We start from the raw sequence: 144,179 nt of genomic DNA on the forward strand, positions 1-144,179 counted from the left end.
TACATATTTCTCTACCATTGTTAAAAGTGAGATACCAATTATATCCCTTATCAAAATGCTCTTTATACTTCACCATATATCCCTCCTATCCTGATTAGCTGACTCCAGAATGTTTTTACTCTTCCTTCTGCCTTTTCTCCTAGCAAAGGAGACCCTTGGAATTTTAAAATTTTCTTTCTCCCTAGATATAACTCTCAATGCCAGTATTTCTTTAATGAAACTTTTTTTTTTGATTCTATGCTCGTTAGAATTCCTCCTTGCAGTATGTTTCTTCTTCAAAAGTCCCTATTTGAAAACAATCCAGGGCTATTATGTTTAAAAACTTAGGATCTGTGAGCCAGATTGCTTTTTTTTTTTTAATGTTTATTTATTTTTGACAGAGAGACACACACAGAGAGTGAGCAGGGGTTGGGGCAGAGAGAGAGGGAGCCACAGAATCCGAAGCAGGCTCCAGACTCTGAGCTGTCAGTACAGAGCCGGGTGCAGGGCTTGTACTCAAGAACAGTGAGATCTGAGTTGAAGTCAGACGCTTAATCAACTGAGTCACCCAGATGCCTCCAGACTGCCTGGGTTTTAATTCTGGCTTCGCCTCTTCCTTGTTTTATGTCTGTTGGGTCAGTTACTTAATCCTTTTGTGCCTTACTGTCCATTTTGGTGAAATGGAGTTAATTCTAGTACCATCCTTACGAAGACTGTGAGGGTTAAGTTAGTCACTGCATTAGAGGTACTTGAAACAAAGCCTCTTTCATACTTTAATAAATGTTAACTTATTAATACATTTATGCACAAATCTTAGATATTATATCATTATTCATTTACACATATATTTTCAAGATATACCTGAATGTATCTATATACATGTGTGTGTATGTTTGAGTGTATCTACCTGTATGAATGTGTGTATATATTCAAGGTTTATTTCTTACTCCCTCCTCTCTTTTCCTTCTGTGCCTTGAAACCTCATTATAATTTATACTCAGGGGATTTGGATATAGGACTCTTGGACTATAACCATTTTCTCCCCAAATTCTTTCCTTTCATGGTTCTATTTATATTTTTGCTTTGTGCTTTAACATTTATTTCCTTAGATATTTTACACCGTTATTTTGAATATCAACATGGCCTTCCTTTCCTCCAGCTCATCTCGTGAAATGTTAGTTGGAAAATTATAATTTTTAGCTTCAACCTGTTTTGTTTTTTGTTTTTTTCTTTTCTTTTAGAGAGCGAGAGAGTGAGAACGAGAACGAGAGAGAGAGAATATTGAGCAGGATCTATGCTCAGTGCAGAACTCAGTGCGGGACTCCATCCTATGACCCTAGGATGATGACCTGAGCTGAAATCAGGAGTAGGACGCTCAACCCACTGAGCCACCCAGGTGCCCCAACGAGCTGTTTTTGGACCTGAATTGCAATTTCATTTTTTTCCCCTTGATATTCTCCTTCACCTCTATTTCTCTTGGCATATGCTAAATTGGAACAATCTGATTGCTCTCTCCCTTTGAACCTCCTTATATGTGTGTCTGTATTCCTGTGCCCACTCACTGTGGGGTAGTTCTGCTCACTGGGGCCTCCAAGTGGTGGCAGCCAAATGTCCTGGGAAGGTAGAATAGAGGCTGCTAACTCATTGCTGAGACAGCTGGAGGGAAAGTCTTCCTTTTCTCTTAGGCTTCCCCAGCTTCCAGGTTGGAGCGGGCTTACCTCACTGCTCTAGGGGTAAGGAGACCATTTCCTGGGGGTCCATAGATCCCTGCAGACTGAGGTAGGTCCTCCAGTGCTGATGCCCAGGTCCTCTCCCAACCTACTGGAGAGAAAGCCTACACCAGTTCACTCCTCTGCAACTCGCACAGAGCCCGAAGACTTCCTTGTGTCCAGTTGTTGATTACGTGGCATTTGTGCCATTTGGGAGACAAATGGGTTGGAGTTGGTTGTGGAGGAAAAGGGAGTATTGATTACAGGCTCCCTGAAAAGAGCCTTCAAATATAAAAATGTTGATAAAGCAAAGCAGAGTCAGTAGCCTCTCGGCAGTGAGAGGGTAGAGGTGGAATGTTTATAGGCTCTCGTCTAAGGAGAGTCTCTCAATATGGCGGGGATTGATGGGATTGGGGAAAGTTTGTTATGGATTAGTTCATAACTGGTGGACAAACTGAAAATGATACCTGTCATAAAGCATAAAGAATCATTTGGTGAGTCGGATTGGGGGCTCTACTGTTCTGAGAGGTAGTTATTTACTCTAACGAGGATCAATGAATAGTGTAGGTGTTTCGATAAATGAATTTTAGGGAAGTTGCTGAAACACTCAACTTCTTTATACTTCATCTTCAAGTTTCCTGGAATAGTAATGTGACGTTGATGTAGACAGTGCCCTGTGTGGATATCGATGGTTTTTGTGTTCAGGGGTCCAAGTCAGACACCATCTTTTCCATGTCCCCCTGCTGCCAACTATGGCCTTCACAGGTGCATTCTCAACTTTGCTCTTTTAGGATCAGTGCTTTTGACTTTTGGTTGCACATGGAGCAATGAAGTCACTGAAAGGAATTCCAGGAGGGACAGGTTATCTGATACCAGCTAAATGCAGAATGTATTTGGGGACAGGGAATCCTCTTTGGGAATCCTTACCTGGGCCTTGGTAGTTCTGAGCAGGGAGACAGAGGTTGGAGGGTCTCCTAAGAAGACTTTTGTAGGCTAATTGACTAAATATTAGTAGGTACAGAGACTCTGTTGACCAATTAGAAAATCACAATAGTCTAAGAACTATGGGACCCTGTTGTCATTACATAATCCAATCAGAAAACATGTAGTTTTATCAGAGAACTCTAAGATTCTTTAAAAGCATTCATTTCATGGTTCTGGTCTGCACTGGGCAAGGGCATTTAGCAATAAGAAGGGTGCTGGGTTTCAAAAGGCAGTTTTCAGGGTTTTCTTTGGATTCATCATATCTGTTCAAATCTGGGTGGCCTGTTTTGTTGACCTATATGTCAAAGTTAGTTTTGCAAATAATAAAACAAGAGTTTTATTCTGATTAAAAAATAATCCAACATAGAAGGCAGACTGAAAACTAAACAACAGTAAACCATCATCATAATAAAAACAATAATAACTCTCAGAGTTTAGGTGGTATGGACCAGGCCCTAGATTAATAGGGAAGGTCTGCAGTCCATACCCTTGAGCTCATAGATTTTAGTCGAAGTGAAAAACCCCAGTTACCTTAGATAGAAGATGTGGAAGGGAGGAGGTTGGCAGGAAACTCAGCCAGAGGAGGCCAGATGCTTCTCCCCACAGGACACTCGACCTTTGACTCAGAGTCCTCAGGAAATCATGACCCTTTTCTTTAGTATTTGATCCCCAGCTGATGCAAACCTTTTATTTATGTTTGCCCATTGGACACTGGGGCAGTTGGGCTGTCTTCACCTCTATAAAAGGCAGCGTAGAGTGCTTCCTTTGATGTGTTCCGCCTCTGCTGTGGCTTCGCCATTGCTGGCTAACTTGGTCTTTCCCATCTAGGGAGCTGGATCCCACTCCTAAAAGCTCTAATTTGGGGATCAGAGCCTGAAATAGCCCCAAAGGTATCCTGTTTAGCTTGTCATTTAAATAGCTAAGCCCCTGCCATGACCATTTCAAACCCTCTCGCCTTTCATTTAGCTAAGCAGTTCTTTTTTCAAATTCAACTTGTTTGTGAATGCAACATCTTTTTTTCTTTTTCCATTGCAATTCTGCATCTATAAAAAGCCTTGATTGAAAGAGGGAAGAGTGAAGTCAACATTCCTCTTAGTAAAGGACCTAAGTTAGAATTGTAGAACTAGCTAGGAACTGAGCATAATGGCTTCCAGCATCTCCCTGGTGAGTTCAGAGGTATGCAGGGTGTGACTCCCAGTTCCAGTGAGGACTAGTTTTTTCACCTTGGTCAAGTAACTTGAGATCTCTTTGCCTCAGTTCCCGCATCTGTAAAACGGGACTGGTAACCTCATATATATAACCAGTTCAGTGAAGTGAAAATGCTGGGCCCCTTGTTCCAATTTCAAGATAGCAAAAGCAGAGCATTAAACCATGTATGGGGTCCTTCTGAGCATGGAGCCCTATGTTACTGTGGGAAGCTGGCCCTGATCATAAGATTGTTGTGAAGATAAAATGAATTATTATACTTAAGGCTCTTAAGGTAGTATTTGGCATATATGTCATCTATGTACACATTAGATCTAAAAAAAATGACAGTTGGGTGATCTGGGAACTCAAGAGGTTGTCACTACTTCAGGGAAACACAGTGAGTTGGTGGTAAATAGAGGCTCAGGCTCTGTCTGTCCAATTGCTTCCTACAGAGGTTATTTACATAATATGCTCTATGCTTTTTTCAGTGAAGGTGATTCATTCAATCAGCATTTTTGAATGGTTTTAATGCTCCATGCACAGTGGGAGATTGCAGTAATATGTTATTCATGAGTTTTGTTTTTTACTTATGGTGTGATACCACTCTAGACTAGACCTCAAGTTATACTAACTGTCATTGGTTGGGCCTTGGGATTCTTGTCTTATTAAGCTATATCACTTTAGAAGAGTCAAGTAAATGACACTGGGAACTTGTCCTCAAAATATAAACAGAATTTACAAGTGTAAATTATTTAAAAAATATAAATGTAAATATAAATGGTGGATTAGTCTCTTTATGGGTTAAATCAGGGAATGTTTTAGATGCTTTAAAAGAAATCTAGTTCCAGAGTCAGTGATACAATCACTTGAGTACATCTATCGAGGGAGCACTGTGTAATGTATAGAATTGTTGAGTCACTACGTTGTACACTTGAAACTAATAATTGATATTGTATGTCAACTATACCTCAATAACAAATTAAAAGGTTTGAATATATATATATATATGTAATTTTAACATGCAAAATATGAAGTAGCTACAGTTAGTCCAACGGACTTTTTAAAGCAATAAGCTTTTTTGGGAGGTGCCTGGGTAAGCGTTCGACTCTTGATTTTGGCCCAGGTCATGTTATCATGATTCATGAGTTTGAGCCCCGTGCTGGGCCTTACACTGGCAGCAAGGAGCCTACTTGAGAATCTTTCTCTCTCTTTCTCTGCTCCTCCGCTGCTTGCACGCACACTCTCTCTCAAAATAAATAAATAAACATTAAAAAAATTTTAAAAAGCAATAAACTTTTTTAATGTTCAGGAATGTTTTCCTGATAAATAACTTCCATTTTCATGGAACTCAGCCCATAAAAGGCCCTGTACTACCGACTTGTCTGATTTGAATTATTCGGACTAGTTTGGCAACCTATGAAATATCACTTTGATTCTTATCTTGGTCATGCTCACCTTGAGTAAGACTTTTTGTTAACGATGTATACTCTTACCACAAACACAAACGCATTTGTGAACTCTGTCCTAACTATTGATAGGTTTCTTACATTTAATATATACTCAAATCTCAAAAGGAGATCATCTCCTGTTCTTCATTAGGATTTTTCGGTTCCAGGAACATGTCAGTTTCTATTTGTAGACTCTTCTAGGAAATTTTCTTCATTCTCATGTAGCTGGAGCAATGATGGGAAGCTGTCCCTTCTCTGATGGACTTAACAATGCTATTTCTGGAGAGGCTAGGCAGCCATTCATTTGTGGTTAATACTGTAATTCTTAAAATGTATTTTTAAGAAGTGGATGGAAATATCTGAAACTCCATTTTCGTTTGAATGCTATCACTGCTTAAACACACACAGAAGTGTCAGCAAAATGCTGTTTGTGTTGGGCAACTTCTATGAATTGAAAGTAGCTAAGCTAAAAAAAGGGAAATTGACAGGTGTCTTACTAGGCTCTAGCTATTAGTCATTTTTGTATCTGCACAGTAATTGACACGCCACTTCTAAACAAGGGTTGTGCATTTGCATGCTCTCAGGAAGAAGTCCTGCTGGGTGATTCTAATCCACTATTTTAGGATGTGATGGCTTAATTTGAAAAATGTTTTGATGAACAAAACATGATCTCTTCCTTGTCACTTTCCTCCGGTTTCACGGTATAATCAGGGACTGAATGGATTTTGCTAGGGTATGAAATATCTGATGACTAAATGGGTTGGCAGTAAAATTGGGGGTGGTGTTAGTAACTGGCTTCAACAGGAAAAAGAAGAGGGATTATCTTCATTCTGTTCTTTTCTTGATGGTTGTTGTAAAATGTATTTTTGGTGTATTACAAACCAGTTGATCCTTTACCGAGTGAAAACTGGGGAAGGAATTCTAAGGATAATTATTTGTTACATTTTTGGGGGCTGCTCTATCTCCTAGAATGGAAGATTTGGAATTACAAGAACTTTAGAGAGCCTAAAATTTAAATCTCTCCTTTCCGGATGAGGAAAACTGTAGCCCAGGGATGTGAGGTAACAATCTCGATGTGGCTAAATGAGTGGGAGGCAGAACCAAGATGAAAAGTTTACTGAAACACTTTGTTGAGTCCTTTTTCTTTTATTCTTGCCTTGGTGACTTTCTCCACAAGAAGGCGAATTGCTGAACCATATCCCACTCTCTTCCTTACTTCACTTCCAAGTCATTTTACTTTCCTCCCGCTTCTGAAAACATTGAGTCTACCTAAGCTGATAATCAAATGGAAAAGTTTGAGTTGGCGATTTGATTAATTAAATACTATCACCACCATCAACAGCATTTTTCCATACCAGCAGATTCCCATTTAGATGAGTCCTACAGCTCTCTGTGTCACTGGGCTTTGTGCTACCACTCTGGAATAGTGTCATACTCCAGTGACTGTGCCGCTTGGGTAACCTCTGTTGTCTCCCCACAAGCACCTTTGAGTTCAGACTCACTACTTTTTTATTTTATTTTATTTTATTTTATTTTATTTTATTTTATTTTATTTTATTTATTTTTTAAATGTTTATTTATTTTTGAGAGAGAGAGAGAGAGAGAGAGAGAGAGAGAGAAAGGATCCAAAGCAGGCTCTTTGCTGACAGCAGGAGCCCAAAGTGAGGCTTGAACTCATGAAGTGTGAGATCATGACCTGAGGCAAAGTCAGACGCCTAACCCACTGTGCCACCCAGGTGCCCTCTCACTACTTTTTTACATCCTCAAAATACACACATCCACAAGCACTGGTGGATGGTAGTGGTGGTATTTAACTAATCAACAACTGGATTTTCCTGAATGTTTCCTAGGGAGATAGAGAGAGAGAATGGTTTCACCATATACTGCCCTCCAAAATGTACACTTTCCCTTTGGAATCTCATGTTTCTCTTCTTGGCATCCTGTTTTCTGGTCCCTTTCTTCACTTCCTCTTTCTCACACAGCTTTTTCAATTCTCTTTGTTTTCTGGAGCCCCTAAGCTCTGGTCTGAAGAGTGTATGGTAATTCTGCCTTATCCTGGGAGGGTGTGTTCCAAGACTTTCCGTGGATGCCTGAAGCCACGGACAGTACCGAATCCTATGCATGCTACGCTTTTGTCTTATACCCATGATAAACCTAAATTTATAACTTGGCACAGTAAGAGATTAACAACAATAACTAATAATAAAAGAACAATCATAACAGTATGCTGTAATAAAAGTTATGTGAATGTTGTCTCTCTCTCTCTCATGATATCTCATTGTATTGTACTTACCCATCTTATGATGTGAGATGATAAAATGCCCATGTGATGAGATGAAGTGAGGAGAACGACACAGGTATTGTTAGGCTACTATTGACCTGTTGATGATACATCAAAAAGAGGATCTTCTGCTTCTGGACCATGGTTGCCTGGCGGTGGGGGGCGGGGGGGTAACAGAAACCACAGAAAGCAAAACTGCTGATATGGGTGGGTGGGTGGGGGGGACTACTGTATGCCCCTCGGCAAAACAAAAGCCCCTGGTAAACAACGATCTGGTATATTCTTTAAGCACAACTTTTAGGGCAGGGGTGACTCAATTCATTTGGTCATAGCTGTGGCTTTTTGGCTACTGGTTCTTCACAACAACAGATCTAAAGTTAGGAGGTTCTCTTGGATTCAGGCCTGGGAGTAGACAAAAATGGAGATACCGACAAAGTCAACTGATATCTCTTAACTTTTCTCCTGATATCTGTGTGGCTTCTCTGGGTGTCTTCCCCACTAGGCACTAGTAGCCCAGATTCAATTTAGTTCCAGAAATATTTATTGAGCTCCCACTATGTTCCCCAGTTCGCACTCATGTTAGAAGGCTTTCTCAGTGGATTCTGCGTCCTTTTTCTCCCAATCTCTCAGGTTTCATAAGGTTTCCAATGGCTTCAGATCTTTTCCGTGTGATGTATGGGCACGAGTGCAAGTACGGAGCTCCTTACTTCTCCGCCATCTTGCCCCTCCTCTATTGAGCTCCCACTATGGACCAGGTACTGTGCATGTGTCTTTGCTCTAGTGGTTTAATGGGGGGAGGAAACCAACCTGTAAAGAGCTGGAAGCATCATGAGGTGCTGCTGAGTGCTTTAGCTTTGTCCCTTTAGCTTTAGCAAAGGGACAAACGGGTCTGGGAATAGCGAGCTCGAATGGCTGTACAGAGGAGGTGACAGCAGAAATGGCTTTGACCTGCAAAGGCACAAAGTTGGCACCAAGGCTATAATGTTTGAGGACACACACTAATCTCTCATTGTGGTCCCCCTCTGGCGGGGGACAGGGGGCTGAGGCAGGGAGGTTCATGAGATGAACACAGAGGAGAAAAGGCCAAATTGCGAAGGGCTTTGAATGCTGAATGTTATCTTCTAGGCAAGACTCAGTCCACAAATGGAACCTTAGACGTTTTTATCAAAGTCTGCTATGCTCATACACTGAAGGGTCAAGTAGTTCTCCAGGGCTTGTTGCAAAACCCTCCAGCAGCCCTCCCTCCCTCCTCTCCATTCCAGAGATAACCACCTTTTAGAATGATGTTGGTCTATACCTCCCCACTCCAATTGTGTTTGCATTACAATCTCTTGCATTGTTTTGGTCTGTGCCATTATCTGCTGGCTTCCCACGATGGAGGATGAAGATTTGGCTCTTTTCTCTCTGCACCTTGATGCTGTCATGCACACAAGCTCTACTGCCTCTTTTCAACAGTGAGATTTTTAGTTAAATCAATATTCTGTATTTACATTATTAAGGTCATGGAAATGCTAGTCACAGCTGAGGCAAATAGTCAACTACAGTTACTTTTACTTTGCTACAGACTCCCTCTTGAGTTCATTTTCTTGTTTATTTGCTTTTGCATTTCATATATTGTCACTAATTAACCCTAAATGTCTTTGCCCTTCTACCAATGGTATAAATCTTTTCTCCTATAGTCCCAATAAAGTCTAACCATTTCTTATTCCTTTTAAAAAAATTTTAAATATTTATTTATTTATTAAAATTTTTTTTTAATGTTTTATTTATTTCTGAGAAATAAAGAGAAAGACAGTGTGAGCAGGGGAGGGTCAGAGAGAAAGGGAGACACAGAATCTGAAGCAGGCTCCAGGCTCTGACTAGCTGTCAGCACAGAGCCCGACGCGGGGCTCGAACCCACGAACTGTGAGATCATGACCTGAGCTGAAGTTGATGCTTAACCAACTGAGCCACCCAGGCCCCCCAATGTTTATTTATTTTTGAGAGAGAGAGACAGAGCATGAGTGGGAGAGGAGAAGAGAGAGAGGGAGACACAGAATCTGAAGCAGGCTCTAGGCTCTGGTAGCTGTGAGCTATTAGACTACTAATAGCTTTGCACAATGGTGGTGTTGTACTGTGAGTTCGTGGAGGGATAATCCTGGAAGACATTCCTACACTGGCTCAGCCAGAAACGTACTCTGTACTGAGACAGGGAATCACATACATATATGGATAATAAATGTATCTCTAACTCAACTTCCCTTTAGTCAAATTCCCACTGCAACTCCATTTTGATTCAACACTATAGGAAGTATGACGGTGGGGGAGTTGGATTGGTAAGAGGTGGAAATCTTAACCAGTGCAGTTAAACTATCTCCATTTTGCAGATTCTACAAAGACATATGACCATGTGAACCCACTGTAAGGGCCCCGCCCAGGTTCTTGGGATGGGTTTGTGGGAGTGAGCGTCCCCAAAGCTGCCTCTGTCCAATGGATGCTTTTCATCAGAGTATAATAGTGATTCACACTTTTCTTTTTCTAATTCTTTTTTTAGTGTTTATTTACTTTTGAGAGAGAGAGACAGAATGTGAGCAAGGGAGGGGCAGAGAGAGAGGGAGACACAGTCTGAAACAGGCTCTACGCTCTGAGCTGCCAGAACAGAGCTTGACACGGTGCTTGAACTCATGAACCATGAGGTCATGACTTGAGCCAAAGTCAGAGACTTCGAACCACCCAGGCGCCCCCACACTTTTCTTTTTAAAGGAAGGTAAATAAAGGTGGCTGTGTGCAGATGAGCTAGAGGAGAGGCAAGGTAAGACTTTTTCTTTTTTTTAGATAGAGAGAGCAGAATCTGAAGCAGGCTTCAGGCTCTGAGCTATTAGCACAGAGCCCTATGGGGGGGGGGGGAGGCTCGAATCCACACAGCATGGGATCCTGATCTGGGCTGAAGTTGGGCGCTTAACCGAAGGAGCCACCCAGGTACCCCTCAGGGTAAGAGTTTCAGTGATGAAGTCACCACCTGGATGTTGTGAAATGTATCTGGGAAGAAGTCACCCATTTGATGATCAGTTCTGCATGCAGAGGTAAGGGAAAGGAAGTCCTGTGTGAGAAGGATCAGTGAGATTAGGAATTTCTCCTGCCTCACTTCTTTCTTTCAAAATTTAAATGTTCTAAATCTTTACCTTCTAAGATGCTATTCTGCTTTCAAAAGTAATATGTGGTAGGTATATCTGTATTCCCATATGAATTAAATCTCATAAAGAGGATAATGCTCCTGGAACAGGTGTGAACTTTTAGTACTTATCTCCTTCCTTTTTGTTCAAAGGCATAACCTTCTTTTCCTGTGCCTCAGTTTCCCCAAGAAGGAAATGGATTAAGATCTTAGTCCATTCTGTGTTTCTATAAATGTTAATTATAGAGGTTTCTTATTGATTCTTTGCACAAGAAGTAACTCATTTCATTCATTGGATGAGGTGAGCAGATTTGTATCTATTGGTATTGTTAAAATAAGCAAACATTTTGTATTTTCTGAGACTTTGTATTTCTCCTTCTTAAAGAATTGGCTTTTTGAGACTCCCACTCTGTTAATGGGAAAAGGTATCTCTTACAAAGGCAACTTCAGCCATATCCTTGAACAGGATTTTGATTTGTAGATAAAGAGATTTATTTCAGCAAAAAAAAAAAAAATTCGTCTAGTACTTTATTAGCTCCTGAACTTTGAGCAAATTATTAAAACTTTTTGAGTCTCAATTTGTTCCTCTGTAAAACAGAAATGACAGCAGCTATCTTAAAGGAATGTTTTGAGCATTAAATGATGTCATGTGTATGAAAAGAACTTAGCCGAGTGTCTGGAACATAGTTATTGCCCCATCCACGTCATTTTCACCACCATCTTGAAATCTGAGTGCCTCATGGGACACTGACATATTCTACTTCCAAAAGCATTAGCATAGGATTTTAAGTGGCCTTTTCTTTCCATTCCTTTTTTCCTCTCCCTCCCTCCTTCCTTCCTTATTTCCTTCTTTCATTTCTTTTTTTCTTTCTTTACTTCCCTTATTTTGCAGTATACCCAACATCAATGTATCAGTTTGGGGAATAATTCCTTCTCTACCCAACTTTCTGGGTGGGCCTGTGATGCAGGCCTCAATTGTACAAATACTCTACTCCTTGTCTGTCCACAGTGATGGATATGCCAGTGACTTGGCCAATGACTATTGTGTCCAAGTATTCTGAGGAAAAGATAGTCTCTTTTGATTGAGCTTTTCAAGCTGATAGGATGTGAGTTTAGAAAGCTGATGGCCCCCTCAGGGGGAGACTCCATCTGAAAATGGAATTAACACAAGAGAAAGATGACGCAGGAGGTAAAGAGAGACAGATTCCTGATGTCTCTGTGCGTTTGGATAAATCCACTCCTGAAATGAGAAGGCCCCTGGATTTCCTAGTTATAAGAGCCAATAAATAGCTTTTGTTATTTGAGCCAATATTAAATTGGATTTTGACTCTTCTACCCAAAAGAATCCTGCCTAATTTAAAGTTAAAACTTTTTTCCTTCCCCCGCATCACATGGGAGGCTGGACTGGCATTTGGTCCACTCTCGCAGTTGGAGGCTTTCAAAGTGAAGACATACACCAAGAAGACAGACAACCACCCTAATTAATGGACCATACAGCTCAGTGGTAGGGGTTTTTAGTAATAGTTTGATGAGTTTTTAAAAATAATTTCAGTAAAGATGTGACCTTAAAACTGAAGCTCATTTGAGAAATATCAGAAAGGCATTCAGGATAAAGCTGTTTAGGCCTTCTAATCTTAACAGGCTATGTTCATGGGTTAATATGGTACAAAAGAAACAGTGAGTCGTGGTTAGAAAAAAAGGAGACCAATGTTTGCAGACACCAGGTGCTCAGCGCTTTCTCCATCATGTGTACTTATTGTGTGAAGGGCAAGGGTGTCATGGGCAGCATTCAGGCATGAGTGTTGAAGCAGGTCACAGATGAAGGGTCCATAAGCAAATAGTCATTTGGGGCAGTGTGGACAGGAGGAACCCTAAGGAATCACACCCTATAGAATGAGTACTACCTTTAAGTTGTATGTACTCAGTTCCATGAAAGCAATTCTCTCATGTTAAATTAATGTGGTTAAACTGTATTTTAACTTTGTTTTATTTGTATTTAATTTGTAAACTTGTTCTTATAAGCGCTTCATCAATTTGGTTTTAATAAGAGTTTCATAAGAAGCATATCCACAGTTTTATGCTTGTGCATTTTATAAAAATGATCTAAGTCAATATCGGAGAATATTTTTTCTTCTAAAATAATAGTATTCACGTCAGGTTCTGTGCTGACCCTGCAGAGCCTGCTTGGGAGTCTCTCTCTCTCTGCCCCTCCCCTGTTCACACTCTCTCTGTCTCTCTCAAAATAAATAAATAAATGAAACTAAAAAAATTAATAAAAAAAGAATAGTATTGACTACCTATGAAGTGATTCTACCTCCGCTCTTCCCCCATCAAAAAAAAATAATAATAATAGGTAAAAAATAAATCAAACCTGAATCTGATCAAGTTGCTGGATGCAACTGTCAATTTGCAGGGAGTCTGGAGCAAAAGAAGCATGTTAAACAACAATGTTGAGGTGCAATTATGGGAAGATCTATGGTTTTGCAAAATAAATTACCAAAAAATGAATTGGAGGTGATATCTACAGGTTTTAAAAATGTAAAAACAGTAGCAAGCAATCATATATTTGGATCTTGTTTGGGTCTTGTTTAAAAATTAAAAAATGAGAGAGACCTGGATGGTTTAGTTGGTTGAACCTCTAACTCTTAAAGTTGGCTAAGGTTATGATCCCAGGATTGTGGGCCCCACATCGGGGTTCTCTCTCTCTCTCCTTCTGCCTCTCTCCACTGCTCATGCTCTCTCTCCCTCTTCCTCTCAAAAAATTTTTAAAAAATATATAAAATGAACTGAAAAATTACTTTAAGACATTTGTGAGAAAATTGGAGATTTGAGTGCTATCTGGATGTTTAACGATGTCAGACAATTGTGGGGGCTGTTGTTTGGTAGGATAGCACTGTGTTAAAGAAGGGCGTATTCTTGTCCTTTGGGGTAGATACTAGGATATTGATAGGTGAGGAGAAGTTCAAATTTTCCTTAGGATACTATTAAAATAATGAAATAAATCTAACTGTACTGTAGCAACAAGTTTTAAAACTTGGTTTTATTAGTTCTAGGTTATATTCTTGGGAAAGGTGGAAATATTGAAATAGACAATAAATAATTTCCCATAGTCAACAATATTAAAGACAATTTCATTCTTCTCCAGGAGCCTGATGTTTAAGTTATTACAGAAATGGGGACACATATGTCAAATCTAGTCAACTATAAACATATAGTATAAAAACCATTTAAAATCTATGTAAATGAAGTTATAAAGGCTACACACACACGCACATACACACACTCACACACACACACACATTATATTTTTCTGGTTTGGGAAATCCTGAGTTATCCCATACTTACTTGTTGGCTAATTCTGTACAGGAAGTGTCTTAAAACTGTAACATCAGGAAAAATTGGCCCCCTATGTTTTGGTGTAGTTCATGAGCTAAGAATGGATCTTATATTTTTAAGTAGTTGACAAACATCAAAAGGAGACAAACTTCCAGTTTTAAATATGTCCTGGGGGTGTAATTTACAGCATGGTGACTGTAGTTAACAATACTGTATTATGTATTTGAAGTTGCCGATAGAGTAGATCTTAAAAGCTTATTCACAAGAAAAAGAATCGTTAACTATGTGTGGTGAGGATGTTAACTAGATTTACTGTAGTGATCACTTCACAATATATACAAATATCAAATCATTATACTGCTCCCCTGAGACTAATATAGTGTTATATGTCAATTGTATCTCAAAGAACCTTAAGAAATACCAAAAGGAAAATATTATTTGGTGATATATATTGTCACCAAATTATATGATAAAGTAATGTCAGCATCTATAAATGCAGTTTTACTGGAATAGAGTTGTGTTTATTTATTTACTGTTTTGTAAATAAAGTTTTATTTGTCTCTATTCTTCTGTTTGCATATTGCCTATTGTTGCTTTCAAGAATAGAGATGGCAGAGCTGAGTCCTTGCCACAGAGATGGTGTGGCCTGCCAAGCCTAAAATATTTACTCTCTGGTCCTTTACAGAAAAGTTTGTCAACCCCTGCTCTGATGACAGAACTGAGGCTGGGGATGTGTAGTGTCTAGTGTAAACTTGTGTGGAATCACAATTCAAATCTGGGTCTTATAACTCTAGATACCCTTTGGGTATGGTTTTTACTTTAAGTCTTTCAATAATCAAAACTCCCTGTGACATATGTACCATATTTGGGGAAACTGAGGCACAGATTAGTTAAGTAACTTAACTGAAGTCCCATATCAGAATGAGACAGAGCCAGGTTGGGGACCCAGCAGCCTGGTTCTTAAATGCTGCATACTATTCTGTCTCTCCCAGTGGGGGAACCAAAAGACCCAGAAAGGACCCACTGAGTGGATCATGGTTCTAATCTACTCACTCGTCTCTTGAGCTTAGTGATATAAAGTTGATCATCCTGCTATCTGAAGCCTGAATTCTCCCCCATCCACAAATACGGTTGACTCTTGAACAACACAACTTTGAACTGTACAGATCCACTTATGTGCAGATTTTTTTTCAATATGGTACTGTAAATGTATTTCTTCTTCCTTATGATTTTGCCATTTTCTTTTCACTAGCTTACGACTTTATTGAAAGGATAGAGTATATAATACATATAACATATGAAGTATGTGTTACTCATCTGTTTATGTTAACAGTAAGGCTTTGCTCAAAAGTAGCTATTAGTAGTTAAGTTTTTTGGAAATCAAAAGTTACGTGTGGTTGGTTGACTGTTGGTGAGGATGTCGGCGCCCTGAAGCCCCATGTTGTTCAAGAGTCAACTATTTCATGACTGAAATAATCAGTTTTCCTTTACAACCATTCTCTAAACAATGTGCATAGCCGCTAGTATTTCTTTCTTTTAAAAAATTTTTTAATGTTTTATTTATTTCTGAGAGAGAGACAGCATGAACAGAGGAGGGCCATAGAGAGAGGGAGGTACAGAATCTGAAGCAGACTCCAGGCTCTGAGCTAGCTGACAGCACGGAGCCTAACCCGGGGCTCGAACCCACAAGCTGTGAGGTCATGACCTGAGCTGAAGTCGGCCGCTTAACCGTCTGAGCCACCCAGGTGCCCCAGTATTTCTTTTTTTTTTTTTAATTTATTTTTAATTTACATCCAAGTCAGTTAGCATATAGTGCAATAATGATTTCAGGAGTAGATTCCTTAATGCTCCTTACCCATTTAGCCCATCCCCCCTCCCACAACCCCTCCGGTAACTCTGTTCTTAATATTTAAGAATGTCTTATGGGGACGCCTGGGTGGCTTAGTCAGTTGGGCGTCCGACTTTCGCTTGGGTCATGATCTCGCGGTTCGTGGGTTCGAGCCCCGCGTCGGGCTCTGTGCTGACTGCCAGCTCGGAGCCTGGAGCCTGTTTCAGTCTGTGACTCCCCCTCTCTCTGACCCTCCCCTGCTCCCGCTGTCTCTCTCTCTCCTAGAGATAAATAAAAAATATTAAAAAAAAAAAAAGAATGTCTTATGTTTTCTCTCCCTCCCTGTTTTTATATTATTTTTGCTTCCCTTCCTTATGTTCACCTGTTTTGTATCTTCAAGTCCTCATATGAGTTAAGTCATATGATTTGTCTTCCTGTAGCCATTAGTATTTCTTATTTAAATTTATAAAACCCTGGACCCATCTCAGCTCTATTGAGTCACTGCCGTGACAGAGCCTGGGAGTGGACGTTTTTAAAAGGCATGAACCCAGCAATGAGGACAATTTGGGAAATGCTAGCCTGGAACATACTAAATCTTCCTCAAATGAGAGGTGCCTGGCTGACTCAGTTGGAAAGTATGAAACTCAATCTTGAGATCATGAGTTTGAGCCCTACATTGGGTTTAAAGATTACTATCAATCAATCAATCAATCAATCTTCCTCAAATGCTTATTGAATTGTATCAAGAAATTTAGACCACAGTAACTGTGACAAGGTCGACACCATGAGCCTCTGTTGCATATTATACACCATAATTCAGAAATAAGTCTATATTTCATATTTTGAAAAGTTCCTTGGATGCTGTTAAAAATAACCTCTCATGGGATACCTGGGTAGCTCGGTCAGTTAAGCGTGGGACTCTTTTTCTTTTTAATTTGTTTTAACGTTTATTCATTTTTGAGAGACAGAGCGTGAGTTGGGGAGGAGCATAGAGAGAGAGGGAGACACAGAATCCGAAGCAGGCTCCAGGCTCTGAGCTATCAGCACAGAGCCTGATGCAGGGCTTGAATCCACGACTGTGCCCCTAAGCATGGGACTCTTGATTCTGGTTCAGGTCATAATCTCAGGGTTCAGTTAGTGAGATTAAATCCCGCCCCCCGTCAGGTTTCTGCTGACAGCATGGAGGCAGCTCCGGATTCTCTCTTTCTCTGCCCCTCCCCTTCCTGATGCGTGTGTACTCTCGCTCAAAAGAAATACACTTAAAAAAATAAATTTTCACATAACAACAGAATATATTTGTTGCTGACAAGAAGAAAATAAAAATTATACATATTGCTTCTACCCAGGGACATATTGTTAATCTGCTAATATTTTGATGTGTACTCACAATCCTTTTTTGATTGAATTAGTACAATTCTATTGAATTCTTAAAATACGCCGTAGTTATTTTGGGTTACAGTTGTGGGAAGGGATTTCACTTGGGTTTCAGATTTGTTACTCTCTTGGAAGTGTTTAGATAAAGAGCCAAGAAATACACTGTTGCTCCTATGGGAACAGAAGAGCTAGTGAATATAAATTACTATTTAAAACCTTGAGTTTAAATGATGAGACATGGACAGAGCACATTTAGATTATTTAGATTTATTCTTTTTGTTGCTTTCTTGTTGGTGTGAAATTACCCTTTAATAAAATAATTTTTTTATAGCTCTTTCCCAACTGGGCACCACTGTTGATATCATCTTTGATGTTATGAGAATGGACCCATCAACATTGAAGCCCACACACTGGGCGGTCCCCAGGATTGGTTTAATTGATGCTGGAGACTTCACTGCATAAAGGCCAATGCTGCATCTGTCACATGCTTCTGACAATATCATCAAAGATGATAGTTCCAGGATTAAAAAAAAAAAAGAAGGATGATAATTTCATTGCATTTAATGTGTAACTGTCCCTTTCTGTTGGGTGGTTCCAGAGTTTTGATGGCTAGGGCAGAGGAGGAAGGTGCTACCTCATTTTGGGTCTTTCCATTCTGAAGGATCAATTTCACTGGAATCCAGATGCCTCCAGTTGCTGATTCCCTTGGCAACGTTGATGTCACCACCAGGTTTTCTCAAAGGGGCACTTACCAGTCGATTTGGGAGCCCATGCTGATGTGGTACCCACTCCCCTATCACCACAGATAGGATGCACAACTTTGATTTCCTTGGGGTGTTGTGATAAATATGGCTGGTGTCAGATGAACCTGAAAGCCAGACCATTGAAGAAAGTTTTGCTTCTGTTTCCTCCAAGCCAGAAGCCGAGAGTCAGACATTGTTAATAAAACAATTCAGTTGGGTATTTCATACAGAATGCATCCTGGTGTAGTGGAAATAGCATGAAACGTCAGTTAGAAAACTGGATCATATCTGGGTTCTATATTCCATACATATCATTTACCCTTAAGCCTATTACTTAAATTGTCTTGAGTCTCAGTTTGTTCACCTGTCAAATAGGGATGACAATATTGACCATGATTATGTTACAGGATTACAGGGAAGAGGAAGATGAGGTAGTAGATAAGACTCTTTTGATATATTATAATACAGTATGGAAGGTGATATTAACCATAAAATAACGTCAAAGCAGTAATAATTCCTGAAAAGATTTGCAGTTAAGAAATGCAAATAGGTTTACAGGTGAATGCTCTAATCGTCTAAATCTGTGCAGCTTATTGCTGCGAATATCCTGACAAATTAGCCTTTTATTCATAGATCATGGGAACCTGCTAAGTCTTTTAGTTAGTTATTTAACCTTCTTTGAGCAGCTTCATGTCTATAGGAAAGAACAAATGCAAAGCAGAGTTCCCATATGCCTGCCCAATGTTTCTTCCCTGTTTCTTTCCCTGAATATTTGCATCTTTCATTAGTGTGGTACATTTGTTATAATCGATGAGCCAATATATATATTATTAACTAAAATCAATAGTTTGGGTTAGGGTTCACTCCAGGTGCTGTGCATTTTGTGGATTTTGACAAATGTATAATGACCTGTATTCACCACTATAGTATAGTTCAGAATAGTTTCACTGCCCTCAAAGTCCCACCTATTTGAGCCTCTCTGCCTCTCTCCTGAACCTCTGGCAACTACGGACCATTTTTACTGTCTTCCTAATTCTGCCTTTTCCAGGATGTCGCATTGCTGGAACCATGCAGTCTGTAGCCTTTTCAGACTGGCTTTTTTCACTTAATTAACAATATATACTTAAGGGTCATCTGAGTGGCTCAGTAGTTTGAGCATCTGACTCTTGATTTCAGCTCAGGTCATGATCTCACAGTTCATGAGTTTGAGCCCCAGGTCGGGCTCTGTGCTAACAGTGCAGAGCCTTCCTGGGATTCTCTGTCTCCCTCTCTCTCTGCCCTTCCCTGTTCATGCTCTCTCTTTCTCTCAAAAATAAATAAATAAATGAACATTAAAAAAGGTAATGTACATTAAGTTTTATCCATGTCTTTTTGTGGTTTGAGTGCTCATTTCTTTTTATCGCTGAATTACATTCTCCTCTCTGGATGTACCAGTTTGTTTACCCATTCACTTTCCAAAGGACATCTTGTTTCCTCCAAGTCCTGGGAACATTAGGAATAAAGCTGCTACAGACACGCGGGTGCAAGTTTTTGTGTGGATAGACGTTTTCAGCAACTTTGGGAAAATACCAAGGAGTGTGATTACTGGATCATACGGTAAAAGTTCATTTAGTTTTGTAAGAAAGCGCCATGCTGTCTTCCAATGTGGCTGTGCCATTTTGCGTCCTCGTCAGTACTGGGTATTGTCAGTGTTTATATTTTGACCATTCTAATATGTGTGCAGTGGTCACTCGTTGTTTTAGTTTGTAAGTCTCTGATAATATATGGTGTTCAACAGCTTTTCATATGCTTATTTGCCATCTTTGGTGAGGTGTCTGCTCAGATCCTTTGCGCATTTTTTTAAACTGGGTTGTTTATTTTCCTATTGTTTAAAGAGATCTTCTTTTATTTTGGATACTAGTTCTTTATCTGGTACTTATTTTGCAAAGGCTATTCTTCCCATTTATGGCTTGTCTTTGCTTTCTCTTAATACTTGTTTCTCTTTAATTATTTAACCTCAACATCACCATCCAAGTCTTTGAAAGTACTACTGACCTTCAGGTTTATGGGTAATAAAAGGGATGAACAGTTCTAAGGCTCCATTCCTTTTCACCATTGACCGGTTTTGCGGTCGAGTGCATTTGTAGATGGGATCAAGTCATCAAGCCCATCAGTGGCTCCATCTCAAACCTCACGTTCTTAACCGGGATCATTGCTGCTATCATCTGAGGGTTGGCTTGCTTGCCGTCTGTCCAAGTTGGCTGGGTCTTGCTGAGCTGATTGGAGCTGCCGACATTTTTGCTGACTGGAGTCATGCTATCTTTGCCAGTTTGCTGGAATAGACACAGACACCGATTGGGTCACGCTGAAGACATTCCTGTCTTGTGAAGCAAGTCTGTTTGTATTTTAGGTTTGCCAGGACTAATGAATTAAAACATTTGGACTCTCCACAACTTGCTGTTTATCAATGCCTCTGACAGAAGGAGGGTTTTCTTTTGCACTTGCTTTTTCTAGAAGCATGACAACATCCTGGCTGTTGGAGAGGCAAGGAAAGGAGAGAGGGGTTGTGGAGGGAAGCGGAACAGCAGGCCCGTGGGACGCGGGGGTCTGGGGGAGAGCAGGTAGCAGTGAGCTGCCCCGACAGCTGTCATTGCTCCTCAGATTGTCAGTGGCTGCTATGCAGCAGGTGCAGCCTGCTCTCTTACTAGGTCTTCACTCCACAAAGGCAACGACTGGCCAAGGCAGCGGCTGGCCCTGGATTACACAAGTGCAGACACTCAACTAAGTGAGGTAAGGCAACAGGTGTGAAAACCGAACTAAACGCTCGGGGCACCGGCAACTGAACCAAAGCTCTGTTACAGCCGAGCGGAGGAATCAGTGGTCCATTTCCTCCAGGCGGTGTGATGAAAAGGCAAGTGGGTTTAGGGGCTCTCCTGGCCAACACCTTGCGGAACTCAAAATCTACCCCACTTGGCTGCTGTCATCCTTCCTGAGGCAGACAGATGTTCTTGGCCGTGGGGGGGGAGGGGCTCTAATGAGCTGTGTTTGTCAATTTCATTTCCCGGGCACTGGAAACCTTGAAGCGAAGTTTCACCTCTTGTGCTTTGTTTCTTGGTGCAGGAAAGCGTTGGGAGATGTAGTCAAAAGAGGAGCACTTCTTGTCCTTAGATGTTAGGATAAAATGGTTTGGTGCTGGTACAGTGCATAACAATAAGGCTTTTTCTTTTAGCTGCAACTTTAAGGGGCTTTTTATTGTTTGTTTTGTCAAATTTGAGACAGTCTGTTCTATTCCCTAGGAACAGGTGGCTAACAAGATGGTTGATTCTAAGCAGAAGAGACTACACAGAAATGTATGTCAGAGCTAAGATAAAACAAATCCTGAGTCAAGTAACAGCAATTTTGTATTACCCTTTTCTTAAGTTGAATGTTTCGTGTTATTACTTTTTTCTAACTTTGAGCGACATGACTCGGAGTGCTTTATGGTTCATTGCTATTTGTAGTTTTAAATGAATGGGCCAAATATGATTCTAACTGGGTGATAAACAGCTGTGGGTTTTTCTGCAAAGCTGGACTAGGTGTTTAATATAAGCTTGTTCTCTTTCCATATCCTGGGTAGGATGATTCCATATGTATGTATGTCTAAGTATACATGTGTGTGTATATAAATGTATATATGCATTCGTGTCTGCTCTATAAATAAGTGTAAAAACAAAATTCACTGTTCTAGACACTATTTTTAGATACAGAAAAGTTATGGGAAAGAGTCAGAAACCTTGCTATGAGAAAATGTCCTGCTAAACAGTTCCCAGAATCTCGAGGAGGATGGTTAAAGAGATGATTTATATTTTGCCATTTTTAGAGACCTTTTCCTTAAAATATCACTCAGTTTTTGGTTTACTGCTTACATGACAAGGCAAGTAGAGAGTTTAGGGAAGCATGATTAAAAATAGAAAAGTTGCATATATGTATTCAAATAATGAAGATAGAATATACATATAACAATATCTTCTCCTTAGTCCCATTGAATGAAAATTATCAAATTCTTGGTTAAAATGTATTTGTGCTAAGTTCTGTTATTATAACAAGGAAATATTCATGTATTTTTGCCCATGCTAACTCATCTGTAGGATGTTTTCTCGTTCATTCTATCTTTGTTTATGAATTAAATGATAATTTGACACATACACCAATAGGATGTTTTTAAGTTCTGTCTTTTGCTTGTATCATACATTGTTAAGATGTACAAGAAATGTTTCATATATTTACATGTAGTTAATTAGATATTCAAAGCACATAATATTCATAATATAACTGTAAGATACTTAAAAATAGTCTTGGTATTCTTGAAATGGCTCCATGATACTCATTCTTTACCACTCAATAATTCAGATCAATAATTCATGTCCAACTTAGGCATTTGAGTGTGAAAAGCTAATCTAATATGAAGCCATCTGATGCCCTCTTAGAACTTTTCATCCTCCTCAATTAAAAATAAAACACTATATAAGACCTTGAAGGGCCAGGGTTGGACTGGACAGTGAGAAGGGATACTAAAAAAGTGAGGAGGGTGGAGATTTTGCTCCATCTTGTATATTTAATTCTAGATGTGTATTTCCAAAGCGATTTTTCTATAAGCCAGAAAAAGAATTTTAAATGAGGCAGGTGAAATACTTTCCATGTAGGGGAAGAAAGCTAGGGACTAGGAGTATTTTCAAAATAAGAAAGTAATGCTTACTAACTTTCCAAGGTCCTCTGAATATTTGAAGGATGACTTGGGTAAATGACAAGGGCTCTCTTTTCTCCTCACAGCTGGAAGACCCAGGGGAAGGCCAAGGCTCAGGTGCCCACATGATCAGCACAGCCAGGGTACCTGCAGATAAGCCAGTACGCATCGCCTTCAGCCTTGATAATGCCTCAGGTACGCTCTGCCCCCAGGGAAAGGGTCACCTCTTTACCATCATCTTTTCCTGTTCCACCAAGCGTGTTTAAAAATGCATGCCTGGCATGACCTAATGAGGGGAGTGTGATTTTTCATCACGCCTTGTTCGGGCGTGGCCTCCAGAAATGCCTCTGCTGATGCTTCCTCCATTTCCAATCCTCTGGTAGTTTTAGCACATTTCTTCTTCCTTTTTACTTCCCTCATTGAACTTTCTTTTATTACAAAGTACATGGAGCTATAACAACCTCTAACGCTTCCAACGTATGTCATTGTTGAAACTGTGTGAGGAAACATTTATAGAAGAGCTGGCAGTTGGTTAGGTAATATAAAAATATCACTGCCCTGGTTCCAGCAACATTTCCTGGAGCCCGAGTTCCAAATGCTGGTTTCCCACTGGTGCTCCCACACTTCCGGCTGAATCAACAGATTTCAGCCGGAGTGATGGATGGGACAGGTGAGGCAGACCCTCTCGAAATAGTAAGGTCTTAGGTGGAGCTGCCATACTCAGAGCCCTTTGTCATGGCTCCCTTCAGTGACCTCTTAACACACATATTGAATTACACCACCTATGACAGCGACCTCAGGTGGTGTGAGGTCACAGACGTGAGGAGGGGAATGATTGGAACTCTTTGACTAGCATCAGCCTTAGCTCTCAGTCTGTCATCTGTTAAAATCATGTAATCACGTGCTCAAACAACATTAGCATGTGCACCTTGAGTCTTTTGAGGGCTGATTCTGTTTATCAGTCCATCAGTCAACCAATCATCTCTTTTTCTTCCTACAACACCCATATAGGAGTAATATTTGCAAAAGTAATAATTGGAAAGGAACAAGTTTATCCCTAAAATAATGCAAAGTAAGGACTGGGCTCTGTGAGGTCTGACATGACACAGCCAGTTCAGGCTTTACTATACCAGGTGATTATGGCGGTGAGGCATCTGGCCCCATTTTCCTGGACCCTGCAGTCCGCAGTGAAGGATTTGCTCCAGAATAAGAACAAGTGAAGCCTGACTCTTCATCATCTCTTCTTTTGACCCTCTTCCCATGGCCTGTTCTTATCCTATATTTCTACTCAGGGGTTGCCTTGAAGTGCAGCGGTGAAGGGAAATGTTCCCAATAGGCAAATCAATCCATCCCAACAAAGAAATGACAGCTAACATTAATTGCATTCCCCTTTTGTATTAGGCATTCACATGTATTATTTCAAATCTTTAAAATAACCATGCAATAATATAGTGGTGGCTGGCTGAGTCAGTAGAGCTCGTGGCTCTTGATCTGGGGGTCGTGAGTTCGAGCCCCACTTTTGGTATAGAGATTTATTTATTTATTCCTCAAATAAATAAATAAATCTTAAAAAAAAATAACCATGCAATGTAGGCGTTAGTATTGCCAACTTACAGACACAGAACTTGGGGTTCAGAGTCCGCACTGTTAGTAGGTAACACAGTTCTGATCTAAGCTCAGGCCTCTAGACTTATGAATCTGAACCCTATGATTTTATATCACTTCTCTGAAAAGAAAAAGAAAAGCCCCTCCTGCTTTTATGCATTTCATAAATGCAGGATTTTGAGGAATAGTTCATACTTAAGTGGCTAGCTTTCAAGACAGGTACATGTAAGCCCCCAAATCCAGGGAGAAAGAGGTATAATATTCTTCCTTGTGATTGTGTCCCGGAACAAGCCTATGATAGTCAACAGCCTTACAAGGAAAATTTTAGTAGATAAACTTGTTTATTCCAAGCAATATTATTGTATCATAATTTTGGACGAGGCAAATAAATGTGCCATTTCCTTGTCTTTATTTTAACAGAATTTAATTAATGTAAAGAAAAGAGCTATGGAGAGGTGGATCTTGATATTTGGGCTGCATGAATAGACTCTTCCTTGAAGTACAAGATGTGCAGCTTGTGATTAATTTGCCACTATCCTTTGAAAGATATTGCCCCCTGACTGGGAGCGCTTGTGTGTTTTTTATCAATCAATTTAGATGGATTTGTTCCCATCTTTCAAATGTCCCAGAAATGCCCACTTTTGAAATTCATGTTGTTTTTGATACGGTAACTTCAAAAAGGGGCTGTCATTTATTTCAAGTAGTTCCACAAGAAGATGCTTGGGAAGATTTATAAAGAAATCTAAAATTAAAAAAAAAAATTCCCATCATCTATGTGTCCTCAGATCTCTAAAAAGGCATCTAACTAGAGAATCTAGTGCAGGAATGGGTCTCTGTGTTTCTCAGCTTTTCTTAAAATAATCATCTGAGAGCACTCATCAAAAATACATGTTCCCAAGCCCTACTCCTGTATATTCTTTTTTTCTTTTTAATGTTTATTACTATTGAGACAGAGAGAAACACAGCATGAGTTGGGGAGGGGCAGAGAGAGAGGGAGACACAGAAGCTGAAGCAGGCTCCAGGTTCTGAGCTGTCAGCACAGAGCCTGATGTGGGGCTCGAGCTCACAGACTGTGAGATCGTGACCTGAGCCAAAGCCGGACGCTCAACCGACTGAGCCACCCAGGTACCCCTCTACTCCTGTATATTCTTACGACACAGGTACAGATGGAGGCCTAGCGGTCTGTATTTTTGCGTGCAAATCAAGCTGTGTACAGAAAGATGCTTTGCAGATATTTGGAGACACTCCTTCTGCATTCTTGAATAAGGAGCAAGTGGAGTGTCACACTGAGCAACACTTGCCATCACACACACTGTGCATGCCTTTTGAATTCCAGTGCATTCTAGACCACACATTTAGGGGGAAACAAAGGGAGACATCCTAGACTTCCATGGTAAATGGGGAAGCTAAGATGGAATTTTGGGAAGTATTTCCATATTCATGGGTTTATTGCTGAGGGGTAAGCAGAGTCCATGGGAAAAGAGACATCTTTGCCTGTTAATATTAATTTATTCATTTCTTGTAAGCCTAATACAGTTATATTAAGTTCTATTAAGCTTTTTTGCATATTTTTGTATATCTTGCACATTTTTCTGAGATGATTTGGTGTAGAGGTTAAGAACATAGGCTTTGGAGTCAGGAAGATGTGGCTTCTAGACCCGTCTCCATTACTTTTCTTTGATCTTGGTGAAGTCACTCAATTTTGCTAAACTTCAGTTTCCCACAAGGTGTATACAGTGATAATTCACACTGTTGTTGGAAGAATTAAATAACACTACATAGGTAAAACATTTAGCATGGTGCTTGATATAGATGAGGTACTCAACTGGTCCTTGTATCTATGATAATTGATTCTGGAGTATTAAGGAAAATATAAACCACTGAAGCAATTTTACATCCCACCTGTATTTCCCACATCTACTTAATGTTAAGGTAGGGTTTATAAGCATAAATGGCCTGAGATCATTTAGGGACTAGTTATCCAATTGGTAGGTTCTGGGTATCCCCGCCTCACCTCTTATCAATGAGCTGAACTGAGTTTCGATGCTTCCAGCACTCTGCCAAAAGTGAGAGAGATGTGCAAAAGAGGAGTGTTGCATGATCCCTCATATGGGTTTCATTAGGCAAAGAGATTTGGGGAAAAATCCGTGTCACCAGGAGCAGATGGGGACAGCTTCTTGGGAGATGTGATAGTCAGCCTGGTCTTACAGATGGATAGGGTATTGTAAAGGAGAATTGGAAAGGTGCCATTTCTGGGTACCAAGCACAAAAAATGGGGGCTATATACTTTTAACATTTCTTCCTTTTCCTCCCAAACAGAAGGGCTGAGCAAAAACCTAAGAGTCAGGAATTTCGAGAAATTTTACTATTCAACAAATAGTAAAATTCTTGTCAACTGGAGCAGAGGTCTGGACGGAGGAAGAGTAGCATACCATTTAAATGAGCCCTGCTTTGAGCCTTACATTGACTAACTGTTTACATAGCCATAGACTAAAGTTAACAATATAATCCTAAAAGTTCCACAATAGAGTTTGGGTTTGATCAGAAACAATCGAGTGCCAAAAGTTCTTGAGCAAAGGGGTGATAAGATGAAAATGGTAAATGTTCCATTGGTGGCATATCTGGAGTATGTAGAGATGAGAGAATGGATGAGGCTTTTTATAATGGTACAGAGACAAAGTACTCGGTGTCTGGATCAGACAACAGAATGACATCACTGAATTCAGAGTACACTATGAAAGAAGAGTTGAAAGGACTTGGTGAGAGAGGGAGACAAACCAGAAGAGACTCTTAAATACAGAGAACAAACTGAGGGTTGCTAGAAGGGGATGGGGTGGGGGATGGGCTAAATGGGTGATGGGCATGAAGGAGGGCACTCGGGATGAGCACTGGGTGTTATATGTAAGTGATGAATCACTAAATTCTACTCCTGAAATCATTATTACACTATATGTTAACTAACTTGGATTTAAATAAAATTTAAAAATTAAAAAAATAAAAGAAAATGGTAGAGCCGGGGCTCAAACCAGGGTCTCTTTGGCACGGATATCCTTTAAACAATTCCGCATTGCCCTTGGTGGGCTAGAAACATTGCAACTTATTGATCTGTCTCTTTTTGGGTACATTGCATACAGTGATTGGAAAGAAAGCAAGGGTTATAAATGCACATCTTTCTATCTCTCACAAAGCGTGCATGATCTTGCTTAAACCAGTCTTATTCTATGTAGCAAGAAATTGCTAAAGGACGGGGGATAGTGGTAAAGCTTAATTCCAAGAAATTCTAGAATTGCTTTTAAAAAAAAAAGGACTTGGTCCCGGCAGATGGGAAGTTTATCATTGTTTATTGATTGAGAGCAGAATGAGACACAACATTCCAAATAGACCATGGACCTCTAGGAGCTTAAATAAAGGAAATTTTTAGGGGAGGGGAACCAAAAGCTTTTTAAAATACAATCCCCTCTTCTAGCTTATCATCAGAACCCTTTGTTAAGTAACACTTAGCTAACTGTAATTCTTGGAGGTAGCAATGGCTATCTTTAATAAGCTAATAATCTGATTGACATTATTTCCAAACTGGGAATTCCAAAGAGTTAACATTCTAAACTGGGACATGCATGGAGTTAGTTTTCCCAATAGAAAATATGCAGAAGAGAAACATGAATCCCATCTCTTGGGTTATTAGAGAATCACTGGAGCTTCTCCAATTGGAGAAAACTTAGACTTGGACTGACATGAGGATTTCATGCTCATTACTTGAGAGTTTTCTTTATTTCAGTCAAGCTATGAAATCTGATACATTCAAGCATGAATTTAACCCTTGACTTTGGGATTTGTTGTTGTTGTTGTTTTTATTTTTTTTTTAGAAAGAGTCAAGGACGCTAGTATCAGCCCAACATAGTACCTTTCACATTTTGTTTTTAAAAAATTCTTTCAAGTGGGGTGTCTGGGTGGCTCAGTTGGTTAAGTGTCTGACTTTGGCTCAGGTCATGATCGTGCAGTCTGTGAGTTTGATGACAGACTCTGTGCTGATAGCTCAGAGCCTGGAACAAGCTTCAGATTCTGTGTTTCCCTCTCTCTCTGTCCTTACCCTGCTCACATTCTGTCTCTCTCTCTCTCCCTCAAGAATAAACAAGCATTAAAAAAAATTCTTTCAAGCTATTAGAATTTTTCTTATCTGGGTATAAATTTATCATATGGCATTTAGTTTAAAAACTACAAGACCCATGCTGTTGATGTCTCTTTTAAGTAACACTATTCTCACCTATGTTTGTGTGGCAGCCGGAATTGTGCAGAGCAGCGGAAATAGCTCCCGTTGCATCTAATTTAACTGGGCGTTGTGTGACTGTGTAGTGTGCACGTGCAGAATTGGTTCTCAGCAGAATTGTGATGCAGGGAAGTGTCTGTTGTCATCATTGCTTTTGTTCAACACTTTCTATCTGTGGTTCCTTTGGGTATTATTTCCTCTCCCTTCTCAGGGCTCTAGTATTTCCTGAATTCTCTTTCCTCCAAGCTCTCAGTCCTTGTTCAACGGACTCTGGAAAACCTCATTCACACTAAATTTTAAATGAATATTGAAGTTTAATTTAAAAAAAAAAGTCTCTCTCACTGTGTTTTTGTTTGTTTGTTTGTTTTGCAAATCCACAGGGGAATTGGTAGGAAGTCAAGGATTTGCCTCTAATTAGGCCCAGAATGGAGAGCACAGTGGGAGGGGGAGGTAATTGTTTCCAAAGTCCAGTCAAGATTTTGCTCCAGTCAAATGTTCTACCCTTGAGCTCTACCCCCAGTGCAGTCAAGATGTTGTCTGGAGCAGAAGTTCTCAAAGCTGCTTTGCAGACCTGGTCTCTGATGAAGTTTTCACTTCTCTGTGTAAAACAAAAGCAATAAGGACATGGAATCCCCCTGGAGTTTTGCCAGCCAATGAGGTGAGGATGGCCTTTGGGAAAATAGTGGCTGAGAGAGACTTTGAACTCTTTGATGTCACCTTTCCCAACTCTGACCCTACTTCCAAAGCTGCCTCCACACGCCACTGTGACAACAAGCAGTTGAAAATCCCTCATCGGTTGGTGGGAGTGGGGTCTCCTATTTTTACATCTTTTACAAAGCACAAAATTGAGAACCATGGTCGAAACGTAATCACCAAATACTATAAAATCAACAATACAATATCTGCAATCATTTTGGGTCCTTTGAGTTCAAAGAATCATTTGAGTTCTTTGAAGGTTCTTTGAGATCCAGTTGGATTTATTGGTTGGTATCTGTTGCTTAAGGCCACAAAGGGCAGAAAGTCAGTCAATGTTTATTGAGTACCTAGATGCTTTTACTTGTATCCTCTCGTCCATTTAGACTGGACCAACTCTGTGGGGAGATGTTATTAGACCCATTTTGCAGATGTGGACCATTGACAAAGGGAGATTAAGTGACTTGCCTCAAATCAAGCAGTTAATAAATAGTAGGAAGGGATTCAAAGACAGGCCCTTGGGGCTGTTTTTCCTTTATCACCCATTTGGAGGCAGGATCCATGAGATGTCCTCCAAATGATTGGAGGGCATGATTATTTCTGACAGCAAAGAACTTCCTCAATAGTCCTAGGAAATGGAGAAAGCTTAGCTCTGATTTGCTTTTATAGAGTAGGAAAGAAGAAAAGTAGAGGTATGTTTTATTTGGTGGTGTGCTGAGGAATAAATAATACTTCCAACACATTCTTTCTGAAGCAAATTTTTTCTTTTAAGGTAAATAAGTAAAACTATTCTTATAAAAGAATAAATTGATAAGAACTACAATAATAGTGGCTAGATGAATGTTTCTAAGAAATCTAAAAACCTGCCTTTAAGCTGAATCAGATCTCTCTGTGTGGAGAAATTTCAGTCTATCTGATGTATGATCTTGTTTGCCTCATAATTAGAGGTACTGGTTGAGGTGATATGATGATTACTATTAATTATATTGGCAATCCGCTAGATATCACACCAAATCACGGCCTGCGTCCACATCCATATCTGTCCTTTTAATTTTCTGGGTCCTGAAAAATCTGATGTGTATTAAAGGATTCACGTCTCTCATGTTTAACAAGCAGGAAGCAAAGTTTCAAAAGCTTTTGAGATTTCTTACAACAATGTGATCCTCTGACAAGAAGCAAGGTATATAGATTTTTTTAAAAAAAGTTTTTTTTATATGTTAGAATTGTGAGTTGACAAGCTTATATCACTTATTTCTAAAAATAAAATATGAATCTTGATTTAGATTTAAAATGAAAGTACTCAAAGGTGTTTCATGAATACATTTTTTAAGCTAATATTTCATAAAGAAAGTGTTTGCTCTCATGGGGAAGTAAAAGGGAAACATTTCTTAAACTCTGAGTTACATGAAGAAGGAAACCATGAGACGTGAGGTTGTGGCTGCACTAGGGAAATCTCTCCTAACTGGTGTGGGGATAACTAAGTATTCAGAAGCAACGATTCCCACTCTGCCTACTGTCTGTATTATTCAAATGAAGAACAATGCCTTCAACCCCCACTGTCATACACATACTCTCATATGTACATATCCACACACAGGTGCCTTGCCCCCCATTACCCTTTTGGTTGGGTTTATGGTGAAAAGGAACAGAGAAAGTAAACTCAGTTATATTAAGCATTCATTATTATTACTGATTATTTCCTAGGTACCAGGCTTTAGGCTAAATGAATTGACATATGCATTCCTTTACTACTAACACGTTCTTGAGGCAGGGAATATCATGCCCATTTTGCAGAGAAGAAACCAAGTCTCCAAGAGATTATGTGCATTGTTTAAGTTAAAAGGTGGCTGACCTGAGTCCCACAGAGTGTTGCACTGACCCTCTTTGCCGTTAGTGGTTAGGGGCCTTCACAGGCAAACGGTTCCAGGAAAATTTTTGCATGAGCCTTGGCACATGTACCCATTGCCCAAACTCACTTGCCTCTTCAATGTAAGTTTGTCCCTGGTGCCCTGTAGGATGATCTCCATGACACTCACGGGCACAATAGCTACACAATTTACAGAGACACAGTGTGAAAAGGACAGGGCTACTTGTCCAAAAATGATTGAGAATTTCAAGTACTCTGACTAGAACACTGAGCCAGGAGCAGGGCCCACCTGGGGGAAGGGCTCTGTGTGTCTACATGGACACATGCCCAGGGAGCCAGCTCTGACTGCAGAGAATGAAGTCAGGTAGAATGGATTCTGGACAAGGCTGCCTCTTGGTTGGGGAGGAGAGTGGGGCTTGGGAGTGTCCTCTGAGCATGGTTTATCTCTGTCCTGAGGTCTCCTCTGTGTGGAAGTCTAGACTCTTCCTACCAAGGATCTGCCTCCGATGGTGCCCAGAGCACAGTGGGCGGAGGAGGTAATTGATTCCAAAGTCCAGTCAAGATACTGCCTCGAACAATGGTTCTCAAATGCTGCTTTGCAGACCTGGTCTGGCTTTGGTATAGTTTTCACTTCTCTGATGTGAAACAAAAGAAATAAGGACCCGGCAGTGAAGTGTTTTGGTGTGTGTGTTTGCTTCTGTCTCTAACGCTAAATTTATCCAATATAATGGACATTCTTCTACGATTATTTTCGTCTTGAGATTTGGGAACTAAAATGTTCTCTCTGTCATAAAGAGATACTAATGATAGGTAGTTATTTTGAGCCATCTTCACTTGCTGAATAAAAAGCTGGACACTCGAAGGCATGATTCCAAATGTTTTGAGGAAAATTTCACTGTCGCATGAAATATGAAAGTCTGGGAACCCACAGACCAGAAAGTGAAGAAAAGCAGAGTAGCATAGGCTGTCCACTGGGGAACACCCCTTAATCTTAGGAGACTCCTTTCTTTTGGGGGCCCTTGTCCTTTGCTCTCCACCAAGTTCTGGAGTGGATGATGGCTTAGCCCCTTTCAGCGCCAGCATTCTCTGAAAACTCTGACCACATAGCTTGCATTGCTAAATAATAGTGAGGATTTGGATTTACAGACCCACTCGGTCCCACTTATCTGATTCATGGAGAAACACTGAGAAGACAACTTAAGGAAATCTGAAACAGAATAACCTCAAAGGCAGCTAGCTCAACAGCTGTTCGATAGATGCTGAGGCGAGCCCATCATAAAATGTACTATGGCATGTCATAATGGTTGGGATACCAGTAAGAAAGTACTATCTTAAGTACCATTGACTTAGTCACATTGTGTTTGCAAAACAGGGAGCGAACATCTGCTTATCAAAAAAAAAAAAAATTCCTTTAGAATTCCTTTAGATTCCTTCCCTTATATTTCCTTCTTTAAAAATTCCTTAGGCTACATTTTACTGGGTCCATTAAGCCCACCGTAGCATTCTGAAAATGAATTATTTTTAAAATAATAACACATTAAAGAATATGAAAAAACCATTTGTCAATTTAGCATACAGCCTTAGTTGCTGTCCAGCCCGTAACAGGCATTCAATAACTATTTGGTAAACAAATATATTTTAATAAAAATGTACTTGCATTCTGATTTTGTCATATTATAAGCATAGCTAGTGAAACACTTTCCTTTTTTTTCAAAAACAAAAACCAAACAAACAAAGAAAACAAGCCAAACTTGCCAGAGAGAGGGTCTCTCATATAGCTACTGTACAGTCCACTTTGTTCTTCTGGAATCGTCAAAACAAACTTAACTGCTCTCAGGAACTCCGATCCAATATCACCGTCAAAATGTTTTACAACGATTTGGCCAAATGTTTTGTGGAACAGCTGTGCTACTAGTCTGCCTGAGTCATTTTCCTTCTTTCCTTTTGGCCCAATCGTGTGATTCATCATTCTGCTTTTAGAATATTTGCCTATTTTTAAAACCAGTCAAAGAAGGCAGCCACTGTTTAAAAGTAAACACACCACACATCAACTCAGGGCAGCTATGCAAGCAGCTTCGCAAGCCCTGAAATCTCTGGCTGCAGGAGTGCCAGCAAAACCAGATGGCATCAGGCAGCGGAATACAGGACTGGCTTTCAGACTCATTTGTGTCTTTACATCTGTCTTTGGTTTTCTTATTTCCGCTGCCATTTCCTGCTTGGATTCATCAACCTTGAACCCATTGTTTAACCAAAGTCTTATTTTTATTTTGCTTGTCATTGCAACATCCATTACGTGTTTCTATGTCAGTTAATTAGACTTTGTTTCTGAACTCAAGAAATTCAATCTTAAATGTTAATCTGCAAAAATGTCAACATGGTTACATATAAGTGCCACGGTTTAACTGCAGATAATGACACAGATTTCTCTAATGCCCTTTACTAATTCCGGGTCATACCAGTATTTGCTATTTACTTTACCATAGCAAAGCAATTGAATAACTTTCTTCTTTTTTGTGATTGAGCAGGAAGGAGTGTGACTTCACAGGGAGCAAGGTGGATTAAATCCCAGGAAGCCTTGAACTCCATTCCTGGCTGTCTTTTAGAATTCTAGAAGGCACTGTCTATTCTGGTACCTTATGGAAGTGGTTCCTCCTTTAATGAGTGCTTGTTCATCTCTGATTATTAGGATTGGGATGCCAAAGTATAATATGTACCCATGCCAAATTGCTCTGGCCTTGAACTCAGTGCACTGACATAATCAAGATGTCTGGGTTATTGAGATTTTATTGAAGTAAATTTAAGTGCACCTTAGACCAAAATCAGTTTTACAAACTGTAGGTTTTATAATGAAGGCTACCTGTACCATAGCAACAAGTCAATATTTCTGTCTTTTGTCCAATTCTTTGCAGATTAAAAAGCCGGGGTATTTGGCAGAAGTCATTCTGAGTAAGAAGAGAGCACTCAAAGGGCCTGAAGATTGGGCCCCCTTGTGTCCTCTTGACTTAATCCTCCAGCCAGCAGCAAGGGTCTTGGGAGGATTTCCCCATTTCTACTTCCTCTGGGAAGCTGAATAGTGTTAAGTGGGAGTATTATTCTACCACTCTTGGCTAAAATTTACCAGCGACTGTTAATTGTTGTGACCCTTGAGGTGTTTGGCAGAGGCAAACACTGTCCTTGTTTGAATGATCTTTCTGGTAATCATCTTTGATATCTTCAAAGAATTGTAGTGCCTAGAAGGCAGGAGCTCCATTTTGCGCTGGACTATGTTATCAAAGAGTGGGGAGAGAAGACTTGTTCCTGCACTGGGTTTGGTCTGTATCACTTGCTCTTGTTCACATAGAACATCACATTTTGGGGCACCTGGGTGGCTCAATTGGTTAAGTGCCTGACTCTTGATATCAGCTCAGGTCACAATCTCACGAGTTCAAGCCCTGTGTTGGACTCAGGCTTTCCCCCAACAAGGCAGTGATCTGGGGTTTAGGGGAGACCACCGCCTGGTGTGTTGAGAAAAAATGCTCTGACAAGGTTGCCGCCTGTTATCCACTGTAACCCAGAACAGGCTCTGGTTAACTGCCTGGTGGTGGTGGTTTGTGGTAAGGGCATCAAAGCTTGCCACCTCAGAGTAGAACTTCTATTTTTCACCAACACATTCTTCTGTCCCATTGAGGTTGTCTTGGTCACCTCATTAGCACCTTGTTAAAACACTTTCCTGCATACCATGTAATCTGGTTTTGGCTCACATGAGAATATTGAAGGACAAGCAATATTTCTTAATTGTAGAGTTACCAGACTGAACATTTGAGGATTCTGATATTTGTTTGCAAAATTTTGGTCAGGCCAACGATGCTCTCCATGCATCTGTTTGTACTAAAGATGAGCAAAATTGTCTTCTGTTTTCTATCTGTCCCCACCGGAAGTGATGAAAATATACATCACCCAAGCCTAAAGATGGGAAGAGCAGGGCATCTCTCACGAGAGAAAGAGCTCTATAGTGAAGAATCATTTTATTTTCCTGTTTTAGATGATACACCTCCTGAGGACTCCATTCCTCTGGTCTTTCCAGAATTAGACCAGCAGCTGCAGGTAAGGATATTTCCAGAGTCTTTCTTTTTTCCTCTTTAGTTTCACAAAATATAATGAATGGACAAATGGCCTAATTGAAAAAGACTGACTTGGAGACAGAGCAGGGAGCTTTCAAGTCATGAAGGCTTGCATTTCTAGAGCTCCAAAGTCATGCAACTCTCAAGCAGTGTCCTTGGCTAGGTATCTAGCTATAGCACCAGAAGATCAAGTTTGTACAGTGTAAGTAAGCTTCTAAGGAGCTTAAGGAATTCTGGAGCCTGGGAACAGACTGGTACCTGCTTTCCTTTGCTGCGAATATCTCTGTGTCATTGCAGTGGTGACCCATTTTGAATTGGTGATTTAGTGATAAACTGTGCAGAGGTGACTTGTCATGGGGTGGGGGAGTGGGGAAGATTTCAGAATAATCTTCCTTTCTCTCCTCCACCCCCAATCCCTCTCCACTCCTCTGACAACCTTTTTTATTTTTTAATTTTTTAAAACATTTATTCATTTTTGAGACACAGAGAGAGACAGAGTGCAAGTGGGGAGAGGGAGACCCAGAATCTGAAAGAGGCTCCAGGTTCTGAGCTGTCAGCACAGAGCCCGATGCGGGGCTAGAACTCAGGAACCATCAGATCATGACCTGAGCCGAAGTCAGACGCATAACCGACTGATCCACCCAGGTGCCCCTGACAACTTTTAATAAAATATAATTGTTTTAAGTTAAACATTCTGAATACTGTCTGGTTTGATCCAGGAGAAAAATATTTCTTGTGCATAGTTTATGGATGATCTATCAAAAGGACCCCATTTTAAGACACCAGAGTTATTTGAAAGGAGTTAATTTGTGACATTTCAATTTTCTTTAGATGACATATGGTGATTCCAGGCAAAGATGGCTTTCTGCCTGAAATACTTGGATACTAGCCTTGGGTCAAACGGTCTCTTGAGTGCCTCACTTCACAGTTACATTTAGACAAGTTAATAGGGGTCTTGAATCCCGCATGTAGACATTTGCTTAATCTTTACTTTTTTTTTCTCTAAGCATTGATTTTGAAAGCCTTTATGAGGGGTCTGCCACCTCCATTTCGCAACAGGCGTGATATTCCCCTTGTCTTAACACCTAGCAGCTTTTCCCATTCGTGGGTGTGACTGGCATCCTGAAGTCATTCGTGTTTGGGAGCCCTGGTCCTGCCCAGCCCTTGATCAAGGTGGGAAAAGCCCTTATGCAAACCCAACGTAACATCCTTCTCTCTTGGCTCTGGTTCTTATCTCAATCCACAGCACTGAGTTAAAAACCTGGAAGTAACCACGTCCGAAAGGAAGAGCTGGTGCTCCAGGACTGGAGTGCTCTCTGAAAAAGCAAGCCAGCATGACTCAGATGTGACTAGCTGTGAGGAGTCCTCATTCTCACCTCTGCCACAGTCCTGGGCATTGTTGCAGCCCTCTGGTAGAAAGCCCACTCAACAGAACAGTATCAGTTATACAGAGATTACTGAAGGTTGTCTCTATTCTCTCTAAAATTTCCTCTGCCACTATCAGCCATCTTATCTCCTCCATCTTACCCCTCCCCCCCCCCACCTTTCCACCTCCCCATGCAGGATCTTCAACCCAGCTCTCCCAGTTCCTGATAGCTAACCATATCCCCCAACATGGCTTCTTTTCACCAGGGAGAACAACTCAGCTCTCCTGCTTTTCTGTCTGGTATGCTCCACAACACATAGAACATTCGTTGCTTAGATTCTGTCCTCACAGGAGGGCTGTGTTTGTGCTGCTGGTGGGAGTATTGGGATTGTAAGATAATAACTAAATCTCCCGACCCCCAGTCCCAGTTTTTTCTCCTTTATTTTACTATCACCTCAAAGCTAGTTTATTATCATGGGAGTTATATAAAACATATTTTGGAAATAAAACCGTAAATGCATATCCAGGTTCTGGTTCCTCTATCAAACTACAGATCATTAATTCTACTTTTTTGTATTGACAATTTTTTTTCCCTTTGGGAACATTAATGGTTTTCCCTGGCTCACGGATCATTCTTCACAGGATTCAGGGCACCCTTGGCAATTCTGCAGACAGTTTTTCTGTTAAAGCCTCACAAGATCCATTTGGATTTTATGGTTTTAATTCCATTTGACATATATTAGCAATTAAGTCTATTTAATTATCTTAATCCAATGAAACTGTTTCATCTTCATCGATCCTTAACAAGTTAAGCAGGTGAGAAGCTGCTTTCTGACTCCTGGGTTTTGATCCCCCTCCATCCCCAACCCTTAAAATATGGTATTATTTAAGCCTTCATGAATGGAGGGAATATTCCTAGATTTATACCTAAAATCATTTAAGTAAGCACTTGTTTGTTGGGTAAAGAATATGATTGAGTTCGTTATGAACATTTGCCAATTCTCAAGCCATTTGGTTAGGGTTGCCTCTGTCTGGGGCTGTTGCCTGCTACCTTTATTCTGTCTCCAGAGCACAAATGACTAAAAAAGAAGACAGTGGGGATGGAGAGGGGAAAGCTCACACGGGAAATTACCTCTTCTTTCCATGCTTAGCCGGGGCATATAAATTTAAGCCATTCTGCAGCAGGAAGTCTCTGTATTGAAAGCAATGAAAATGCTTTATGTACGAAAGGCACAATCCATTCTGCAGAGCAGGCCGTCTTCACAGTCAGTGTCGTGCGCTTTCATCACATAGTAATGGCTGCTGGAATTTTACCCACCATCATAATCCTCTATGGAAGAATAAAAGTTAGGTTACAAAGGAATATGAAGCGTCTTGTGGTTGTCACTATTTGCTTGAGGATAAACTGACTCTTGATTATCTCCACAGGAGGCTTAAAAACTTGCCAAATGAAAACTAAATGATGCCAGGTGATTATTGCCGGCCCTACTCTCTGCAGAGTCTCAGATTTAAATCCTGCCACGCACACCGAGCATCGCTAGGCCAGGGATGCTTCCCCGCAAATAATCTCACTGGAGCCTTGCCACGATCGTGTGAGCTTTTCTGCCTCCACTTTCGAGATGAGAAACCTGAGGTCAAATTTTGCTCTAAATAAATTTTCTATTTCTGACTAGATTTCGGATTCTGAATCTAGGTAGATTTCTTTCCCTTACACCTTCTGTGAAACCTACAGCCTACTTAAATTACTTTGATAGGTAGAGATCTTTTGTTTCTGGTGCGCAAGGTTGTCACAGCTTGGTTATAGAATAACCTTGCAAGATCTGCTCTGACTTTCTGATATCCATTACACATTCTTGTGTTGTTTATAAAATGGAGCTATAAAGTATCTCTTTGGTAGATACTCTATCACCAGTTTGACCCCCTAGATTTTTCTGTTGCTTTGCCAAGAATGTGGACATGTTTGAGCATGTAATTCGTGTGGCTTCTATTTTCACAGAAGCCAAAAAAAGCCCTGTGCAAGAATAGCAGTGACAAACATTTCTCTTGATGTCTCTATTAATGCAAAATGTTGGGCAAGAGACTTTGGGGGTAAGGTAGGTGTTAAAATGAACATCTCTTTATAATGTTCATTTGTGGGCTTTAGGCCTCAGCCCGAGGGCTGCGGGTAGCTTGATTCTATTTTATGCGGATTCCTTTCCTGGAACTTGGTTTCTAAATTCTCTATGCCTATTAGAGGCAGTATTTGGGCAGAGCGGGTATAGCACACCCAGTCCAAGGAAAAGAGGCTCAATTCTAGGTCTGCTTCTAAGAATGAATGAAAAATCACTACTTTTCTTTAGGTGTTGGTTTCCTTCTATTTGAAAAAGAAGTAATGCCTGACCTCCTTCTTTGTTCTGAAGGATGGTGTGAGTCAGCACCATATTTGTCTTAAAATTTACACATGTTGTTATGCTGCGGAGATCATCGTTTGACCTGTAGATGAACCAAAGCTAAGCTGTAATATGGTCTTAAGCGCATTGGAACAAAGAATATGCTTTTATAATCAGGCAGGGAACATGCTAACAGGTACATTGTAACAACTGCCTTATGGGACTTACAAGGGCTGGAACATGGGTATCCGCATTAGGTTGTCTTCAGTTTGGATCTTACCCCCACACCTACCAGTTTCGTGATTGATATTATTTACTCTCTCTAAACCTCACTTTTCTGAACTGCAAAGTGGAGACAGCACTATCGATCTCACATTGCTTTTATGGGAATTAAATGTGATAATGAGTAGATATAACACAGCGCTTGGGAAAATGATTTGCTCACTTAATGTTAATTTTCTTCTCTAGTGAAATCGTTTTTTGAATGATGTATTTAAGAATTGGTAATTTATCTTTATATGTACAAAATGAGAAGAGAAGCATCTTTTTGGATTTTTGAGTCAGGGATAGAGGTTCTGATGCTCTCTCTGTTTCATTAAGCTAAGGTACTTGGAAAACAATACGCCTTTTTTTTTTTTTTTTTAAGTCAAATTGAGCAATAGCCTCAATCCTTCCTAAAGTCCTCCCATCTAATCTGAGAAGACGGTGACAGGTGTTTCCGTGGTACACACTGAACTTGCCTTTTCTCAGACAGAGTCTGGTAAGTCCAGAAACTGATGTCACCTCCACAAATAAACAATTTCCGAGCTCCAGTTGTGTGCCGTAATATCTTGTTATCCGAGCAGTCTCTTCTGAAATTTCTTTTGGGTCTTGCATCAGTATATTGCTTGAGATCTTGGAAAGGAAAATGAGAAAACATGGAGAAGTCTTAGCATTCCAGAATTCTGCTACACTGGTCTTGAACATCCACCTGGAAATGCAATTAAGAAATAATCCCATAGAAAACACTGAACATGTCTGCATTTTCTCTCATACACATGTTGGAAACTTTTATAGAGTTATCTGTTGGCTGCTATGACCACACAGAAAATATACACAGATATCCTGGAGCTTTATAATGGTAGCTTTACTTTTTCTTTTGAGAATCCCAGGAGCCATGCAACAAGATGCCTTGTTGGAAAAGTCTGAGACACTCTTGAGTTACCTCTCTCTTTAATATTGCTTACATTAATAAAAATGACTTCAATATCCTTCTCAGTGTTATATAAGATATGCAATAAAATTGCTAGTGTTGACTCTGACTATAATGTAGATAATATAGAAATGTCAATTCTTAAACTATTGTAGGGCTTCCTGGGTGACTCAATTGGTTAAGTGTCCAACTTCGGCTCAGGTCGTCAGTCCGTGAGTTCAATTTGAGCCTCATGTCAGGCTCTGTGCTGACGGCTCAGAGCCTGGAGCATGCTTCAGATTCTGTGTCTCCCTCTCTTTCTCTGCTCCTCCCCTCCTTGCTCTCTCTCTCTCTCAAAAATAAATAACCCCAAAAAAGTTTTTTAAATATTTTAAATTCTAAGATAACAGAGTTTTCCAAAATTGCAATTAATCCTATGTTTTTCCATTTAGCTTTAACAAATTATATGTTAATTTTGGAACATTAAAATGCACCATAAATTTGAACCAGATACCTCCCCCTTCCCCTCCCCCTAATAAAGATAACACTGAGATTCAAGGAATAAATAAAAAATCTGCTCAGCAACAGTAGAATATTTAGCTTCCTAAATATATCTTCTGTGTGGGAAGCTGGGAGAGGAAAATTAAATTCTTACATTTCTTGAGGTGGATGGGGCCAGTAGTATTTGAAGAAACCGAGTAGAAAACGGAAGCACTTATGTTGGCTTTGCCCTTGCGGAGAGATACTTGGCTGGGTCCTCTCCCACGGGGCGCTTTCCAGAGGACGGAGTCCATTTCAGGGGGAGCTCACTATAAACCCGGGCAGAGAGCAGAGATGGGATGGTGTGGCTCAAGCCGGCATTCTTGGAAGAGGAGCTTGTGGTTTCTCTCTTACTTCATCTTGTTAAATCTGTCCTGCTGATTGGGGTGGCTACCAGGGAGAGTAGTGGCTCACTCACATTGCTTGTGTCATTTAAAGCCCTTACAATCTTCATCCACAGGCAGCAGATGAGGCTGAGGTGGAGGAAAGGAGGCGAGAAGGAAAAGCCCACTCCCAGGCTCTGACCTCATCCAAACCCCAGTCTGGGTCTTGGAAAAATGTGTTTCAAAGTTGGCTTGAGTTGCTGTTAGGAAAATCTCTTAATTTAACCTTCTTAGAACTGGCTGCATTGTGAGAACACTAGTACCGTGGCATTGAGTGACTCTGAAGAATTGTTTCTGTGATTCCCACAGAATTCTCTGGTACATGAAGAACACCTTTACCTTTCCACTTTCAAATCAAGTATCTTTGGATACCTTGTCTTTGGAGTGCGATATTTCATTCTCCAGGCAAGAGTGTGGGACAAGTGTATCCAGAGTGTGGGAAGATGTAGCATAATTGTGGAGAAAATAAAGAAACTTTTTTTTCTCCTGATGTGAATAGAAATTCACTGTCAACACGAAGCATTTATTTATTGCTCGCCTGTTCCCAGCACGGAATGATGACTACAAAAGCCTCTTGGAGGAGAATAGTCAAAATTAAGCAATGAGAATTAAAGCAATAATATGTGTTAATTTTTATTCCAAGAAGCGAAAAGACTTTTCTCACTTGGTTACCACCGGTATACTTTTACATTGTTTAGTTTTCAGTGTGAACATGTGTTAAGCCCGATCTTAAACCCACATATGGCTGATTAATTCATGAATGTCAATGTTTTAAATGTCACATGATACAAGCCTTACGACAGCTCCATTTTTACACTGGAAGCCTTATTATTGTGCTTGAATTTTAGAAATTGGTTTCCTCAGACAAACACTTGCATTTTCTTCAATGAATGCTGTTGGTCATAGATTGTCTCTTATTTTGAGGGGTTATAAGAAGGTAAGAGAGAGTCCCCCGAAGTGAAGACCTTATCATGCTACACACGCACAGACACATGTTATATCATAAGACAATGACAGTGTTCTGTGTCATACAAAACAACATCTCATTACCTATAGTTCTGCTATTTTTGGGGGACGGGGTATAAACCTAAGTATCTTAAAACTCTTTATTCACCAGAATTCCTGTTGGGATGAGAACCATATGTATTTCAAAAACTCTTTGCTGAGTTTCTTCGCCTGGAATAACCATCAGATGCCTTTTAAAGACAGTGGGTCCTGCTGCTGGTTTTTTGGGGGGGAGGTTGATGTTTAGGGTTTGTGGTGAATGGTGCTGGATATAGAGGGGTGAGAAATTTTAAGCTCCCTGGAGAGAAATTTGGGAAGGAGAGAGGAGCATTTGGGTGCAAATGAAGTGAGTTTCAGATAGCGACTCTTCATCGCAATTCTTAGATGAGTGAGGAATAGCGGAGAGACCTAATGATAATTTTTTTTTTTTGCATTAAATTTTTTAAAAATTTTGGTGAAAACACATAACATAAATTTTTCCATCTTGGTAATTTTTAAGTGTACAGTTCAATAATGTTAAGCATATTTACATTGTTGTGCAACTAATCTCCAGAACTTTTTCCTCTTGCAAAACTGAAACTCTATACCCATTAAACAACGCCTCATTTCTCCCTCCCCCAGGCCCCTGGCGACTAATGGAATGATTTTACGATGTTGTAGTGGGTTACGCAATATAACTTCCCTCCTGGCTTAAAAAAAAAAAAAAAAAAAAAGCAAATGATATTGTTCTTTAATTCTTTCATGCAAATTGTGAGGACTTGAAGTGGTGCCCAGTTATATGCCAGGCTGGGAGAAGACAGAGCTTGTGGGAGCTAGAGGCTGAAGTAGCACCTGGCATTCTCTTACGCCCTGAGATGCTGAGCACTAACTATTTTTGACTTGTCCTTTTTTAATTGTGAGAAATCTTGAAAGTAGCGTTATGTGTAAGTAGCATGATCACCCTGTTACGAGCATGTGAGGGTATTGAATATATCCGGAAAGACGCCCTATCCTCAAATACCCTTACAGCATGATCTCACGACCTATACATAATACGTTCAAGTTTCCCACAATTAAGAAGTGCTGGTAAAAAAAGAACAGAGCAAGAAACTTCCCACTTAATAAAAAGCATTGCAAGGTATCAAGCTAAGGGGGAGAAAGACCCCTCCGTTCTTAAGAAAATTGTGTATGTAACTTTCAGTTTTACTTTTTTGATGATGGCATCAAAGAATATTTCTCCCTTTACATGGCTACTCTCATTTATTTCCTCTTAAGACATAAAGCCTTTGCACAGAGTCCTAGAATCTTTGGGCTGTCACATAGGTTAACTATGCTGAATTTGTGGCTCAGGGGCCTCCAAGCAGTGGTAAGTTATGTCATGGACTGAATATAGTTTCTGTGATGTTCGTAAGGACAGGAAATAGGATGCGTAGAGTCTTAGAGCCTTCCAGGAAGGACACAGGACACAGATGATTTAATAGCAACTTGGCTAGGGTGCCCGGAGTAAATTGTTTTCATTCTCCTTACTGTTATTCCTGGTAATTTGCCAGGGTAACAGGTGAAAATTGATGAGGGGGTGGTGATTTCTAGGACATAGACCAGAGGAGCCAGGAGTTCTGAATTCCTTTGGCAAGAGCTTTGTCTCATGGGGTGCATTATACTGTAATACTACTGGGCAGTACTTTTCAATTTATTACCATAAAGAAAGGGGGTAATGGTCCCAACAGCTTGAGTTTATGCTATGAATGTGTTTATGGGGAAGTAGGGAAAAATACTACATAATGTAATTATGATTAGATTTTCCATGAATTTAGAAATAGGAGATGATCCACGTGAAGGTAAATTTTATGCAAATCTATTTCGAATTTTATTTCCTTTAAGAAACCTCTACTCAGAGGCCTCATGATAAATAGGAGGGGTCATCTTATCTATCAGTCAGGCTTTATAGGATTTTATAGAACTTTACAGAATTTTTATTACATCCTGGGTGAGGCTGCTAAATAGAACACCCAAAGAAATCTTTGTCTTTGAAGAATATAACGCGAGGAGCAAGCAGGAAGAAGTGCATTACTTCCCAGTTTCCTAATATACAATTAGTGAAAATATGACCTAGTCAGACACATTCTTTATATATACAGACTATTGTGAGAAAGGGATTAGACTGAAGAGCCCGTTTAACAGTGAACTTGCATTTCTCAGATTTTATATACCATTTTCTATAAATAACTGAAAAGGGTAATTAAAAAACTCTTTAAAAGACTATTAGCGGGCGCCTGGGTGGCTTAGTCGGTTAAGCGTCTGACTTTCGCTCAGGTCACGATCTCGCGGTTCGTGGGTTCGAGCCCCGCGTCGGGCTCTGTGCTGACAGCCAGCTCAGAGCCTGGAGCCTGTTTCAGAGTCTGTGACTCCCTCTCTCTCTGACCCTCCCCTGCTCACGCTCTCTCTCTCTCTCTCTCTCTCTCTCTCCTAGAAATAAATAAAACATTTAAAAAAAAAAAAAAAAGACTATTAGCTAGTGTTCCTTAAGGTAATGTTTTCAATAATGTGTTGCTAACTAGAAATTAGAATTATAAACTCAGGGAATGCCAGCTGTGCAAAATAAAAAATATTTCCTAGAAATAAGTAGGATTTTCAACATGTTATGGGTCTACAGGCTTTCCCTGCTTGTCTTTGGTTTCCTTGTAGATGGGAGAAAAATAAAGGCATGAATCCATGCTGTCTTTGAACTCACATGTTACAAGCATTGTTTTACTTGGGGTTCGGTCTTTCATGGGGTTTGTTAATCCTTGCAAGCTTTATTTCCAGTCCAGCATTATTTCTTCAGTTTGGATGCGTCTCTCAAAAGAGAGCCTTTCTTGTAGGGTTATTCCATTCTACAGGATGGGAGTATGCCTCTGGGGTCCAGGAACAGAAAGTAAGGGGTAATTAAAGCAGACAGCTGAACTATTTTCCCACCACTGCCCTTCTCTGAAGCAGAATTTAAGATTTCTGGGGAGAAGTACAGAATTATTAGAAGACCTATTTTTACTCCAACGCATGGCAAATAATAGACATGTCATGAGCCTCCCGGCTCTGGCTCAGGCCTGAGACTGCCCAAGAACGACACTGGAAGATGAATGTGGGGGATATCAGCCCACCTCCCTATTTTCAGTAGAGCAGAATCAACCGGGCCCTGTCCAATAGTGACTGCTGATGCTATTCTCATGCAAAAAATCTCTCTCTAAAGAACATCAGTAGAGCAAAACCATTGATAATGCATTCCGATGCAAAGAAATGAACTGATTTCTTCCTGTTTTTGTTTGTGAAGCCTCTGCCGCCTTGTCATGACTCCCTGGAATCCATGCAGGTGTTCAAACAGCACTGCCAAATAGCAGAAGAATACAATGAGGTCAAAAAGGAAATCGCTCTGCTTGAGGAAAGGAAGTAAGTACCGTTCCCCCGAAGACTCTCACCTCTGCGTGATGTCTCCTGGTCATGGACTGGGGGAGGTGCATGGAAGGAAGGGAGTGAACACTGAGGGTCAGACGGAGGGATGTGTGCAAGTGACGTTCTGTGGTTCAGAGGTTACTAGGCAACTTTCATGTTTTTATCACGTTTGATTACAGAAAGGATCCAAATGGAACTGCTGAGGATTCAAAGCTTTATTTTATGGAGTACTGAGATGAATAACAGGAGTACTTCCCACCCAAACTTAATTTTTTAATAATCACTTTTATTTTATTTTTTAAGTTTTTTTTAACCGTTTATTTATTTTTGAGGGACAGAGAGAGACAGAGCCTGAGTGGGTGAGAGACAGAGAGAGAGGGAGACACAGGATCTGAAGCAGGCTCCACGCTCTGAGCTGTTGGAACAGAGCCTGACACGGTCGAACCTACGAACCAACCATGAGATCATGACCCATGCTGAAGTCAGGGGGAGTTCCCATGTCAAGTAAAGAAGCCACTGAGACAGATCTTTGGAATAATGTATACGTATTAGCATTTTATAGTCCAATAGCCCGAGGAAGTTTTTTATCTTGATAGCTTCCATTACCATTCCAGTTCTGCTATAGGAAACTTTGGTGTTCTTTTAATTTAATTAATTAATTAAAGCATTCTAATTTTACTCACACTAAGCTTTTTCTGTCAGAATTCTCATCCTTTTTAACTGCACTCGATTCTGCCAGTGTCTACCCCAGTGACCCCCATTCTTTCATACTTTCAAAGCATCAGACACCTTCCCACTTTAGCACTAGGAGGTTTGCACTTACACATTTATTCATGAGATCTTTTCATTAATAGTTGTGTCTCCTACTACGTGGGAAACTACTAAGGGCTTTGAACCCCTGAAAGCAGGGTGAGTCAGGTGTTACTCACCACTGTATTTCTGAAGATGCTGAAACTGTTTTTGTTGAGTGGTGACCCATAATCAAAACCTATTTTGATTCTTTAACTCCCTACTTTTCTCCCTTCTTCCTCTTACTGATACATGATATGTATTTATTACTTAGTTTTAAGTCAGTGAGTGAAATATATTTTGTTTTGAAAATTTTATAAAGTTCTTGGGACTCTTGGAAGATCCCCCTCCTCCCTTAAATGGTGGTTGAACTGTAAGATACGGTGGGCAGCCATAAGGGTTATGGGGTCAGACTTTGCACTTACTCTAAGACCTCAGTCAACAAACCTTTTCTCACTGCCTTGCTGTGTTGTGCTTCAAAAGTAAAATCAGGGGTGCCTGGGTGGCTCAGTCAGTTGAGCGTCCTACTTCGGCTCAGGTCATGATCTCACATTTCGTGGGTTCGAGCCCCGCGTTGGTCTCTGTGCTGACCGCCAGCTCAGAGCCTGGAGGCTGTTTCGGATTCTGTGTCTCCCTCTCTCTCTGACCCTCCCCTGCTCACTCTCTCTCTCTCAGAAATAAATAAAAAATTAAAAAATTTTTTTAAAAAAAGTAAAATCAAACCTGTACTTATGGGCAAAGAGGGTTAAAAGATGTTTAAGAGGAGATCAGAAAAACACAACTTCTCGTATATCTGAGACTTTTTGGTCTGAGAGTTTTCAGAAGGTGGCTGGAAGGCTCGGATTGCAAATGTGCATACAGTCTGAGTCCTCAAAAAAAGTTTCTTTCAAAGGAACTGAAGAAGCTTACTAATAAAGTGACCCATGGTGAAATTAAGGGAGAATTTGTAGATAATCAATAACCTATAAATGTGTCTTTCTGTGTGTGTGTGTGTGTGTGTGTGTGCACGCATGAACTATGATGTTGAGGCAGAAAAAACCCAGGTAATTATGTATTTATTTGTAAACTGCTCAGATAGAAGGCACTGGAAAACTTTACTTATTTTAATTAACCCAGGTGTGGCTTTTTTGGGGGGGCAATACAAAACTTACCCACTAAATTATCTGTTCTGTGAGTTTATATTTTTTGTATGTTTCATTAAAAATATGATAGGATAACGATGTCAGAGTGACTCATCTGGGCTTTTATTGAAACATATCCCTGCTGTTTCTGCATTAACTAATCTTATTTTTTCCCTAAGCCTATTTGAACTTTGAACTTTTCTTGAAACCAGGATATTAGCTCACTCTCCCAGCCCCCACTTCTTCCCTAAATAATTGGCTAGATGCATGGTAAAGGCCAAATTCTTTTGTTATCTTTTTTCCTTTCTATGTATGTATGTATGTATGTATGTATGTATGTATTCATTTCTTTTCTTTTTAAATAAAATCTCTCAAATTCCTTTTTCTCCATTCCTGCTTGTGCTGTTTGGGATCAGGACTTGCTGCTTTGCATCTTGGTCAATGTAATATTATACTTGCTTTCCTTGCCTATGGTTTCATTTTGCTGGAAAAGGACATTGAGTTCTTGGCCTGGTTTGCAAGCTCTAGCCCCCTATGGCCTTACCTCCCTGCAGAAAGTTCTTTCTCATCTGTTGTCTTCAGCTCCATTGGCCTCTTCACTTCTTCCTGCCTCTGTGCCCTTGTTCCCAGCAGCCTCTAGGTCTGGAGCACTCATTCCTTCCTCAGATGCTACCATTGAGGAGAGCTTAGCCATAGCCCCGCCCCACCTCTCCATGGGATTTATTTATTATACACTGGAAGGATTCTTTTTGCACATTTGTAGGCTGGGGTTATCAATAGTTATCCTTGAACTTTATGTCCTGACTTTCGGACTATGCATAGTTCCCTACAAATGTGAATACCTTTTAACCTCCCTTTGTGTCCCAATCACCGAAGCAGGGACGTGTGCATAGGGTCAAACACGAGTGAGGGTGATTTCCAGTGATTGATTGTAAGATGTGGGAATACCCTCTGTGTATACAAGCAATGTAAAACTGTGTCACATGTAATTTATATGGTCCATATTTAAAATACAGAGTCAATATTAGCAATAAAGAATTGCTAAGATAAATTGTTAAAATAGGAAGCATGGTTATATCTTATATTTATAAATAAATGAGCCTGGTCCACCAAAGATTATTGGTGATCATTGTTTTCATTAACACTTTACTGAAGTGTAAATTCATTATGCAACAGCTATTTTCCGGAACAGTTTTGTGTTCAAGCAAGATAAATTAGGCCAAATGGATCTGACCTACATAATTAAGCTCTCTGTTTTGATGATTTGGATAAGAATTTCTTTCCCATCATTTCATAAAGTGTGGGCGATTATGTTGTCTCTGGTGATTGGCTAGCGTAAGCTAGACACAGAGAGAGATGCTAACTCAGGTATTTTAAAGGAGAGTTTTTCTTTAGTAGAGTCAGGCGGGCACAGGTTAAGCTGAACTTCACCCTCATCTCCAGAGGGGGTCACCCTGGATCAAGTTTGGAAGACTGCAGAGGAGAGAGAAGAGTTGATTATAATTATTATTTTAAATCATGTCTATTAGATAGATAAAGAGAGTCCAACATTTTCTGGGACTATAAGCTCAGCATGCAGTGAATTTAATTTAAAGAATCACTTCTGGCTTATTTTATGTATGAAAAGCTTGTTCTTACTTTTATTGGATTTTTTTTTCTTCTCAATTGAAAAAAATGACAATTTTATGGAAAGCTTTAAAAACTTACTGAGAATTCTGACATCTTTCCAGGACTCCCAGTATTTTTTTTTTTGCCTCTTTCTAGGCCTTTTGAACGTGAATATTTTTATAGAATTGCATATGTAGTAAAATGAAGCATATACATGCTTTTCTCAACAAATTGTATAAACTCTTAAAATATAACACATGCAGATTTTTGTAGATGTAATGGAAAGAAGTGAGAGGTAGACACTTCATGCCTTCTGAAATCTATCATCCATATTTTGACAGCAAGTGAAAGTACACGATTAAGCTACAATTAGATCTAAAAATGAGATTTACAATTAGCGAAGCTTGCTTTGCTCCAGATAGGGCATTTTATCTTGTTCAAAGGAAAAACCATTTGTCTTCTCTGTATATGAAACATTGTGGCAGGTGCTGTGGTGTTTAAAAGACTGACTGAGAATGTCAGAAAGAGAGATAGATTCTTAGAAAAGTCAGGATGAAAAATGTCACGTCATTAAAAAAAAATAACTCCGTGGTTTTCAGTATATTCACAGAGTTGTGCAGCCATCATTATGGTTTAAGAACATTTTCATCATCCAGGAAACAAACTCTGTGGCTCCCTCTTCCCTCACTACCTGCCCCCCCCCCCCCCCCCCCCCCCCCCCCCCCCCCCCCCCCAGCCACCACTCATCTACTTTCGCTCTATGCATATGCCTATTCCGGATATGTCATATAAATGGAGTCATACGGTCTTTTGTGGCTGGCTTTCTGCACTTGACAAGAGATTTTCAAGGTTCATACACCTTGTAGCATCCACCTTTATTGTTGAATAATATTCCATCGTATGGATAGTCCCTACTTTATCCATTCACCAGCTGATGGACATTTGGGTGTTTGCCCTTTTGGCTATTATGAACATTCGTATACAAGTTTTGAGTGGATGTATGCTTTCTGTCCACTTGGGTATGTACCTTGGAGTGGAATTTCTGGATCATATGGTGACTCAAAGTGTAACCTTTGGAGAAGCTGCCAGGCTGTTTCGAAAGTGGCTGAACCACTTCAGAGTCGCACCAGAAGTGTCTGAAGGTTCCGATTTCTCCTTATCTTTGCCAACACTTAGCATGTCTTCCAGCCATGCTAGTGAGTGCAAAATGAGGTCTCATTGTGGTTTTGATTTATAGTCCCCCGACAGCTAAAAATGTTGAGCATCTTTTCACGTGCTTTTTGGCATTTTTATGTCTTCTTGGAGAAACATCCATTCAGATCCTTGCCCATATTTTAGTTGGGTCATATCTCTATTATGGAACTGAAAAAAATGCTATATAATTTTAGTGAGTTCAGGTAAAACATTAGAAAAGGATTTTCATATGGGGTAACAAAAAATCATCAGGCCTATATTTTCATATCTTTTAAAAAGATATAAAATGATGACTGAAGAAGCAACATCTCATTGAGGGGATGAGGGGGAAAGGGAGCATATGTAATTTGTAATAGCATAGTCTAAAAATAGCCCTGTTCTGATTTGTTTGGTGGCATTTAATTTTTTCTGCATTTTGCAATAACAATAGATTTTTATGTTTAACTGGAAACATTTCTTTCTTTAGGACATTCCTGATGGTAGAGATTCTGGGGAACCTTTCAAAGGTTGGAGATGGAGGGGGTATCAGGCAGGCGACTGTCCAAAGGTCAACGAAAGAAGGTCCCATTAGATCTGGTTGGTTTTTTTTTTTTGCTTCATCTCAGACTAGGATTTTCCTTGAAAAAAGGTATAGCTAGAATACATTGAAAACCAAAACTCACTTTTATATTTTTTATATGTAATAAATATATTTATATATTTATTATATTTATATTTATTTTATTTTTAGCATTTATTTTATTTAAAAAATGTTTATTTTGGGAGAGAGAGAGAGAACAACCAGGGAAGGGGCAGAGAGAGAGAGAGAGAGAGAGAGAGAGAGAGAGAGAGAGAATCCTACACAGGCTCCACACTCAGTGCAGGTCCCAATGCGGACTTGATCCTATGACCGTGAGATCATGACCTGAGCCAAAGTCAAGAGTCAAACACTTAGCCAACTGAGACACCCAGGTGCCTTGTATTCTAAACAGTTAAAAAAATTATTAAAAAACACTTACACAGCCCCCAGAGATTAGGTTTCTGCTGTCATAAAGCAATAGTAATGGAGATATTTCTCCATAAGTGTCTGTAATGTAGGCAGTAATGGGGGAGAGTCCTATCCTCCTCCCTAAGACATCTTGATATGGGTATTCCTCTGTAGAAGGTATAGGACTTGCATTCATTTTGTAATAGTAGAGATGTGCTTCCTGAGACCAACTTGGCTAGCAAGAATCAAGGATAGTGCCTGGTGTGCAAAAGGATCTCAATAAATACTCGAATGGATGAATGAGAGAACCAGAAGTATAGCCAAGGGAATTTTTTCATTTTAGGATTTAGCTATGTGTGAAATCCCAATGTTCCAAACTTCATCAGGCTTTGAGATTACACTTTCTGTTATTGCCCCCGTCATAATGATTTGGGTCTTTTATGCCACCTAATTACATGCTGTTCAGTCTTCTAACTGGAATCTCATTCCTCAGTATCTCTCCATCTAATCTCTGCCTGGAGCCATATTAAAAGGGACAGAATATTTACCACTCCTCAGTGAGCATGCCTTTAAGTAGGTCTCCCTGGCTAAGGAAAGAGGTTCCAGTCTTTGGGGGAGCAGAGTGAGGAAACATTTGTCTTTCATCTATTCCCATTCCAGGATTAACTCTTTGTAGGATGATTGATAGTGGAAATCTCCATTTCCTTTGGAATTAGTGGTTCTTAACTGGGCCAACTCCTCAGCCCCCAAACCCTAGGATATTGATAACACCTAGAGACATTTTTGGTTGTAATGACAGTTTGGGGGAAGATGCCACTGGCATTTAGTGAATAGAGGCCAAGGATACTGCCAAATCTCCTACAATGCCAGTGGATATAGGACGGCCACCAATAGCAAAGGGTTGTATAGCCCAAACAATCAGTTGTGCCAAGAGAAACTCTAGAGCAAATCTCACTTCTTCCTGCAAGTAAGTGTTGCCCTTTGGCTCCCAAATGATATAATACATGTATTCCTTATGCATTATGCGTTTGTAGGGCTGCAATGCCACAGTCTAGACTGTGCTTCGCAATTGCATTTCAATGCCATTTGTTATTTCCCCACTTGCATAAAATGAAGGTAGACTTTCACATACTTTTTGTCATCTTGCGGCAGCTACTTCTGTCCTGTGTGCCATGCTTGTACTAGAACACATGTCTTTTAAGAACCACCAGCAGTACAGTTGAAATCACGATTTAAAATAAATCTTCCCCAGTATTTTATAACATTATTACCCAAAACTCTTTAGCTCATTATGTCCAAACTGTCTAGGATTTTGTCTTTTCCAAATGAAAGTCTTAGTTACCGTTGAAAGTCTACAAAAACCATGGTAGTGGTCCTTCCCAAATTAGAGAAATGTTTGTCCTAATGATGAATTCATGTCCCAACCTCCTACAACATAAATAATATACTTAAATTTGGAGTTAGTTTCCACAAAGTTTCAAAGTTCTCTTCACTTGGACTTTCTCTTTCCCTGTTTGTTGTAGCAAATAAAAACTTTTCCAGGCATATGGCTTGTGATGGGAGTGGCAGAGAGTCTATGATGGACCCAAGGTTATGGCCTTTTTACTCTTGAAGTACATCATGTTGGAAACTGTATTACAGATTCTTGACTTCAGAAATAGGATTCCTGTAATTATGGTTTTCTACCCCCATATCACATTACACTGAGGGAATGATAGAAATGATAAACACAAAATAATAGGCAAGATCACATTTTAATCAATTATAGATATTGATTTGTTCCTCAGATCATCTATTTATAAGATTGTCTCCATAGCTTGATGTGCCAGGTTTAATTATGAATTGCTAATGGACGAACATAAATACATCTATATAAATAGGTCTTGGACAGGAGACAACAGATGTTTTGACAGTACTCATTGAATATATGTATAGTTGCTTATCAGATACATCAAACTAATTGAGAAACCTATCAGTTGAGTCCTCTTGATTCCAGTAAGGAAGAAATTAGTATTGACTTTTTCCAACACAAGAAAACTGGACTAGACAATCACGGTCATTCCTTTTAGTTGTAAAATCTGTGATTTGCTGATTTATCTTTGCTACCAGTCAAAATGAATAACAGATGTCTTCAGGAGTTTTAAATTAGGTCAGATATGGAACCAGGATGATAGCCATTGTTATACCTGGTACTGTCAATTCCTAGACCATGATTTGAAAGTAAAACTCTATTTCCATTTGAATTATTTGTGTGAGACAGTTAATTTGAAAAGAAAAAAAGAACAAGAATAGATGATCTGATGGGTGGGGGGTTTAGAGACATGTGTCCTTTTTTACTTCTCTAAGTTTTAGGACAGTTATGTAAGGAGCTTTACCAATATTTAATTATTGACATTTATTGCTTAAACTATGCTTAGAGGCAAAGAGCCATAAACATTTAATCAGAAGGATTGATTTGATTTCTGGCTTAGTCTTATTAGTCATGGGACTTTTTCAATTAAGTTAAGCCCTTTGCATTTCTTTTTCTTCATCTTTAATGCATGTGATTTGTCTCTGAGGTATCTTACTCTTCTGTTATTCATTCAGCAAGTATTTATTGGGAGTCTTGATTTTCTAAATACCATGGGAAATTCAGAGATCAATAAGAGCTCAAAGGACCTTTCTGTATATGCATATCAGTGTTGCAGCTTACCTTCTCTTTGTCCCTTCTGGGTACTTTCTTTCCAATGGCCGGTTTTGCTCAGTGGTCATAAAGCAAGTGCACAAAACAGTCCATTGGGTAGAGAAAGAAAATACTAGAACTTTCGTTCTGATTTGTGTTTTGTCCTTTTCCTGGGGTAACTGTTTATTCTGACAGTTTCAAACTTATAGAAAAGCTGCAAAATGGTGTAAAGACCTCCCATATATCCTTTCCTGGATTCGCTGATTATTATTTTTATTACATTATTATTAAATATTTATTATTTACCTTTGGGAGAGCACAAGAGAGGGAGGGGCATAAAGAGGGGGACAGAGGATCTGAATTGGGCTCTACATTGACAGTCTGACAGTGGCCCAGCCCTGACTGTCTGAGAGCATTGAGCTAGTGTGGGGTTCAAACTCACAAATCACGAGGTCATGACCTGAACCTGAACCTGGAGTCAGATGCTCAACACACTAAGCCACCCAAGCACCCCTGGATTTACTGATTATTAAAAACTTCCCAGTTGTGCTTTATTCTCTCCCAGATAACAGTGCACACTACCAGGGTTCTCTCCCTCTCCATGTCTCAGTGAGATGAGATATCTGTCTATCTATTGTCTCTCTATCTCTATGAATCTATCGATCTATCTATCTATCTATCTATCTCCCATGTAATCATGTTCCACTGTTCTAAATACTTCAGTATTTTCTTTTTAAAAAATTTAAAAAAAAATATTTACTTATTTATTTTTGAGGGAAGAGAGAGCGAGTAGGGGAGGGGCAGAGAGAGGGGGACAGAGGATCTAAAGCAGGCTCTGTACTGACAGCACCAAGCCCCCTTTGGGCCTCAAACTCAGGAACCATGAGATCATGACCTGAGCTGAAGTCAGACACTCAACTGACTGAGCCACCCACGTGCCCCAGTATGTTCTAAGAACAAGGACATTCTCTCACTTAACTACAGTACAATAATTACAAATTAAGAATTTTAGCATTGATACAGTGCTATTTCACAATCCATGTTTGAATTGCATCAATTTCTGAATGATGTCCTTCGCAGCAATTTTTGTTTCCAGCTCAGAATTGCACATTGCACTTATTTGTCATTTCTCTTTAGTTTCTTTAAATGTGGACCCATTCAGGCTAGCAGTTTGAAGAGTACAGGCTAGGAATTTTGTAGAATTTCCCCCAATTTGAGTTGTTTAGTATGTGCATTTTTGGCAGGAATACCAGAAAAAGAATGTGTCCTTCTTGGTGCATGTGGTATCTATTTATCTCCTTACTGGTGATGTCAAGGTTGGTCACTTGGTTAAAGCAATCTTCCAGGTTTCTGTGCACTTTTGCCTACAGAGAAGGAAATGTGACACACACTTATAGGCAAAGAATTCTGTTAGATCTAGTTTAGGATTAACTGACCCACATAAGGGGAGTGGATCTGTGTTGAGCTGTCATGTTTAGTAAATCTAAACATGGACTGGGAATCTTTAGCTCCTTATTATCTGGATTTATATCAATGAATTATTGACAGGTAATTACTGAGAACTGGATTTGTTTAAGACCTTGTCATTCCTTATTGCTCCAATAACCTTAACCTGCTCTCTGAATTCTAGAGTCAGGCCAGCAGGAAATGTAAATATATTGTTTCATTAAGTAGGGCTGCAAGACATCGATATCTATATCTATATCTGTATCTGTGTCATCTGTATCTGTATCTACATCTACATCTATATATCTATCTATATCTATATCTATATCATCTATATATCTGTATCTATCTATATTGGCAGTAGGGAAAGGCATGGAAAATAATATTTGCAGGAAGGAGTTGGATTCTTTAGCTTAAAGAAGACTGATAAGGGTTTGATAAGCTCTGAAGTAGAAAACAAAGGAAGATAGTAATTGAATTTGGAAGACAAAGACAAGGTAAAGGCCAAACTATGGTTCGGTTCTACTTCTAATATAATAGATAACAAATTATAAACGGACTTTTCCCCTAAACTGATTGTAACTTTTACAGTTTGTTGTACTCTTTAAAAAAATATCACCTTTTTTTGACTGTCAGAGGACTTACTGCATATTTTGGGTCTATAGTGAGTATTTTGGGTGTGTCTGGTAGACGTGCTAGAATAAAATAAAGTGGTCAAAACTTGCGAAGCTACAAGAGCTAAAAGGAAGTCACTGGAAGCAAGTAGAGATGGTGAAATTCGGAAACGCAGAATCAAACATTCTGCTTCCATTATGCTGTTACTGCATAATTTAGTTTGTTTGCATTATATTTTGTGCTTTTTTCCTCACCCGCTCCCTGGATCTTCAGAAAGGAGCTCATTGCCAAGCTGGACCAGGCAGAAAAGGAGAAGGTGGACGCCGCTCAGTTGGCCCGGGAATTCGAGGCCCTGATGGAGGAGAACCGGACGTTGAAGCTGGCTCAGTCCCAATGTGTAGAACAGCTGGAAAAACTTAGAATACAGTATCAGAAGAGGCAGGGCTCATCCTAACTTGAAACTATTCAATGTGAGTGTAAAAGGTTGGTGACTGCTGTGTGCTGGCCAAAAGATTTTTGTTTTCAAGGGATAGTGTGTAAAGCCTACTGGTTCCTTTTATTACCCATGTTGCAAACATCTGTAATGAATTTAATGCTTGCCAGATCGAGTTTGCGAGAAGGGAGATTATATTTTAAATAAGATCATTAAAGCAAGCCTGTTGCCAATCTATGTGTTCAGAGATCATAACTCATTTCCAAAGATATATTTTTTTCTTATTTCCGAAGATGTGATCAGACTGTACATCAGGGTAGAAAATGATGAAAGTAGAATATTGATTGACTCGGCTAACAATCATGAACGGAATTAAGCCAGGAAAACAAACTGGTAAGATGCTCACTGCAGTTTCATACCTGTGTACTTTTAAATTTCACATCTTGAATATTTCAACTGTGCTCCAACCTGAAGTCAGAAACTTCTGCGTACATTTTTATGTTCACCAGAGTTAGGTTTAATCCCTCAATGACTGATGGTACTAAGAATAAATGGCTGCATATCATAAAAACTTCCTCGTGAAAATATTAGCAGAAAGCATGTTTGTGCCAAAGCATACTGCCAGTGCTAACTTGCTGTTGTAATAAAAAGCTGATAAGGCCGCATTTTTTTTTCACACCATGTTACCAGCCAGTAAACATCTCTGCCTTTGCTTGTGTGTGTTTTGGGGGCATGCGGGAAATGAAAAAGTATTGTTTGGACATTACTTTGGTGAGTTCCCATGAAAACATCAGTGAAACTATGACTATGACTTTGTTTTGGGTATAAGGAGAGGTTATGACTATGACATTGTTTTGGATATAAGGAGAGGTTTTGGATCAGTGATAACTAAGAAGAATATGTGACTACATTCAAGAATATGTGACTACCTACCACCATAGCTCCCCAAATGGATCTCTTTGTTTTATGTCCATTTCTATTCATGTAACTTCTTTTTCATTAAACATGAATCAAACTGTCCGTCTGTAGTTTGTCCCTTTCGTAACTTCCCTCATGCTAACATTAGTCGGGACTGGCTAGCCTGGGTCAAAACGTGTTCTCAGTTGTATTTGTATGTGCAGAATCAGCAGTGAGGCCCCTTTTCTTAGAAAGACTGTGGTTTCTCATATAAGTCATGCAGAGTTCTAATAGTCAAGACGATGCATTAATGTCTTAAGGTATTTGCCCAGAAAACATAAAAGAGGATGGTTGATTAAAACAACAGGGTGGCCAAGGATAGACTAGTTGTTACGGACAGGGGGTAACTTACCCCTAGGGGGACATGTGGCAAGGTCTAGAGCCATTTTATTCTTGTTACTGTCACGACCAAGATGAAGAGGCATCTAGAGAATAGTGGCCAAGGATGCTGCTAGACTTCGTGCCATGCACAGGATAACACCCCCAGCTACAGAGGATTGTCTGGCCCAACGTGCCAATGGTGACAAGTCTGATACACCCAGGACGAGACTAGTCACTGGGCAGGTGGGCAGATGCCAAGAGGAAGCGCATTGCAGGGTCACGAGTTTGTTGCCAGCTGGTGCAGAGTCCATGAAGTCTCTAAATCCCTGGCCCTCAGTTTCCTCATTTGTAAACTAAACCTTTTTGCTAGATCTCAAACTTTTAATGTTACACATGTCTATTCACTCTGAAGGTGCTTTAACATTTGACCTAAGATGAAAGTCCCTATTATCCTGGTCGAAACTTCCTCTTCAGTAACTCTTATACATAATAATATACAGAAGGGATTGTCTGCTAAATTTATATAAATCCAGGGTTAATGGACTGGGAGAATGAAGCATACGTTACCAATGTCTAAACATAGGAATTAATTTTTGGTCATTGCCCATCTGAAGAAGGTTACATATATTTATAGAATTCAAGCAGTCATGGCCCCTTAAAGATAATTGGGGGCAGGGAAATATAGTTCCAAAATATCTTTGCTCTATGAGGATGAAAATAATTTAACAGAGTCAAAATGTTGCAACACCGCTGGTAATATATTGAGGAGACACTGCGTAAATAGTTTTAATGTCTGTGCCTGTCTCAACCTGAAATTTTATTATGTGTTTCCTAAAGGTATCTACTTATGACTCAAAAGCAAGAATTTCCCTATGTGTGTGTGTTTGAGGCAGGCTTTTATTCACTGAAAATATGAAACATCATCTACTTTTGAAGCATTGTCAGAGAAATCTAAAGGCAAAATTTCTTGCATTGCCAATCTTATCTTTTCATTAATATTCCCTGCAGCCTTACTCACCTCTGCATGTTATCTATATACACAGAATCATTTAAGAATTTCCTATCTTCAAATACATTTAGAGTATTATTGATATTAACAATAATGAAAATGATATAGAGCATTAAAAATGAGCACAGAGGTCCAATTGAGGTGAAGATATTTGCTTTAGAGGTGGAATTAAAGGAAAATGTAACCTATATTATATTCTTCACTTGCTCTGCTAGAGATTTGCTCTCTGTGGGTCATTTAGTTTATGTAGACACGAAAAGAATGTGGTTATATGTGGCTAGGGGTCAAATCTCCAATCACTGGAAAGGGCAGGACATGTGCTTTATCTCCTTCTGGTATCTGGACTTGGATGTATCATGAAGTCAGTATAAATAAGGAGATAAGAGCCACCTGGAATTCAAATCCAATTCAACAAAAGTTTATTATGCACTTTCCTAGTGCAGGGCAGAGGAATAGCAACAGAAGATGCAAGAATGAATTACAGAGTCCTAACTTTCGAGATGTTCCAATTTAGTAACAGAAATAGCACATATGTTCCCATTTCTGAAGACATGAATAAACATAAGGGCAATAAGATAGATGAAGTTTTCAGTAGTAGTTCGAGGAAGGAAAGAGTGACATGAGCAGAACGACAATGACTGGGAAGCACAGAGTTAGGGCCACAAATATGGGGGCCGTGAAGAGTCTTCCTGTAGAATATATGCAGGGGGTAGTGAAAAATGAAGTTGAGAAGTTCCGCTGGGCCCTGGTTGTGGGGGGACTTAAGACAGAAATGTTAAAAACATTTTTTAATGTTTATTTTTGAGAGAGAGAGAGAGACAGGATGTGAGTGGGGGAGGGGCAGAGAGCGAGGAAGACACAGAATCCAAAGCAGGCTCCAGGCTCTGAGCTGTCAGCACAGAAACCAGTGTGGAGCTTGAGCCCACGAATCATGAGATCATGACCTGAACCCAAGTCAGATGTTTAACCAACTGAGCCACCCAGGCGCCCCTGGATAGGAATGTTTTGAAATGAGTCGTGAATGGTCAGGGCAGGACTTGAAGATAAGCAATATAGTTGTAGTGCATGGGGTGGATCACATGAGATAGAGACCAGAGGCATCAGGAACTGTCAGAAGGTTAATAGAAAGGAGTGTGCAAGAAGAAGGAGGTCGCAATGGAAATGGAGTAACAGACTAGGAGGGATGGAGAGACATGATAAGTAGAATCCATGTGACTTGGGATGAATTCCATACGTAACTGAAGCAAAGATGATGAGAGGCAACATTTACTGAGCCCCTTCTGTGCCAGACTATGCCAGTGCTTTACATAGGCTGTATTGTTAAATTCTTTTTTTTTTTTTTTAATTTCTGAGAGAGAGAGAGAGACAGTGTGAGGAGGGGAGGGTCAGAGAGAGGGAGACACAGAATCTGAAACAGGCTCCAGGCTCGCCGTCAGCACAGAGCCCGATGTGGGGCTCGAACCCACAAACTGTGAGATCATGACCTGAGCTGAAGTTGAATGCTTAACCGACTGAGCCACCCAGGTACCCCTGTATTGTTAAATTCTTATAATGACCTGAAAGGTTGCTGTAATTATTCTCATGCTCCCAAATTAGTAACCCATGTTACGTAGTTTGTACAAATTTCCCTAGCATTGGGATTGAAATACAAAGTTTTGTTCATTTATTAATTCATTCATTCTTTTAACTATTTCCTATAAGCTTGTACTTTGTTAGGCATTCTAGAAGGTTCCAGGAACACAACAGTGAACAATAAAAAAATGGGTGCTGTTCTTTAGGTACCCTTAGTCTAGTAAGGGAGGTAGACATTTACCCAAATACCCACTTGGGGTAGTCTTTTATTTTATTTATTTTATTTTTATTTTTTTGGGAGAGTGAGAGAGCGAGCGAGCGAGAGAGAGATAGAATGAGCAGCGGAGAGGTGCAGAGGTAGAGAGAGAATCCTAAGTATGCTCCATGCTCAGGACAGAGCCTGACATAGGGCTCCATCCCACAACCCTGGGATCACAACCTGAGTCAAAATCAAGACCCAAATGCTCAACCAACTGAGCCACTCAGAAGCCCTGGGGTCATCTTAAAACATATCCAAAAATCCCCTCCAAAGGTAGAGCATAAATTCCCTACCCTGTAGTGTGGGTGGGCTAAAAGACCTGTTTTTAACAGACAGAATAGAGAAGAAGTGGCAGTATGTGACTTCTAAGGTCAAAAAAGACACAGGAGCTTCCTTCTCATCTGTTCTCTGGGATCACTTGCTCTGGGGAGAGCCATTTACCATGTTCGGAAGAGACTCAAGCAGGCCATGGAGAGGCACACAGGGTAAGGAACTGAGGCCACATGAGTGAACTTGGAAGCAGATCTTCTAGCATCAGGCGAGACTTCAAACGGCTGCAGCCTGGCTGACATCTTGATGCAACATCACGAGACTCTGAGCCACAGCCACCCAACCAATCTGCTCCTGGTTCCTGAGCAGCAGGAACCAAGAGATGATAAATGTTTGTTGTTTTAAGCTATTAAATTTCGAGGTGATTTGTTATGTATCAAGAGATAACAAATATATCATGTAAATGAGGTGCCAAGCAGAAAAGAAACCTAGTTTATGAAAGAGAATCTAACTGAGATAAGGAGGCTGGGATGATTTCCTTAAGGTGGTGACTCCTGAGCTAAGATTTGGTAGATGAATAAGAGCTAAAGAGGCTAAGAAGGTGGGCGGAGGAAGGCATCTAGACAGAACGAAAACATGTACAAAGGCCCTGTGTCATGTTCAAAGACTTGGAAGACCAGCGTGGCTGAGCATGAAGATGTAGGGGGAGTGTGATACAGATGAGGTTGTAGAATAAGGCAGAAACTTGAAGATTGCGTTAAGAATTTTGGCCTGAATCCTAAAAGCAATAGGAAGCCATTGAATTTAAGCATAGGGCGTACCATGTGAACACATTATCTTCCATAGTAACATGTTTGAAGATTTTTCTTTTTTAAGTTACTTCACTTTAAGTTGCTGAGAGTGCTATACAGGAGTATTTATATTGTATACATTTAGAGAGATAGATGATTAGTTATATGGGGTTATTATATGCATTTGATTTGATAAGTCATTTTAATGAATATTTTTCTCCTTAGAGAATCATAAATGCTTGGTAGTATCACATGGCCTGGTGGAATAAAAGACAGACTGAATCTACCTTCACAGTCACCATTAATAGATTAAATTAGGTGACACTAACAATCCTTCTTTTTAATGAGTATTTCTATTATCCGCCTGTTTTTAAGGGTTTATCTCATGTTTCAAAGTTGCCAAACCTAGAACTGGCAAGAGAATATTCTTAAGCAATTAGAACTTCTATGACAATATTTTTCACCCATCTTGTTTTATTTATTTATTTATTTTGATTTAGTATGCAGTATTGTTTGTTCTAGGAGATAAACACTTGCCATCTATTTTTATCAAATACATCATTTTCTTTTCTTTTTAATTTTTTTAAACACCTATTCATTTTTGAGAGACAGAGAGATAGAATGCAAGCAGGGGAGGGGCAGAGAGAGAGAGAGAGGGAGACACAGAATCTGAAGCAGGCTCCAGGCTCTGAGCTGTCAGCACAGAGCCCAACACAGGGCTTGAACTCATGGACCGCGAAATCATGACCTGAGCCGAAGTCTGAAGCTTAACCGGAACAGTCCGTGTTTTAATTAACCGGGAATATATGATTTCTTGTGGTTACCAACAAAAGCTACCTGAAAGAAAAATGTCTTTGACTCAAAAGAGTTTTAAGTTATAGTATTAAAGTCATATCTACTTCATTCTGCTCCTTGCAACCTTGAAAATGTTCCTTCATATCCAGTCCTTGTGTGGGGGTGGCTTTTGTGAGTGTAGATAGTGTGATAATGATGGTGAGGTGATGGCCTGAGTCACACAAGCCAGAAAACAGAGTAGGCCCCTGTGGAATTGGTCTTTGAGAAACTTTTTAGTGGCTGCTTTTGGACTAAGGAGGTTAGGGCGAGTGTGAATAGAGGAGGAACCAAGTTTTTCAACAACCAAATTGAGGGAGAAATTGCATTTGCAATCAGCTGCTCTCAACCTATTTTGTCTGTCACTGAACATGTCTGGGCGTTAGCTGTTGTCTCAGATCTGAGTCTTGGAAAGGGAAAGATAAAGAGATAGTAGGACGAGGTAAAATTATGTGTGAGACAGACTATCTCCCCCCCCCCCCAGCTTCTTAATTGCCTGCTCACTTCTCAAAAATGAAGCAAATACTCAACATGCTGACTTTCCCCATCATTCCTGTAAATAAGGATATGACTCACAGGCCCTGCAATCTCCAGAATGCCATAGATACTATGGTGATTTGATTTAAAAATAGCTGGGAAAAAGCAAGAAGTCTACCATGTGTAAGTTGGGATGGTTTTTCTTTTCTTTTTCATTTTCTTTTTTTCTTTTCTTTCTTGTTTTTGTTTTCGTTTTTTTTTCTTTTTCTTTTTTAAACTTATTTTAAAATGTTAATTTATTTTGAGAGAGAGAGTGTGTGTGTGTGAGGGGCAGAGAGAGAGAATCCCAAGCGCCCCACACTGTCAGTGCGGAGCCTGATGCAGGGCTCCGTCCCACGAACCACAAGATCATGACTTGAACTGAAATCAAGAGTTCAGCGCTTAACTGGCTGAACCACCCAGGTGCCCCTGTTTTTGTTTTCCATTTAACCTGTTATTGTGTCAAGCCTGAAGTATTCTGAGAACATCTGGCTCCCCAACCAAATTTTAGGGTTTTCTGCTTTCTGGGAACTAGCATAGTGAACACAGTGGTCAGATCTCAGATCCCAGGTGAGAAACAAGAGTCAAGACTCATGAGTCATTGTGGTCCACATGCAAATCTCTATCTGGTTGTATGTTCTCCTTTTCACAGAGAGAGATGGGTGTTGCTGGTATTTGAATACACTGACCCCAACCCCAAACTCTTACACAACCATTGCAATATTATAAATACAGATATGTGGGGTGCTAATTATAATAATACGTGGTTGACGTAGCAATAACTATAAAAGCCTACGGAGTGGCATTCACTGACCTTTAGCTAGCTGATCCAGAGATGGGAAGCAAGGAACCTCTTTATTACTGGTGCTAAAACACTCAAAGCAAGACTTTCTGCAAACCTAGTTTGAGTTTGAGATTGCGGATTAAGGTGCAGGTGAGGAGTCTCTGTATCCCCCAAATCTCAGTCCTACTCTCTATAATCAATGTCCTGGGGCACCTGGGAGGCTCAGTCGGTTAAGCGTCCAACTTTAGCTCAGGTCATGATCTCAAGGTTTGTGGGTTTGAGCCCCGCTTCAGGCTCTGTGTTGACAGCTCAGAGCCTGGAGCCTGTTTCAGATTCTATGTCTCTCTCTCTCTCTCTGACCGTCCCCTACTCATGTTGTCTCTCCTTCTCTCTCAGAAATAAATAAAACATTAAAAAAAATTGTAATCAATACCCTGGTAGGGAACAGGAGCACATTCAAAAGGGGCCAAAGAGACCTACTGAAGGGGAAATTTACAAAGTTGGGGACAGAGTTAAGGCAAGTTGGGAGGGCTGGTGCAGCCCTGGGGACTGGCAGCCGCAGGGACATCTCTCCTACATCCTCGAAGATAAAGGAGGGACAAAGCAGTACTAGGACCTGGAAGGAACTGTGTCTGGAAAGGAAGCTTCTCCCCATCACATCCCCAAGAACTTTGCTTTGGTGGGGAGGTGAGGCCACAGCCCACCCAGAGCTTAGCAGGGAGAAGCCTGTAGGATAAATCCCTCACTCTTTCCCTCCTCCTGTCCTTCCCTCTTTTGCTGGGGGTTCCCGCTGGGCAAATCCAATCACAAGTCAGAGGTCAAGGGAACTTGGTTGCTGTGGTCCCTCTAGCCAGGCTCCCGGGGCAGGTGCCTGAGTGAAAAGTGAGGAGAGTGGATCTGCAGGGGTGCACAGAGAGTCTTTAGCACAGATGAGCAACAAGCTAAAAAGGTAGAAATACCTCAGTAGCTAAAAAAAAAAAAAAAAAAAAAAGGCAGGCTGGCCTGGGTTGTGATTTTAACCCTGTGTCCTTCCTAGTTTGTAAACGTCTAGAAATATAAACCAGGAGGATCATCGGCCCCTCTCTCTCTGGGGATGGATCAGGGCAAGGTTGTCAGACAAAATTTGAGATACCCAGTTAAAACTGCATTTCAGAAATCAGATAAACAGTTATATATCATTGCATAAAAAAAGCTGTTAATCTGAAGTTCAATTTTTACCTGGGACTCTATTTTTAAAAAATTTTAAATTCTTTTTAAAGTTTATTTATTTTGATAGAGACAGAGTGGAGGAGAGGCACAGAGAGAGGGAGAGAGAATCTAAGAAGGCTCCACACTGTCAGTGCAGAGCCCAACGCAGGGATTGAACTCATGAACTATGAGATTATGACCTGAGCCAAGATCAAGTGCTGGCCACTTAACGGACTGAGCCACCCAGGAGCCTCTGTATTTTATTTTGAATGGTTTGTTTATTTATTTATTTTAAGAAAGGGGGGAAAAGGGTGGAAAGAGAGTCAGAGAGAGAATCCCAAGCAAGCAGGGCACTGTCGGCACAGAGCCCGACACAGGGTTCGATCCTCTGAACCAGGGGATCATGACCTGAACTGAATCAGGAGTGAGGGGCTCAACCAACTGAACCCCCCCCTCCCCCAGGTGCGCTGGGAGCTCTGTATTCTTATTGGCTGAGTCTGGCAATCCTAGTTAGGGAGGGTGGTGGAGAGAAAGCTGTGCTCCCAGACCCTGGCCCCTCCCAACCTCATCCTTAACTGCTGTTTGTTTAGAAGAAAGTGATCTGGAAATTGAATGTGGTATAAGATTTCTGAAACCATCCTCTTGCAACATCAGTGTTTGAGATGTTAAGTATATATAAAAAAAAAAAGAAGAAGAAGAAAATACTGTTTCAGGATCAAGTAAATGAGAGTGACACCAGGCAAAAAACAGTTAAAGAGTTCTTTCAGCTTTAGGATTTCCCCCAGTCTTTATTTATTTATCTTAAGATTTTATTTTTAGGGGCACCTGGGTGGCTCATTTGGTTAAGCGTCCAACTTCAGCTCAGGTCATGATCTCACAGTTCCTGGGTTCCAGCCCCACATCGGGCTCTGTGCTGACAGCTCAGAGCCTGGAGCCTGCTTTGGATTCTGTGTCTCCTTCTCTCTCTGCCCCTCCCCTGCTCGCACTCTGTCTCTTTCTGTCTCTCAAAAATAAATAAACATTTAAGAAAATTTAAGATTTTATTTTTAAGTAATCTCTATACCCAATGTGGGGCTTGAACCCACAGCCCCAAGATCAAAACCCACACACTTCACTGAACTGAGCCAGCCAGGTGCACCTTCCTTGGCCTTTAATGCTAACGTGTATTGTGACACTAATAATAGTGTTTCCTTGCTTTATTGAAAACCTAGAACAATGAATAAATGACAAGCCCGAGGTCTTTCTGTTCCACCGTGACCAGAGGTTTCCATTGAAAGGCAATTTAGATTTAGCAGTCATTGGGGCGCCTGGGTGGCTTAGTCGGTTAAGCGTCTGACTTTCGCTTAGGTCATGATCTCGCGGTTCGTGGGTTCGGGCCCTGTGTCGGGCTCTGTGCTGACTGCCAGCTCAGAGCCTGGAGCCTGTTTTGGTCTGTGACTCCCTCTCTCTCTGACCCTCCCCTGTTCATGCTGTCTCTCTCTCCTAGAAATAAAATAAATAAATAAATAAATAAATTTAGCAGTCATTTTGATGTCCAACATGTTAAAACAATTTTACTAATATCTCAGAATATTGCTTTAAGGCTTAATTTGCATTTATAAAGGCGTTTTAAAGCTCCCCATAAATGTTTGCAAAGTGATAGTGTTCTATTTAATAAGACACTAGATTGCCCACTTGATCTTGCATGGTTTTGCTTAGCTTCATATGAGGAATCAATTAAAACCAAATTATCATTCAAGAAGGGGCAATCCTAGATTTTCCAGAGAGAAACATGAGGATGAAAATATCAGCTTTCTCTGCTTCACGAGGTTATTTTTGGCAAGAAATGAAATGTTGTGAAAGATGCCAAAAGATTACTGTGCTGCAAGAAATTTTATTATCGCCCTCACTGTGGAGTTGGTGGGCTACACAGGTCTCATGGCTTTGTTTCCTTCTAGTCATAAGTATTTTAGCTAATTTGTTGTCCAATCCAATATGTGATCCTGTTCTGTAATGTGCAATGGGAGAGAAAAGGGAGGTATAGTGGGATTAGAATCAGCGGCAAAGGGGCAGATTCCACGCTTGTGCTCCACCCCCAACCACCCCCCACTCCCCCTAGTAACAGTGGCAGGATTCTTCAATGACGGGAAAAAGTGGTTTTCTCCCCACATCCTAGAGTAGATGTGAACATAGAGTCCTGGGTTGGTTTGGAAGTTCTGCTCCATAAAACCTTCAGAGCCTCAAATTTATCTGCCCTTATTGAGGGATGTCCCTCATTATTATAATACGTGATCTCAGCAGCTCATTGTTAGGGCTCAAGATGGCTACCAGGAGAAGAGACACAGAAGAGGAGGGGCCAGATGGGTGGGCCGGCTATCCTGGAAGCTGCCACAAGATGCTTCTGGGTCATGAGGTCCCCAGATGTTTGGTCAAACATTATTCTGGGTGTGTCTGTGACGTTGTTTTTCCATGAGATTTACTTTGTGTGTGTGTGTGTGTGTGTGTGTGTGTGTGTGTTTATTTGAGAGACAGAAAGGGAGAGAGACAGAGAATGAGCAGGGAAGGGACAGAGAGTGAGACAGAATCCCAGGTAGGCTCTGTACTGTCAGCACAGAAGTTCAAACTCATGAACCATGAGATCATGACCTGAGTCAAAATCAAGAGTCAGATACTTAACTGACTGAGCCACCCAGGTGTCCTGGGGTTTACTTTTTAATTAGTAAAATGAATAAAACAGATAGCCCTCCCTACTGTGGGTGGACCTTGTCTGATCAGTTGAAGCCCTGAATAGAACAAAAAGGCTATGAGTAAGAAGGAACTCCTGCCTGCCTGCCTGCCTGCCTGCCTGCCTTGAGTTGGGTTGTTGGCCAACCAGTTAAGGGACCAGTTACGGGACATTGGCTCTTTCTGGGTCGCAAGCCTGTCCACCTTCACATGAGAACTGCGCCATTGGCTTTCCTGAGTCTCTAGCTTACAGATGACAAATCTTGGGACAGGTCAGCCTCCATAATCACGTGAGCCAATTCCTTTTAATAAATCCCCCTCTCTCTCTATCTCCCGTTGGTTCTGTTTCTCTGGGGAACTCTGACCAAATCAATCTTATTGCCTGGAACTTAGCAGGGAAGAAAAAGAGCAAGTATATGGGGTGAGGTGTTGGGGGGGGAGCAAGCAGAAGATTCTGCCACAAGAAGGAAACTCAAACCCTTCAGGGTAGTGGTGAGTCAGCAGTGATTGGGGTACATTCGTTTATTTCGGGAGCTGAACAAGAGCATTGCCATAGTCTTAGTCGGTTGAGCGTCCGACTTTCGCTTAGGTCATGATCTCGCGGTTCGTGGGTTCGGGCCCCGCGTCGGGCTCTGTGCTGACTGCCAGCTCAGAGCCTGGAGCCTGTTTCGGTCTGTGACTCCCTCTCTCTCTGACCCTCCCCTGCTCATGCTGTCTCTCTCTCTCTCTCCTAGAAATAAATAAAACATTAAAAAAAAAAAAAGAGCATTGCCATAGTATCAGCAGGTCAGGCTCTTCATTTATCAATATGGGCAGCCATGTCTTCTTCTGTTCTACCAGATGAAAGTTCTTGGAAGCTATTAATCATACCCAAATTCCTTCACTTTAAATATCTTTTCATGGCAATGAGAAACAATGAAATCTGGCCATGTGTAGCAACATGGATGGACCTTGAGGGTGTTATGCTGAGCGAAATAAGTCAGGCAGAGAAGGACAAATATCATATGTGTGCACGTATAGGAGGACTAGGAGGAACTTAACAGAGGACCAAGGGGGAGAAGAAGGGGGGAAATGGTGGGGGAAAGGGAGAGAGGCAAACCATGAGAGACTCTTGAATGCTGACAAAAACTGAGGACTGATGGATGTGGGGGAGAGGAGGGATGGGCATGGAGGAGGGCACTTGTGGGGATGAGCACTGGGTGTTATGTGGAAACTAATTTGACAATAAACTATTTGAAAAAAAAATAAATAAATTGAACACTGAAAAAAAAATAAAAATAAATAAATAAATAAATAAATATCTTTTCAGAGTATGTTAAATAAAATTTCTTATGTTTTATTTTTTTTTGAAAGAGAGAGGGAGAGAGAAGTCCTAAGCAGGCTCCATGCTGTTGGCACAGAGCCCTATCTAGGGCTCTGGCTCATGAATCCTGAGATCATGACTTGAGCTGAAATCAAGAGCTGGGCACTTAACTGGCTGAGCCACCCATCTGCTCCTCTCCAGAGTATGTTAAATACAAATATTTCTACAAATAGAAAGCCCTGTCACTTCATGCAGTGATGCATGTTTGTATTTATATGACTATGTATGTGTAAAACTTGGAAATAGGACATTTGGTCTGTTTCAATGCCTGAAATGGAAGGAATGGTGATTACTTTTATGTAGTAAGTAATACACTCCCAGCTTATAGACATTTTCTTTTCTCACACCAGGTAATGTCTGTCAAGGGTGAAGGATGACAAAGGATGGCTTTGACAATGGTGAAGAATTACTCAGTTCCTAGATTGGGGATTTTGAAGCCACTTCACTAGCTAGGGGCAGATGTCACCCATTGTTAGAGGCTGAGTGTTCAATTTTAGGAGCAGTTATTGAAGCTCTTGTAAGAACTGCTAATAGGAACATGCATCTCTCCCCAACCTTGGCACAAAGATCAATTGTACATAACTCCTGACGGTTGTTGCTCAAAGTCATTTGTTGCCTCCTATTCTTTCCATCTGTGGGAAAAGCATGGGAGTATGAGATCTCAGTTTGGTTTGCTATTATTCTTGGATCCTAGGATAAGGCCATCAGAATAATCAATAGATAGAAAGTTGAATAAATATTCACTTTTAGTTTGTAATTGGTTACCAAACTTAAAGAAAGCTTGATGTAGAATCAGGGTTTATTGCATCATTTGTGGATCAGTGTGAAATGAACATTTGGGGCCCCTTGGTTCAAAAACGCAGAATCTCTTGACACTGACAGTAAAGCACTTAAAGCCAATGCAAGGCCCTTCTGAGTACGGGTCCTGTGCAACTGCACATGTGGCACATCTGTGAGGCCAGTCCTGCTTAGCACTATATGATCATCACTTTGATGCCCTTGAAGTTCCCATGAAGCTTTCACGGTCTCCTCTCACTTCACCTCCTTGAATCTTCTCTTTCTTCCAAAATCTTTACTTTCTGTAACATTATAGGAAATGAGAGAGTCTAAAGAGAAAACGTTAATTGGTTTTAGATTTTTCCCCCCATTTCCTTCCTGACTATCAGGGCTCACAGACATTTCCCTGTCTTCTGACTTCCTCTAATGATGCAGTACCCTAGGTTGCTTCCTCATCGTATATACACATGTGGAGAACATTCGTGGGGCTGTATATATGATTGATTCCTATCAAATAAACTAGGAATAGTCTTCAAAGGCCCTTGACATTTAATAGGGAAAAATGACCTATAAGAATCACATCACCCACATGTACTGAAGAGTGAATCAATTACCCAGGGAGATAGGGTATACCTGGATCCTGAAAGATTTATAAGGCAAATTAAAGGCACATCTTTCAATCAAAATAGCTTCTGATTGCTTTATTTCCTGTGACACTGTATTTGTCAGGGTTCTCCAGAGAAACAAAACCAGTACAAGGAACTAGCTCATGCAATTATGAAGACAGGCAAGTTCCTAAATCTTCAGGGTGAGTCAGTAAGCTGGAGACCCAGGAGAGCTGACAGTAGATTTCCTGTCGGGGGGTGAAGGCCTGAGAATCAGGAGAGCCAGTGGTGGGTTCCTGTCTGAAGACAGGTGCATGGGAGACCTCCAGAGGAGGCGATAACCCAACGGAACTGCTTTCGGGCAGGAAGAATTCTCTTTACTTGGGGGAGGGTCAGCCTTTTTGTTCTATTCAGGCCTTCAGTGAAATGTAAGGCCCACCCACATTGGGGAGGGTGATCTGCTTTATTCAGTCTATCAGCTTCAAAACACCACTCCAGAAGCACCCAAGCTGATGTTTGACCAAATATCTGGGCATTCTGGGGCCCAGCCAAGTTGATACATAAAGTTAACTGTCACGGATACCCTGTTGTCACAAACTCTGTATAGCACTTAAAATTCCTGGCTTCACACTTAGCACAGAAAGCTAGTTACTGTTCATCATATTTGTTCAGTTCTACCACCTGGCCATACCTGCAGATTTACTTAGGACAGAAGATAAATTCTTGGGGCGCCTGGGTGGCTCAGTTGGTTGAGCATCTGACTTCGGCTCAGGTCATGGTCCCACAGTTTGGTTTGAGCCCTGCGTTGGGCTCTGTGCTGACAATTCAGATCCTGGAACTTGTTTTGGATTCTGTGATTCCTGCTCTCTCTGCCCCTCCCCCACCCAGGCTCTATCTCTGTCTCTTTTTCCTCTCTCTCTCAATAATAAGTAAATATTGGGGCACCTGGGTGGCTTACTCGGTTAAGCGTCTGACTTTCGCTTAGGTCATGATCTCGCGGTTCGTGGGTTCGAGCCCCGCGTCGGGCTCTGTGCTGACTGCCAGCTCAGAGCCTGGAGCCTATTTCGGAGTCTGTGTCTCCCTCTCTCTCTGACCCTCCCCTGCTCACGCTGTCTCTCTCTCTCTCCTAGGAATAAATAAAAATTTTAAAAAAATAATAAATATTTTTTAAAAAGAGGACAAAAGGTAAATTCTTACAACAACAGTTCACTGAGTGTGAGGGACAAGCCAGGCATGAAAAAAATGACCAAAAATAGCTGATTAATGTAAGAAATATTGGTAAAGAGGCAGCTTTATTTAAGTGGGTTTACCTAAGAACTTCCTTCTTTCCCTTTTTACCCCTCTCCCCAGGGATGTGATTTTATTTTCTCTCGTGATTGCCCTTTTTGGGCTGGAATCCTGCAAGTGTCTTTACTGCTACTGTATGGAATAGGTTGGGTTTGGTAGGAGACACAGAATGAGGGTGAATCACTCCAAGTGGATTAGAAAGTAGCTATGGGACAGGCGTCTGTTGCCATGGGTCAGCAAGAGCTGGAGGGGGTAAATGGAAGAAAAGATACGAAAGAATGTTGGGTGGAGTAGAGAGGGTGAGACTGGAAGGGAGAAAGATGAGGTGAGCCGAGCGGGCCGGTCACAGTCAGCTCTACATTCTTGAAGATGCTCCAGATTACACCGAGGAGAGAGAAACCAGCCTGGAATCCAGAGAAGGCTCAAGTGGTGAGAGAGGAAAAAGAGCTGTTATCACCGAATTTCTCGAGAAAAAAACTGTTAAGAAGAAGCTTGATGCCTTAAAAGACAGTGGCATCCATGGGTCAAACAAGCTTGAACTAAAAGGCAGATCTGATTAAATAATTAAGCACGAATGTCAGGTTCTTTTTTACCTTGGAGTTTTTTTCATGCTATTCCCTCTGCCTGGGATGCCTTCTCTCTCTCTGCCATCACCTGTTTACTCTTCTTAATTATTAGGTCTCCACCTACCTGCTTCTCTCCCGGAAGACTCCTCTGACCCCTGGAGACTGGGTTTGGTGCCCTCCCCTGTGTTCATGCCTCACCCTATTTTGGAACTTATTGTACCCGTTGAGATTGCTTTCTGCCATGCCTGTTTTCCTGAGCGAGCTGGGAGCTCCTTTACGACAATGGTTGTGGCTTGCTTAATTTCTATCTCTAGAATATCCTTCAGGGCCCGGCACTGTACAGGAGTTTGTAGATATTTGCTGTCAAACTGGGAAATGAAAAGATGCATGAGGACACAACTTCTGCTTTCTCGATGGCTTTTAAGGCCCCGTGCTGGGTGTTTGGTGGTGGAGCATCAGGAAGAGTGAGGTAGAAGTGGGGATGAAACAAAACATTTGGACACCCTGCCTGGCCTCAAAGGAGCCTGGTAAATGCTGTGACTCGTGGCGTAGTAGAAGATAAGTGACATAATACAATACTGTAGCGCAGGACAGGAGAGTAGGAGTGTCAGGTTTAGGACATAAAAATACAGGGTGCCCAGTTAACTTTGAATTTCAGATAAACAACTAATAGTACATATAAATCATACGGAATATTGGGGGCATACTGACGTTGATGGTTATACATTGTTTATTACAATAAAGGTTTGACTTGGCCTCCTCTAATTTATCAATCCTAAAAGAGAGGAACATGGTCTATAAGAGATGCTGTAACTTCTGTCTTATATAAGGGGGCTTAATGGGGATAGAAGAGAAGCATAGATGATTCAGAAAAGATTTTCTAGGCAAAATGGGAACCGAGTTGAGCTGCAAAGGATGCAAGCCAAAATAGGAGGAAATGTTGTTCAGGCAGAAGACATCCCTGGTGAAAAGTCAGTGGCAGGTCCAGGGACTGGCTGAAATCTGGTTTGGCTAGCGTGAGAAGGTAGGAAATGAATGGTGAGCAACCAAGCGAGATGGTTGGGCAGCATCTGGTGACTCCACTTGTGTCACAGCCCGGCACCCCCAGCACCCCTGCCCCCCTTGCCTTGGCCAGACTTTGTGAACAGGCAGCATGGGATCTTTCTGCCTGGGCAGACGTTTCATCTTTACCCAGTTGAATAGCATCAGACATTAGTCTCTCTCTGTCAATAATGAAGAAGACCCAGGGACATTTTGCAAGGGTCATAAATTGCTCAATTGTTTGCATTTTTTCAAATACTGGTGTCAAAACAGCACATCTAGCCAAGTTGAGGAGAAAGTGACTATTCGCAATGACTTATCAAAACAGGATGGGAAATACTAACAACTTCTAAGGCATTTATAATTTAGTCTTTTACACTTTTCTCTTACAATATTTATTTAGCATTATATGGTAAATACACAATGAAATTGATAATATAGTTTACTTACTACCTAGGTAAGAGGTGGAAATGTTTATGTAACCATTTTTGAGTACCTGCTATGCTCCCGGAGGCAACATAAATAATTTTCCCTATTTTTTAAGAATATTCTACTTTTTTAAAGTAATCTCTACACTCAACATGGGGCTTGAAATCACAACCTTGGGATCAAGAGTTGTCTGCTCTGGGGTGCCTGACTACCCCAATAATTCCTCTTAGTCTTAATCACAACATTACTAGATGTTATTGTACATATAAACATATGCAATAATAATATAATGCTATTGTGTATATAAGCATATACAGTAATACTATAATGATGGTTATGTTGTGCCTCTTGATGAGTGAGGTTCATATTTCTTTGCTCATCTGTGATCATTCAACTAGCAACTTAGTGATTTTAGAATTCAAATTGGATTTGATTCTAACATCTATATTGTTTCTATTATATCACACCTACAGATATAGGCCCATGGGTAAATAACAATTGATGAGCCTTATGGTATACACACTGGAGGAACAGAAAGGAAAGAACATCTAATTCTGCCTTATGGGCATCATAAATGGCTTTGCAGGAAGTGATGCTTGAGTAGTGATTGACAAAATTATCTCCTCTTCTGGTCAGATTAATAATAGGCAATGTATGAAGAATAGTCACAATTAAATAAGTATTACTAGTTTTAAAACAGATATTGTATTAATTCAAAAAGCTCTCATTAGGTTTTTGTAATCTTTTATTACATGTTTCACAGGATGACACGCACTTACATTCTCATACTTGCTTCCTTTTTTATTAAACACCCACTAATGTAATTAGTCATATTCATTAAATGGTCATTATTTATAATCTTCAGCTACTTATAAGATTATAGTTTGATACCTCTTTTGTTAGAAACACTACACACTCACACAGAAATATATTTTACATATCTTGATAATTCTATGACCTACATGAATGGTTACATAGTTGGGTTGACTAAATTCCTCCCACATAATTATTTCAATTATATAAAATGTTACTTACATAAGTAGAATGGTATTATAGTTGTAAAATATTCAATTCTGCAATTATGTAAGATTAAAGTAAGGAAGAAGAAAGGACTGAAATTTTACCAACATACTTCCTAGAGAAAATCTGAATGGTTCTATTCCTATATTTTATTTATTTTTAAAAAAGTCTTTCTGTATTTTAAAGGTACACTTATTACATTTTTAAAGTTTATTTATTTGTTTTCAGAGAGAGAGAGTGAATGGGAGTGGGGGAGGGGCCGAGAGAACAGGAGAGAAAGTATCCCAAGCAGTCCTCACTGCCAGTGCAGAGCCCGATGTGGGGCATGAACTCATGAACTGTGAGATCATGACCTGAGCCAAAATCAAGATTAGGAGGCTTAATGGACTGGGCCACCCAGTCGCCCTTAAAGTTTCTTTATTTAAGTAATCTCTGTACCCAAAGTGGGACTTAAACCCATGACCCCCAAGATGAGGAGTTGCATGCCCTCCTGACTGAGCCAGCCAGGTGCCCCTCTATTCCCATACTTTAAATGATATAACTATAATGGTAAAATATAAAAACAAAACGTTTTTCAATGTTTTGCTTTCTTTTTTTTTTTGTTAATGTTTTATTTATTTCTGAGGGAGAGAGAGAGAGAGAGACAGCGTGAGCAGGGGAGGGTCAGAGAGAGAGGGAGACCCAGAATCCGAAACAAGCTCCAGGCTCTAAGCTAGCTGTCAGCACAGAACCCGACATGGGGCTGGAACCCATGAACCATGAGATCAAGTTGGACACTCAACTGACTGAGCCACCCAGGTGCCCCCAATGTTTTGCTTTCTTAAAAGACATTAACCAAATTTTAGTTTAAAACCTCAAAGAGTGTTAGTTATAAATATATTCTTCTGGCCTCCAAATTCTCTTTCAAGGAAGCCCTCTAGAGGAATTGCACCGCCCCGTTAATACTTACCTATTTTTCCTCAGCAACTCATTGTCCATTGCCTTAGAAACATTTGCAGGTTTTCCTCGTATAGAAAAAGCTATTAAAAAAATGCCCAGGACCCTATTCACTCAGTAAGCTTCTACAGCCATCTTTGACTGACTTTCTGACAGTGACTGTCCAGAAGCTACAGGAAAAAGGATGTAATTCTGACCTTAACAAGAACATTTGTGAGCAAGGTTATGTGCTTGAATTTCAGATGTGTTCCTCAGGGAGTCTTTTAAATTCGATGCTTATACTCATTAAAGAAGAAATCTTTTTTTTATTAAAGGATAAATTTTAAATGAAGATAAAATTATGACTTTCACAACAAATAAAATAAACACGTATAGCAGATTTTATTTAACTCAGGAATTAATGAGGGGCCAACAGATGTTGTAGCCAGTTTAAAAGAGAACCACAAGTTTATAGTCAGATAAAGAATGTGAAATGAATTTGCAAATGGATGCAAAACTGGTCAATATCTGCTGGAATACAATTTGCATTTTTGCGGACAGGACGTGTTTGCATTGCAATAAATTTTCCACAAATTTAACTTCTGTATCTGGAAAGTTGTGAAGGGGAGCCTGGGTGCCTCAGTGGAGCAGCTGACTTTGACTCAGGTCATGATCTTGGAGTTCCTGAGTTCAAACCCCACATGGGGCTCTCTACTGTCAGCATAAAATCCACTTTGGATCCTCTGTCCCCTTCTATCCAGCCGCTCCTCCACTGGCTCATGTGCCTGTGTGTGCATGCATTCTCTCTCTCTCAAAAAAAGTAAAAGCATTTAAAAATATTAAAAAATAAATAGGAGGTTGTTGGAGGCAGACAAAGCATAGATAGCCCAGATGGATGAGGTAGAAGGTACTTAGTAAATTTCAAAGTCTGTCTCATTTTTTCTCATGTATTTTTTTTTAAAGGGTGCTATTGGGGGTGGCTGGGTGGTTCAGTTGGTTGAGTGTCTGACTTCAGCTCAGGTCATGATCTTATGGTTTGTGAGTTCCAGCCCCACATGGGGCAGGCTCACTGATGTCCCTTCAGATCCTCTGTCCCCTTTTCTCTTTGCTTTGCCCCCACTCACTCTCTCTCTCTCTCTGAAAAATAAATTTAGAAAGCATTTAAAAAATAAAGGCTGCTTTTGGTGCATATGACATCTTTTTAATGATAAATAGCTCAAGATTTAAAATTAACTGGTGAATAAATTAGTTGTTGCAGTCAAAGTCTCACATATAGGAATCTTGTATTGAAATTCATTTAGGACAATAACATAAAAGTTAAGAATTCTTTTGAGAATTAACTAATTATATGTTGACACCAGAGCTGAAATGTTATTCTTTTTTTCTGTCCATGTCTGAATGATTCGGATTAGTTACCTAACTGCCAGCAATTTCCATGTCCCTCACAGATCTACGTCTCTGATAACAACAACAATACCAGCAATAATAATAAAAACTATGGCAGCCAAGTCTTACCAATCCCTTAACATGTGCCAGACACTGTGTTAGGTCTTTTACCGATAAATGTTTAATTTTCATAACATCGCATACAGTGGGGTATAATTATACCTGTTTTACGGAATAGCAGTTCATGCCTTCCTTACTCTAAGCCCTTCTTTTTTAATAAAGAAAAGGAAATTTTAAGCAAACGAGTTTCACTGAATGATCTGAATTATAGTATTTCAAAAGCAGCACCGTTTGGTGAACTAAATAGCAATCCTATTTTGGCTCTGGTTTCCTCAACGACTTGGCTTCTTTTCCCTCAGTTTTAAGTTATGAATAGCTTTATATAATTGCTGATGTTTAATCTCTGTGCAGTGCTTCGAGAAATCTCTTAAGGTATAAAACCCTCAATTATTCCTCTTTTTATGAGTGGAGAGAATTGGAAAGGACTTGAGTGCTTTGCTTTACACAGACAGATTTAGAGTCTGGAACTGTTGACTCCTAGCCATTCAGAGAGAACACATCTAAAGGAGTAATGCAATAAAATTACAAAACAAACATCTTTTGGGGAACTGAGATACTCTCTGGACTGCCCACATTGGAAAACTGTGTTCACAGTTACCCTCTTCTTTGCATTCCTTCCTCCTTTTTTCTGCGCCTCTGTTCTCTTTATTGGCTTCGTAGGATTAAAGAGTCATTTAGTACCTGACCACATAAAAAAGAAATAGGCGGAGCTTGGCTTTCTCTATGGCATATGCAAAGGAATTCATTTTAATATATGTTGCATTTATTTTCCAGATGACTTTTTCTTGTTGTCCTTCAGTTACAGCTCCTCTAAACTGTCTTCAACTTGCTCTGCATTTTTATTTCCTCACTTTGCACTGTGCCAAAAGGAAAACAAAAAGCAATCGCTATACCAAGAACACCCTCTAAATAAAGATGGTTTCCCCCAGGCCTGACTGTGAGCTTTCTCCTCCCCACTGATAGAAAGTGTTAGAATAAGGAAGTAGCATGAGTCATTACTATTGCCACACATTCAGGAAAACCCCTGCTTGGTCTTCCTCTCTATTCTGTGTATGACAGGAGGTAAATTTTCAGAACATATGTTCAGGAGTTTTCTGTAAGAATGCAGCATCGATTTGATTAAAAACAATAGAAGGAAGGACAGACATAAAAAATCTTTGAAGAACAGAAGAATGAGTCTGGTCTAAATTTGTTTATAGGCTAGTTGTTTGGAAGTGGGAATGCAGTTTCCATTTCTTACACATCCTTTAAAATGGCTAGAACAACTCCTAGATTAGGTCAGCCAAGCATACCCCCAAGTGGCTGACGTACACACAGGATCGTTTCTGTGGGGAAGACACATTCAGCTTTCCAGTTTGATTACCAGGGACATGGTCAACAAAATGGAAAGACAACCTGCAGAATGGGAGAAAATATTTGCAAACCATACAGTTAATTTTGTACATGGTGTGAGGGAGGGGGTCCAACTTTACTCTTTTGCATCCAGTTTTCCAACACTATTTGTGGAAAAGATTATTGTTTGTATGTGTGTATTTTTAAAGTATAATCTCCATTTTATTTTAGTTTTTGCACAGAACAGTTTTGCTTCAGTCCTTAAAGACTTAGCTCCTTACATGGGCTTTGGTGGAGGTCATGGGGCAGCACTTGTGGGTCTAAATCAGGGTGAGGTCCTTCTGTGCTTCACAAGAGTGATTCCTAACTACTTTGCTGTGAATGGCACAACTCACACAGTAATGTAGTTTCATATATAGCTTAAGAAGTATATAGGCGTCAAAGACACTTCAGAAATGTCCTTGATGGGGTAAGCCTCCACTATGTTTGGAATAATGAACTTCCTAATGGCCTTTTCCTTGCGCACACAATGGGGACAGTTGGTTCAGCGAACAGGTTGCATTTGGCCGTGGCCCTTTCTGACATAACCATTATTCCTTCTTTTCTTGGTCATCTTGGAAGCAAGGACCCGACATAGTGAAAAGATTATTATTGATCCATTGAGTTATGCCAGTACCACATTGTCTTTACTAGTGTATTATTGTAGCTTTGTAATAAGTTTTGAAACTGGGAAGTCTAAATCCTATAAGTTTCCAAATCTTTTAGAAGATTGCTTTGAATATTCTGTTTCCATGAGTTTCCATATAAAGTTTAGCCTGTCAGTTTCTTCAAAAAATAGCAGCTGGGACTTTGAGAGGGTATGAGTTGAATGCACAGATCAAGTTGTGGAATATTGCCATCTTAACAATAGTGCCTTCAGATCCATGAATACGGGATGTTTTTCCATTTATTTAGATCTTCTTTAATTTCTTTCAATGACATTTTGTAGATTTTCAGTATATAAATCTTGGGCTTTAAATAAGTTTATTTCTATTTTTGTTTTGCTCTTGTAAATAGAATTATTTTCTTGATTATATTTTTGGATTATTCTCGCTTTTTCCTTTAATTCTTTAAACATGGTTTCCTTTAGTTTATTCGGTGATTTAAAGTCTTTGTTTAAAAAGTCTGAAGTCTTGGGGCGCCTGGGTGGCTTGACTCAGTTAAGCATCCGACTTTTGCTTAGGTCATGATCTCGCGGTTCGTGGGTTCGAGCCCCACATCAGGCTCTGTGCTGACTGCCAGCTCAGAGCCTGGAGCCTATTTCAGAGTCTGTGTCTCCCTCTTGCTCTGACCCTCCTGCTCACACTGTCTCTCTCTTTCTCTCTCTCCGAGAAAAAAAAAAAAGTCCGAAGTCTGGACATTGTTAGGGAGAATTGTCTGGTTTTTTTTTTCTTTTGCATGGGGTATACATTCCTGCTTCATTGTGTGTATCATATTTTCCTGTTGAAAAAATATTGTTCTGTTTTAAACAAGATATTGTGGCAACTCTGGAAATGAGATGCTTTCCCTAGGCTTTGTTGTTACTGTTTTTTGTTGTTGTTGCTGCTGTTAATATTATTGTTGTTTGTTGATTCATCAGTTTAGTGACTTTCTTGCAGTCTTTCTGTAAAGTCTGTGTTCTTTGTCATAAGTGACTGTTGAAGTCTCTGCCTGGTTACTTAGTGGTCAGCTAATGATTAGCTAGAGATTTCCCCAAGTTCTTTGAACTAACTCTCCCAGCCTTTGTGTGTTGGGATCTAACAGCTCTGTCTTAGCTTGTTTGGAGCCTCAAAGCAGGCTGGAGAGGAGAGATTAGGACCTTCTTAGGCCTTTTCTGTGTATGCATGTGGTCTTCTAGATTTCCAAGAATGTGTGTGAGCTTTCAGAGTCCTTTATGGACCTCCCATTGCCCTGTTGTTCTTTTTTAAGTGTTTTGATTAGCCCCACTCAGTAACCTCATCTCATATAGCTGCAGTATGAAACAACTGCCACTGATTTTTTTTCAAAGCCCCTAAAATTAGGGATGTTGGTACAGAGTATGTTTTGAGTCAGGTCAAATAAAGACAAGTTCCAAGAAGGCGGATTTTCAATAAGCGGCCATATTGGTCAAATGTTGACAATTATGGGGCTTTGGGGAAGTTCCAAACCCATTTCTCTCCAGCTAGATTGCTGGTTCGCACAGCTATCCCGTTGTGAATCTCTTGGTCCTCAAAGGGAGAGGAGGATGGTTCTTACCAAGATTTAGCCATTTTTCTTGACAAACATGACTTGGAATTTTGTAATTTTTTAGTTAATTTCCAGAATACAGAAAAATTTGATTTTGACTTTTGCCACAACTTTGATTGCTTTTAAGGAAAAGCAGATCTTAGAAGATCCTTATTCTGTTGTTCAAGATGCACTCTTTTTTTTTTATGAGGTTAAAAGATAATTAAATTTTTTTAAATGTTTATTTATTTTTGAGAGAGAGACAGAGTGTGAACAGGGGAGGGACAGAGAGAAGGAGACATAGAATCTGAAGCAGGCTCCAGGCTCTGAGCTGTCTGCACAGAGCCCAACTGGGGCCTGAACCCACAGGCCAAAGTCAGACGCTTAACCGATGGAGCCATCCAGGTGCCCCAAAAGATAATTTTTTAAAAAGGTAAAAACATGATACATAAGCTAATACAAATATTAAATAAACACATGACAAAAATTGTATTTAACTCATTACTTAATGTGGGGCCCAGTAAGATGTTATATATTCAAGAGAGTATTGAAGGAGCATACCCACACATACGCATACGCAGACAATTGAGAACACCGTATAGTTTTACAACTGATGTATATTTGGTTACTATGGACAGCTCAACAATGATATTTTACAGATCTCAATTCACTTGCATTTATTCAGAATGTAATCATTTGTATTATGATCAGTTTTCTACAACTTTCAGAGTTGACAGTGAAAGGCAAAGATACATTACAAGGGCAGATGGACAAGATACATGGTAATCTTTTTTCGTCCATATCCAAGTCTTTCACAATTTTTCTTGATATAGGAGTGGAGAGGAGAGCACAGAGGTGGCACACAGGCAAGTGGCCAAAGGGGCTGTTCATGGATCCACCCTGGGGAGTAAGCTCTTTTATGTCCCAGACTCTTCATCTGTGAGGGAAAGGGAATGCTCCGGGTGATCACAAAGGCTCCTTCCACTTCAGCAGTGTTCTTCAAAGTGTGGGTCTTGGATGAGCAGTGGCAGCATCACCCGAAAACTTGCTGGAAATGCAGATTCTCAGGTTCCATCCCAGGCCATCTGAATCAGAAACTCTCAGATGGATCCCAAGAATCTGTGTTTTTACAAGCTCCCTAGGTAATACTGATACAGTTACATTTTGAGAACCATTCCATCCCAGTTTCTATGAGATGAATCTTTGCTATCAGGGGGACTCAGTTATAAGAGTATATTCGCTACTTCCTCCTGAAGTTGGAAAACATACGATTCGACATGCGTGTAAAAGAGAAAGTCAGTTTGGTTGAAGCTTCATTGCTCCAGGCAAAACTTCAATCTACTATTTATTTCAACATAAAGTTTATTTATTTATTTTTAAATGTTTATTTGTTTTTGAGAGAGAGGGAGGGAGAGCACAAGCTGGGGAGGAGCAGAGAGAGGGAGACAGAAGATCTGAAGCAGGCCGTGCCAACAGCAGAGAGCCCAATGGAGGGCTCGAACTCATGAGCCACGAGATCATGACCTGAGCTGAAGTCCAACGTTCAGCCGACTGGGCCACCCAGGTACCCCTCAACATAACCAGTTTAAAGAGAGGTAAGAGAAGTATTTCTTGAAGCTTTGATTTCACGTATTTTATACACGTATTCTCTACCAGTTGTCATGGGGGACAGAGATGAGACCAGTTTTCCCAAATCTTATGGTGGGAAACTTTCCTCTTGCTCTTTGCTTGCAAAGGCAACTATCTCAAGGCTCTGTGTGACTGGATTGGAAAACTTCTCTTTAAACCGTGTCTCTGGGTGGGGGCACTTATGCTCTTACATCAGTTGAGCCATTCTGTTTGTTAGGTTCACAGACGATTAGTCTGTCCTGCTTGCCACTATCATTTCCTTAGAGGTTACAGCTCTCTTGTGCCATACGAAATGGTGATTTTCAACATCTGAGTTCTATAACTGCCTTCTGTACATCCTCAGCATTGTTTTCTTTCCAGTTTTTTCTATACTAGCATTCTCTGCTCAGCTCCATCTGATTGACTGGGACAAAAGTGATCATTAGTTCTAACTTGTTGCTTTGACCATCTTTGAAAACTCTTTTATTAGTGACTTACCCCCCCCTTTTAAGGTTTATTTATTCATTATTTTGAGAGAGAGAGAGAGAGAGAGAGAATGTAAATGGAGTAGGGGCAGAGAGAGAGGCAGAGAGATCCCAAGCAGGCTCTGCTCTGTCAGTGCAGAGCCCAATGCAGGGCTCAAACCCATGAACCATCAGATCATGACCTGAGATGAAATCAAGTCTGACGCTCAACCGACTGAGCCACCCAGGCACCCCAGTGACTTACCCTTAAGGCTAAGTCAGCAATTACACTGAACAAAGTAGTGTCTATGAACTTAAGAACCACTGAGACTTCAGAACTTGTCAATATGTCACTAGTCACATTGTAGAGAAGTTTCTCCAGAAGGCATAAATAAGTTTACTAGGAAGAAAGCATTAAGTGTTGTCAATTCTCTCTTGAAGATTCATAATGTACATTGTGTTAAAGGCTCTGAGAGTCTAACAGTAAAGAAACTTATCTGTGTTTAACACAAAAATTTCCAACTTCTTTGAGCATGGAACGTTTGTAAGACTGGCGGATCTAATGATATCCAGCTTGGGAAAGGCATGTGTAGAAGATTTGAGTTGATGTATAAGACCAGATATTTCACTGAATCTGATTTCAATCATTTATAATCAAATGAGGTAAAATATTTCAGAGCCAATCTTGGATAACAAAACATCAATGCAAATGTGAGTTATATGCTGATGATGGTAATTGAGTCTACCCTAGCTTTGCTACTCAAAACCTGGGACCTTTTAGAGTTACAGGTCCTAATATAGATCTATTTATCAAAAGCTTCATTTGGTAAGATGTGATTTCCATGCACTTTAAAGTCTGAAAAGCACTGATTATAGCATTTTCCCTGTTATTTCCTTGTATTACTGCCTACTCTATATGGAATTCCTTGGGATACGTCCTTTCCTGAAAATGCAAAATCTTTGACATCATCAAAAAGTGTTTTTAAAAGTTTATTTATTTATTTTGAGAGAAAGAGAGAGAACATGTGTGTGGGGGAGGGAGGAGAGAGGAGAGAGAGAGAGAGAGAGAGAGAGAGAGAGAATCCCAACCAGGCACCATGCTGTCAGCACAGAGATCATGACCTGAGCTGATATCAAGAGTCGGATGCTCAATTGACTGAGCCATCCAGGTACTCCTTTGCCATCATTTTAACCCAAATTTTCATTTCTCTTTCCCTTCTCTGAATTTTAATATCCTATGTGGTTTGTTTTATACCAGTATTGTGGCTGGGCCTGGGAAAATTCTGTAAGAATCGTAGTAAATTTTTGAAAATGAATAACCTTCCCTAAACTGTTGAACACTATTAATTAGTTTTTTTCTCAATGTTTTATTTTTTATTTATTTTTTATTTTTAATAGTTTATTGTCAAGTTGGTTTCCATATAATACCCAGTGCTCATCCCCACAAGTGCCCTCCTCCATGCCCATCACTCCCCTTCCCCTCCCCCCCTACCCCTATCAGTCCTCAGTTTGTTCTCAGCCTTCAAGAGTTTCTCATGGTTTGTCTCCCTCCCTCTCCCCGACTATTTTTCCCCTGTTCTTCTCCCCCATGGTCCTCCGTTAAGTTCCTCCTAATCCTCCTATACATGCAAACATATGGTATCTGTCCTTTTCTGCCTGACTTATTTCGCTCAGCATAACACCCTCAAGTTCTATCCATGTTGCTACACATGGCCAGACTTCATTCCTTCTCATTGCCATGTAGTATTCCATGGTATAGATAAACCACATCTTCTTCATCCATTTGTCTGTTGATGGACACTTAGGTTCTTTCCATGTTTTGGCTATTGTTGAGAGTGCTGCTATGAACATTGGGGTCCATGTGCCCCTATGCATCAGCACCCCTGTATTCCTTGGGTAAATTTCTAGAAGTGCTTTTGCTGGGTCATAGGGGAGTTCTATTGTTAATTTTTTGAGGAACCTCCACACTGTTTTCCAGAGGGGCTGTACCAGTTTACATTCCCACCAACAGTGTAGGAGGGTGCCCATTTCTCTACATCCTCACCAGCATCTAGAGTCCTCTTATTTGCTCATTTTATCCACTCTGACTGGCGTGAGGTGGTATCTCAGTGTGGTTTTGATTTGTATTTCCCTGATGAGGAGGGATGCTGAGCATCGTTTCATGTGTTTGTTGGCCATCTGGATGCCCTCTTTGGAGAAGTGTCTGTTCATATCTTCTGCCCATTTCTTCACTGGGTTGTTTGTTTTTCGGGTGTGGAATTTTGGTGAGTTCCTTATAGATTTTGGATACTAGCCCTTTATCTGATATATCATTTGCAACTATCTTTTCCCATTCCATAGGTTGTCTATTAGTTTTATGGATTGTTTTCTTTGCTGTGCAGAAGCTTTTAATCTTGATGAGGTCTCAATAGTTCCTTTTTGCTCTTGATTCCCTTGGGGATGTGTCAAGTAAGAAATTGCTGTGGTTGAGGTCAAGGAGGTTGTTTCCTGGTTTCTCCTCTAGGGTTTTGATGGGTTCCTGTCTCACGTTCAGGTCCTTTATCCATTTTGAGTTTATTTTTGTGTATGGTGTGAGAAAATGATCTAGTTTCATTCTTCTGCAGGTTGCTGTCCAGTTCTCCCAGCACCATCTGTTAAAGAGTCTGTTTTTTTCTTTTTTTTTTTTCCATTGGATACTCTTTCTTGCTTTGTCAAAGCTTAGTTGGCTGTATACTTTTGGGTCCAATTCTGAGGTCTCAATTTTATTTCATTGGTCTATGGTCTGTTTTTTGCCAATACCATACTGTCTTCATGATGACAGCTTTGTAGTAGAGGCTAAAGTCTGGGATGGTGATGCCTCCCGTTTTGGTTTTCTTCTTCAATATTACTTTGGCTATTCGGGGTCTTTTGTGGTTCCATACGAATTTTAGGATAGTTTGTTCTAGTTTTGAGAAGAATGCTGGTGCCATTTTGATTGGGATTGCATTGAATGTGTAGATTGCTTTGGGTAGTAATGACATTTTAACTATATTTATTCTTCCAATCCATGAGCATGGAATGTTTTTCCATTTCTTTGTGTCTTCTTCAATTTCCTTCATAAGTTTTCTAAAGTCAGTCTCTCTGTCTTCCTTTAATTGTAGGAAAGGGTGGGGGAGTGTATTAATGATCTCTTTCCATTTAGAAAAGTTCCTAAGAGTTAAAAATATAAATTCTGCATCTATTAAAAATAATATTCCTTATCACAATAATTTATTTTCAGATGTCTGATTGTCAAGACCATGTAGTGGAAGTCATGATAAATATGATATAGGCCCATATATGGAATTCTCTAGCAAGATTCCTTCACTATGGGCTTCACTGCTTCAGAATGCTGTTGAGGGGTTGTTCTATGTTGGTGGCCATGTTGCTTGTAAAGGAATGATGTTTTCAGTTGCCTTGTCATCCACTGAAAGTTAAAAAAAAAATCACGGTGAGAATCTATCAGTTAAATATCGATTTTTCCACTGCAGGCCAATTAAATAACATGTTAAGGCTAGACGTTAACTAAAATGTCTGCGATTTGACCATGTCTTCATTAGACAGTGAATGTGGTTTTGATGACCCAGTCCTCCAAGTATTTCCAGTGAAAGTGGGGAGAGGAAAATTTAAATTCTGACAAAGATTTGTTCAACGTGTTCTTTGGTGGGGAAGAAGAGCTGTATGGTGATATTTAAAACATTCAGAACTCGTAATTGTTCTTGTTCTGAGCAAATGCCAGTTCTTTAGTTTATTAGCCTATAAGATCACAGAATTCTGAAAATGTTCCTGAAAGTTCTCTCTTCTTCAACACTTGTACTCGTATCTATTTATGTCAGTAAATCAGGTAGCCTTAATGTGTTAAAATATGTGTCATGTAAAAAGGAAGTGAAAATTACAAATATGGGAAAAGAATGTGATACAAAGAAGTGCATTCTGCGTTTAGCAGGCAAACCATGAAAACTTCTGAGAAAAAGCTAAATGTCTGAGGTCACTAACTCAACATTTTAAATTCCCCAGTGCTGAATTTTTATGGTTTGCAAGCAATCTGAAAGGCATTAAGTTTCTAGGAAAAAGTGTTGCAATTCTGGATTTTTGCCTGCCTTTGACCCTAATAAGGCTGTTTAAAAATAAAGTTATCAAAGGAACTTGGTCTGTCTCTGAAATGAGGAATCATGCTCTGTTCTTACAAGCCTCTGATATCACATACCTTCAGACTTTACAAAAGCTCAGATTCACTGAGGATTAAAATATTAAGAATCTAGTCATGCAGAGAAAATAGGAGTTGGTTTCTGTGTCAAAAATGATTGGCTCTGAAACTCTAGAATAGCATCGTCCAATATTACTTTCTGTAATGATGACAGTCTTCCATATTTACGCAGTTCAATATGGTAGTCACTATCCACATGGGCCTATAAACATGACTAATGTGGGTGCCTGGGTGTTTCAGTTGGTTAAGCATCTGACTTCAGCTCAGGTCATGATCTCACTGTTTGTGAGTTTGAATCCCATGTCAGGTAAGCTCAAGCCCTGCTTCGGGTGAAACCCATTTCTCTCTCTCTCTCTCTCTCTCTCTCTCTCTCTCTTCCCCATTCTCTTTCTGCCCTTCACTCACTTGGACCCTCTCTTTCTTCCCCTCCCCCCCCCAAAAAAGAAAAAGAAACATGGATAATGTGATGGAGAAACTGAATTTTTTTTTACTTAAAACTTTTTTTTAATGTTTTATTTATTTATTTTTTTGATAGAAAGATAGAGACAGCATGAGCAGGGGGGCGTCAGAGAGAGAGGGAGACACAGAATCTGAAGACAGGCTCCAGGCTCTGAGCTAGCTGTCAGCACAGAGCCGACACGGGGCTCGAACCCACGAACCGTGAGATCATGACCTGAGCCGAAGTCGGACGCTCAACCAACGGAGCCACTCAGGTGGCCCCCTGTTTTTTGCTTTTTTAAAAAAGTTAAATAGGGGCGCCTGGATGGCTCAGTCGGTTGAGCGTCCGACTTCGGCTCAGGTCATGATCTCACGGTTCGTGGGTTCGAGCCCCACGTCGGGCTCTGTGCTGACAGCTTGGAGCCTGTTTCAGATTCTGTGTCTCCCTCTCTCTCTGACCCTCCTCTGCTCACGCTCTGTTTCTCTCTCTCTGAATGATAAATGAAACATTAAAAAAATTTTAAAAAAAGTTAAATAGCTACAGTGGCCAGTGACTACTGTGTTAGACAATTCAGCTCTAGGAATATTTTCTTTCCATTATGAATTTAAAATTTAAAGCAATATTTTTATTTCTTGATGTTATTTTCTAGTTTATGAATTTAGAAAACATTTTGAGGGTGCCGGGTGGCTCTGTCAATTAAGCTTCTGACTCTTGACATTGGCTCAGGTCATGATCTCACAGTTTGTAGGTCTGAGCCCCACATTGGGCTCTGCACTGGCAGTGCGGAGCCTACTTGTTATTCTCTCTCTCTGCGTCTCCCTGGCTAATGCTCTCTCTCTCTCAGAGATATTTTTTTGAAAATAATGACATGAAGTGGCCACCAGACAATGTTGTGTAAGTGATAGAAATGCTTGACCTAAAGTCCAAGATCCCCTCACATCTGTAGTCCATGGGGAAACTTGATTGGCATACAGGAAAAGCACCACAAAAACCTCAGCACGGTGGTCAGAAATCACCACTGGTCCTGTAGGTCTGCCATTTTCTATTTGTATTTCTATTACTTTTGACCAAATTGTTTGATTTATTTTACCTTTTTCTTTAAAATTTTTTAATGTTTATTTATTTTTTGAAAGAGAGAGAAACAGAGCGTGAGCAGGGGAGGGACAGAGAGAGAGGGAGGCACAGAATCCAAAGCAGGCTCCAGGCTTTGAGCCGTCTGCACAGAGCCTGATACGGGGCTTGAACTCACGAACCGATGATCTGAGCCAAAGCTGGACACTTAACTGACTGAGGCACCCAGGCGCCCCTATAATATCTTTTTCTGACTGGCATTTAAATTTTGAAACAAGGCTAAATAAAGGACGCAGTTTCTAGATGTATACACTGCCTACCTGTTACCACCAGCAGGAAGGACTGGAGATGATGAACTAGTGGGAATGGTGGCCTGTGAAGAAGCTCCCTGTGAGCTCTGTCTTTATTTTATCTTATTTTTTATTTTTATTTTTTAAATATTTATTTATTCTTGAGAGAGAGAGAGCGCGCACAGGGGAGGGACAGAGAAAGAGGGACACATGGAATTTGAAGCAGGCTCCCAGGCTCTGAGCTGCCAGCACAGAGCCTTATATGGGGCTGGAACCCATGAACTGTGAGGTCATGACCTGAATAGCAGTCAGATGGCCAACTGATTGAGCCACCGCGGCGCCCCAATCGTGTTTCTTAAAACATCATCTTTTCATTGGTTCTTTCCTTCAGGATTGAATTACAGACCACATAGGAAAAACTGGTTTCATTACTTAATAATATGCTTTAGACATAGAATCGGCATTTGAATGGGCTGAGCTTATTAGAGAGAGAAGTGGAAAACAAACTTCTTTCCAGCCCTTTGTCAATTCTCCCTTCCTGCCTCTGGATAATATCTGTCTCACAGATCTCCTTTGCAGGAACTAGAGAGTTTAGCCCAGAGGACTACCAAACTTCCAATCACGCATCCCATGGACACCTTCTCCCATCTACCATAGCTCAGGTCTGTGGGTCTGCAAGTCTGCAGTGGGGAAGGGGTATCCAGTCAGTTTCTCTGCTCTTCCCTGCACTTTCTCTTCCACCAGCTACCTGCTGTTTCTTCTGCCTCCAGGATAAGATGGAGGAGGGTAGGGAGTGTTCGAGGAGTGGAAGAGTCTTAATGGGCTGGCACTGTTGCAATTTGGTGTGTTGGGTCCTCTGGGGACAGATGCCCAAAGGAACACCCAACACTTTCTTTCACGGCGTGGTTGTGAGAATGTCCAAAAGGTCCTCATGCTGCCTCATTCTCGGACTCTGAGTATCAAAGCCCTTATAATTATGAAGTAAACTATGTACCCCGATGACTGCTTATGAGCCTCGCTTAGCAACCTCCTCTGACACGGCATCTTTCACAGATTCTTCTCCAAGGATGGCTTTGCCCTGTCAAGCAGACTCCTTCAACAGCGTCTTTTCAAGACTCCTAAAGATGGTTACTTTCCATAGTGCCCAATTATGGAACACTCAGCACCTGGCTCAGGACAGTCTAAAGATGTAGGTCTCTCTTCCCTTTGCTTAGGAGGGACCTCTAGCCAGCCTCTCATCAGACTTCACTGGGTTAGAGTCAGGCACCTGGCCTATGTCACTCCTGACAAATCCAGGAAACTCTAGTCTGATTTTCCCAAGAACCTCCACTCAGGGACCATGTTATTGTGGGGCCCAGAGGTGCTCCAACTTAGCATCCATCTGGCTGTCTAGCGATGCATGGTGGGGAGGGAGGGGCATGGTGGTGAGATATGATACTCCTGCCTGCCAGACACACCAGTCCCTACAGTGGTTCTCTTGAAGAACCATTTGGCATGTGTTATGTACTAAATGTGTTTTCCCCCAAATTCATATGTTGGAGCCCCAATCCCCAGTGTGATGGTATTAGGGCATAGGGCCTTTGGGAGGTGACTATACCATGAGGATGGAGCCCTCGTGAATGAGATTAGTGCCCTTAGAAGAAGAGACAGGAGTGAACTTGCTCATGATAACAAACCCAGGAAGAAGGCTAGAACTAATTCAGGAACTGAATTGGTCAGCAACTTGATCTTGGACTTCAGAACTGTGAGAAATCAAAATCTGCTGTTTAAACCACTCACTCTATGAGATTTTCATTATAGCAGCCTGAGCTAAGACAGCTTGAGAAAGGGAGAGAAGCCCCCATCCCACTCTCCCTTGAGGGGGCAGGACTAACATACAAAGACATCCTTAATAATCTTCCTACTCCAACTAGATAGAAACTTCAGGGAGGTGATATAGATAAGTTTTGAGTCACCCCTTAGAGAATCATGCACAGATGTTCTAATGCCTCCCTTTAGGACTTGAGATACAGTGTACCGTGATAACCTCACCGAACTGAGAGAATTAATTGGCATCTGGTGGAAGCGATCTCAAAATTAAGAGGCACAAGAGTTATAACAAGCAAGGAATATAAATACATTAAAAATACCTTTTCTCACCCTCAGGGGATGATGATCAAAGTGGAAAAATACCGATATTCATCTCTTGTTGACCACAAATCACCTCTAAATAGTCCACATTGTATACTGATATGTGGAAATGCCTTTATCTGGCTTAGCCTATATTTACATTTTAAGTATAGATTTAAGATGATTTACAAAAGTGGCCAAGCAAAATTGGAAGGTGGAAAGTTTATTTCTGATAAACTCTGCCCACCCGTTCTTTCCTCCTTTGGGTATATCCTGCCTTTCTTCCCTTTGAAACCCCTGCCCTTGCCAAACATAGAGACACAAATACACAAACTCATAGACACACGTTCATAGATCCTGCATATGGAAAAACAAGCCCTCAACCTTTATATTCCTATTTGTTCTCTGGCCCTTATTCTATAATGTATAATCCATTTACATCTTCCAGTTAACTGTTTCATGTTCGAGATCTTTCCTGTCTCCCAAAATCCTGATGGGATTTATGGTCTTTTGTCCTAGACCTTTAGGTTTTTGACTTTTTAGTAATGAGTCAGGAAAAATAATTCACACTCGTGTACTTGGTACCTGGAAGGTACCAAATGCTCACACTTGAATGGCACATGGCCTTTGGAAATTTACAGGAGTGTCTCAATGACTGTAATGTAAGGCACTTTGGGGGCTGGTGGAAGAGATACTGCTGGAGCGTAGGACCTTTTTTGTTCTCTTCAATTCACACCATCTAGATAAGTTTACAAGGAATTTCTTCTAGGGAGTTGTCACTCATTGAACTGGTTTTGGAGGCATAGCCAAAAATGAGACAGAAAAAGTTTTATTTTATCACCCATTGCAATAGTGGATATTCTCCAGATTTTTACATGTTAAAAAATACAATGTTTATGTTTTTTGCAAGCAGAATTATTATTCTTTTAAGATTTTATTTTTAAGTAATGCCCACACCCAATGTGGAGCTCCAGCTCACAACCCTGAAATCAAGAGTCACGTGCTCTATCGAACAAGCCAGCCAGGCATCCCACAAGAATTATTTATCAATAAGTTCTAAGTGGCTTTGAAATATATGACTAGAATTTCATGGAGACAAATACTTCTTTTGACACGAGTTTAATATTAAAGATTTCATCATTTCCTTCGTTGGTCTTTAAGCAGCAAGTCCTTGTAAAGTAAACTATGGGAATTTGGTAGAGTATGTAACACCCCGTCTCCCCGCCTACAGTGTACATTTTTGCCACAAAGATTGTTACTGCAGAAATGCAAAGAGAGAGAGAGAGAGAGCGCCACATTTTGACTTTTGACTGCCAGCACAGGCTGTTAAGTCCTTCTGGTTTCCTTTTAGTCTTTTCCATGGGCTGGCTCCTACCTGTTCTTTGTCTCTTGGCTGCAGAATGCTTTTGTCACTTGACCAGAACACCTCCAGTTTCTGGTAAGTTCTCCTATTTTGGCTTCTTAGTGTCAGAGCATACTTTTGTCTCAGTATTTAATACACCTTGACATTACATATGTTACCTCTTTCTCAGCCCTTAGAATGTTTTTGTCAGGAATCTTGTCTTACTCATCTTTGTACTTCGCCAAACCCTGCCCCCACCTAGTATCTGCTTCATGCCTACCACATAAGAGGGGCTCAATAACTTTTTATTTGATAGAGGGAACTAGGTAGGATTGGGATGCATTCTTTTTATGAGAGAGAGCAGGAGAGAGAGCAAGCAGGGGAGGGGCAGAGGGAGAAGGAGAGAGAGAATCTCAAGCAGGCTCCATGCTCAGTGCAGAGCCTGATGCAGGGCTCAATCCCACCATCTCATGACCATGAGATCATGACCTGAGCCAAGATCAAGAGTCAGATGTTTAACCAACAAAGCCACCCAGATGCCCTGGATTGGGGTGTATTCTTAATCACATTTTGCAGATAACAGAACTAAGACCAACCAGGAGTTGGCAAACTCTTTTGGTAGAAGGCCAGATAGTAAATATTTTATGCTTTGCAAGCCATCCGGTCTCTTTCACAACTTCTGAAGCCTGCCATGTAGCAGGGAAGTAGTTATAGATAATACATAAATGATTGGATGTGGCTGTGCTCCAATGCAACTTTATTTATAAAAATAGGTGGCACACAGATTTGGGTTCAGGAATCTAGTCTGCCAGCTCCTGCACTAAAATAAGAATTCTACACTTCAGAGTTTATTTGTATATAGCTGTTCTTCCCCAGAACTCAAAGTATTTCTTTACATATTTGATGATAGCATATTATGGTGGAATAGTAATCTCAATAGTTTGCTAGTGGCCTAAAGATTTAATGTACAAGCAAAGATGTATAATTTACAACCAAGTGGTGGCTTCCTCCTAAGAGAAAGCAATTTAAGTCCCACTAAGTCTAATGTACTTGTGAGCGGGAAGAAACCATTAATGTTGGCTGTTCAAGCAAATAGTACATTTTTAAAGAACAATCTGTTCCCCTAGTGTCTCCCAGGTGATCGAGAGAATGGACTTGTTAACTGGCAGGAATTCTGTATTTAATAAAATTGTAATACTGGCTCTGCTTATCAAAGGAAGCTCATTATTCACAGATTATGTTTCTTTGTGTCCTCTTGTTCTCCCACTGTTTCTTGACATTAATGATGTCTTCTGGTAGGGCTGTCTCTCACAGGCCTCCACGTGGTCCAGGCTGGAACTTGGCTTATATGGATAGCTGCCAAGACTAAGCTGTGGGGGCAGGACAACAGACTCCACCATCTCTAGGATCCCATTCAGTCCTCAAATTTATAAACTTCTTTGTCCTCTCTAAATTTCCTCATTTCCATCTCAGCTCAGTTCTGGCCTTGGCACATTTTCTATGTTTAAATGAGCCGTTCCTTCTCTGAATTCCATTGCCTCTTTAGGCTACAGCTCATACAGCAGAGTTAGATTGAATATTCATCTGATTTCTGTGTATTTCCCTTTCCTTCCGTGTCTTACCTTCACATGAACCCAGGGGAATCCCCAGACTTTAATCAAACACCAACGCAAGCATTTTAAGATGCTTACTTGTCAACACATCAAAGTTTAGGGCGGAGACTGAGAAGGGCTGCAGAAGGACATCTGGGTTATGAGAGGAAGGTGTGGATTGCTGAGTGGAGCCAGGGAGGGGAAGGGAGGACCAGCATGTGGCATGCGTCAACACCACACTGTGCTAGAGATCCACTTGCTTTCAGGAATCCACTGCCCACGGACAAGCCATCATCTAAAAGTACTTATTTGTGCCCTGGACAAGTGTGGAGTATTTGCAGGGGAGAGGAAATAGTTTTTCCTACTACTCTCCTAGGTTGTCTGGCTGAGGCCTTATAAATTGTTTAGACAAAAGACACAAGAGCTCTGGGGTGACTCTTGGTCCTGGTGGTGATGGGGGTCACGGGTCATCGGAGGCAGGTTCCCATGGTGTTCCCCCATGGAGGAGACAGTGTGCATGGCTGCAGCCACAAATGCTCTTACCTTCTACTGCACAATGCTGAAGGCATTGGTCACATGAGCTCAAGAGGGGACATGTGGCCTGTGTGGGCCTGTGAGTGGAGGTGACCAGGGTCAGATAGTGGGGGGGAAGCCACATGACTAGCATACAACTGTGGCCAGAGCTACTTTGCCAGTGTTTAAAACTTTAAATGAGAATATAGAGTATTATTTACAAGGGCATGACAGTGAATAAGTCACCTCTAACCTATTCCAGCCTTTTGGTTTTTTTTTCAGAAGAGAGACCATATTAAGCTTATATATTTGAAGATTTCATATTCCAGTTTCCAGCACCAGCAGTTTCTCTGTTTTGTCATTCACAAGAACTTCTTCACTTCTTCACTGAAACTTCATTTTGTAACAAGCAAAATGATCCAGGAGCATGGAAAATATGATCTTTACATTGGTCTCGAATTGACTATCAGCTTCAGCATTTTCATTAAAGGGAAAAATTTTCACTTCCGAAAAAAAAAAGGTCTTCTGCAACTTGCCAGGAAAGGCTCCATGAAAGCAGGTCAAGGTGGCCATGCACATCTTAAAGAATGGTTGTGGTGGGCTGGATTGCTATCAAGTGTGTAGACAGAACACTTCAAGAAAATATGATTGTATATTAAAATATTTTCATATACTACTACAGCCTCATCGTACGAGGACATTTAAAAACTTTAAATAAGCCCTTATTTTTTTAGTGAACAAAATCAAAATATGTAAAATTTAATCTAGTAAAAATGATTTAGCATCTTAATAGTTTATTTAATTAGAATGAGAAGACTTTCTTTTACCTGTCTGATTAAAGCATGTCTGACATTAAAAAAAAAAGAGAAAAACAATCAAAAGTTTATTAACATGGCCACATGCTTACCTAAAGGAGCACTCAGACATGAGTAACTCAAAGGGTTGGTTAGGACTTGGGCTTATATAGCATCTTAGGAAAGGAATAGTACACTTTTAGAAAAGTAACAAAGGAAAAGGGGAAGGGAAAGAAAGGGACAAAGGAAAAGGACTTTGAGTTTTCATGGTGGCAAATTGTGGGAACACAGATATATGGGAAACTAATGGTAGATAAAGGCTAGCTCTAACTCGATTTGTTATGTAATTTCCTCTGGTGCCATCTCCAGGCTGATAAGGTCCAAAGTTGTCTCTAGTGATTAACTCTTGTTCTTCTTGGTGGAGAGGGGGTTCACCTTTGTAAGTCTATGTCCTGCTTTTAGGCAAATGGGAGAGGGTAGAGAGCTTTTCTTATATCTGCTTCTTCTCATTTACCTTTAACTCAAAATAATCCTTATGTCAAAGTGACATACTTGGGGGTGGCATAGTCTGCCACCATACAGTCACCTTGACAAAGCAGGACGTGTGAAAGAAATACACACTGTTCTGGCCTAGATGGATCAGAACAGTTGGAAATTTCCCTGTGAGATGGAACAAATATGGACCCACCACCATCACTACACCTTCTGTTCGGCTGCTAACATTTTATTTCTTGTGAATCGTCTTGTGTTTAATTCCTTTTCTATTAATAAATTTTTTCATCTCAGAATGGGTAGAATAAGACCAACTTTGCAGAGTTACTGTAGGGATAAGAGAATGTGTGCAAGGCTTGTAAAATTATTCTCATATGCCAGATAAAGAATTATTATTACATTAAGCTCACTGAGGATCAAGTTTTATTCATCACTTATACCACATGATGACTCATATGTCAGAATATTATCAAGATATGAAATTTATGGAAAGTGTTTCCTGAATATTTATCATATTGCTGTTACATTCATGGGTCATTGGAGTTACAAAATTCCTCCTACATCGAATATTCTCACTCTTCCCTCAGGCTTCAACTCAAATGTACCTTTCCCTGTAATGCTTTTGTCAACACTTCTGCCCTGGCTTTCCCAGTTCTGTTCATTCCTCTCTTACGTACGTGAGATTGTGTGATGATTATTTATTTACGTCTCTGGTTCTCCTGCTAGTTTACGAGCACTTGGAGGAAGAAAAGCAGAGCCCATGTTTTATTCACCTCTGTATCCCCAGTATTTGCACCATCTGACAGCATAAAAGCTCCATGCGGCCCTGCAGCTTCTGGAGTTGTGCTGAAGTTTGTGGGATGATCACAATTTGGAACTCTGATAAGAGCATTGGAATATTCCTGAGCCTATAAATGCAACTTGGAACTAAAGACATCTGGTCTACTGTAAAATCTTCCGAGTGGTCTCCATTTTCCATTTACTTGTCTCCTTTCACTCATTTTCCAAATACTTCCAAAGACAACATCTTAAAACAAATCTATTCATCACTTTCTTGGTTAAACCTCTTTAAAGTCTTCTCCTTGCTGGGAGATAAACTTAAACTTTTTAAGATGGCACATGACCCTACGTAACTTGATCCTGTCTACCTCTCAGGACTTACTCTTGATGCATCTTCTCCATTCTTTCCTCACATTCCACAACACCCCTCCACCTGCAACCTGCCACTATAGAGATGCTGAGCTCCAAGTAATTATCTAAGTGGGCCATGCTACATTAACCTTTGCATTAACCTTTACCTTTTCTCATCATCATCCTGTTCTTTCATTGTTGTCTCTATTCCTAATTCTGTCTCCTTGATTATATAAACTTCACTTATTTTATAGTCTTATTCAGATCTATTATATCTAGTTTTTTGAATGTTTTATTTATTTAAATTAGATTTTTTAAATGTTTATGTGTGTGTGTGTGTGAGAGAGAGAGACAGAGAGACAGAGAGAGAGGGAGACACAGAATCTGAAGCAGGCTCCAGGCTCTGAGCTGTCAGCACAGAGCCCAACGTAGGGCTCGATCTCACAAATTGTAAGATCATGATCTGAGCTGAAGTTGGATGCTTAACCCACTGAGCCACTCAGGTACCCCTAATGTCTTATTTATTTTTGAGAGAGAGGGAGAGAGAGAGCGAGAGAGCACCAGTGAAGGGGGGGAGGTTGGCAGAGAGAGCAGGGAGGCAGAGGATCTGAAATGGGCTCTATGCTGACAGCAGGGAGCCTGATATGAGGCTCAAACTCATGAACAGTGAGATCATGGCTTGAGCCACCCAGGCACCCCAATCATATCTAGTTTTTGTAATGTGAATTTTCTATTTGTAATGGAATGGAATCTTTCTCATAATGATGGATTGTTTCTAAATGTGTGTGTGTGTGTGTGTGTGCGTGTGTGATTTTTAATTTATTTCATTGTGAGATCATCTTCATTAGGGGTTGGTTTTCCCCACCGTGGGAGTAGTGCCCTGGGTAGCAGCAATACCAGCTTTGCCAGCTTTCTAGTGTCTTCACTGGGTCTCAGACCAGCTTAATGTTAATATCTTAGCTTGGGATTTTGATGGGGAAAATATAAATTGGACCCTCATATGCAAATGTGCCTTAGATGTAAGGTTTTCAATATTTTCCCCACCCTGAGTTCCAGGCAGATGGCAAATTTCCTTGCTACCTCTGTAGGTTGGTGGGGGGAATATTTCTAGTTCCTTTTTCCTGGATGGGCTCAGTGGAGGTCTCAGTTCCAGCTCTTTACCTCACACAGGCTGCTGCTTTTTCTTCTCCCTGCTTCACTCCAAGGAGAGCTAACCACCCCTGGGAGGTTGGTACATTGGTTTGATTTACTACTCTGCATTTGATTGTTCCCTTCATTTCTTGAAACTATGGGTTGTTTTCATTTCCTTTCTTTCAAGCTTGGCTATTTTTTCTTATGCTATTTTATCCAGTATGTGGAAGAACCTGTGTCAATTTTGTCCACTAGGTTGCTCAAGGGTCTCTGCTTTACCCACTGAGGTTGTCTTCATGTCTTTTTTTTTTTTACAAATAGTTTATTGTCAAATTAGTTTCCACATAACACCCAGTGCTCGTCCCCAAAGTGCCCTCCTCCATGCCCATCCCCCCTCCCCCCCACATCCATCAGTCCTCAGTTTTTGTCAGCATTCAAGAGTCTCTCATGGTTTGCCTCTCTCCCTTTCCCCCACCATTTCCGCCCTTCTTCTCCCCCTGGTTCCTCAGTTAAGTTCCTCCTAATCTTCCTATACGTGCAAACATATGATATTTGTCCTTCTCTGCCTGACTTATTTCGCTTAGCATAACACCCTCAAGGTTCATGTCCTTTTTTACATATAATGTCCTGCCCTCACATTAACTCAGATCACAGGAGGATGTTGCTCATCAGTTAGTACTTAGGTCAAGCACCCCTTCCACAGTGGAGATTTTCCTAACCCTTCTCTGGGGTGAAATTTACCCTTCCCTCACTCAGACCTTCACTGTGCACTTCAATCTCCTACTGTAGACCTCGGATATCAATGTGCTTAGCAGCATATATGACTCTCTCTTCTTCCCTGAAGATTATATTTTACTTTTCTTTTTTTCCTCAGGGTCATGCACTATACAGAGTCCATACTATGTGTTCAATACATGCCAGGTGAGTGGATGAATAAATGAACGAATACATAAAGTGAATGGGTAAGGAATAACAAAATTTAATAGTGTATCTGCCTCTTTTCATGCCATGTTAAGAAAATTGAATTCAAAGTATTTTATCCTAATTAGAAGTGAAATGTCAGATGTGCAATGAAAATCACGGCAGCAATCATAAGTAGTGCTCACCATGAGCCAGGTGAATTAAATTAACACATTTAATTTTTGTAACAACTTTTTTGAGGCAGATAATTTACAGACAGAGAAACTGAGTCACCAAAAGCTTAACTTGAGCAAGCTCATAAATGGCAGATCTAGGATTTGCACTCAGGTAGTCTGGCTCCAGACGCCATGCTTGTAACTATAATATTAGACAGACTGTTAATACCAGTGAAAGAGACATACTGACATTTCCGGATCCAAGATTTTTTATAAGCCATTATTTGTAAGTTCAAAGTAAATAGTTGTTTTCTAGTGACTGCTCAGGATCTTAAAAGCCTGGTATGTGGGAAGTTTACAACCTCACCCAGGAAGTTATTTCTCTATTTAACTTATCAGTCTTAAAATCCTTCCAGAATTGAATTTAGATCTCAGATGTTGTTGTTTAAAACACCTGATTCCTTTTTCATTTTCCTTCCTTGTTCATAGGTAAGAGCAAAAACAGAACAAAACAAACCAGAAATAGATACCTTCACCTTGTGTTTCTGGAATGAAATTTGACACTTGATTAAAGATTATTTAGTAGTAGTACATCCTTTTGGTTTTGGAATTCAGAAAGCACCTAAATATTTTGGATATACTGATACAAATTCACCATGGCTCTTACTTATTCTTCTCCTAATCACTGACCAAGATGTTAAGAATCAAGACATTCTGCAGGAGAGCAACATGTTCTGCTGGCCCAGCGATTCTGACTCTCGTATTGGTTTTGGGTGTACCACCAGGGTTATCCTTGGGTGCCAGACAACAGTGATTCCTACATTGCTAATATGATCTCATCTCTTACCTAGACTCCTTTAATGGAAACGTGTGGAGAAATGACAACTTCCTCACTGACTATCGGCAAGATGGGAATAAATTTTTAGAGCAGCAGAAGTTTTTTAGGGTTATTAAAGAATACGCTAAAGAAAGATAAGCAACTTGAGCGGTTACTAAATATACCAAGCACACGTGGGGCTGAGATATGTGAGGTTATGTGCAGCTGAACAAACAAAATGACTATTTCGGTAGGGACCCTGTGTGTTTGGTGCTTTGGTTTTGATGACGCACCTTACTATTTAAGGAGTGCAGGAGAATTATCCTATCTGAAGTCCAGAATAGATTTTCCTCTTCAAGAGAAATTTATTTTTACATATTTGAATGGCCCTTGAGTAAAATATATCTATCATAAAAATTAACCAACAATTTACATTGCCACCAAGATGGCACAGCCTAAGAGCCGTGATGAGATCAGAAGAAAATAGATGTAGTCAGTCCAGTACAAGGAATTCATTTTTCTTTTTCTTCAAGAAAGTGGCTCGATTACAGTGATAGTGATTTCCAGAAAATGGATGAGATTACTTATGAGGAATGATTCGGATTATTCAGGTGAAAAGTATTTCTTTCCTTCCGTTTAGGCCTGAGTTATTATATTTAGATTAATGTTCAAACACATGGTAGAAGTTATTACACATTTTAAATTTAAATGGCTGACGTTTAATTAATGACTGGCAAACTTGTGTAAGGTGTTCTAGCCATGCCTGACACTGTAGTAAGATTTTTCAAACATTAAGAGAGAAATCATACTGAAAAACAATATCTGATAAGGAATTCAGACAGTTTGAGTTCATGTTTGAACAAGCATCGGGCGGAAGATTTATTGTTTTAGAAATGAGCTCCTTGTAAAAGATATCTGAGTTGTTTATGAGTTACTGGCACTTTCTTACAAAGCTCCAGTTGTCGCTTTTCCCAGAGAACTGGGAAGTCCCTTTTGATTTTGGTTGTGCTCAATGGGCGGCACTCCATCTAAAAAGACTGGGCGATCTCACTTTTCTCACTAAAGGACAAAATCAGAAGTGTACATGGTGATTAGACACAGGGGCCTCGATGCAAGGATTTTCTCCCACCAGTGCTCTCCAGGCCTGAAATTAGTTATAATTCTTTAGTTTGGGAACTAGATACTTGTCAAAAATGACTGGAAAGAAGAACACATTCTTCAATTTTGCAAGGATATATTTTTAGGCTCAGATGATATGAGAGAGGGGATCGCGCAGTGTTAGGATAGTTGACCTGAGTTGACCAAAGCGCATAAGCTGAAAAAACAAAAACAGTGGCTTATTTTAAAGAGTAGCTGACACTACAGAAAAACAATAGGTAACTCAGGGAAAAAGCAGGGAGGGTCAGACAAGTCGAATCTGGAGGACATCGAACCTGACACGACCGATTGTGATGGTAGCACAGTCGCTTATTTTGTACCCTGCAGTTTTTCAGTTCCAAGGCACAAAGATGGGTGAGAATATTTTTCAGTGACCGTTTTAAAGCCATGCGATTATACTCGTTTTTTGGGCATGTGCTTCTTAAAGGGTTAAAAAGCGACAGTGAAGGCATATATTAATCCTGCAGCATAGAAAATAACTGATGAGTAGTTTTATAAGTAAAAATGTGTTTTAATGTTTTTTGAATTGAACTGATAGAGAAAATAAACAAATGAAACAGAAATGACTGAATTTTAGATGTTCTTTATATTTTTTATTTTAATTCCAGTAGAGTTAACATACCATGTAACATTAGTTTCGGGATGTACCATATAGTGATTCAACACTTCCATACAACACCCGGTGCTCATCACAAGGACACACCTTAATCCCCAAAACCCATTTCCCCCATCTGCCCATCCACCTCCCCTCTGGTAACCATCAGTTTGTTCTCTATAGTTAGGATTTCTGTTTTTTGGTTTGCCATTCTTTTTTTTTCCCCTTTGCTTGTTTGTTTTGTTTCTTAAATTCCACATGTAAGTGAAATCATATGGTATTTCTTTTTCTTTGACTTATTTTACTTAGCATTACACTCTCTAGCTCCATCAACATCATTGCAAATGGCAAGATTTTATTCTTTTCGATGGCTGAGTAATATTCCTGGACTATTTCTTAGTCCCCAAAGATATTCTTTTCCTTTCATTTTATTTTTTCATTTCATTTCATTTCCTATTTTATCTCATCTTTAAAAAAATATTTAATGTTTGTTTATTTTTGAGAGAGAGAGACCGAGAGAGACAGAGAGAGACAGAGCACAAGCAGGGGAGGGGCATAGAGAGGGAGATACAGAATCTGAAGCAGGCTGTAGCCTTGAGTGGTCAGCACAGAGCTTGACACAGGGCTTGAATCTACCAACGACGAGATCATGACCTGAGCTGAAGTCAGATGCCTAACTGATTGAGCCACCCAGGTGTCCCTCATCTTATCATCTTATTTTATCATCTTATCTTAATTTATTTTATTTTGAGAGAGCAAGAGTGTGAGCATGGGAGAGGCAGAGGAAGGAAAGAGAAAATCTTAAGCAGGATCCAAGTGTGGAGCCTGACTACATGGGGCTCGATTTCATGATGGTGAGGTCATGACCTAAGCTGAAATCAAGAGTTGGATGCTTAACTGACTGAGCCACTCAGGCACCCCCAAAGATACTATTTTCTGTAAAAACTCCTCTTTAAAGGGAAATATATTAAGAAAATTTAAAATGGGATTTTATGTTTTTAAAAAACATACTTCAATTTTATTTTATTTTATTTTATTTTTTTTTTTTTTTTTTAAATGTTTTATTTATTTCTAGGAGAGAGAGAGAGACAGCGTGAGCAGGGGAGGGTCAGAGAGAGAGGGAGTCACAGACCGAAACAGGCTCCAGGCTCTGAGCTGGCAGTCAGCACAGAGCCCGATGCGGGGCACGAACCCACGAACCGCGAGATCATGACCTAAGCGAAAGTCGGACGCTTAACCGACTAAGCCACCCAGGCGCCCCAACATACTTCAATTTTAGATAGTAGTTTTAAAATACCCACTAAGAAGATGGGGGTTTTATCATATTACATTCTTTTCCCTCCTCTCTGTTATAGGGTTAGGGAACTACAACCAAATCAAGTCTGGTATCTGTTTTTGTAAATAAAGTTTTATTGTAACTTGCTCAGTTGCCATATTGCCTGATCTTGCTTTTGAGTTACAGCAGTGAAAGGTGTAGTCCTGATGGAAACAATATGGTCCTGTTTTGGTAAAGTCTTAGTATTAACACAGCCACATACTTTTGTTTGTGTATAGCCTATTCCAGCTTTTGAACTATTGCAGCAAAATTAATAGTCTTGACAGAGACCATGTGGCCCACAGCCTAAATGATTTACTATCTTGATCTTTTAAAGAAAAGTTTGCTAACCTTTATTATATTACTTTCTATATTATCAAGAAGTATAATACAATCCCTTTTGCAACCATAGTTCCACATTTTTCGGAATATTTAAATGGATACAGTGCTCATCACTATGTCCTCTTTACCGTGACTTCTCCAATTTTGAGTTTTTAATTTTGATTCTTTCCTGGATTTCATCAAGTTGTTTCTTCAGTAAAAGCCTTTAAGAGCTGAGTTACCTTTTTTACATTAAAAACTGTATGCCTGTTACAAATTACTTTAAAATATCCTGAATAGCTATCATATTTTTTGATACCTATTATATTCTTTTGGAGCTATTATATTCTTTCCTTAAAAAACCTACGTATATCAATGCTGTCTGATATGATTATAATTCTAGTAGCCACATTAAAAATATTGTGTACCACAGGGGCACCTGGGTGGCTCAGTCATTTGAGCATCCAACTTTTGATTTCAGTTCGGGTCATGATCCCAGGGGTAGTGGATGGAACCCCACATGGGACTCCACACAGAGCATGGAGCCTGCTTGTGATTCTTTTTCTTTTCTTTTTCCTTTTACCCCTCTCTCCTGCTCATGGGCTTTCTCATATATGTAAACAAATACATATTGTGTAGAACAGATAAATTTAATTTTAATGGCATATTTTATTTAACCCACTATATCAAAATATTATTTTAACATGTAGTCAACATAAAACCTTATTAATGAGATTAAAAACTTTATAGTAAGTTGTCAAAACCCAGTATGTATTTGACACAACACAACTCAATTTGAATTAGCCACATTGTAAGTGTTCAAAGGCTATATATTGCTAGTGACTGTCATATTGGACATCACACTGCACACAATTCTTCTTTATAATTGAGCATGAATATTGCCATGCAGAAGTCTGAGGTCTCTCTGATCTTTTACTCTTTGCAGGTGATTTTTTTCTGATGCCTGAAAAATTATTTCTTCATTATTCCCTGAAATTCACTAACTTAACATGGACATTTATTAATATAAAGAGTTCCATGCCTAATTTTCATGTTCATTCACTGTGCAGATTTAATTTTTGAGTTCAGGGATATTTTCTTGAAATATATTTTGTAATACTTCTCTTATTCCATCTGTAATTTTTCTTCTAGATACCAATTATGCATTTGTTGGAGGCCTATTTTGGTAGTTTATTTATGATTATTTAAGTACTCATGTTTATTTACATTACTATGATGTTCATAATCTTTTTCTAAATGTAGGTAAGTGGATTTTGTTTTTTGCTCTTTCAATCTTATTTATTTGTTTCTTACTATTCTTAACTTGATTATTTTTAATGAGATTGTTTGGCCCTCATTTTACTTTCTGAGAAATATTTTCCCTTTTCTTATAGTGTTTTTATATTCTAGTTGTTGTGCTCTTATTTTTTCAAGGTCAAGTGGTTGTTGTTGACTTGTCCTATTATTCAAAGCTTTTCTGAAAAATTTCCTTCAGTTTCTTGTTTGCTTTGTTTTTCTTCTACATTACTTTATTAATTATACATACATTATATTTTCTTTCTTCTTTTCCTATTTGTCCATAGTTTCTTTTCACTGTTGTCATGCCAGTACTATTTTGAAAAATCTCATTCACTCTTATTGTTGGATTGCTGGCCATGGTTCTTTTCTAGCCAGCAGATTCCTTTCTTTCTTTAAGATACTGATCCAATTGGATGTTAGGTGACTCTGAGGAGCAAAGGGAGGTATTAGGATATATTCCCATCCACTTGAAACCTTAACTTTTTGCTGATTTGATAATGAAACAAATGAAAATAACTCACACAGAGTCTGGAATAGTCATTCTTACCAGTACTCAGATCTGGACTAGACTTTGTGTCTAGCCTAGCTTTAGTTTGTTACTTCATCACTACCACAAGCTTGCTTGCCAGAAGTATAGTGTAGCCTAATGGTATGGTATGGTGTGTGTGTGTGTGTGTGTGTGTGTGTGTGTGTGTGTGTGGTTGGGCTCTGCTTTCAGTTTTGAGGTTTTCTTTAACAATGAACACCTGAATTCTTGCTAGCCGGTCAGGATATATTCTATGTGTAGACCTTAGATTCGCATTGGTTCTCAATTTACAAGCATCTTAGGGACTTTATCTCTTACACAGAGAAACAACTGTGTTGTTTACACCTTTTGGTTTCCTTTACTGGCTCCCCTGTCAGAAGAGGCAGAAGATAAGCAATATACTATCCTTCTTTTCAAATGTGTGTGTGTGGGTAAGTTAGTGAGAATTCTCAGGATTTTGTTTATGGACCAATGTGACTTCTGTGGGGAGGGTCGGAGTGAAATTAGGACCTGTGCCAAACTCTTCTCTGTGACGTGCATCTTCTGCTTTTTAAAATTCTTTTTAGGGTCACCCAGGCAGTAAGTAGCTCAGTCAGTTAAGCCTCTGACTCTTGGTTTTGACTGAGGTCCTGATCTCACAGTATATGGGTTAGAGCCCTGTGTTAGGCTCCACACTGGTAGTTCAGAGCCTGCTTAGGATTTTCTCTCTGCCTCTCCCCTGCTCATGTGTATGCATGTGCATGCTCTCTCTCTCTCTCAAAATAAATAAATAAAATTAAAAAATGATTTTTATTAAAGTTAATGGCATTAGGCTGTGTCCCTTAATTTGTTTGGAATCTGCTGGTAAACTTTTCCTTTTGCAGTTTCAAAAATACTTAATATTTATTAACTATTAGGTAAAAGTTATTGCAAAACAGTTTAATTTCTCCCCTTAAACAGTTTATTTTTCTGAAATGATGTTTATCTATCCGTGTGTGTGTGTGTGTGTGAGAGAGAGAGACAGAGACAGAGAGAGACAGAGAGAGACACAGAGAGACAGAGAGAGGACACCGTAGAATATTTATGAGATAGTTTCCAATTCAAAAGTTATTCTTTTCTGGGGTGTCTGGGTGGCTCAGTCAGTTGAGTGTCCAACTTCAGATCAGATCATGATCCTGTGTTCACTAGTTTGAGACCGCATTGGGCTCTGCACTGACAGCTCAGAGCCTGGAGCCTGCTTCAGCTTCTGTGTCTCCCTCTCTTTCTGCCCCTCCCCAGCCCATACTCTGTCTGTCTCTCCCAAAAACAAGTAAAACATTTAAAAAATGTTTTTTTAAATCTATTTTAAAAAAGAAGTACTCCCTTCTTTCCAAAGGAGAGATTCAGAATATCTCCAAGACTACTCACAAAAGGCAGTGAGTGGGGATAGGAGAAAAGTACATTGTTATGGCCTTCGTCAGAGTTGTAATTTCTAAAATTCAAGCATTGGTACAACTATAGATAGAAGTGACTGCAATCAGAGAAGATATTATTAATTCTATTTAAAGAGCTTAAGTTTGGTTTTTTTCAAATAAAGATTTAAAAAACTCTAAATTATGTAAATCAGTGTATGGTTGACCATTATAAGTTGGCATGTGATACTGAAGGAATCAAAGGGTAACATAGAACCCAAATAAAAACAGAGGAAAACCACCTGGGGTACCTTAAAGACATTTAGGAAAAAGATTCTGGTAGTCAGCCCAGGATAGCAACTCCTTTTACACCTGGGTGGTTAACTCTTGATTTTGGCTCAGGTCATGATCTCATCGTTCTTGGGATCGAGCCCTGCATTAGGATCTATGCTGACAGCATGGAGTCTGCTTGGGATTCTTCCCTGCCCCCCCGCCAAATAAACAAACACTAAAAAAATAAAAAATGAGGTTCAGTGTAAGTTCTCATGGGAACCTGCCTCTTTAATTAAATTTGTAAAATTAAATACATGCACTTATCTCTGTTTTATACTTTATGCCCAAGGATGCTTGACTACTTGATGCAGAAACCGTATTTCCATTAGTTATTTTATTGTGTCCTATAAAATATATTTAAAACCTCTATTTTACAGATAAGGAAACAGGAATGAAGCATCTTTGAGTGTTGTCTTTTTATTTTAGCACGAAGACATTTTAAATGAGTATAAGGTAAAGTTGACTTTCAGCTTTTGGTATCCCGTTCTATGAATTTAAATACAGGTACTGATTCATGGAAGCACTAAAATGAGAATACAGAATAGTTCTCTAACCAACCGACATGTAGCAGTGCTATCCTTTTCGGCCACAACCTAACCCCATTCCTAATCTCAGGCATCAACTGGCCCCTTCTCTGTGGCTAGAGTGTAATCTTCCTGATATGGAATCATACAATATGTCACCTTTTGGAACTGGCTTCTTTAACCTGTCCTGCCTTTGACACCCATCCAGGTTGTTGCATGCATTGAGTTTGTTCCTTTTGACTGCTCAGTGCTTTGTCTTTTTATGTTTGCATTTCTAGGATAAAACCTACTTAGTCATATTGTATAACTATTTTATATACTGCAGGATTTTATTTGTTCGTATTTTGTTATTTATTTAGTTTACTTGTCTATTTTCATTTAATTCTTATAGTAATCCTGTGAATTAAGAGGTATTCCCAATTTATTATTATTATTTTTTTTTGAGAGAGAGAGAGCACACACAATAAGGAGAGGGACAGAAGGAAAGGAGGAGAGAGAGAGAGAATCTTTTTATTTTATTTTTTAATTTAAATCCAAGTTAGTTAACATATAATGTAATAATGGCTTCACGAGTAGAATTTAGTGATTCATCACTTACATCATTCAGTGCTCATTCCAACAAGTGCCCCCCTTAATGGCCATCACCCATTTAGCCCATCCCCCCACCCAACACCCCTCCACCAACCCTTAGAGAGAGAGAATCTTAAACAGGCTCCATGCCTAACACAGAGCTTGATGATGGGCTTGATCTCATGACAGTGAGTGAGCTGAAATCAAGAGTCGGCTGCTTAATCGACTAAGCCACCCACCCCCCTGAGGTACCCCATCTATAGAGAAACATAATGAGGACTGAGAGTGTTGGTAATTTTCCCAAAGTTACACAGTGAGTAAGTAATAGGGCCAGGAGTTTGATAAATGGATTTCTGAAACTAAAATTATTCACTTTCCATTCTATCACCAAGCTTGGGATTTGGATAAGAGAGTAAGCAAGCCTCAAGAGATCTTAAATGTTGTCATGCCTTCAGGATTAGATAAATTACTTCTCAGAGTGTAAAGGTCTTCTGGATTTGTTGTCCAAGACATTAAGGAATTGGAGAAGTGAAAGAAGCCTAACAATGTGCAATTATTTTAAAAATGGATTTAAGAAATTTTAGAATCTTTTATTAGATAGATGGTTGATGAACACTTGGAACAGAAGATGATCATCAATAAGAACTGATGAACATTTACTAAGAAAAGGTCAAATGTTACTCTCATTTTTTAAAATCATAGATTCCCTAGATTGTATGATCATCCTAGAATAGCAGACAAAGCCTATATCTTATGGGTTCTGGGACCCTCAGTTGTCATCATTGGACCAAAGTCCACATGGGAGAAGATAAAGTAAGAAACAACTTTAAATTAAAACTAACTTTTATAACCAATAAGGACTAGTCTTAACATTACCTGGAAGAAGAACTACCAAGTCTCAAGTCAAAGTCCATGACGTCATCTTCCATGACTCAGGTAGGTGTCCTCCATCTCTGTTATCATTGTGTCTATTGCATGCTATAATACACAGTGTGCTCTTTTCACACACCCTAAATTATCCCACAGTATTCCTAGGGGACAACTGAAGAGGCATATTTCCTAAAAATATGTTAGTTTTCTAAGGGGATAAGGATTTATGCATTTTCATGACCACTGGCACATGATTTGATATTGTGCCCCCTCACCTGAGCTGTGTGGCTTCTTTGCAGTTTCTGTTGTTGTTTTTGTGACTAGTTCCCCTCCCACCCCCTTTTTTTTAACCAGTTAGCTATCTGTGCAGTTCTTTTTCTTTTTTTCCTATAGAAGTGACTAAAAATAGCACAAATAACCACCCCCACTCCAGCAATCTTTATTATTGTCTTTCCTTGCATAAAGCCTATCTAAATGATCTTATGAACAAAAGAGAGGCATGTGGGATGGTTGATTCTATAAACATGACTTTTCAGGTAGCTGGACAATCACATAAATCAAGGGAGGTCAACCTGAAAGGAAATTTCTCCAGGCACGCCATGGTTCTTCATTCTTGGACTTCTCCTGTGAACATTTTTATCAGTGACTTGGACATGAACATAAAAGCCATGTTTATCATACTTACAAATTTACAGTTTATAAAGCTGAGGGTAAAAGATCAAAGATTTCACTACGCTGGACAAGTGGTTACAAAAGAATGTGAAATGTGTTCATTTCTATTGTCAATTTCAAAAGGTCAATTTTATCATGATAAGACATAACATCACAAACGTTTTTGACAGAAGTTTTTGCGACAACAAAAATAAAACATGAACAAATTAACTGTGAATTTGCAGTGAGCCCAAAATACTACATAGCTGCCAAAACCTTAACCTAGTCTTATATTGCAGATATTGCCCATGAGATCTGAGTTCTAAACACAATGTTTAATGTCTCTTTATATCCCTAGTGTCTTGCACTTAATAGATTCTCAGTTACTCCTAGTTTAGTAGCAGCTATAATAGTCAAGATGTAGCTGGAGTGTTGTATTGAAATTTGACTGTCACATTCTAAGGGTGTGTTGCTAAAATGGAGTGCACATAAATAATAATGTTTCAACAGAGAGAGTCTGAAAACTACATTCTAGGAGATCCAACAGAAAAATTAGGAATGTGCAGAAGAGAAGATTAATGAGAGACAGGCTAATTACTTTGATCCAGACTCATCTTATCCTGTCTCAAGGAAGAATTTGATTGAGCCTAAGGGGAGATAGCTGTAAACTCAATATTAAGAAGAACTTGCCATAATTAATGGAAACAGTGGTGTGGACTATTGAATGATCATCGGTTAGGAATATTCCAAAGGGAATTCTTGTCTATGTATTAGGTGTGGTGATTTAGCTTGGATGGCCTTTCCAACTCAAAGATTTTAGGTGGTAAGTGGTAAGGTTTAGTTTAATTTTTGAAAAATGATAATAAATGTACATAATATATGCATTTTTCCATGAATGACACTACTTCATTAAAAGACCTTTCCTTTATAATGATTTAGCCAAGAAATAGTTTCTTTTTTTTATTTTTTCTTTAAGAAATAGGTTTCTACTTATTTTTTACTAGACTATAGTTTTATTTTTTCAATTTGTTTCAGGTTAGGTATCACTAGACATTTGCATTACTAATATCTATTACTTTGTCAGGATGTAGCTATATCTCTGTTGGTTTTTAAGCCTTTAACATATGTTTTTTGGATTTAAGAAGCAATTTTATAGCATTTTTTATAGTCAGATCATTGTAATTATTTTCAAAGCAAATAATATATTTCTAGTTTCATGTATGTTACATTTTTCTCCATAGTTAAACGAGCGATGAACATTAAACATTTTTAAGTGTTAATTTTTATTTTATCGTAACTCAAATACCTCAAAAATGAAAAGTGGCTAATTGCCTTCCCTCAAAACAGTTCAATGTAACACTAATTTCTATTTGCTGACAACACAAGTCAGCAGTGTACTATTTAGTGGATTCGTCACCACATTCTTAACATTATTTTACCCTGGATCCCTGGAACACCGTGTTTTCTGGTTCTGCTCTGCCTCTCTCTGGCTTATTCACAGCTGCCTCTCCATCATTCTCTTCTTAATTGTTCTACTCAAACAAAGTCCTTGGCACTCTCTTGTCTCTGGGATTTTCTGCTTTGGGGTCTCATCTACTTCCATGCCTTCCATGGTGAAGGCCAATTATTCTTGTCACCTGCCATGCCCTGGCTCTCCAGCTCCTGGTGAGGGCTCTCCATTGGAGTTACAGATCTGAGATACAACTTAAATAGCCTTTGTTTTTCCCTCAAAACAAAACTTTGACATCCTCTCATTTCTGCCAGTGATCGAATCTTTTTCTCAGCCATTAAAGCTCACACCCTCTGCTCCTTACTTACGGAAGTAGTGTCTCATGATCGTGAAGAGCACAATTTCTGACTCAGGCTAACTAGGTTCAAACCCAAGACCTTCCCTCTTCCAGTTGGACAACTTGAACTAATTGTTTAGCCTGTTGAAGCTTCATTTTTCACATCTATCAAATTGAAATGGTAGTAACAAACTGTGAATGTTGATGTCCATGTAGTTGAAACAAGTATGGACTTGACAGCCCAAACTTTCAGGCTGACCAGATCATCATTTTGCTTATTCAGACATGTCTCTGATGAAACATGGATATGAACAAAACATCAGACATGAGATGCAGATTCTATTTAGTTTTTAAGTAACTTTTTAGTGGTAAATTTTTAATATAGTAATTTATTCATTGGGGTATGGACTTAGACTGTAGAAAAATCAATATACTGTATTAGTTTGCCAGAGTTGCTGTAACAAAAATACAAAAGACTGTGGTTTAGACAACAGAAATGTATGTCCTCACAGTCCTGGGGAACCAGAAGTTGAGATCAAGGTGACGGCAGGCCTCGTTTCTCTTAAAGCCTCTCTCTTTGACTTGTAGATGGCCATCTTCTCTCTGTGTCCTCACGTGGTTTTCCTTCTGAGTGTATCCGTGTCTTAATCTCCTCTTCTTACAGGACACCAGTTATACCAGATTAAGACCTACAGTAAAGATCTCATTTTGTCTTAATCACCTCTTTAAAAGCCTTATCTCCCCCCAGACAGTCCCATTCTAAGGTGCTGGGGATAAGGGCCTCAACATATAAATTTTGGGGATGGTTAGGCTCACAATTTCTCCCACAGTTTATACCTACCTGAGGTCTTTACTTGTGAAAAAGAAACCAAGTAGAGTTTTAAATTTGTCTTCTTTGCTCTTTCCCGTGAGGTGATCTAAAACAACCTGGGGAATCTAGGTGGTTTTTAAACCAGTTACTTTTGTGGTATTTTATCATTACCTCTCAAAGTGGAGGGAAATGAAACTCAAGCTGGCCTATTTGGTTTCTCTGACACAGCTTTGCTCACCCTTCTTGGGGGAGGGTAATTTTGAAACTACAGACTAGAAAGCCTTTTGGATTGTGTGAGTCATCCTCTCTCTGTGACCCTTCCCATGCTTTGTGAACAGGAGTTGGCTGTAAAATTACTGCTCTGGGCAAAGACCAAATTTCCATTCTAATATCAATCCTAACACCACTATTGCTCTGATACATAATGCATTATTGTGTGAAGCTTAAACTCAATCTGCTTAATATTTTCCATTTTGTAGATAGAGCTCAGTGTCTTTAAGGATCGGGTTCGTGGTCATGAGTGGGGACCCAAGGTAGGGGAGTGGGAGGGTGGAGGGAGTCACAAAGAGTCTGCCTCTAATATGAGTATGAGCTTAAGTGCTCTCTTGTGTCTGCTTTGGCTTACTTTGCAGAGGAAGAGCCCAAGTTACATGGAATCCCACTGCCATCTCATTTCTTTTTCTCTTGATTTTCAAACAGTGTTAATCCCTATTAGATAACCAGGTGATAGACCCATTTTCAGTAGGGATCAGATGTCTTGAAGATTGAAACCTTGAGTTCACACTGTTTGAGTTGTGTCACAGCTTAGTCATCTCGAAAGCTATTCTGAGGTCATAGTTACTGTGTGGTTTATACAAAGAGGAGCTCTGGCCATCATTTACTCCAAGGAGCAAAAACGGGTACCATCAGAAGAGAGACCACAAATCCACCAAGTACGGGAGAAGCGTTTCCTCCTGAGAAGTTCATTATTTTGTGAAGTCCAAGTGCAACTGAATGATAAAGGAAAGAGCATCTCCCACTGGAGTCTGACAATATTTGCAGAATGGAGTTAAGTTGCTTTTCTGACAGTTAAGATCTTTGTTGACGATGCTATGCATTGTTTTGCTGAGTGGATATTTAGGGTCGGCTGTGGGAGGAAATGAAAGCATGACAACTGGCAAGGGGGAAGGAAATCTACAGAACTTTGCCTTTTCTACTTATTTCTAAGGTCTTTATGTCAGTCTAGTCTTTTGAAACAACTTCCAGTCTACTTATAAGCATTTAAATGAGTCCTTTCCTCTGTTTCTCATGTGAAAACCCAATTTAGCTTCACCCACCTGGCCAAGTTCTTTGTTTTCATTATTCGTCAGTGTTTTTCTTAAGCACTTTCCTCATCTTCCTTCCTCTTCTGGGCCCCTACCGCTCTGCCCACCTGCCTTCCCTGTCCCCAGTCCCAAATGAGGAGTGATGTATTTTACTCCTGCTTTACACAGTTCTCATTAGGGGGGCTCCTTACCACTGACAGTACGGTTGACTTGTGGAATTCTCAAAGATCAAGTGTCAATGGTTTGGGGAAATCACCTGGTTTGACCCCATCCCCCCACATATGTAGATATTATCTACCCAGCAGTATCTTATACCTCTATTCTGTATGGAAACCTTGAGTGGAAAGGTCAATGTGTTGGGCTGATCGCTTGTCAATTGCATCAATAGTCAGAAGTCCTTGCTGTTGTAGTCACACCTTCTGTCTGTTGACTTGGAGTGGACATTGGGGATTCCTAAAAGATCCTTATATAATTTGGAACAGTCCAGTGTGAAGACTAAGGAAGAGCTCTCACCAACAAAAGGAAAATTTAGCCCCTAAATTTGGCCCTGACCTGCCCTTGCCCTGTTCTCACTGCTTGTGTGGCCTCAGGTGGGTCATTTAACCTCTCTGGACTTAGTTTCCTCATCTATAAAAGAAGGATAGTGGCCTGATAGGGAAAACTGACTCAAATATCCTTTCCAGCTATGGCTGCTTTGTGGTAAGACATCCTTGGACGATCATTGTTTTGGTTCTATTGAGTTTTGCCTTTCATGAATTCTTTCTGCTCATCCTTCTTCTCAGACCCATAAATCCTAGAGTGTGACTAATCTCCTTAAGTTGGTCTAGCCAAAGAGTGACTCTCCTTTGCTGCTAATCTTCTGAGGAATAACTAATTGCAGGGACAGTGAACATCATCTCTGAGTGCACCAGTTAGCTTGCTGCTGGCTGTCTTCATGAGGCCTGGGCCCCACCACCAAGCTAAGCTTGCCAAGGATTGGGGCTTCACTCCCACAGCTATGCTTGAGGTCTGCTTCCCAGCCCTGGCTGTCCTTCCTGGATTAGGCAGCAGCATTCTAGGAACACATGCCCTCTGCTCAGTCTGCTTTCCTGCCATCCAACTCATTTTCTGAGTCTCATGGTTCTTTCCTCCCTGCCAGACTGAATTTTGTTGGGCCCTGCAGGTCCCTGTGGGCCTGTCCAGGTGGTCAGGACTTTGGCTGCTCAGGGCGTTTTCCCTAGATATTTTTAAATGCTTTTAATTGACTTGAAAAATATGCTAACTTTGAGTTTTAAAGTACTTTTAAGTGCTCCCCAAGGCCACTGGCTTAGCAGTGGAGTCCTCCACTTCCTTGAAAAGGAAGAGGTGGAGCTATGAAGACAGTGGCAGAACTGGAAGCTCAAAGAAGCAGTTTCTCTCTCTCAGTCCTGACTGTGTGTGTCAATTCCACAGACTTTGTGAATGGAGCACAAGTTAACTTGCTACGAATTCCAAGAAATGGGTTGTAATGGGGCAGATATAAACCTATGCTTCCCTGGCTGCTCCAAGGCTGATTTATGTAATGGGCACTCCCAGAATTGTGGAATGCTTAATTATGCCTCTCTATGATAATGATGGCTTACCTTGTAGCAACCCAGGTCTTCTAGGATGGTATAACAATTGCTCTTTTATCCCAGGTACCTCTGATTACAGGTAACATAGAGCTTGAACCAATCCTAGCTAATCTCTGGCTTATCCAAACCCCTTAAGTGATGAGATGCCCTTAGAGATGGAATGCATAAAATAATGCAGTTGTGTTACTGCTATGTGGTATCAGATGTATCAGTCAGCTCAGCTGCAGTAACACACAGTCTCCAAATCTCAGGGGCTCATGCCAACAAGTTTTAATTTCCCACTTGCATTATATGATGGTAGCTGTGAATCAGTTGCTATAATTCTGCTCCAAGTGTCTCCTTTTTTCAGCAATCAGCAAAAGAGCAGGACTTAGTTGAGACATGCCGTTTTTGTGGCAGAAAGAAAACAGAGAATTGGCTAAAAAATGTGATTCATCTAAGTGCTAGCTTGGAACTGGGCCACTATCACCTCTGCCTGCATTTCATTTGCTCAGACAAGTCATACGGACAAAGCTTGATAAATGTGGCAGAGCAGTAAACTCCACCCATAGAAAGGCACTACAAGTCACCTGGAAATGGGCTGGGATGTGCAACCACCTTACAGGGAAAAGAGCCAATATGGGAACAATAACATAATCTATCATACTGGGCTGACATGCCAGACATGTAACTTCATGAGAAAGGCAAAGCTCTTGACAGAAGCCTCAGACCCATAAATTCTATCTTTTCTATCCTTGAGTGCTGACATGTAAAGGAGACAGAGAAGATCTCTTCAATTTGCATACTTGGGAAGCCCTCTACCAATGTCCCTTTTATGAAATAAAGTCTGGTTTTGATCAAGGCCCTTGAGGTTCATTGATTCCTACCTTAGTCTGTGTCTCCTTTCTTGTGAGTTGCTTCCATTTGTTGACCTTCATTTTTTTATTTCATTTGCTGGCTTGAAGTTAATAAATGTTCACTTTGCTCTTCTTCTAGCTGACTCTGAAACAGTGCTTTTGCAGCTATAAAGTCACTGCCATCTGGAGCCAGGCCAGAAGACACAGGAATTAGCATGGGCAGAGACCGGGGTGCCTTAGCTCCAAGATAGGCTCAAGAAGTAGAAGATGAGAGACATAGAAACAAATGCATCAGTTTCTCTATCTTTAACTAATAGATTGGTCGATTGGATAATTATTAACACACCAAAGAAAAATGAAAAACAATTTTCATATCTTTCCATACAAAATATGAAAAATAATAGCTGCCTCATACTGACATTTTCCTGTATGCCAGACCCTGTGCTAAGGTCTCTGCAGACACGAGAAGTGGGACCATGCTCTCCATACTGGAGATGTGGAGCTGAAGCCCAGAGAGAGTTATTGCTTGCCCAACGCCCCACAGTTGGCCAGTGGTGGTGAAACTCAGATGAGGACAATGGTTATCTGATTGTATCGCTCATGGTTGAAAAAGAAGATATTGCTAAGTGAAATGGTTCTATTTAGTGCACCAATGAGATTGATTTAGCACAAAATTCCCTTTCTTAAGAGTCAGTGAGTTGCCTTGCAGACACTTGTTGGGTTGGCATTTTTACAGTCAAGTTGCTTGGGGTTTGTACCCATACTTCCCATAGTAGCCTCACTCCATCTACATACTGTTTTGTTTCAAAATGAACGCAGCTCTTTTAGTTCGTAATTTTTTTCTGGCACTCTGTCCATAAATATCTCACACCCCTCATCAACCTAAGCTTTTCCAGAGCGTATGATAGGCAGATGGAGTTTCTATCTCTAACTACAGAACAGTGGTTATGGATATAGTATTGAAACCTCCAGCTTGGTTGGTCTGTCTCATCTCGATGCCCAACATTTTCCATTTTCTCAGTTTCTCTATGAATCATCACTTCCCTTTGAGTCTTTCTTCTACCTTGCCAATCAAAGGGATAGTCTCTCAGAATTAAGGCTATGTAAAATAAATACATTGACAATGACATACTTATCATGTGGAAGTTTTTCTCTAAAAATAATTATGTTAACACACTTTACATAATTCTGATGTATTTGTTCTTCACTGTTTATATCCTTTTTTTATAAAAAAAAAAGATACACAAAAGATACACTGTGCATTAGAAGTTGGCAAGATCTATCCAAAAGCAAGTAAAATTTATTTTAAGTGCTGTAATTATGTGAATTATATCATGAAATCATGAATTGTGGCTCTCAGTCAAAATGTGCTGTGTTTCTTCAGACATGCAGAAGACGATGCATTCCCAAACTAACTCACTGAGGTGTCTTTGTTGGGCTGACATATTTGATATAATTCCCAGATAATTTACATGGTCAGAGAGATTCTCATTATGCAACCCATCCTTGAGCAAGAGGCCCTAGGGATTTCGCTCAACTGCTAAATGTTCAGATGACTTGTTGATTGCTTAGCTAGCCAAATCAAGTTAATTCTCTATGTATGTATGGCAGCATTTATTTAAAAATATATATTGAATGCTTTCTATGTGCCAGACAGATTTCCAAGTGTTGGGGACTTCCAGGGAGTGACACTGATGTGATCGCCTGCTCTTAGGGAGATTATGCTCCAGCATTAGGTATTAAAGTAGCACATTCTCAAAAATGTGGTTGATAATTTTTAAGGCTTAAGTAGTTCAAAAGTATTTGAGGGTAGGTTCATATATCAAGTATCTTTTAAAATAAATTTTAGGCGCTTGTCTAAGCCAATTTACATTATTCATTTACTGCATTTCTTGACACGTAACTTCTTGCTGTTTGTCTTTCAGTCTCCATTCTGTGATGTATTTGCAAAGTCAGGAAAAACTTCAATTAAAACAATGTGTTTGCTACATTTTCAAATAATAGGCTCATAATGTTTTCATGTGAGGTGGATTTGCCGTTTAAAGCAATGGGCCTGAAGGGCGGGAAAGCTAACCTGGTGGGGGGAGGGGCAGGAAAAAGAGTCTCAGAAAACACTACTGACTGTCCAAAATTCTGGATGTGCAGGAAACATAGTATAATTATTATACTTTTTAAAGGATCTGAAAGTTGAAGAAATACAGACTATGTTTGACAATATAAATGATACATGGATGAAAATGAGCTCATCCTATTTCCCGACTCTGTGGGGTATCTTGTATTTTACTTTTGTACTTAATGCAATAAGGAAGTAGTTCCTGATCCTTCATATATGTCCTTTGTTTGACCTCCATTTTAGTCTTTCTACATTGTGAAACAGAGGCTAAGATTGGATGCTATTAACAAAAATGTGGAATGCATGCAGATTCTGTTCTAGAACCCTGTGAACTTACCTTGACTGAGGTGATGAAAGTCTGGCTTAATGGAAAGAGGAAATCTACCTTCTGGTTCAACAGCAGTCTCAAAGGGCTTTCTGATATAGGCCAGCTGCATCTCATCATGCCCTTCTCTATAAAATGAGAAGTTGGGGGTAGATATTTTTTAAATCCCTTGTTCTAACATGATGTGATTCTACTCCATATGTATCATTGTGAACCTGAGAAGGTAGAAGGGTACCATTTCCCCCCCGTTTTTTTGATGTCTTTGCCGTAATTGCCATCTCTTTAAGGGTTTGGATTCATCATTAATGATAATGCTTCTTTCATGCTTTATTAATTAAAAAAGCTATAAAGTCAATTGACACTTCCCTTAATCTATTAAACATTGTATGAAAGAGTGAGAAATGCACACATTGTGGGGAGAACAAGAGCAGTATCCCATTACTTGTCAGTTGGATTTTGTCCCTTGTTATTGTTTTAGAATATTTTAAGCACTAAGAGAAAAGTAATTTAAGCCATTCTAACAGGTGTGAGGTGAAATTTCATTGTAGTTTTGGATTGTATTTCCCTGATGATGAGTGATGTTGAGCATCTTTCATGTGTCTGTTGGCCATCTGGATGTCCTCTTTGGAGAAGTGTCTACTCATGTCTTCTGACCATTTTCTAACTGGATATTTTTTTGGGAGGGGTTGAGTTTTGTAAGTTCTTTATAGATTTTGGATACTAACCTTTTATCAGATGCCATTTGTAAATATCTTCTCCCATCCTGAAGGTTGATTTTGATTTTTTTGTTTTGTTACTTGTTTTCCTTCACTTCCAGAAGGTTTTTTTGTTTTTTTTTTTTAATCTTGAAGAAGTCCTAATAGTTTGTTTTTGATGTTGTTTCCTTTGCCTGCCTCAGGAGACATGTCTTATAAGAAATTTCTATCACTGAGGTCAGAGAGATGTCTGTGTTCCTCTCTGGGATTTTGATAGTTTCCTGTCTTACATAGAGGTCTTTTGTCCATTTTGAATTTATGTTTGTGTACGGTATAAGAAAGTGGTCAAGGATGTGGAGAAAAGGGAACCCTCTTACACTGTTGGTGGGAATGCAAACTGGTGCAGCCACTGTGGAAAACAGTATGGAAATTCCTGAAAAACTTAGAAATAAAACCACCCTATGGTCCAGCAATTGTACTGCTTGGTATTTACCCAAAAATACTGATTTGAAGGGATACATACACCCTGATGTTTATAGCAACACTATCAACATTAACCAAATTATGGAAAGAGCCCAAATGTCCAAAAACTGAGGAATGGATAAAGAAGATGTGGCATATGTGTACGATGAGATATTACTTGAAATATCTTATCATTTGCAATGACATGGATGGAGCTAGAATATATTACACTAAGCAAAATAAATCAGTCAGAGAAAAGACAGATATAATATGATTTCACTCACATGTGGAATTTAAGAAACAAAACAGATGAACATAGAGGAGAAGAAGAAGAAGAGAAAGAGGCAAACCATAGAATAGACTCTTAACTATAGAGAACAAACTAAGGGTTGCTGGAGGGGAGGTGGGTGGGGATTGGCTAAGTGGGTGATGGAGATTAAGGAGGGCAGTTGTTGTGATGAGCACTAGGCGTTGTATGTAAATGATGAATCCTAAATTCTTCACCTGAAACCAACAGTACATTTTATGTCAATTAACTGGAATTTAAATAAAAAGTTGAGGAGAAGAAAAGTATTTTCAGAAACGGTGATTTCCAGAACTCACAAACACATTGAGTTCTTCTTATATCTTCATGTTTGAAAAAATATAAATCAATTTTGTTGAAGATGGTGAGTTAAAGATTCGGAAGAGGAAGCCTAAGATATTTCACATATTTTGACACATTGTCCCTCATGAACCTTCACGTGGGTATCTTGTAAATCAGAAGAGGATATATTTGTAGCCCCCAAAAGAAGTTCATGGCCAGTCTGCACACAAACCATTTACGGCAAAGGGTGCTGTTCTGATGCATTCCTCTATCCAGGAGGATGGCTGAAATGTTGTTTTCATAGTCAAATGGTTAAAATAGTAATGGTTTATTTACTCTCCCCTACTGTGGTTGGGAAATACACTAGATTAAAACTCGGGCCACTGAGTTTCTGTTTCTGATCTGCCAATTACGGGATAAGTTGGTCATTCCATGTGATCGTCTTGGCCAATGTCTCCTCAGGCCTTTACTGGAGAGACAGGAAACAATGATGACAGAGCCGGGCAAGCCCAGACCCCACACGAGCCTCCTCTGTAATTTTGGATAGTTCTGGAAACTGGACCATCAACTCTAATTACCTATGTCGGGAAACCGATGAGCACTAGGCCACGTTTCTCAACAGCTTGCCCGAGCCATGCTCCTAAAAACAGCTCAGACCTGCTCCACAGGATCATAAATCCTGGCAGCCAAAGAAGGTGAACTCATTCTGGGCAGAGGCGGTAAACAACAGAAAGATCCACTGTTAGAAGCATAGACCTGACTCAACTATGTTGTGGCTGTAAATTGTTTCACTTTTGCAACTTGAGAAGCTACATACTTTCACCTTATAGCAGATCTTGGTCAGATAAATTACAGTGAACTTCTAGGTCTCTGCACACTCTCTGCAGATTCAACTACCAATACCACAACCACTTCCACCACCATTACAACAAAATGAAGTTGGGTGGTTGAGTGCCCTTCCTAAGCTGTTTCCTAGAGCCACCAAGCTAACTGGGACAAATGAACCAAGCTTCTTGTGTCATCAGCACCAGCAGTTGAGTTGTTAAGGGGGAGTTGTGTGTGATTTTTCCACTCTCCACGCACAACAAACAGATCTATCATAAAATGATGACCATTTTATTTTTTTAATCTAAGGCACAGAGTTTATTTATTAAAATTTTTTAAATGTTTAACGTGAACAGGGGTAGGGGCAGAGAGAGAAGGAGACATAGAATCTGAAGCAGGCTCCAGGCTCTGAGCTGTCAGCACAGAGCCTGATGAGAGGCACAAACTCTCAAACCATGAAATTATGACCTGAGCCAAAGTCGAACGCTTAACCAACTGAGCCACACAGGCGCCCCGACAGACATTTTATAAATAGAAAGCCAGGGTAAAAATCAATTGCCCAAAGGTACAGCTTAGTGATGAAGCCATGAATTCTTTACTCTTTTATTCCATTTCATCTTTTACTTGTCATCTTTACTCATATCATCCCTTTCCAGCGGCAATCAAATGTAAAAATATGCACAAAAAATGTTTTATTTTCAACCTAAGATTTTGAGCTATTTTTGTGAATATTAATTGACTTAGATTTTATGATAAGAATATTACTTTTAATGGTTATATTGTATTATTACATCTGAGTGATTGTCACAAAGATATAATATCATACTCCCAAATTATTTTGAGACGTATTCCACGAATGTGCCTAAAATTTGTTATTTCTATCTAATTCAAAGTTTGTATCTCCAAGAAATGGTTTAAGCAAGAGAAAGTGTATCCACACATTTTTATTTGATATCTTTTAATAATTATGAAGAAAAAAACTGATGAAAAGAATGTAGAGACTATATACTTTAATACATTTCTGCAAATATTTTAAGAACTGACTGTATGCAAGACACTTTGTTAGCTACAGGGTATCCATTCATTAGAATGTTTGCTTAGGACAGAAGTAATTATCTTAAGGTTTATTAAAGGGTGTTGTATTGACTGAGCTAAAATGTTTAAATAAGTGATCTTGACAGGAAAGATCTGGAAAGGAAACATACGGCCAGGCTTTAAAGCAATCTTCACTTGAACTTGGACTTGTAAGAATAAGTACACAATGTTGCCCAGTGAGAATCATAGGGAGTTATCCCCCTCTGGGACCTGTTGATGTTTAACAGATGAAGGCAATCACCCAAAGCTTCTAAGAATGAACAGAGTCTGAAACTCAAGTTTTCTTATTTCTAGCCACTTACCTGGTTTCAGTAAATCCCTGGTTCTCTTCCAGAAGAGAAAAAAGTTCTTCCACATGGCAGCTTTGCAAAATTTATGCAAAGATAGTAATTCGAGGTTGGCCACTCTCAAGGTTGTGCTTGAATATATCTGCAGGATGGGCTTCTGAGAAATACCTTTTCCCATCAAGAAATAACACTGAACACCTCACCAAAGACATATTAGATGGCAAGTAAGCGCAGGAGCAGGTGCTTCAGGTTCGAGGTCGACCAGCAGGCTGAACATCGGCATGCACGGCGACAGCACGTCCCCAGATTTGGAGGTCTACCAGCACACTAGGTCCCTAGCCGCTGGCCACCCAAAGCTCTGGGAGTCTGCATACCACAGGCATCCCGGACAACAGTGAAATACTCCTACAAATACTACCACACACTTACTAGAATGACCAAAATCTGGAACACTGAAAACACCAAATGCTGGCGAGGATGTGGAATAAAGGGAATTCTTGTTCTTGCCTGGTGGTAATGTAAAATGGTATAGTCACTTGGAAGACAGTTTGGTGACTTCTTACAAAAGTAAACGTACTCTTACCACACAGTCCAGCAGTTGTGTTCCTTGGTATATACCCAAAGGAATTAAAAAAAGAATGTCCATTCAAAAACCTTCACGAAAATGTTTATAGCAGCTTTATTCATAATTGCCAAAACCTGGAAGCAACAAAGATGTCCTCTAGGAGGTGAATGGATAAATAGACTGTGGCCCATCCAGACAAGGGAATATTATTCAGCATTTTAAAAAAGTTATGAAGCCATGAAAACACATGGAAGAAACTTAAATGCCTATTACTAAGTGAAAGAAGACAATCTGAAAGGCTCTATACTATATGATTCCAGCTGTATGACATTCTGGGAAATGCAAACACTATGGAGACAGTAAAAGAATCAGTGGATGTCAGGGATTGGGGAAGATGAAAAGATGGAGCAGCAGATTTTGAGGACAGTGAAACTATTCTGTATGATGCTCTGTTGGTGAATACATGTCATTATACATTTGTCCAAACCCATGATACATACAACACCAAGAGTGAACCCTAATGTGAAGGATGGACTTTGAGTGATGATGTATCAATATAGGCTCATTGGTTGTAACAAATGTAGCCCTCTGATGGAGGATGTTGATAATGGGGGAGATTATGCATGAGTTGGGGCAGGACTGTATGGGAAATCTCTGCACCTTCTTCTCAATTTTGCTATAAACCTAAAGGTGTTCTAAAACACACACACACACGCACAGACACACACACACACACATCAAAGTCTATTAAAAACAATTTAAGAAAGAAATAACACTGAAAATAAGTCAAATTCATATTTTACATTTAAAAGTTACCTTTTAAATTGGATGTATAAAATGAAAAATGGGAAACATTTTTTCATCTGTCTTAAGAATGTCCACATGAGGGGCACCTGGGTGGCTCAGTTGGTTAAGCATCTGACTTTTGATCTCATGGCTCATGAGTTCAAGCTCCGCATTGGGCTCTGCACTGACAGCATGGAGCCTGCTTAGAATTCTCTCTCTCTTTCTCTCTCTGCCCCTCCCCCACTCACTTTCTTTCTCTCTTTCTCAGAATAAAAGTTTAAAAAATAAAAGAATGTCCACATGGAGATTTCTTATACTTTAAAGTCCTTACCATAAAGAAAGTGAGGCTATCTACCCAATGAACTTTGATTTAACCCCTGGTAGGAATGTGGTTTTACTATTTCTCAGTGGAAAAACTTTGGTTTAAGCTCAACATCTCAGTTCCTTAAACTGCACATTTCATGAGCTAATTAGAAATAAAAATTATCCAATGATATTTCATGCAGCCATTTTCCCTTTGCTGTATAATGATTCTTGTTTACAGACAGCAAATACTGAGTAAAAATCAGAATGCATATTATTGAATGGTTGCTTTTTGTCCAGTAGAATTTTTGTCTTTCCGTCACATGAACTTCTAATCTGAGTAGTCAGCAAATTTTGTTTGACTTCTCTTACTTCTTTTAACAGACATTAAGATCCCTATTAAATATTTTCTATTTTTGGTTTATTCACTATTAGATATGGTAACACCGAGTCTTTATTCACAAGAGGAAGGGCTTATTTCCCCATTTTCTTCCTAGTTCCCAAAGTGCTTTTTTTGGATGATTTCATTTCTTCTTCCAAGAAGAAAATTGGCTAACCTTCCCTTAAAAGTTATATTGTACAGCAAGTGTTCCAATATTTTATTTAGTCGCAAATGAGAAACAGAATTTTTACAAGATGACTTTTCTTCTGCGTGGTGAGCACAGTGGGTGGGAGTCAGCATCACTAAAGCAAATGACAAATGCTCCTTTGTCTTTCTCCTGTTACAGATTCTGGAAATCCAGGATTGCATCCAAGCTCTTGGAATCATAAAGTTTGTATCCGTTTGATAAGAAGGCTATGCAAAGAGATTTTTAGAATGGAATTCCCTCTTCTGCTTGAGCCAGGACTCCAATTTTTATGTTTAAAGTCAACAGTTCCAGATTTCAAATTTTTTCTATAACCTGGTTCTTTGTCCCAGGAAGAACAAAACTAAGGAACCAGAACTTGGTTTAAGAAAGAGCTAGTAATGTATATGTACATTTAAAAAATTCAGTGATGACTGACAACAATATCCACTTTTCTGTAGTTTTTATGTAATGAGAATGAAGATGTTTTACTATCTTATTATACTTGGTATTCCCAAATAGTTAAACTATTTTTAACTTTAGACATTCAAAGTTCATCCAGAAAATATTTAAATGTCTTCTTTATGATTGGAAGAATTCATTTGAAAATCATTTCCACTTCTTTTAAAAGTTTGGAGCCATTACTTGAGAATATTTCCTTTTTCCATTAAACAAGTACCATATTCTGGGCTGCCTTGGTGACTCGGTTAAATACCTGGCTTGATTTAGAATCAGGTTATGATCTCAGGGTTCATGAGTTCAAGCTCCATATTGGGCTCCATGCTGACAGCGCAGAACCTGCTTAGGATTCTGTCTCTCCCACTCTCTCTCTTCCCCTTCCCTGATCATGTTCCCTCTATTTCAAAATAAATAAATAAACATTTTAAAAAGGATTATATTTTTATTAAAAATATTTAAGAAATATAAAAGGGTTAAAGCATGCAATAATCCTACCTATATACAACGAAGATAACATCTAGTGCTTCGTTTTATTTTCAGCTTTCTCCCCAATGTATGCTTTCTAAAATATTTTTTAAAGTTATTTTTGAGAGAGAGAAAGAGACAGTAAGAGAGAGAGGGAGGAGCAGAGAAAGAGAGAGACACTGAATCCAAAGCAGGCTCCAGGCTCCGAGCTATCAGCACAGAGCCTGATGTGGAGCTTGAACTCATAAACTGGAGATCATGACCTGAGCCAAAATCAGGCACTTAACTGACTGAGCCACTCAGCTGCCCATATTATATTTTTATAATCATATTATATATGCAGTTTTTCTATGTCTAAATATTACATCATGTGTATTTTCCAAAGTATTATTGTATCTCTGGTAAAAATATTAAAAATAGTTTTGGTCAAAGTAACCTTTTAAATTACTTTTATTTTGAGTAATATAAAATGCAAATATAAACTCTCCCAACTGGTCCTAAAGTTTCTTAACTGGTTAACACTGCCTCTCCCTCTCCTTTAGTGATAACCATATAAAAGTATATTCTTACATAATGTAACATTTTCTGCATTACATGTTATCTAAATATGTGTCCACCCCAGACACCTAGAGAATCATTCATACTTTATTTAACTTAATAAAATGTCTCAGTGGTTTCTTGTGCAGACCAGTTGCTAGACATTTTTCTCATTTTTTTTTTGAAAGCTCAATAAGTCTATTGTATCATGTGCGTTAATTTGTTCCATGGTCCTCCAGTAATGAACATTTAAATTCTTTCTTTTTTTTTTTTAAAGTTTATTTAATTATTTTGAGAGAGAGAGAGGAGAGCAATCAGGAGAGGGACAGAGAGAGAAGGGGAGAATCCCAAGCAGGCTCCGCACTGTCAGTGTGGAGAACCTGATGAGGGGCTCGAACATATAAACTGTGAAATCATGACCTGAGCTGAAACCAAGAGCAGGATGCTTAACCGACTGAGCCACCCAGATGCTCCTAAATTCTTTCTTTTTTTGGGCAATAGGCTAAGGCAACAGCCTACTCCATGATGCCTTTGTATGGATTAGAAAATGACACTCTTCTGTGAAGGATGTCTTCTATGAGTCCCTCCAGTGTCACCCTCCATCATTTCCCACCTTGCTCTATTTCCTGGGAGGCTGATCTGCATATGGATTATATCAATATACTCTTTTCCTTTTGTGTGGGTTCAGCCAATGGGAGAAGCTGTGGGAGATTGAAAGGAGGAAGTGAGAAGTTGGGGTATTTACTCCCTAGGCCCTTCCTGCCTGCTTGCTGAGGGCTGGTTTCCTTTCTTAAACTTTCTCTCTCAAGCTCCTACCTCATTTTTCTGAGAGGTGCTCTCTCTTTTGTCTTTCTAGTCCTAGGACATTGCACTTTCATCTCTGGCTTCTCTACACTATGCTCTTCCTTTTTAAGTGGGCAGAACACAAATTGCCCAAAGTGAATGTGCCACCCATTCCTACTAGGACTCTAACTGATTCATTTCTTCGGTTTGTTGATTAGAGTGGTAATTACCACGCCCCTCCCTACTCCCTGCTACTTTGTCAGGGTGCCCAGTGCAGGGCACAATGTAGACAATACATGGCAGCCTTGATTGCAATCCAAATGATGTCTGTGTGTGTGTGTGTGTTGTGTGTGTGTGTGTGTGTGTGTGTGTTATCTTTGCGTGCTTTCATGCATTTCACAGGATAAATTACGGGCGATAGAATTGGGTCAAAGGTTATAGACACTTTAACTTTGAAAGAATTTGTCAAATGGTTATCCCAAAGAGCCTGACTTTGCATCCTCTCTGTACTTTTGCCACCTGTAGGTTGTAAAACTTTAAAGTTTTTTACCATTTTTATAGGTAAAATGGTATTTCATTTTCTCTTTGACATTCTTTAATTAGGGATTTAGGTGGGTATTTTTTCTACTGGGTTAATATTTTCCTTCCTTACTTAAAAGTACCATTTTTGTATTGAGGGAATAAGCTCCTTGTCATGTGTGTAGCACATATTTATTTTTCAATTTTTTTGCAACCCATGTGGATGCTTAAAAGTTATAGGCCAATGATAGCAGATTTTTTTTTCATAGCTTCTGCATTTTATGTCAGGTCAAGAAATGCTTTTCCTACTCTAAGATAATAATTGTTCAAAATCTGATGTCTACTTTTAGCATTTAGAATTCTTTTCACACGTATAATTTTGACCCATCAGGAATTCATTTTTGTATGGAAGAGGTAGGTGTTCAGAATTTTTTCCCAGATGGCTAGCTAGTTATTGAAAAATATGATTTGGGAATGATTTGATTTGGCAAAGACATTATAATCAATAGAGCTCTTTACCATTTACCATTGATATGGAATGCCGTCGTTTTTATATACTAATCTCTCAAAGGGATTTGGGTCTGTTGTTATATACTTCATGTTCTTCCATTGGCTTGTCTTTCTAGTTGTGCTAGGAAGATTTGTAAGGTGGCCCCCATTGACCCTGGTGTTCATACGTTTGTGTCATAACCTCCTCTGGAGTGTCGACCAGACCTAGTCATTGACTGTAAAAGTGATGGGATGTCATGTCAGCAATTAGATTACAAAATCTATGACTTCCCTCTTACTAGGACCCATTCTTTCTCTCTCCCCCTCTCCCCACCTCTCTTTCTCTTTTTCTCACTTTCAGTTGTTTGCTTTGATGAAGCCACTGTGAGCTGCCCTCTGTAGAGGGGGTGTGGCAAGGAAATGAGGGAGATCTCTAGGTTACAGCCTGTGAGGAACTGAATCCTCTCGACAAGCAGATGCTTGAGCTTGGAAGCAGGTTCTACCTAGTTGAAATTTGAGATAGCCAGAGCGCTAGCTGGTACTCTGTAGCCTTGTGAGACATCCAGAAAACTCAGCTAAACCAAACCCAGATTTGTCATACCAAAAAACTATGAGATAAAATTTTTCTGTTGTTTAAGCCAATATATTGGGGAAATTTGTTATACAACAATAGACAGCTGATATACCAGTCCTACAAAAAAATGTTTTAGCTCCTGTAGTTTTATAAGTTTTAGTATTTGATTTTAAAAAGCCCTTTCTCGTTTTATTTTCTCTGGATTTACCACTCCCGTCCCTCCCCGCCCCCCACCCCCGACTATTCTGGTATATTTGATCTTTCAGATGAACTTAATATAGTTTTTTCAAATACCTCACAAAGTCTTGTTCTCTTTTAATTTTTTTGAAGGTCGAATGGATACATTTATAGTATTGAGTTTTTTGTCTCTATTACCTTTCTTAGAAATTTCATACAAACTGAATCATATAATATGTAACCAATGTGTCCAACTTCTTTTACTTAATATAATAGTTCTGAGGGGTACTTGGGTGGTTCAGTTGGTTAAGTGTCTGACTTCAGCTCAAGCTATGATCTCACAGTTATCAAGTTTGAGTCCCATGTTGGGCTCTGCGCAGACAGCTCAGAGCCTGGATCCCGCTTCAGAGTCTGTGCCTCCTTTTCTCTCTCTGCCCCTCCCCCTATCGCACTCTGTCTCTTTCTCTCTCTCTCAAAAATGAATAAACATTAAAAAAATTAATATAATAGTTTTGAGTTTCTTCAAGTGTTTTCGACATATCAGTAGTTCATTCCATTTATTGCTGAGTAGTAGTCCATCACAACAATATACCAAATTTGGTTTATCCATTTGCTACTTGAAGAACATTTAGATTATTTACAGTTCGGGGCTGTTAAGAGTAATTCTGCTATGAACATTCACAGAGAAGTGTTAATTTCTCTTGGGTAAATACTGAGAGTGGAATGGGTAAGCATGTGTTCAGTGTATGTTTAACTTTTTAAGAAACTGCAAGACTGTTTTTCCAAAGTGGCCAAACCATGTTATATTCCCACCAGCTCGTTGTAAGGATGCCATTTCCCCCACATCCTCCAGAAGTCTTGTACGCTGTGGGTTGTGGGTCCCGCAAGCAATGATTCCATTTCCTTCTTTCTCCCATCGTTGACTCCATCCCACTGTGTGCACACACCCCTTGGGTGTAACTTGAACTGTCTACTTGCTCCCTGACTGGGATTTTGATGTTGAAGGAGAATCTTGCATGTGGATTGGAGTTCTTCCCAGACACTTGGCTTGAAGTTGGTGGCTGGTTGTCTCTCTGACTCTGTGTTTTCTCACGTCCCCAAGTCTCCCTGTTTGTTGCACCATGGCACATTGTTTTCTGCTAGCCCCATACCTGAACATCTCATAATCTCATTTGCAATGTTTGCCTATGTGAGAGAAAGGTGTCTGGTTTGCTTTCTAGATAATATACAGTTACAAACCCTGGCAGGGTTTTTGATATATGGATTAGCTACTATTTTTTTTAATTATTTATTTATTTATTTCTAGGAGAGAGAGAGAGACAGCATGAGCAGGGGAGGGTCAGAGAGAGAGGGAGTCACAGACTGAAACAGGCTCCGGGCTCTGAGCTGGCAGTCAGCACAGAGCCCGACGCGGGGCTCGAACCCACGAACCGCGAGATCATGACCTAAGCGAACGTCGGACGCTTAACCGACTAAGCCACCCAGGCGCCCCGGATTAGCTACTATTTTTAAGTCTGTGTGAACTCCTCTAAGCCAAGTCCAAAGACTGTCAGCTTTCTTTAAATGTATATAGCATGCTGTCATGAGTTGCCCATCACTTTTGTAACCTGTTAGCCCTCGAATTAGCCATTGTGTTTATTTAAAAAGGTGTCTACTACTCACCTGCTGTTGACAGGAAATAGGTGTTCTGCTGCCAAAAAGTCCATCTGCTCCTAGTGTCTGTGGACTGTTTTCAAGGCAAGATCTGGTATGATTCACAGTCATTATCTCTCTAGGAAAAAGAGGGTAGCATATTGGAACGACCAGCTGCAGGGGAGGGCATGCAATCATTTACTTTCCCTGCTTATTCTAGGGGTAAAGGACCATTCAAACTGTATTTTAACAAGATGTATCATTTCAGGAAGTTTCCATTGCTCTCTAGGTAGCATCTGCCTTAGGAATCTTGGGCCATCTGCTAAAATATGAGGCTTGCATAAGTGCATTTTGTGATCTTGAGTGAGACATTTGTTTCCCTAAAGCTCCTATATAAAAACTTTTCGAAAAGGGGGTAAATTATCTTAGTACATTACAGTATATTTGGCAGAATTATGTACTAACAAGATTTATAAAGATATTTCTCAGTGAAAATTCTCAATAGATATATATTCTTTCTATTTTAATGTTGAAAAGTTCAAATATTCTTACTTACGCCATTCAAAATATTCTTACTTACTAAATGTTTCAAAAGAAACTGAGTCTTAAGTGGGAAGGCAAGCATGTGACAACGGGTGATCTTTAAATGATAGATTTCTTTGTCGTGGCCTTCACTTAAGTGTTTAGATTCTGGTTTCTTCTTGCATATGTAAAATGTTGTAAATGGCTTCTTGGGGATTCTTGATGTGATATGGCATGAATATAGAACTTTTGTTTCAAAAGCTTCTTCCTCCCCAGCTGCACTATATTAACCATCGCCTGGGTAATCCTGGGTAAACACGCTGGGTATCTTGTCTCTTACCAACATTTTGGCCAGAGTCCCTGACTTCCTGTCATGCTAGGTATTAGGTCAGACCCAGATAGGTATTTGAAAATTCTCTGAGATTCTTTTACCATTGAGAGTTGTGATTTTTGTTCATTCTCCTTGAATCTGGGTGAACTTGGGACTGCTCGAATCATGAAAAAAAACCCACAGAAGTAATGCCATATATGATTTCTGAGGTAAGGTCGTAAGATAGCAGGTGATACTGATGGTCTGGGAGGTTGAATAAGTTGCCCAAAGCTATGGAGTTCATAAACTGTAAAGTCAGGATGGTGGGCTTTCTGTCTGGCTATGGAATCCATTGCCATTTCTCCCCACCACTGTCTCTGTTCAAGAATAGCAACACTCTTGGGGTGCCTGGGTGCCTCACTCGGTTAAGTGTCTGACTTCAGCTCAGGTCATGATTTCACAGTTCGTGAGTTCGAGCCCCACATTGGGCTCTGTGCTGACAGCTCAGAGCCTGGAGTCTGCTTCAGATTCTGTGTGTGTCTCTCTCTCTGCTCCTCTCCCGTTAATGCTCTGTCTCTCTCTGTCTCTCAAAAATAAATAAAAAAAAAAAATAAAAACAAGAATAGCAACACTGTTGCATAAAGATTATAGTTTTTAAATGCCTCAATAAATTCATAATGAAAGTTTTAAAAATCCCTTTTTACTTAAACTGCAGCATGGAAAAAAAGCAGAGTTCTTGGGATTTTCCAAAGGAAGTGTCCTTCATAAAATATTTTCTATCTTGCCATTTTTCTTGGGGTCAATTTCTTCTAAGTTTCTCTTTAATCCTCATAATGTCCTTATAATGGATGAAGGAGGAAACTATCATTCTTTTTCCCAAGGACTTTAGACCACAGGACTTTAGAACATGATGTAGTAGGAAGTATGTAGACTTTGGAATCAGACCAAGGCTTTAAACCTGACTTTGCAGCTAAAATTCTGAGAACTTTTGGGAACAGTGTCTTAGCTGTAAAATGGAAATAATACCACCTCTTTTGTGGGATTTGATGGTAGAAACTATAAGATAATATACAAAGAACATCTGTCTTAGAGCCTTGTGAGTTGCAGATATTCAGTAAATGTTTGATGCTTCCACTCCTTTTTGCACCTATAATTATTCTACCAACACTGAGACATTCAAACAAGGCTGAGCATGGACCATAGGAAAGGTGCTAAGAGCTAGTCCTGTTTGAGGGAACTTGACCATTTATACATGAAGTGATGTTGTTCAGAGATATTCAGAAATGTGAGCCCCCCCCAATCAATATGATTTAGTTGGTATTTATTTATTTCTTATTATTTTAACGTTTATTTAGTTTTGAGAGAGAGAGACAGACAGAGCATGAGGTGGGGAGGGGCAGAGAAAGAGGGAGACACAGAATCTGAAGCAGGCTCCAGTCTCTGAGCTGACAGCACAGAGCCCGATGTGGTCTCGAACCCACGACCCGTGAGATCATGACCTGAGCCACAATCAAGAGTTGGAGGCTTAACTTCCTGAACCACCCAGGTGCCCCTGATTTAGTTGGTATTTAAAATAACAATTTCAAAGTTTAGGAGAAAAGGGGCATGAAGAGACAGGGGTGGTAGAAGTTGGGATGAACCTAGAATTCATGATGGATCACAGGAATCCTGCTCTCTGCTGAAATGAGCCAAAGGCAAGTGGAAGAAAATTCATGTAATAGGAGGAGTTGGAATTTGGGTGCAGCTTCCTGGCACGTGTTTATCCTGTACTTCCAATTTCTGGAGGCTATGCCTACGTGATTTTGCCCATTGAATACCTCGAATCAATCATCCCCCCTTTTTTTAATTGTAGCAAATTGTGCAATCGTTTCTTGTTTGTTTTGGTTAGGATTTCCTTTGCTTTATCATTGGCAGGAAAAGCTTATCCCTTGAGATTTCCTCTGGGACATGATTATTTACAGTAACTACAATTTAATGAATTCTCGAGGATTTCTTTCTGATTTATCCTCTCTCTCTTTTTTTTTTTTTTTTTTTTTTGGTTCATTCTTAAATATAGTTCCTTTGATTGTGGCTGTTTTTCTTTCAGGTGCTTTTGAATAATTATTTTCAAAAATATCTGTGGCATGTGTGCGTGTTTTATGCATTGTTTATCATACATGTAGTATTTGTGCTTCATTTTTTGTGCATTGCAGCTTCATATATAAAATAATAATCTGAAACTTTTGGCTGCTTCAGTCACCGTGAGCCTCATTCAGACAATTAAAATCTCTTGCTCCAGCAACCAGATCGGCCACCTGTCTGGTCTCTAGGGCCCTCAATTTCTAGTCTTCTAATACACTGAGGCAAGAGTAATCTTTTTCTGAACAGGAAATCTGCTCATATCTGCTTAGTATCGTTCAAGGGCAGTGTCAGATCTGGGTGGCAGTCTGGCCCCTGCCTGTCCCTCCAGCCCCTCTCATCTGCTCTGTCCCCCAACACCAATGCCCTGGTCACACCACTGAGTTAAGTGTTATCTAAAAATCTTTCTCTCTCCAGCTCTTTCTGCCCTCTGCCTGGTACTCTCCCTGCCTTGGAAAGGAGAAGATCCTTCTGTATCTGTATCTCAGAAGATCCATGAAGAAGAGGTGGCATCACTTCTAGATGAAGAAACTCGGGGTCTGAAAAGTTCAGGAATATGGATGAGCGAGTGGGGAGCAGAGCCAGCATTTAAGTCGGGGGTGGGCCAGTACTGGGGCCCTTTCCTGCACATCTTTTCACTGCTCTCCTGTTCTGCTTCCAAAGGAGGCCAAACAAAGTCAAGTATAAGGGGTCCATAGAAAAATATGCTTCTGTCCTTCCTCCAGTTTCCATGTTTTTATATTTGAGTAAATTGATTAATAAGCAGGAGTTCATACCATATGTGCTTGGATGTGTTCCTATAGGTATATGTTTATATATAAACATCTTTTTCCCAATTAAAGACAAGTGTGTTTTTATTAAAGCAAATTCCTATATCTCTATGTATATCTTTCCTGGAATTTCATCATGAAATTGGAAATCTGTTCATCACATATTCTGACCACAAGATTTAACAAACATCACATTCAAACAACAACAAAACTGTAAACAACAACTACGTAAGAGGCAAATTTAACAAATCTGGATATACTACATTTTGAGTTGAAAGTTCTTGGATGGGTATCTAACACATTTTGATTTGAAACAAAACTTAAGAGTCTTTAGCAGTTTTCTCAAGCCTGGGTGCATATGAGAATTGCCCGGGCAGCTTTAAAGCAACAATGACCACAAGAGCAGCAGTAACTACCCCACAGGATTCCCTTCCAAGGAGTGAGTGTCAGCCTGTCAGAGAATTGGAATTGTTTGAGAACTCCCCAGATGATTCTATTAGGCAGCCATGGCTGAGATATTGGTCTAAAGAAAAAACAGAAGCACCTAATGGCCAGGACCATAAATACTTGCTGAAATGAATTGGGTACACAGAGTTAAAAAAAAAATCAATGCCTGCATTTGTCCAGCTTCCACTAAAGAATCTTGCTTTGAACTTGAACCCTCCTGAGAGGTCAGCTCTTTTCCTCAGAGCTACTTGATTTTGAAGAGTAGAACCTATTTCCTCATCTCAATCCATCTCAAGTCAGGCATGGTTTCCACCCTCCTGACAGTGGTCCTACTAAGCCTCAATCAGTAATTCATTTGGTATATATACATGATCAATACATAATATATTCCGTAATAATGTGATAACATAGTCTAATCAATACATAATACATAAATATCTTAATATATCAAAGATCTTACATGAAGATCCCCCAACAGTGCTGTGAGTTATAAGCATTGCTATTTAAGAATTCATATTTAAGAACTGATAAGATTATACAGCTGAATAAAGATTTGGAGATTACTTTGTGTTGTGCCTCTCAAGTTAGTTTTTATTTTTAAATGTTTATTTATTTATTTCGAGACAGAGAGAGAGAGAGAGAGAGAGAGAGAGCGAGCAGGGGAGGGGCAGAGAGAGTGGGAAAGAGAGGATTCCAAGCAGTTTCCACACTATCGGCACAGAGTCAGACGTGGGGCTGGAACTCATGCACCGTGAGATCATGACCTAAGTGGAAGCCAAGAGCTGTATACTTAACCGACTGAACCACCTATGGGCTCCTCAACTTAGTTTTTTCTTTTTTAAAGCAACATATCCCTTTAGTTAGGAAACCTATTTGAAATGTCAGTGTGTAAGAAAAGAGAAGGCGGGGCTGCCTTGCTTGAGTGATGATAGTGATGGAGGCAGAACCCTGATTTCTGGGCTCTGTGCACCTTCTGGTCTACCTACCCCTCAGGGATAGCCTTGGCGATTACACAGACCCCTTGCCTCTCTGAGAAGCACAGTTTGAAAACCATCCATCTAGTCTTAACCTCTTCCAGATAAAACACAGGACATGCCTGATGCCTTTTGGAAGTTTCTACATTTTCTAAATAAAAATACCTATCCATGGTAAAAACATTATAGCTCATGAGCTCACATTTACATAATGTTTATTGCATGCCAGGCACCTTTCTAAGTATATCACATGTAGTAACTTATTTATTACCGCCCCCCTCCTCCTGCCAACAGTGGTGTAAGTGTAGTTATTATTATTCTCATTTACTGGATGAGGACAGAGAAGCCCGAGATATTATATCACTTGCCAGTATCACACAGCTAGGGAGTGCACTTATGAGCCATGCTCTTAACCATCAATACCTTGCTTGATATACGCATGTTGTGTATCCAGTAATCAACTCTTGACATATACCATGTCTTCATCCAAATACCTTAGTTAACCAATAGATCTTTTTTTAAATTTATTTATGTCTCAGAGAGAGAGAGATTGAGAGAATGAACAGGGGAGGGTCAGAGAGAGTAGGAGACACAGAATCTGAAGCAGGCTCCAGGCTCTGAGCTGGCAGTCAGCACAGAGCCTGACGTGGGGCTCGAACCCACGAACCATGAGATCATGACCTGAGCTGAAGTTGGACACTTAACCGACTGAGTCACCCAGGCACCCCTAACCAATAGATCTTTAGAAGTAATAGCCCATCATGTTGTAGATACTGGAGATACAGGAGAGAATGAGACTGAAAATACCCCTGTCCTCATGGACCTGGTAGAGAGACAGACGATACACCAAACAAGGAAATAGGATGATTCAGGCATGTAATGATGATATTAAGAATGTATGATGAGGTTGGAGAGCCTGGGTGGCTCAGCTAGTTAAACATCTTGATTTCAGCTCAAGTCATGATTTCAGGGCTCATGAGTTTGAGCCCTGCATCAAGGCCCTGCACTGACAACATGGAATCTGCTTGGGATTCTCTCTCTCCTTTTCTCTCTGCCCCTCTCCTGATGTCTATCTCAAAATTAAGAAACAAACATTTTTTAAAAAGGAATATACCACGTGGTAAAAATAGAGGAGTGGGTGCAGCGAGGTGCATTCTGCTTCAGATAGACTTACTAGAACTTGCTACTTAAAGGGAGGTCAGTAGCCTAGGAGTGCCCATGTCATTTGAGAGTTGGTTAGGGAGGCAGAATCTCAGAAACTACCCCAAACCTAACCCATAACCAGAACCTGCTCTTTAACAAGCTCCCTAGGTGATCCATGTGCACATAAAAGTTTAAGAAGCCCTGAAAAGCAGAGTTTCAATGTTGGAAGTTTCTGTTCTAGTGGCTAGGATCCATTCTTCTCTCTCTCTCATTCTGTCTCTCCATCGCACGCACACACACACACACACACACACACACACACACACATGCTGAGTATATGTATATAGGGGGAAAATACAAACTGGGCATTTTGGAATATTATATTATAATATAAAACATTCCCATTTTTATTTGCAGTGTATTCTCAGAAACTTCATCATTTAAAAACAGTATTTTCTCATAGGACTAATGATATAATTGGGGATTATATTGCTGATTCACTATGAAATGATTCATAACTCTGACCAAAACATTGTAAAAGATGTAAGTAAAATTTATATATGCCCTTTAAAAATAGGCAATAATGCTTCAACACCAATAAAACAAATAGAAATATACCATAAAGTTAATTATGTAGGGAACTTTAATTTGCTGCAAAAATATATATAGTATATAAAAATATAACTTCAATGGAAATTTGCTCTAAATTAGTATGGCAGTTATAAGCATTATTTAAACATTGAATTAAATAATTGTCTTTGCACTTTGAAGGGAAGATTAATAATTGTCCAGGTCACTTTAATAAACCATCCAATTCTATTTAAGCTTATACAACCTTTCTCTGCAAGGAAAGTTCTCCATTACAAGTAACATCCGGAATCATCCCAATTACCTTCTGGGCTTAAAGAAATTACTGCTCAGAGTACTGAGGTATTATTTCAGTAAAAGTTTATAGCATGTTTCTTACCAAAGTCATTTAGAAAAGGGAAAACTATCCAACATTTCCCTACTTTGCACGGCCCTTCCCTTTCTGTTTCCTCTGAACTCTCGCACAGAAAAGCTCGCGTGGAATTCACTAGGCCAAAGGAAGTACCAAAGTACTCAAGTCCTTTGAAAGTCAGCTGAACCATCATCAGTGAGGGTGACTAACTCATCCCTGTTTGCCTGGGACTTTCCCTGGCTTGTCACAGAGAGTCTTAAATACCAGCCTTTACAGTTCCTGTGAGGAAAGGTTGATCACTCTAGGTCATTAAAGATGAATTAAAAAAAAAAACAACAACCTGAATTTTAACACAATTATCACAAAATTGTGAGCATAATGTTGTACTTTATTTGGCTACTTTCAATGAAAGCTCTAGAAGATAGTAAAACTGAATATCAAATAGCATCCCATGTTAATTCAATAGCATCAAATGAAAGGAACAGATATTTGGTGAAGAAGGAAATAGAAATTTCCACATCCTTCTTACCTTTCTCAATATCATGAGAGAAGGAAAGGAAAAGAAAGCAGAAGAATAAACCCAACTTTCATTATTCACTAGACCGCTGAGCTCCAAAATAGAGGTAACTGAAGAAAATATTAGAGCTTTTATTTTTATTTAACCTTACTGACATGGAAAAATATAAACCGAGCTTTACTGACATGAAACACACGGGTTAATATTAGTGTCTTCAATGGGTCATTAAGTTTGAGAATGTATGCTCTCCGGAGGGAAGAAGGGTCAACAGTGGCTCCTTCCACAATTGGCCTATTTTTGAGAATGAGGGGACATATTATCAGTTACATGCAAGAGGAAGTCGCTTTTGCATTAATTTATAAAAGTTAGACCTTTGAATATAGAATGTGTAATAATTTGTATTTAGATGGAGTGTATTAATCAGCTTTTGTTGTGTAACAAGCCACTTCAAAACTTAGTGGTTTAAAACGGCAACCTTTATTCTTTCTCATGATTCTGTGGGTAGGCTGAGTGGTGGTTCTTCCAGTCTGAGCTGACTCATACGGGGTTGGATGGTTTAGGATACCTTCGCCTACAAGTTGGAGGCTGGGGTGAGGGATAGCTCAGCTGAGACAATCCATCTCTGCTCCAAATGGTCTTGATCCCCCAGCAGACAATTCTGGGTTTCTACATCTGGTGATTAGTCGAGAGCAAAGAGCAGAAAAGAAAAGGGAAGCCCAGTGCACAATACTTTATAAGTCTTGGCTTGCATCAGCTTTGCTAATCTCCCATTGGCCAGAGCAAGTCACATGGTCAAGCCTAGATTCAAAGGTTGGTGAAAAATCCTTTGCCTTTTGATGGGAAATTCTGCAAAATCACATTGCAGGGATGAACAAAATTTATGTCTACTTAGCAAGCAGTCATAGAAGTGGAACTACTAAGTCATGAAAATATTTTGTAATGCAGGAAAATTCCTCACTTACTTGAGCCAAAGTAGTAAAAGATGTATTAAAAGATGGCATACACAATACAAACAATACAAATCTGCATACACTTTTTGTAAAGATAAATCGCTATTAGAACCATGCTATGTAGCGCATATTTTTGACAAACAAGCTTAATTTATGCCTTCAAAGTAAATGTGACATTTCAACAATAAGAAAGCACCTATTTTTCAAAAGAAATGTGTGGTATGTAAGAAGTCTTTTGCAACAGGTGTTTAAAAATACTTCCAATGTGATATTATTTTGTTTTGAAAATTGATATTGAGACTGAGCAAGAAAATCTAAGATATACCCACCACTTGTACCTGTGCCCCTTAAATTGTTCTTCTTAAAATCCACATATTTATGGATAAATGGAGAGGAACAGATCAACACAAAAGAAATATGTTCTGACCAAACTTAGAGATATTAAGTGCTCATTGTTATTTTGAGCTTCTGTGGTTTATAGTAACTTGTTATACGGCAATTGATATGAAATATAAAGTTAATTGTTATTGTTCTTTAAAGCCATGCTTCTAGTGGTTATTTTCTGCATATCAAGCACTTTAATGTTAATAATAATAACATGTTAATAATAAATTGTTTCGGAATAACTTTTTACTCTGTTATGTTTCATGTTTGTATGAAATAAACATTGTTCAAACATCTCAATATGACAATGTGTTGCAATTTTAGCATGCCAGATAATGGAAATGAAAGGGTTTAGATTAAACATCTAACTATAACTCAAGTAGCTTTTCTTTAGGCATATTAATACTTTTATTTAAATAAAATCACAAAATATTTAAACTTAGAATGGATACAAACTATTGAATTCTTGTTTTCAGTGAGTACTTCCAAAGGTTTTTCTATTTTTCATTTTTTGAATTGATTAAGTTACAGCTTCTAAATTATTCATGGCTGTTCCTTACCAGAAGGCTCGATTTCTAGTAATTATTTACATAAGGAATAATAGCTGTCATTTTTTGAGCACTTACCATGGTAGACATCGTGCCAAGACCTTTCTATTTAACTCCTCATTTAATTAAAAGAATTAGAAGAGCTAGACCTACAGAAAGGAAGGTAATCACCAGTAATAGGTTTTATCCAGAAAGCAGGACCAAAAATAAAAAGAATAAGAGAGAGAGAAATACAAAATGACATTATTTAAGTCTTTCTTATTGGTGGTTCTTTGAAGAACATTCATACTGCGTCTTTAAAATATTTCTTTTTATTTCATATTTTATTTCACTTACTGAAATACTTAAATATTTTTTCATTTAGCTGCAAGCCCATTAAGGTTAAAATATGTTTCACCTTAGTAAATAATTTGTAGTTTAAGTTTGAAAAATTATCTATATAATGGTAATATTTTAAAATATACTGTGAAAGTTTAAGTTTTTTTTTTTTTTTTAGCATAGTAGATATTAAAGGGAGTTTGGTAATTAATGCTGGGCTAGTGAGTGAACAACTTTATCATGAAAATAAAAGAATCATAAAAGATGAATCTACCTCCTAAAATTTTAAATACCATTTTATTGCTCTTAATTATTAATATTTTTTCAATTGAGTGATTCTGTTTTTAAAAAAGATATGTCTATGTTGAATGTTCTAATTGGTTAATAGTCATTATGTAATTTCTAAAGGTTGAGACTGTTAATATAACTTTAACAAAAATCTCCTGATTTTTTAAAAGTTTATTTTTCATGATGGATATTCTGAGAAGCAGGTAGCACAGAGCCATTTATTTTTCTTGGGAAGGTCGGGGAAGGCTCCAATCAGAAGATGATTTTTGATCTGGGTCTTAAAAGTAGGTAATAAGCAAAGAAGAGGTAAAGTGGATGGCTTTGGGTGTGATGCTATTGGGGGTGAGATAGTAGCAGGTAAAAAAGCAAAGAGCTGATTTTCTCTATATTAGCAACAGAAAACTGGAAAATGAACTGTAAAAATAATACCATTTACAATGCCATCAACTATCATAACATAGTAAGAATAAATTAAAGAAAATATGTTCAAGACAGTTGATTTTTATATATTAATCTTGCATTCTGTGGCCTCACTGAATTCACTTACTAATTCTTGTTAAGTTAATTTTTTTCTTATAATTTTCTACAAAAAGAGCATATTAACTGTTAATATAAGGTTTTGTTTCTATACATTTATCATTACTTTTATTTACTTTTCTTGTCATATTGAACTGGCTTTGACCTCCAGTATATTGTAAACTACAAACACATTGCAGAGAAAAAGTGAACTACATCTAAGTAAATGATGAACTATATCATGTTTATGCATTGGAAGATTCAAGATTGTTAAGATAGCAATTCCCCAAATGATTGTGATTGGAGTACACATGTGTATACATTTTTCACAATTCACAAAAGTGTACATTTACAATCTGTGCAGTTAATTGTATATGAACTTTATTATTAAAAAGTTAATTAAACAGGGGCGCCCGGGTGGCTTAGTCGGTTAAGCGTCCGACTTTCGCTTAGGTCATGATCTCGCGGTTCGTGGGTTCGAGCCCCGCGTCGGGCTCTGTGCTGACTGCCAGCTCAGAGCCTGGAGCCTGTTTCAGTCTGTGACTCCCTCTTTCTCTCTGACCCTCCCCTGATCATGCTGTCTCTCTCTCTCTCTCTCTCTCTCTCTCTCTCTCTCTCCTAGAAATAAATAAAACATTTAAAAAAAAAGAAAGTTAATTAAACAAAATCAAATCCAACTGACAGATCCAAAAAGCAAGCCACAGAATGAGAGAAAACTGACAAAGACATGTATCCTGAATATGAATTTAAAAAATGTTCTCAGAACTCATTAAGAAAATACAGGCATTCCCACAGAAAGTGGCAAACGACTCAAACGAGACTTGATATGACAGGATTTTGAAATGGCTGATAGAGGCACCTGGGTGGCTCAGTTGGTTGAGCATCTGACTTCAGTTCAGGTCATGATCTCACAGCTCGTGAACTGGAGTCCCACAGTGGGCTCTCTGCTGATAGCTTAGAGCCTATTTCAGATTCTGTCTCCTTCTCTCTCTGTCCTTCCCCTGCTTGGGCTCTGTCTCTCTCTGTCGCTCTCTTTCTCAAATATACATAAAAATTAAAAGTTAAAAAAAAGAAATTTATGAAATGGGGTTTATCGTCATGGGAATGCAAATTAAAACCACAAGGAAGTATTACACGTTACCAGGATGGATAAAAGATTAAAAACTGATGGTGCCAAGTGTTTTGGTAATGAAATGATTGGTACTCTCATAGCAAGAAGGTACACTCAGTAACCATTTTGGAAAATTATTGCGTAGTTTCTACTAATGTTGAACCTATACACACCCTTTGACCTCACATTTTCACTCCTAGTTTTATATCCTATACAAACGTGTTGGTTAATTCAGCAGAAAACATTTACAAGTATGCTCATGGCAACTTTATTCATAAGAGCTCCAAACTGGAAACACATGTCTACCAACAGTAAAATGGATATATACATTATGTTATATTCTTCATACATAGCAAGGGAATGTGCATATGACTGCTACTCCTAAAAACAGAGATGAATTTTGCAAAAATAACGCAGAGCTAAAGAAGCCAGATACAAGATCATATACTGTATAATTCCACTTATAAAGAAGTTCAGGCAAAACTAACCTGTCGTGTGAGGTTTTAGGATAGTGGTTATCTTTTGGAGAAACAGGTAATTATTGAGAGATGATAGCAAGGAGTCATCTGGGGAATGGAAAAATTCTATACATTGATCTAGATGGTGATTAAACAGGTGTGTTTTTACTTTGTTAAAAATTTTAAGTTGCCTCCTTATGATTTGTACATTTTTCTGTTTGTATGCTTTGCTTCAATAAAAGGTTTATATTAGATTAAAATAAAAGGAATGATGAAGACCTGAGGCAGTGGGAATAGACAGAGGTGGAGAAAGCCCCTTTGTCCTAAGGATATTTCAGAGGTAAAATCCAAAGCGTTTGGTGATTGGTTTTGAGGAAGCCAGAGGAAACAGGTGAGAATAAGATAACTTGGGAAACAGTTGATATCATTAATGGAGGTTGCAATATAAACAATAGAGAAGTTAGAGGTAAGGAGTGAGATGGGGTGATGTGGGTAGTATGGTAATACGATGGAGGTACAGAGTTAAGAAACTTTGAGAACATGAATATGTCAGAAGTCATTGAAAGCACAGATCTAATGCTTAGAAATAGGTTAGGGGTAGAGATATTTTCACCATTATCATATGAGGTATTTAAGTCTTCCTTTTTAGTGGATTTCACCTTGACTTCATTCTACTTTAATGATGTACACTTTATTTATTTAATTTATTTAATGATGTACTTTAATACATGTACACTTTATTTCTGACATTTCTACTTGCTCCTTCCTTACATATAACCTCATATGTTTTTTTTTAATATCAGAGTAGGCTTTATTTTTAATTAAACATTTTTTTAACCTCATATATTTTTGGAATTGGTTGGATGGAGATTTTTTACTTTATCTGACTTCCTGCATAAAAACTCCTAGTTGTTTTGGACACAATTTTAGGTATTATCTCCTTATCTTGGCAACGTTTATGGTTGTGCAATCAGTCCGTTCTAAATTAGTTTGGATTGTATAGTTAAAAGGCTTTTTTTTCTGTGCTTGAGATTTTTTTGAGTTTCTTGGATTTGTATGTTTATGGATTTCATCAAATTTGGAAAACTTTCCAGCCATTATATCTTCAAATGTTTTTGCTTCCCCTTTCTTTTCTTTGGGATCTCCAATTACACACATATTAGCCTGCTGAGGCTGTCCCACAGTTTACTGGTGCTCTGTTTATTTCCTTTCCCAGCCATTTTTTCCATTTCATTTTGGACAGTTTCTTTTCCTGTGTCTTTAAATTAACAATATGTTTCTTCTACAATATCCAATCTGATGTTAATCCCATCTAACTGATGGAATTTTCACTTAAGACATATATTTTTTTCTCTCTAGAAGCTGAATTGGGGTCTTATAAACCACATCTCTACTTAAAACATTTAATATTTCCTCTATCTTCTTGGACATATGGAATATAGTTGTAATAGTTTTAATGGCCTTGTCTACTAATTCTATCATTTGTATACCTATCATTTATAGATATTTTTCTATTGATAGGCTTTTCTCTTCTTTATGGTTTGTCATATTATCCTGCTTCTTTGTATACCTAGCAATATTTGATTGGATGTCATTCATTGTGAGTTTTACCTGTTGGGGTGCTGGATATTTTTCATTCTCATAAATATTCTGGAGTTTTATTGAGGTACAGCTACAACAGTATGATTGTTTCAAGGCTTGCTTTATGCTTTGTCAAGTGAGACTGGAGCAGCCTTCAGTTTAGGGGCAATTTTGTCTCACTACTGAAGTAATAAACTTCTGACTATTCTACCCAATACCCCATGAATGATGAGATTTTTCCACTCTGGCTAATAGAAACTTGAACCATTCCCAGCCTTCAGAAGTTCCAGTGTTTTCCCTCTCTACTCCTTGTGGGTGGTTCTTTCCCCACCCTCCAGCATTTTCCTCAAAGACATGCACTGATCATTATTGAACTGAGGACGGAAGGGAGGCCCTCTTCAGGTTGCTGGAGTCCTCACTTAGTGTGGCTCCCTCTCTTCAGCATTCCGTTCTATGAAGTCCAGCTGCCTTGGTTTCTCTAGACTAACACCTTCCCATCCACCTCCATCTCCTCA

At 39.6% G+C, this 144,179-nt stretch overlaps 1 protein-coding gene and 1 pseudogene across 2 annotated transcripts; one reads left to right on the forward strand and one right to left on the reverse strand.

The window, feature by feature from the left end:
- The first annotated feature begins 1,340 nt into the window (after positions 1 to 1,340).
- MAP3K7CL (MAP3K7 C-terminal like) lies at positions 1,341 to 57,216 on the forward strand. Of its 2 annotated transcripts, none has more exons than XM_039237299.1 (5): positions 1,341 to 1,375; positions 22,810 to 22,918; positions 35,174 to 35,235; positions 45,373 to 45,488; positions 56,167 to 57,216. In XM_039237299.1, the coding sequence occupies exons 2-5, from the start codon at positions 22,849 to 22,851 to the stop codon at positions 56,345 to 56,347; spliced, it is 429 nt and encodes a 142-aa protein (XP_039093230.1). In that variant the 5' UTR covers positions 1,341 to 1,375; positions 22,810 to 22,848; the 3' UTR covers positions 56,348 to 57,216. The 2 variants fall into 2 exon arrangements, with proteins under 2 accessions (XP_039093230.1, XP_039093231.1); XM_039237300.1 differs by lacking the exon at positions 1,341 to 1,375 and adding an exon at positions 15,815 to 15,821.
- Positions 57,217 to 78,645: 21,429 nt separating this feature from the next.
- Positions 78,646 to 78,981, reverse strand: LOC120235141 (annotated as a pseudogene).
- Positions 78,982 to 144,179: the final 65,198 nt, after the last annotated feature.

The sequence above is a fragment of the Hyaena hyaena genome, unplaced genomic scaffold (genome assembly GCF_003009895.1).
Source record: "Hyaena hyaena isolate Hyena2069 unplaced genomic scaffold, ASM300989v1 scaffold_122, whole genome shotgun sequence".
NCBI lineage: Eukaryota > Metazoa > Chordata > Mammalia > Carnivora > Hyaenidae > Hyaena > Hyaena hyaena.

Excerpts from the sequence above, each read along its gene's own strand:
- MAP3K7CL (XM_039237299.1), top strand. The coding sequence starts at position 22,849 with ATGATCAGCACAGCCAGGGTACCTGCAGATAAGCCAGTACGCATCGCC. Across the intron at positions 22,919-35,173 it reads CAGCCTTGATAATGCCTCAG|ATGATACACCTCCTGAGGAC; the intron begins GTACGCTCTGCC and ends TTCCTGTTTTAG. Across the intron at positions 35,236-45,372 it reads AATTAGACCAGCAGCTGCAG|CCTCTGCCGCCTTGTCATGA; the intron begins GTAAGGATATTT and ends TTGTTTGTGAAG.